A 144,179-nucleotide genomic window follows, 5' to 3' on the forward strand; every position below is an offset into this window, starting at 1 on the left:
TCCTCCTTTTTCATGTCCATCTCTAACGAGCAGTTGTAATCAGGAGAAAAGCAGATCAATCATTGGCCCTAGCTCTGGTCACATGTGACCTATATGTTGACTTATTACCTGGAAGTGTCAACGTCTCTGTACCTGTGAGTTCACCGTGAAGGTTAGGCGAGCTCTCACTCCTGGACTGAGAGCATCAATTTCTGATTATTATCAGTGGCTGGATGTTTTAATCCTCTTCAGCGATGATGACAAACAGGCAACTGGGATGGCGAAAGCTTTTTCTAATATTTACAGGTAGGTTTTATGTTCATTATTTCTCTTTTCTGTGAACCACTGCCACACCTTTGTGGGATTATAACCTGTGTTAATCATTAATCCAACAGTCTCCTTCACAGCCGGAAGTAAGATTGTGTTTTACTCGAAAGAAACCTGCACGGAAAACCATTAATATCATTTATATTTATTAATTTGTACTGTTATTTATTGTATATTTAAAACCAGAATTCATATTGAATTATAAATTTTAATTGAAATTTACATAAATATCAGTTTCACTCTGCCCCACAGTTACATGTTACACAAACATCTGTCTTTCATATTAGTAAAATAAATTGGTTATCCACTATTACATGTTTCTATTTGTTTCAGTACTGCCCTGCTGCAGGAGCTTACAAGTTTCTATCCCAGTGGGAGAATATGAGGCTGCACGAGGAGCCGAAATTACCCTCACCTGTTCCTTCGTCCCAGCCCAACCAGTAATCAACACAGTCATCATCACATGGGAAGCGTTCCCTGACAATGAAAATGATCCAATGGTGAGAGGTTAAAATAACTAGCAGCAATATGTGTGATATACAGTGTTATTCTGGTAAAATGTGATTTTAAACATGAGACTTAGTTAACTCAGCCGAGGGCCACTCAGAGTCTCAGCTTGCATTTGGAGCCTAATAAAATTGTAACAGAAAGTAAAAGAGTGTGAGAGACATGAGTGATTAACAGACAGGCATAATGTCCCTGACTTAGTGCTTTATGACATGTGTGTGTGTGGATTACATGCAAGAGCAGTTATTTTGATCCAGTAACAAAAGTAAAAAAAAACAAAAAAACTCATGGGCTCTGTGCTGACCCACACTGATTTAATTTAGTATTTTTTCTTGTCTCTATAGATTATTTTCACATCAATACTGTGATGGCATATGTGACATATAACGTGTGTTTTTTTCATTGCCAGCACCTGCTCAGATAGTCGCAGCTATCAGAAACTGGGATAAGGCGTATACATGCCACAGTATCCATTCTCTTTCAGAGTTCTCCAGGTGGCAAAACCGGGTTTCTCAAAATTGGGATATTTACATGAACAAACACAAAAACGAGATACTCAAATCCGATCATTACCAGGAAACTCAAGTCTTTGTAAACAAACTCACTGTCACTTCTTTATATGGACAATAGAAACTTCCTGAAATGGATAGTCATCCACTGCAGTAAATGATAGTTTCTATTGCAAAAATGAAAAAGTTTGCAACATACCCATGCCGGTACATTCTGGTGTAGACAAAAACATTGATAAGATAAACAAACAAATCACAATCTGTAATATGGGGTTCATACAGTAAAAGCAATACCACATTTAAGGTTGTGCTGAATATCAGCACAGGTCTGGCTTTTTTCTGTGCTCAGTCTATGGCCTTGTAGTAGCCTACAGTAGGCCTAGTTTATGCTCAGACCACAGTCATGAAGGTGATCAGTAGCCTGCAACACCACTCTATAATACTGAGCAGATATCTGTATAATCTATGTTGTTTGCGTTTCAGAAAAAAATTGCCACCTACTTCAATGCAGATCAGATAGACGTTGCACCTGCTTATGAAGGTAGAGCCTTTATGGATGTTGACTTAATCAAACGTGAGAGCACACTACGCCTGACCAAGGTGACCATGCAGGACAACCGACGTTACCAGTGCGAAGTCCTAATCCCTGGAGACGATGAGGGAACACAAGCTGCCACCACTTCCCTCTTGGTCCTGGGTGAGAATTGGCCCCATTAAACATCGGCCCCATTAAATAAGAACACTTATCAGAGACGTAACTTCCCTTTTTTGTTTTTGTATAGTTGCTCCCTCTCAACCGATCTGCAGCATTAATGGAAGAGCAGAGTACTGGCACAACATTAGCCTCACATGCAAATCTGAGGAGGGGTCCCCAACACCCACCTATCAATGGAAGAGCTTCAGCGTTGAAAACAATCCGAGGGCATTTCCCCCTAAGACAACTGAAAGTATGCATTTAAACCATCCTCAGCATCTGAAGAGTTTATTTCTCTTTGATGACAGAATTTCACTTCATCAGCACTGTTTGGTCTTATTCTTCTGATTATTTTGCAGGGGATGGAGTCCTATCTCTCTTCAATATTTCAAGAGAGACGTCAGGGTTCTACATTTGCACATCAACAAATCGAATTGGTTCTGCCAGCTGCAACTTCACCTTAGCTGTGATGCCTGGTGAGTGTTTTTTTAGATTGTGGGCTTCACCTATTCAGGCTGGTGTAAAAAAAAAAAAAGAAAAAGAAAAAAAGCCTGAAACTCAATGTACATTACACTTTCAGCAGCACTGTGAGCATTTATCCACTAAAAGAGCTCAATGGAGAAAGACCTAGACTGGTCCTGGAAGCAACCATAACTAGATGTGGTAGGCTACTCTGTCTTGAAGCAGAAGTACGTGATCCAGTCGTTTTGGCTAACTTCCTGTCAGTCGATGGAGTTAGCAGTCCCCGCCCTCGTCCCTACGTCACCACATTCACGCGCATCCTTTGGCTGCACACACAGAGAGGACCGCCCCTTCATGCCGTTCTCTCTCCTCATTGGATAAGGGTTGTAGGATACAAAGAAAGCTTAAAGCAGAGCAGACTGACTGACAGACCCGTGTTTCAGACCAAACACTCAACACAAGTGATTGCGGTCGGAAGATATAACTATTTAAGACTTATATTAACACAAACATTCCGCTTACTTCTGCTTTAATTAGCCTAATTCTCAATAATTTATATGTTATACGTCCAAGTACAACTACCCCCTGCATGAAAGCTGTGTAGTAATCTTGGCTGCTTGCTGTATAAGTGTAACGGATGTGCACTCACTCCACCCACAAAGGACGTGCTAACCTATTTGCCAAGCGGTTGTCAACCTCTTGGCCAAGCGGTTAGCATCGTTGCCTGACGTGCAGGAGACCAGGGTTTTAACCCCACCTAGGGCAGGCCGTGAGAAACCCAACGCAGAGGGCCAGATATGATCATCGGCTACATAAGCACCCAAACAGGGACTATCATCAGCCAATGAGGATGTAGACTCATTTGTCATTTGTAGCCTAACATGATGTAGCCCAATCCATAGCCTATTTAGTAGTTTTACAGGTTCTCATATTAAAATAGCCTGCCGGCCATTTCAAACAACTCATAGAGCTAATTATTAACTAGCTTGTAATGATAAAACAGCTCCTCATCATGGAGCTTTAGGTTAGTGTCCATTGATTGTCTATCTTTGACTGGATATTTCCAACAAGTGACAACAAAACAACAACAAAAAAATAGATTTTTTTTCTAACCACAGGTCATACTATTTAGTGTAGGCTACTGTTCAAAAAATGTCCTGTATTCTGTGACCATGTCATGCTAATGGAAATTTTTTGGAATAGAAGCCTGATTTACAAAGGACTAGACTCAAATTTGGAAGTTCAAAATAGCTAATGAAGCTGTAAATGGTGGCTAAATGGGGATCTCAGGTTTGGACTACGTAGGCCTATTCTAAGAAAACCCCATGTCTTTCTTTTCACCTTTTTCTCCAGGTGGTGGAAATGAGGCATCCATTGCAGCTGTGGCCGGAGGAGTCGTCGCAGGTGTCTTGGTTCTGGGGATTCTCATCTTCTGTTGCTGTCGGAGAAAGGGAAAAAAGGACAAGGAAAAGTATATCGAAGGGTATGTAGCCTATACTGTATGTTTCTGTCACTCAAAATTGCCACCGACAATTGGTTTGGTAGGTGTATTGATTATAAGTATTACTGTGTGTCTGTTAGTGCCACCGGGGGTGTGCAGTATTATGACAGAGACGACCAAGAAGATGGAGACCAGTACGTGGATGACAAGTCAAACAGCGAGACAAAGCAGTCCAGGCAGTATGAAGACAAGAGCACTGTTCCTCAAAGCTACGTGAGTGGAGGACCAGATGGACACAAGTCTGATGATGATCAAAACAGTCACTACAGTGGTCAAGGAAGGAATGATGGCAAAGGCAGTGATATTGACTCTCAACGCTATCGTGATGACCAACATGATCGTGATCGTCTTGATGATCAACGCGGTCACTACAGCGGCAGTCGCGATCGTCTTGACGATCAACGGGATCGTTACGGTGGCAGTCGCGATCGCCTCGATGATCAACGGGATCATTATCGTGGAAGTCGCGATCGCCTCGATGATCAACGGGATCGTTACGGTGGTAGTCGCGATCGCCTCGACGATCAACGGGATAAATATCGTGGAAGTCGCGACCGCCTTGACGATCAACGGGATCACTATCGTGGAAGTCGCGACCACCTTGACGATCAACGGGATCACTATCGTGGAAGTCGCGATCGCCTTGACGATCAACGGGATCGTTACGGTGGCAGTCGTGATCGCCTTGATGATCACTACGATCGCCAAGGCAGTGATCGCTATGATGCCAGAGGCAGTCGTGATCGCCTCGATTACAGTGAGGATCAATACAGAAAGTGATATGAATTAGCCTGCTCAGTTACTGAATGCTCTTTGGTTCCTTTTTATGATGCAAAAGTATTTGGAAGTGTTTATGGATTTGCTTAGTGCCTCATCACATCATAAAGACACATAGCAAAATTAATTTGCTCATTCCGTTTTAAATTAAAAGCCCAGGGGTTTGGCCAACAACACAAAGAAATAACAGCATTAAAGCAGAAGTAAGTGGTCCGGTCGTTTTCGCTAATGCTGCATTCCAGGCAGGCTTTTGAAATCGTAAATTACAGCTTCAAGTCACAACTTACGACTTTGTAGCGTTTCAGGCAACCCACTCGTGTTTCTCCGACCTGTTTTACCGGTGAAAGTCACTATAACGGCCACTCGTAACTTCCGACCGGTGAACTCGTACCAGATCGACCTGGTACGACTTCACGGTCGGAAAAATACGAGTTTCCTTGAACGCACCATAACAGTCCTCGTCCCTACGTCGCCACATTCACAGCGTTCCTTGGCTGCACACACAGCCCTGCATGCCGTTCTCTCTCCTCATTGGATAAAAACTGTAGGATACGATAAATGTTTTCTCCTCGGCTCAGAGCAGAGCAGAGGGACTGACAGACCCGTGTTTCGGTTCAAACACTCTATGTAAGTGATTGCTGTCGGAAGATATAACTATTTAAGACTTATATTAACACAAATATATCACTTACTTCTGCTTTAAGGGAGTTCCCCTGGTATATTTAATTTAAATGTTTGCTACCACAACAGATTACCACCTCTTAACCCAACAATTTATTTCATGCTTTATTGAATTCTTCCTCTGTTCAGTGCTCACTGCCATCACCAGAACCCAACACTTCCTGGTGTTTTTCACAATAAAAGCCTGCCAATAAAAGCAAGGCTTTTACTGTGGAAGTTTTGGAGAAAGTAGCTACTGATGGTAACTTAACATGGTTGGGAAAAAAGGGAAAGTGGATGACTCTAGTTGCAGAGGTGGATAATACTGAATTAATCAAGAGGTAAAGGTCTGAGCTTTTAATAAACCAAATGATTTTTTTTAACCAATCAATCTTTTTTTTTTATTACCTTGTGTCGTTTCCCTTTAGCCCTTGAGCCTAGGCATATGATACAGTCTATATAGCTAACTTTTTGTCCCTGCAGAGCTGCTTTATTAGTAAATCATCAACTTTCCTCAAGGGAAGACAAGTTTCTTAAGTGAGATAGATCTTATATAATCTCCAAGGACCTTTAATAATCTTAATCTTAAAATATGATTTTAAATCATTGTTGGTATAAATAGTGTTTGTTTGCATTTCAGTTAAAGCCTTCCCAAATCTCAATAAATGTCAATTTGTCACCTTTAAAACACCAAATAATTTACTTCATATACATTTACTTGTCTACTGCAGTAATTTGGGTCTTGTTATTAAAACTTGTTACCAGGCTTTTCTGAAAATTGTGGACATCCCATAGTGTAAATATTGTATTTTATCTTTAATTTTGTGTCTTTAATTCATAGTTTGTACAATTAATTAAGTGCCTGCATCTAAACATATTTCCAGCATTTTTATAGCCATGCTTATTGCATTTATGCTTTGGTATGAATTTGATTATAGTGGTCAAGTGCTAGTTTATACTGAAATGGTTTTTAGCCTACTTTAGTTTTTTTTATTTTGCATTTTTTTTGTATAAGTGATTTCTATTAAATTGCATTTTTCATATGAAGTCAAATCGAGTTCATTAAAGAATGTTTAAAAACTGTTTCCGTTTATTTGCATTACCATTGTTGCTTCACCTGCTGTAGAAACAAGAAACAGCTCTCAGCAGCAGCAGACAGTCCAGACAGCAGCTCTCCTTCCCCTCGCTCTTATTGTCCACGCGCTGCGGCACAGGAAGTTGGGAGCGTCAGTGCTGGATCACCTCTGTGGGAAGTGGTACAGTCCCGTTAGTCGCAGCCTGCGTCCTGTTTGCTGCAGCCGCACATAGCGGACAACGAGATGAAGAACAACATGCGGATAAACTACACTTTCCTATAAAAATGGATTTTATAAAGAACTTCTACCAGCTGGCTGTGTTCCTGGGAGCTTCGTGTAAGTCTGTTTTCCCTCTTTCAAAGGCTCCATCTTTACGACAACAGCGCAACAGGTTGATCCAGTGTAAACTTACTGCTGCTGCACCGCTGCTTCAAACCAGAGCTCGCATATGGAAGACTCGAAAATATCGGTCAAATTTTGAAGTGCTTGTTTAATATTTTTTGGCGTCAATTACGCGTGATGGGTTAGAGTGATTATAGTAACAGTTTGTCCCATTTACAAAAAGAAAAAAGAATAACACCATAAGGTCTTTATTGATCAACCCTGGTAATCCGTCTGGGATGTGGTGTGTGGAGACCAATATTCTGTTGATTATACTTTTTAGTATCCCACTCTATCTCCTCAGATATGACACAATTGTTAACGGACCACTTATAGCCTATTTGGTGTTACAGGCCTGTCTGAACAGGAAACTAAGCTACTGTGGTGTATTTAATAAAATCTGAATTCTAAACTACACTGTGAAGTACAAGAGTCAATATAAGGGTCAATACATCCAGATAGCTCTACCTTCATGGATGAGCAGCAGTGATTAGACCTAATAATCAACAGGAAGTTAACCAAATTCATAGTCCATTCATTGTTTTGATTATTCCCTGTGGATTTTGGGGAAGAATGAATATTTTTGACTTGTAGAGTATTGGATGAATACATTCAGGTACTTGAACACATCACTTTTGCATTTTTTTCACATCTTATGACACTAAATATACAGGTTAGTTGTAAACGAAAGTAACTGTTTGCTGCAGCCTGATCCACAAGTGCAATGAAGTACACAAGTGGCTGCGAATTTGTATAAGAAGGTGTCACAAGAGGGCTGACAATGTACATGTGATAGTACATCTGGGAGTAATGCACCCTTGCTGATAAATGTTTCACAGGCTCTTGAGGTGACTGTAACATTGTAGTGAAATCCTTCATCGAGCACGGAGACTATATTCACTCTTTATCAGTGTTTTTGTTGGGCTAATGAGTCAATGTGAAGGAATGCAGGTCACAGTAAAGGCAGGAAATGTGACAGCTTTGGAGAGGAAAAGTCTGATGGTGTTCAGGAAACATGCTGCAGCCAGAGCTGTGACCTGGAATACATTTGTTACTGCTCGCTGCTTTAAATTGTAATCTCATCTCAAACTGAGGCCTCAGTTTGCACACAGGTGGAGGAGGAGGAGGAGGAGACCGTGTGCTGCCTCCGCAACCTGCTCATTTACGTACAGTGACTCACGCCTGATGTGAGGCTGGTGTAAACAATAGTTATCAGTGAGTCAAAGGTGCATCCAGCAGGTTTCTGTGTTTGTTTCTCCGGACTTCCTCTCACCTCGAACTGACGTGTCCGTGCTGTAACGGTTTGGGTTTAAATCTCTGGATGATAATTGGCCTGTTTGCAACCAGCTGGACGAGGCCAGGCGCTCCCATTGGTTGGGAGTCTGTGACCCTCTCCCCCATACACCCCCCTCCTCTCCTGGCCCTCAAGTGGGACAGCCGGGAGGGAGAGGGAGTCCTAACAATGGACTGGTCCATGAAAAAAAAGAAACAAAGGGAAGACCAGTGCTGTTTCATGGGAGGAATTTAGAGCTCTGTCTCCTCCCCGCCTCCCCCTCTTCTTCCCTTATCCTGTAAAATCATTTGGCTTAATCACCATCACCACTGTTTGTCTTGCACTTGTGTAGTTTATGTGCGTCCTATAAATCAGAAACCTACTGCTGACCAGGTTCACTGAATGTAGTATGGCTGCTACAGTTGAAACAACTAGTCAAAAAATCCATTAATAATTGAGAAATAATCAGCGATTTGATGATTCCAGCCTCTCAAATTTGATCATTTGTCCGTTTTATGTCAATATTGTTAGTCGATAAAACACCTGAAGGTGTCCACACTTCATTGATTGAGCAAAAGAAGGAACACACGTAATAATGATGTCCATTATTGATTGATGAATATTTCCTTAACCAGTCCATCATTTGAAGAACTAAATGTCAGATAATGAACGGTGAAAATGCCAGTTACAATATTTTAGACTAAGACTAATTTGACAGAGAAAAGACAGAGAAAAAAGAGAAAAGCTAAACAAATATTTGGCATTTTAGCCTGAAAAATGACTTAAATAATAACTCAATGATAAAATTGTTGGCCATTGTTTTTCTGTTGATGCATTAATCGATCATAACTAAACTGATACTAGAAGTAGTTATTAGATGCTGCTGCTGTAAAATAAGACTTGCTCTCATACTAGCAGGAAACTAGGAAAAGCATCCGTGTTAGATAAAGGCGATAAACACTAAACACGCTATATGCCCGTCGCTCGTCTTGCTGCTGCACCGGAGAGCCAGGCTGGTGGACTTGCTTTTGTTTTGATTTCCTGTCTTCTGGGAAATGTTTAGAGTGAGTTCCTGCCCCACCTAGAGCTAATATGACTAGCAGAGAGTACCCACGAGCGTCTGACCGCTCCATCCCCTCCCTCTGTGATGACAACCCCCTGCCTCTCCACGGGGCCTCCCAGCCCCCCACACAGACTGGAATTTAACCTTCCTGACCCTGGTACAGAGCAACAGAGGAGCCCCCCACTCACCTAATCTCTGCCCCTGTCTTTTCTCCGGCTTCAATATGACACAAATGACTGTATCTCCCAGGTGCAGAGTCATCATGAATGATCTATGCCGACAAATAAGGCCCAGCTGTTTCTGCAGTTATCAAGATCTCAGCATGCTTCCCTTTCCTGTCCTTTGACTGTTCTTGTCGACACTGAGTTGCCAGTTTCTTATGTCCACTCAGCCAAAACCAATGCAGTCTAATACAACAACAGCTTTATTACTGTGTCGTCTGCTCACACTGCCTGAGAAAACATGATGCAAGGGATCAGAATACACCATCCTCATTTTGTGCAGAAAGTTCAGCCAGAGCTAATATGAGCCTCGGCTCTGAGTCAGAAGAACCAGGTGGGTGTGTGTTTTGAGTTAGAGTCTTTTCAGTAGGAAAGTTGCCACTAATACTTCCATGCTGCCATCTGACCACAGTAAGAAAACACAACACAGAAAGTCTGACTTCTGGATTCTGACTCACATAACTTATGCATCCTATTTGAGTCGAGCTCGCTGCTCATAGCAACATCCTCACATCCTCAGACTCTTTTCAGGAGGAAATTTGCTGCTAATGTTTTCATGCCTCTATCTGATCACAGTAAGAAAACACAAAACAAAAAGAGGAAGTTACAAACTAACAAAACCATAACTTTGGAAGACACCCACTTGATTTGTGTAATAGTTCACCCTCCTTCATTCCTTCTTCAACCCACCACTGACATCAGTGTTGCATTATAGGAAGGCATCCCTTCTTCATTTGCTTCACTGCCAGTATCCACACAAGGACTTGAAAGTCTTGAGATATGAACTGTTAAAACAAAAGCTTAACCTTATAAGCTCCACAACAGTGAGATTTATTGCAGGGCTGTTGCTGTATACAGCACAGTTTAACCTGAAAATAAGTTGACTTTCAGTTTGACGTGCAGACAAAAGTAAAATTTGAAGATGTCACAGTGAGGAGAAAAGCAGTAGTTCATTTTTCAGTATTTGATTCAGCCTGTGATAAAAAAAATGAATAAAAAAAAATCATCAATCTTTAATGATTATTAGTTAATGCCCATCCAAGGGGGGGGAAACTGTTTGTGAAGTTGCCTGGTTTCAGTTCTGCAGGATAAGTAGGTCAGTGTGTTTTTTCTAAATGCTGACCAAGTCTCAAGTATATACTGTTATCCGTTTTTACTGTTTTACTTTCGACTAACCGATGTCCTGTTTGTTTTGTCTGTGTCAGTGTGCGTCTGTGATGGTGTCAATGTCATCGTGCGAGAGAAGCAGCGGTTTGCGATGCTCTTCCAGTCCGTGGTCCTCCCGTGCCAGTACCAAACGGCCTCCACCCAGACCCCCGTGGTGCAGTGGTGGTACAAGTCCTACTGCAGAGACCGCTCGCGAGAGTCCTTCAGCCTGCCGGAGACCCTGGGCATCCAGACCTCGGAGCTGGGGGCCACGTCTCACCTGGAGTGCTCCGACAGCAGCCGCACGGTCCGGGTCGTGGCCTCGGCGCAGGGAGCCTCCATGACGCTGGCTGAGCACTACAAAGGCCGAGACATCGCCATCGTAAACAGTAATGTGATCATTCTTATATCCTCCATGTTGGGAAATATATCTAGGGCTTAAAGCAGAAGTAAGCGATATATTTGTGTTAATATAAGTCTTAAATAGTTATATCTTCCGACAGCAATCACTTACATAGAGTGGTCTGAAACACGGGTCTCTCAGTCACTCTGCTCTGCTCTGAGCCGAGGAGAAAACTTTTCTCGTATCCTACAGTTTTTATCCAATGAGGACAGAGAACAGCATGAAGGGCTGTGTGTGCAGCCAAGGGATGCACGTGAATGTGGTGACGTAGGGACGAGGACTGTTATAGTGCGTTCAAGGCAACCCGTAACTCGTGTTTTTCCGACCTGTGAAGTGGTACCAGTTCGATCTGGTACGAGTTCATAGGTCGGAAGTTACAAGTGGCCGTTATAGTGACTTTCACAGGTAAAACAGGTCGGGAAAACACGAGTGGGTTGCCTGGAACGCTACAAAATCGTAAGTTGTGACATGAAGCTGTAATTTACGGTTTCAAAAGCCTGCCTGGAACGCAGCATTAGCCAAAACGACCGGATCGCTTACTTCTGCTTTAATGAGAGTGAGAGTTGCTGCAGCTGTTGTTGACCACGGCGCCCTGAGACTCATCCCTGAGCAGGACTCAGAGCCGACTGTGCTTTGTGTTTCCTGTTCTCTAAATAAACCTCTTTTGTCTTTGTCTTACAATAGAGCAAGCATTGCACACACTGATGTGACCACCATCTCCTGCTCTCACTGCCATTCATGCATGGACTCCTTTTAAACCTCAGCCTTATCAAGACAAAACACCCGTCCCCCGTCCAAATGTATTCGCACAACAAACCACATCCAACAATGCTCCTGGCGTCAGTTAAAAAATACTGACGCTATAAATCATTTATCATCGCTTATAACATATATGACGTAAAACATTCATGTAAAACATTCTGTATAAAGCTTCGGCTTGTGCAGGTGACAAAAAAAAACAGAAGCTTAATCATATTAGTGCTGAAACAATTAGTTGATTAATTAGTTGGTCCTTTCAGAACTGATTATCTGTTATATCCAACAAAGATGGCATGCATTTGCTGTTTGCAGCTTTGCAATCATGAGGATGCAGTTTTGCTGTCTTTTGTATTATTGTACATTGAATACATTTGTGTTGTGGACTGATGTTCGGACAGAAGAGGCCGTTTGAAGGAGTCTTTGAATGAGTTTCCCTGAGCTTTGTTTATAGTGTGTTTATAGTATTTGGCATTATTAGAAATGAGATGATTGATTTATCTGAAAAAATAACTGATTAGTCACTAATCACCATAGATACAGTATATACTACATGCTGCGTGTCAATTTTTAGGTGTATTTTGTACGTGTCAGTGTATTGTGCATCTCCATGATAAGTCAAGTCTTTCAGTTTATTGAAAATGTTAAGCTAAATCTGTATAGATCTAAAAATATATAATAAATTAATTAATTAATAATATTATATATAATAAATATATAATAGACACAAAGGTCAGGTCACTACAGACTCCATAAAGGAGCTATATCCTGACAGAATGATTAAAGAGTAATAGTGAGTAATCAGTGGTGATTCATTGATGTGAAGTGTCGCAGTACGTCTAAACCTGTCTCCTTGTCTCCGTGCAGAAGCCGACCTGAGGATCGGGGAGCTGCAGTGGGGCGACAGCGGAGTTTACTTCTGTAAAGTCGTTATTGCCGACGACCTGGAGGGGGTGAACGAGGGTCAGCTGGAGTTACTGGTCCTAGGTACGCCTACGTTCAATTTCTCCACTAAAGGAACAACATGAGTTAGTGCCTGATGGCGAACCGTTGGATGCAGTTTGCTTTGTTCACATGTTTGTTTGTTTGTTTGTATGTCAAGCTCAGTGAAGCTTCTCTCTATTGGTTTGCGAAGGTTTTAGAAACGGCCTTTTTTGTGGCCTGCATGCCAAAGTGTCCATACAACAGCTTCCATGGCAACGGCCAAATGGTGCTGGCCTCTCATGGTCCTGATTCTCCATGACAGACACTATTGTTGGGGGCTGACATGGACTTGGCTGGACTGTACTTTAGATACATCTTAACTCAGTTGGACACTGTTATTGCACAGCTTAGCAGACAATATAGGCGCATACTGTACTTCCAGCGGCACAGCAGGTTGTGTTTGGGTGTGTTGTGTTTGCTCGTCGTAGTGTGTTTTTTGCCGATTAATGATTAGACGAAGGTCTTGAACCTCCAGCGACCAGCTAATATGTCAGTGCTGAAGGTCGGAGATTCACCGTCTACTGTTAATGAATCCTGAAAATAGCACGTCCACCCTGCCGAGACAGAAATTGTGGAGACCATTGTTGCCAAAGCCACTCCTTAAGCTGTTACCATGGCAATGTGCTTTTTCAAAGAAGACGGGGAGTATGTTAAGGGTTTCTGCTGCTGGTGTGTGGCTGAGACATAAAGAGAGTGGGAGAGAGAGACATAGAAAAGAGACAGAACCAGGCTAAACTCTCGTGTGCGACCTGAAAGTTACCCGGTAGAGTTTTCTTCCTTTAAGTTAAGACTGACACAACGAGCTTGTAGTATCAAAGTCTGCTCATTCATACGCCCCTCCTCCACTGTGCACTAATCTGATTATAACCAGCTCACAGGAGAGCAGAGGAGGAGGAGGAGGGGGGTAAAACTTGTGAGAATAACACCACTAGCTACACAGCATTTTTGGATCTAAATTTTTTTTCTTTTTGCCACGTTGCAGCTACAAAGCCAGATTGGCCTTTTCCTGAAGTTTTCACTTTAACAGCATATCTGTCTCATATCAAGTGTCTCACAGCTGCCAGTTGGTTTAGCCCAGCACAGACTGGAAACAGTGAGCCTGGCTGTACCTGAGAGTAGCAGCATATTTTTGCCGGCATCTCTAAAGTTCACTTGATTAAAATGTTATATCTTATTTGTTTTAATATGTAAGTACTTTCGCACATGACCTCCACAAATTAAACCAAAAATTCAACTGGTGTCAATGTTTTCATCTGTGGGAGAGCAAAAGAAAGTCTCTAAGTCTCTAAGCACCAACATCTGCTGCTTGTTCTTTCAACATCTCCCTAATCTCTGGTTTAATTTTTCTCTTGGATTAATTTTTCATCCCCTTTGTTCGTCTTTTTTTTTTCTCTCTTGCAAAATCTTTACCCTCTCTCCTCCATTACTCACTCCTCGACCTTCAGTGCTCTCCCTGCATCTTTCGCTGCCTCCCTCCCTCCCACCCTCTCAGGGCTGCATAGCTCCTCGGCTCTCTCAGGTTACTCAGCGTTACTGAGCTTCATGGTATGTTGATGAGTGTGCCAGCCAGGCCAGTGTAGGATGAATGCTTATTTTATCAGGGAGGGGTGTGCTGTGTTTTTTCCCCCACCTACATAAAAACAGCATACTCAGCATACTCTGGAGCCCGACTCCCAGTCAGACAGATCAGACAGTAACTGGTATTTATGGTAATTATGGCCTGACAAACACACACCAGAGACATGAGCACCTGTAGGGACATTTCAGCCTCAGCACAACCTGTTGAAGTCCTTTTTATAGCTGTATTTATTTCCCCCCTTGAATTTCTCTCCAGTTTGACCTCTTTATCTGGTATATGAAGCACAAAAGAGGCATTGTTTCACAACCATACAACTTATATGGCCCTTTTCTGATGAGCTCCACTGGTAAATTGTTGCCCTAGAATCACTATGTGCCCCAGTTTCCCATGCTCCCATCATCGTCCTCACACACTGCTTTTGTTGGCATCTCTCTCCTGTTTGTGTATGTGTTTGTGTGACACGCATGTGCATTCACTCACTAATTTGTGTTGGTGGTTGGTTTGCACCCCATCAATAAAGCGCTAGCCTACAGGTTTCCTATTAATTTGGGTAAAGTGCAATAGGTCTGACTTTTGAATCCTTGTTTATGCATCATATTGGGTGAGATTGGAGTCAAGCTAGCTGCTCTGTGAGGCTTTAGTGAGGTAGTACTGTGTTGGTTTGAGGTAGGGGTGGGCGATATGGCAAAAATATCATATCACAATTTTTGGTAACACTTTATTTTAAGGGGTCCTTGTTCCTGTGTATCTACCTAATTAATTACAGTGTAATTACCTATGTAACCGTATGTAATAACATGTACTTACATTGTAATTACATAGTGTATTTTGGTGTACTTACAGGTCCTTGTTACACTTGTAATAAGAAATGCCAAAGTGGCCTCTCTCTTTGCACAAGCATTTCTTATTACAAGTGTAACAAGGACCTGTAAGTACACCAAAATACACTATGTATTTACAATGTAAGTACATGTTATTACATACGGTTACATAGGCAATTACACTGTAATTAATTAGGTAGATACACAGGAACAAGGACCCCTTAAAATAAAGTGTTACCCAATTTTTTAAAAATGAAGTCACGATTTCGATTTCATCACGATCTTAAATCGAAAAAAGAAAAACAGACAATTTAGGCCAAAGAACCTTTCTGAACAGATTTTAATCTAAATAGTTGCAGTTTTGCCAACATGTGCAAACAACATAGTAAAAGGTAAACAACAACACTCTGATAAAGTGCACTCTTGCAACACAAAAGGTAGTTTTCAATAAACTTTAAAGTAAAATATCAATGAAGACATTACTGTTTGTTTTATTCAACACAGTCATTTTAACAGGATTTAAGTGTATCAAAACACTAAATAGCTGATTGAAAAGGGTCAAATAAAGTAACTGTTGTTATCTCTTTTAGCAAACTTTGCAAATGTCCTTTGTTTGCGCTTTGCAGCATAGAACTGCAATTTATAGAATGTGCCCCAGACGATCCTACGATCTCTGCACTTTGGCAGATCGTCTACACCAGTGTTTTTCAACCTTTTTTGAGCCAAGGGACACTTTGTTCATTAAAAAAATCCCGCGGCACACCACTAACCAAAAATGTTAGAAAATGACACAGTGCAGCCTAATACAGTAAATATAATACATGTTGTCTCTTACAGTGTAGTTAGTTTGTTCTGACTCAGTAATGGTCACTGTGCAGGCTTCTGCCACTACACTCATTGACATAAACAGAGTCCCATTTTATTAGCCAACTCTGCCAGACAGTCACTATTGCAGACACAGATGCTCAACAAAGCCTTTTTTTTCTCCTTTTTTTTTAAGCTGTCAATCAACTCATGGGAGCTTGTCAACACGTGCACACTTCCACTCGTGCCTTCAGCCATAATTCACAGCAAACATGAGAGGACTTAAACTTATGTGGTGCACTCCCTGTGATAGAAAGTCAGAACAAACTCTGAGTGCAACCTGCAACGCGTGCTTCACTCTGCCTGGTCGCACATCTCGCGCTCTGGAGCGCAGTGCGCGCAGCTGCAGCGCTTCAGATCGATCCAGGTCTATTTTTCACGCGAGCCGCGAGCGCCGTCAAGCTGGGTAGACCAGATCGGACCAGACAGGAACTCGGGCACAGAAAAGGCGAGAGAATCCGGTCAATTTTCAAAATAAAATAATTAAATGATGATTCATTAAGTTGTTGCTCGTCCGTCTATACATATTTGACCGTTGCGTCTGCACACGAGACACATACACATGTTTGAAATGACGTGTGTGTGTGGAAAACCGAGTGAATACGAATAAGGACGGTGCCCCTAAAATAAAAAGGAGGGGCTCTCAGCTGGCTCCCCCGTCACTCACCTGCAGCTGCACAGACGAGCAGAGGAGCGCTCCGCTGGCGTGGATGAGCCGCAGCACAGCGGGAGCAGCACGCGCGTGTGTTTTATAAAAATAAAAAACAAACAAAATGAGACTGGCCGGTCGGCACGAGCCTAGTCACAGACACTCGATGGAGTGCTGAATCTCACTCGTTAACGGTTATAATCGCCTATGAGCGTCGGTTATCGGTCTGAAAAAAAAATTCAAAATGTGCATTGCTAGTTTGGATCAATTAAGTTAAATTTGGTAATTTTCCACGGCACACCTGGCGTAAGCTCACGGCACACTAGTGTGCCGCGGCACAGTGGTTGAAAATCACTGGTCTACACGCTCTAATCCTTCACGATCTAATATCGCCATATCGCCCACCCCTAGTTTGAGGGAATGCTACCCTTAGCATGCGAACATCCTCACAGTGACAATGCTAAGATTTTAGCATGTGCACCATCTTAGTTTGGCCTGCTTCATGCTAACGTTTGCAAATATGACTAACGCATCTATTTAAAGCAAAGTGTTGGACCGTCCGAAAACTTTGCCCTAATGGTTGTGCCATTTGAAAAGCTTGTTTCATCTTGAGGGAGACATGTAGCTAATTTTAAGGTTATCCATCCAGGTGGTTGTTGAGAAAGACACCCAAGTGGAAGTCTATTGATAATTGATTTATGTGTCATCGCCGTGTGCATTGACCATTGAAGTATGGAACAACCTACTGACTGTCACACTACTAACACAGCTGATAAAAACGTGTAGCTATTTCAGAGTAAACACAGCATGCATTATGTAAAATGTAATCCATTTAAGTCAGATTTAAGTGGTCAAGTATGTTTGTAATCAACGTTGTGTTTGCTGACTGTGTGAGAAGTTCATCCTTCAGTTCTTCAATTACTGCATGACCGTTAATCACCCACTCTGCCACCTTTTGACTCCTGCTTCCTGCTTCCTCTTCCAGCCTTCACCTGTGCTCTCCCTCTCTCTGCAGGTAGGACAGGTGAGCGGGACGATATCCTCCCTGAGTTTGATGTGGAGATTATGCCAGGTACGGCACCTCACCTGCACTTTTGTCTCACTGCCTGGCACCTTCTAGCTTCACCACTGCTGCCTTATGTTCAAATTTCACCAACCAATCACAACTCTCTTTCACTAACAACTGTTTACTATGGTCAGACTGATGAAGCGACACCGGTCTCATGATCTAATCTAGTTTGAATACACACAGTCAGTAGGTTACTGAAGCAACCTAAACCAAAAAAATCACAGACGTATCCTCCGCCCCTGGTCATGATTTGAATTCCACAGGGGATATGTGTTGAATTGCTGAGGGGGTTTGAGTGGATTTTTGCTTTTCGGCGCGCCCTGAGGAAGTACGTTGTTAGAGCTGAAATATTTGTGAGATGTGAAGATGGATAAGTGTCACTAAGAGTTCCCTGGAGAACCCCTTCAACTTTCCTAATTTAGTGTTCTGTGGTTTTTGGAAACTTATTTGGAAAGAAACTGGTGTTAAAGGAAGATCATAGACCTTGGCAATTGGCAAATGGGTGTAGTTTTGGGCGACATCTCAAGTTTTGGTCAGTGACATTGTGCTCACCCGAGCAACTTCTGAGATCTGGAAACGCTCAACTTAAACCAAAGAGGTTAAACCACCGGAGGAAACAAGCTTTTCATTGGCTGTGTAATACAAACTGACAGTTTTGTCAATTAATAAGTAAAAATCAAAAGTAGATGCAACAACAATATCAATAGCCAACAACAACAATACAACTGAGCTGGCCCAAGAAGAAGGAAGAAGGGAGGACGTGTAATTTTTTGGCCCCATCTGACTTATCTTTTGTGATATCACTATGTTTAATCAGTATAAGTTGGAATGAAAACCATGAGAACGAAACCCAACCCCACATTCTCCTGTAATGAGTAACATAATTTTTTTGGCCGACCTCCTGCGGTATTAAGACTTTTTTACCTCTAGACTGACATCAAATTAGATCATGGATGCCAAATTGGCTAATATTTTGCCACAGGGTTCCCAATCTAAAACAATATTTGCTTTGAGATGTTTTATTACAGAAACAGTATGAAACTCATGACCAACATAGTCGTACTCTCTGTTACTGAATGGAAGTAAAGTGACAATGACATCATTTGAAAGCAGTCTGAAGCTCCTGTATGACTTTACAGGAGCTGGAACAGAGTATTTAATGTTTCAGTGCGTATATTTATCTATATTTTATATTTCCATGTATGTGTGTGTCTATTCCAGAGTGGGCCTTTGTGGGATCTGTGGCCGTGGGCAGCATCTTGTTCCTGTTGCTGTTGGGGATCTGCTGGTGCCAGTGTTGCCCTCACTCCTGCTGCTGCTACGTCCGCTGCTGCTGCTGCCCCGACACCTGCTGCTGCCCACGACACTGTGAGCAACAGACAGTAACAACTACATGATCTGAAAGCATCACTGTCTTAAACTGAGGTGTAATCTCTGAATCAACTTCTTTACTATTGTGTTTTTGTCCCGCACAGTGTATGAAGCAGGAAAGATGGCGAAGAGCGGGCAGCCCCCCCAGGTCCCCATCTATCCCTACTACATCCCTGGTGTTCCTGCTGTTGTTCCTCTTGCCCCTTCAACCATTATGGACCCCAAAATCACCTCTATACCCTCAGTGGAGAACAACCTGGCTGGAGGTGAGTCCAAAGATAGGAGAACAGCCTGTTTCAGCAGCAATGACTTGACTTCACTAACCCTCATTTCATTGGTCGTCCCTCATCCTCATGTCTGCATCTAATCTAAACAGAAACATGCATGTTTGTCTTTTAAATCTAATCAGCATGTTTGATTTTGGGTGTTATTTTTGCCTTAAAAGAATGTGCATTACAAACTCAATTCTACAGTATATTATGTAGGATGATTACTGTATGTCGCTGTGTGTGTGTGTGTGTGTACGGGTGTATGTGCGTTTGTGTATTCACATCCACAGTGCACAGTGGTTATCGACTGAAAGCCAGTCAAGACAAGGACTCAATGAAAGTCCACTACTACATAGAGAAGGAGCTGGCTCATTTTCCCTCTGCAAAGATGGCTGCTTTCAAACGTAAGCCTGCACAGATTAGGCCAGTTTCTGTCATATGTGTGTGTGAGCGTGTGGGTGTATGTGTAAGTGCATGTGCATTTGCCATTATGTGTGTGTGTCACGTCATGTGCAAGTGTTTGTCTTTCATGTGCATGCTCTGTGTAAAATAACTAGTACCGGCTCACATCTAATCCCTACATTCATTTAATAACATCTAACTGAGGAGTTTCTCATTCAGTTTGAAGCAATTTCTTATATTGTAATGTTACTTTCTAAAACACTTCTTTACAGTAGTTCACAACAAACGTTTCTAAGACAGGGATAAATTGTGTCATTGCTGGGAACTATTTTCAGTGGAACATATTTGGTGAGTATTTAGTGGTGGGACTAACCCATGTCTGCTGTAATAAAGGACCATGTTACTCAACAGTGTGGCTCATTAATGTGTTGGTAGTTGCTCAATGGCACAAAGGAATAAGATCTACCTGTAGCCTTGGACACAGAGTAAATTTACTTCTTACTGGTAAAAGAGTATCATTGTTGATAAGGTGGTCCATTTGTTGACAAGAAGAATAAAGAATAGATGTGTCTTTAAATTGGGTCGTGACAGTAGTTTTAGGTAGCACATGAGACATGACCGCCCTCAGTAATTTGCAGTAAACTGTAATCAGTTCATGATTATATAGTCAGTTTAATCCCAGACACCTACACACAGTGCTTTTGACCAAGTCTTACTCTGACACGTTTGACTACAACTTTTCACAGCGTATCTGAAAGTTGTGAAATGTATTTCAATCACAAAAACCGCAAATGTGATTTTAGTGATGTGTGTGTTGCAACAGCCAGTAGTTTATCAGAGCTGAGCTCTCTGCACGACGGAGGGAACACAGACTTCAGACACACCTATCAGACGGTCCAGATGAAGGCGCTCCCGCCCATCGCAGATCTTGATGACCAGTCAGTGGTGAGAGCAGCTCCGCCCACACAGAGCCGCAGGCCCAGACGGGACAGAGGAGGACACCAATCAGACGATGAACTGGACAGAAGGTAAAGTATCAACAGATCCTCCTAGTGGTGATGATGATCTCCCGCTCTACATGTCCAATAGAATAGATTTACTGTGACTAACTGCCTCGGACAGACTAATTCATATGGAACAAAGCGGCTGTAAGTGTGCAGCAGGGGATGGGTGTGGTTGCACCAACAAGGCTTCATGTTGGACCAGTGGGTGAGGTTTCTAGAGGGACGCAAAGCTAAACCCATACTGGCAAAAAAACTAGTCCCAGTTAAAGATGGAGGTGCAGAATAAACCATCAAGGCAGCGGGTAAGAAAAATCCCCCAAACCTTCAAAAATTTGCAGCTGGCTGTCTCCTGAGTGTTCGAACAAGGGAAGTTTCATTTCCATAGAGAGAAGACAGAAAAGTGAAGGTGTTTTCAAAAACAGGTCCCAAACACAACCACTCAAACCATAATTTACACTCACAACCTCTCATCCCCAACCACTGTGCAAGTCTCCACAGTAAAATTGCTCCACCTGCTGCCCACCACCTCTGCTGCTGCAACTCCAGCCCTGTGGGACGAAACCTTCAAATTAACTTCTGTCCTGTCTGTACAGAGTAGATACTGATCCACTCACACACTACCACTCCTGTGATTACACTGAGCCCATCCTTTAAAGGGATAGTTCAACATTTTGGCAAATTGGCCCATAATCCCTATAGTTTTAGGAGTACCTTTAATTGTCGGTGCAAGCTATTTTTAGAGCAGCGGAGCAGAGCCACGAGCTGCTCAGAGCTATGCTATGGAGGCTATACTAATGGGATTTCTTGGTTTGTGGTTAATGTTTGAGTTTATGTCCTGCAATATTCTCCACTTGGATTATGTTGTTTTTTTCAGGGTTATTTTCCAAGTATAAAGTCATAGTCACTCTGTGTTAAGTCGTGTGCTCGTCCTTGCAGGTGGAACCCGCGCTCAGAGCATCTGAAGAGAAAGACCCTGAGCAGAAGAGGACGCACCGGCTCCCTGGACGAGCTGGAGGAATTTGCCCAATCATACGGCTCCCGTGGCCGACGTGTGGATCCTCCAGACCGGTACTACGAGCGGGATTACAGCCCCCCCAGGCGCTCCTACAGAGATGAAGATGATGACTGGCGGCGCCGCAGCCCCTCGCCTTTACCACAAAAGAGGAGGGACACGTGGGACAGCGATCGGCCCTGCCGGCCGCCGCAAAGAGGAGGGTACGATGACACCTTCCTAAACAATGTGCTGGAGAGCAAGTCCAGGGGGCAGGGAGGGGACAGAGTAGCTGGGAGGATGGACGAGGACAGTGACACTCCCTCCAAAGGCAGCTCCAGAGGAAAGGGCAGCAATAGTTACTACAGCCGGTCGCCAAGCAACCGTCCAGAAGAGGAGGACCCTTTGCCTCCGTACTCTGAGCTGGAGGCGGAGCGGTACCGCAGGGCCGACATGGCCACGGACAGATATCGCACGGCAGAACCTCCAAGATCTGAGAGATACAGAACCACCGAACCAAGCGCGAGACCCTTCTGTTACACCCGCCCCCACCAGGGGACGTCCCACACGCTACAGGGGGGCAGAGAGGAGCGGGACAGGAACCGAAACCTGGTGAGTTACTTGTAGCAGGAACATGGACTCCGTTCTTCTTCGGCTCTTCAGGAATGATGCCTCTAAATCCTGTATAAACTCACAGGACAAGGCTGTTGATATTGTATATGTCTCATATTGTCAACAAATCCCATTAAGAGACCAAAGTATCCAAAGACTGACACGGCCTGTTCCCCTCCATTAGTGTCTGTAATCCATTAAAAACACATCAGCAAGACGCACAGTTGCCAGGAGCATTATTGCTCTTAATGACTTATCAGTACAGAAAGATAAAGCTCGGATGCGTCTCCATTAGTCTGTTGGTGGGTTTATGATGCTTCACAGATCATTGGAGTTCTCTTATAAAAAAGAATATCAGCCTTTTCGTCCTTCAGATAAACAAAGACATATCAATACTCAGCGAGGAAATGGCAGGAACACAGAGAATAGAAGGAGAAAAACTAAACTTGATGGTTTCTTGTGGTTATTTACTAAATGAATAATAAGAAACGAGATACAGATCTCTGAGGAAAACTTGGTGAGTATTAATAGCCCCACACAGACTTCATGCACGATTGATTTACTTTTTTATAATGCACATATAATATGTGATTTACCTACTATAATTAAGCCTTTCAATAATGTTGTTTCATTGGCGACTGGTAGCAAATACACAGACTTCAGACACACATAGACGGTCCAGATGAAGGCGCTCCCGCCTCCTCCTTAATTTCTTCTCAGTATCTATCAAATACAGGCAAAAGTTTCTTCCAAAAAATGTTTTCTGTAGATATTCATGTTCAATAGGAATCATTCATTTTGATCTCTGTACGGGATTTGTTGACCACAAGAAGACAGAACAGCGAGAGCCTTGTACTTCAACCATTCCTAAATGTTTTACAGTATTAAGCACATAATCTGATTGTCTCTTGTGCAATGTACATGCAAGGCCTTAACACTGAGTCATTTTAAATGAGTTTTTATGTGATTTTATATAAGTAGCTGTAATATTTTTGGTATTAATCTGTACTGAATGAAAGAGAGCGACTGAAATGATTGAACTCACATTTGAATCTTTCCATGCTTACACTCTGGCTTACTAAATATCCTAAAACACACATGTGGAATCAGTATTGCAGTCATTACTAACAAAGCTTGAGCTGCACGACCTCTGTGACTTGTAATAAAGCTTCAATATGATACCTCAGGCACCAGGCTGGAATAACCCTGCATGAGCATGAATGCGACGTCTCTTACGTGTGGCTCTCGTGTGGTGTTTCCTTTTGACAGAGCGCCGCACTGAGCAGGGACTCTCTCATAGTGTGACAAGGTTTCCCAGCCTCCACCCGCACAGCGCTGGCACTGCTAGTCCGTTCACTTAAAGCCGTCCTGTGGCTACGCAGGAGGGGATAAGTGTTCAACCATCAGCCACACGAAGTCTTACTCATCTCACTGAAATAACTGCACTGACAAACAACATGAGAGGATGGAAAAGGAGTGTGCACGAACTGGCAGCATGTGCAGGACATCACTGTATTATTATGTTCCCACAGGCTTCATACTCAGTACACTGCAACTCAGGTTCGCTTTGTATGTGTGCATTTGTCTGTTGTTGATATTGTACTGTATGTAAGTACTGTCCCTTGAATTTGCTCTGCAAATTTTTTTATTGCACTGCTTAAAATACTTTTTGAATAAAGAAAACTTGGCTAAAGTCTTTTCTGTCTGACATTAATGTGTTTTAATTATACATAGGCTACAGCTAGGAGCACGATTTACAAACTATTCTTATTGTCAACGATCAATTAATTCAGCATGAAATATCAGCGATCAATATACATGCTATTGATATATCACAGCTATTTCTGCTTTATATTTTATATATAGATGTATATAGCACATTTCATAGTTAATGAAGCAAATGACCAAACTACATTATGTTGAGTTATTTAACAAAGATGATGACAATTTATAAATCAGATTAAGGTAATATTTAGCAATTTCACTTGAAAAATTACTAAAATGATCAGGTGGGTATAAAAAGTAGCTGCTGAATTATTTTCACTTAACTATTCTATTAATCGAGTGTTCATTTTAGCTCCAATAAAAACATGGTATGGATAATGAAATCACATAAACAAGTCTCAGTGTGACTTTGATGAAAATACACTATTGGACACAAGATTGACAATCACAGAATATAACAGCAGCATCCATTTGAAAATATGAGTTTAAATATCTGTGTAATTCAATATTTTTTAATTTCAGTTAGCCATGATAGAATAATAATTCAAAACAAAAATGGTACAAAATTTGGCCAAAACTATTTTTGCGCAGATGATATAACAAATTCAAAACCTAAGTTGAATTTTTTTTTAATCAATTTTGTGTGTATGTCTCTATAGCAGCACAAATGTTTTGACAAGATTGTTTCTGACATAAAATGCCAGTTGTCTGACACAGAATTTGATCTTTGAGTGGCTATTGTCTTTGATAACGTGTGTGATAACGTGTGTGTGCCTTGGACAAAACCTGTGTTTTTTATCGTAGCTTATCAAATATACACAGTTAATTAAACACTAGAGATATTCTGTCAACTTATCCAGCTACTCACTCACCTTGTTACCGCTCATGTAAAGCGTGTGCTGGGTTTTAAAATGCTAATAGAAAGTATTTTAAGGAGAATTGGCGACATCATCAACAGGTGAAACTGACACATGAGCAGAACCCGTGGTCATTTGTGTCTCTATAGTTGTTTAGCGTCTCTTTGTTGTTGCTTTGTGTCTGTCAGTCATTTTGTGTCTCTCTGTAGTATCTCTTTGTGGATTTTTAGTAACTGGTTGAAGTTGCTTTGCGCCTTGTTATGGTGTCCCTGTGCTTATTTAATGTATTTCTGTGGTTGTTTTGTTTATCTTTATGGTCATTTTGTGTATCTTTGAGGCCATTTAATTGGACATTTTATAACCCTGCCTGGAAACCGTGGTATAAATATTTTGTACTCACTCGATACCAAGACAGAAAATGAAAGATAGCCTACTGCAGACTGATGTTCTCTCCAGATACTGGCCAGGGGGGGAATTAAAAAAAAGTGGCACAGACACAAATGTGTTGGCAAACCTTTTCATCCATGCAGCATTTTTCACAGGACTTGAAGCCCACTTCAGGGAGCTGAGAGGAGGACTTGAGCCCAGTTCAGCCGGGCTTGTTTTGTGTCAATAATAAAGCTCACTGGAGTCTATGTCCTGGCTCAAACAAAGAGCTCCGACTCTCGTTCAACATGACTCACCCTGAGAGTGAACTTTACACTCGGGTTGTTTGTCATGGGGGAATAAATGAAAACCATTGCACCAGCCACTTCACTCCATTCACATTATGCAGGCTTAAATCACTCCCTCTGATATAACCGTTATTTTTTGTTTGTTTGTTTGTATGTTTGTTTTGTTCACGCGCAGAGGGGAAAGCCAGCCTGAGGTTTGATGGAGTGAATCTTAACATTCAGCTGCCACGTAAACAACATTTGATTACACTCATTAGAAGCAGTGAACTCCCCAAAACACAGCAGGGAACAGAGTATTTACTCATTAATAAAGCAGTGATTCACTAATCAGGCTCTCTCTGTCTCCACTGTCACTTATACCTCCTGTTACTCCCACATCCTTTTTTATTTTAAGTTGGCATGAAGTTACATGTTATAGGCTAACTAAAAAATATTCTTTGTGTGTGACCTATGAATGTGTGTCCTCATTTGCCAAAAGTAATTCCTTTTTACGGAAGCTACTGTCAGAAACAAGTTGTGAATAATGAGGCTAATGGAATCCGCAAAGACAATGAAGCCTACATAACCTGCAAAGACATTAAGTAGTCCAGCAAGATGAAGAGTTTGGCATTGGTCTGACTTCCTGCCTTTTCTCTGAGCTCTTGCCAACAAGTAAAAGATTTAAAATCAAAGATTTACCCTGGTCCAGTTCCTTCTGGTCTTCCTCCGACAACGTCTTCTTCGGTCACTTCGATGCCCCTGCCGAAACAAACATAATGGGAAACAGTGAGCTAGCTAGTTTCTTATAGCCAGGTGCGAGGTGTTGGTGTGTGAGATGTTGCCGTGAAGCGATGCGCATTACTAAGCAACCAAAGTTACATATAGCGCAATACCAGCTCAGCAGGGGGCGCTGTAACAATGGCAGGGGTATTATTCTCCCTGTTGCAAGCATAGACTGTAAAAAGAATGGACGTAGCGTCCGTGACGTCACCCACTGGTTTTGGGGAGTCGTTTTTGTGACTCAAATATGGCGGCCTGAACAGCGCCATGTTGGATTGGCCGGCCGAGAACCCGCCCACTGGCCTCGAAGCAGCTGTCCACGGAGCTGCTCGGACCTGTCACTCAACGTTTCCGCGCCCTAATTGGCCAGAGTTTTAACCTAATAACAGTAAAACGGTAGAGTTAAAAAAAAATTCACCCCCCTCAGAGTGTGTGCGGGGGTAGAAACTGATTGAGACGAAAAAACGTTCTGACACCAGGCTTTTAACATGTTTACTGAGAATGTAAAGTCGGCGATTTTAACATGGGGGTCTATGGGGAATGCTCCCTTCTGACACCAGCCCCCAGAGGAATCCGAGGGGATTGCAGTTTTTTGAACGCGGAAGTGAGCTTCACTTCTCAGACCGACAACTGCCCCCTTGGTTGCAAGTCAATAACACATAAGAATGATGTTGAAACTATCATTTTCAGGTAAGGTGTTGCTTCAAGAGGAACTGTGCAGCGGTTGCTTTTCCGCTGTTTTGCTAACCCTCCTCTTGACCATGTGCATTGTTTTTAACGAAGATGGTGGGCAAGCAATCAGTGGAGTGGTGGGTAACGTCCTATCATATACATTTTACTTTGTGTATATTTGTCTAGTCTTATCTGTCATTACCAAGAGATTTCAGGTTACGGAGGGTGTTTGTTTCGTGGTGCTGCTGAGACGAGAGCTGGGACACAGTGTTGGTGGCGCTGATCTTGCAAGGTTAGTTTTCGGCCCAAAGACGCTATGTGGAAGGCAGAGACCTCACCTCCATTCTCCCTGTAACAAGTTAACCAAGTCATTTATTTAACCATCGTTATTACTCCAAATCAGTTTAACAAGGTAAAAATGTAGCATAGTTAAGCTAAAAGTCCTGCATAGCCTACCTACTTCCTCTTTAAAATTTGAATAATCAATACTTAAATAGGCCTATTAATCACAGACATAGGCTAATGTTTTACTTAAACTAGCCTATGTCATTAACTGCTGGTGAATGAGTTTGCTGGATAGTTAGCAACAAGTGGAGACACTGCTGGGAGAAGGGAGAATCTTCATTTTACAAAAAACTCAATAATTTTACCACATTAACCTGAATTCATATTACAAAGTTGTTTAAATGGTGGTCGAATGACACTATAATGCTCTGAGGGTGTGTTAATTACCTTGATGCTCTCAGTGTGCTCTTCCTGCTTTCTCTCGTTTCTTCCATGTTGCACCTGTCTCAGGGGGCGGAGTCAGTGATGTCACCTGAAGCTGGAGGGGTGGGGGATGAACTACCTCTACCTCTACCTTCCTCCGACACGGACTCTTCCTCTGTCGCTGTGGCTGAAAAACACTCGACTTTCTCGGCAGAAAAACAAACCGGCCCGCGGCTAACTAACATGTCGTCCAACGAGAGAGTAGCGTGAGGAGACTATGCAGAGCAGCGGCGACGTGACGACGTCTCTCTCCAAAAACTCAACACACTGGTCGGATTGTGACTCGCCCACGGGATAGAGAGCGACGCTGCCGCGGAAGGATAAAGTGCAACAAAGATGGGAAACATGATACTGATGGCGCTCCTGCTGGTTCACCTGCCGACAGGTGAGGCTTTACAGTCTTCATAGTAAACAAACTTTTTTTTTGCTTCAAGTTAAGATTTACTTCATAGGCTACATCCAGTTTTTCCCGTTTTATCAGGAATGTAGTGAGAAGCCACCTCAGCAAACAGTCGATATTCACAGTAATGTCTGTGTACAAGTTAATTATCGACAGGTACAAATAGAGCGAGGCCGAGTCACGTGACCACACAACCTGCGCAGACTGTGTTTTCTACACAGTTTGTTTTAACCTGGAGCTTTACAAACAGTTTTATAGTAGACAACGTTAACTGAAAGTGTGTGTTTGGAAGTGAATATAATGAGTGAAACATCCACCCACGATCCACCCATACACCATTCTGCAGCTGTGGCACAAATGAGCCCTTATAAGTTTTATTATTGTAGTGTAATAATATCTTACATGGTGTAAACATTTCCTCTGCAGCTTTCATACATTTACCTGCGGACAGTCTCTTTTTCTGATAGGCTTCCTTAATGTCAAAAAGAATTAAAAATGCCAGATAAAAAACTTAAAATATTCAGTTTATTATAAAAGGCCTAAGACAAACAAAAGTAAAGCATATTTACATAAATGAAACTATCTGGTCATTGGTTAGTATTTCCTGTTTTTTTTTCTTCTTTTATGTTATTATAGATTAAACAACTTAAGATAAACATAGTGCTAGTCTGTTGTTTTACCCTCATTCCTATCAATGAGGGTAAATAATGACGTCAGGTTATCGTGTTTTGATTCAGAAGTGAAACTATTAGTTGTCCTACAGAAAAATAAAGCTGGTCCAAAGTGGACTCAGAGATTTAGATCTTGCCTTCAGTAATTGGTAGTAATACTTTTTAGTATAAATCCTCAGAATGAACATTTCAAGTTTCCTCTGCAACAGTAAAAACATTCAAACGAGTTCTAATAAATTGTGTTTTTTCCCCCTATGGCATCTTTTAATGTTTTCTGGTATTTGATAGCTAAACAATTCATAACTGATAATGTAATATTCAAAGTGATGTTCAAATAGTCATCCACTGGATTTTGGACACCTATTTCAAAAAGGGAAAGTGTGGACTTAGACCATAAAGCTTAACCTTAACCTTATAGATGTTTTCAAAGCCTATAGATGTTTCTCTCAATTAGCAGATGTCACCTGTCATTACCTTGTTTTCCTCTCTCTCTCTGAATGGCTAAGTGTATTTATGACTGACAGGTGTTTCCTAATGAAATAGTACAATGCGTACACGGTCAAAGAGTAAACTAGTCGGGTCAGATTCTTGTCACTCCAGCATTAAAGAGAAAATCTGTGACACAAACACACAGCAGGCGTTTTCCTGCTCAGGTTACACTACTTTGAATTGTGTGTGATATTGGCATCTATTTAACAGTTTATCTTCCATTACCCCCTCTTCCTCTTCTTTGTACCAGAGATGCTGTCCATCCAGGTGGTGGTCCCAGAGACGGAGAGACACACCACTTTGTTTGCCTCAGTGATACTACGCTGTGACTACTCAACCTCAGCAAACCCCCAGGACGTCCTGGTCACCTGGAGGTACAAGTCCTTCTGCAAAGACCCAGTGCTGGAGTACTACTCCACAGGTGAGACTACAGCTGGAACAAGACAGTGATTTTACATCTGCCACTGTTTGATTTGGAAATATAAACACACACACACACACACACACACACACACACACCAGGAAGGTTTGAGAACTGAACACTTGTTCATTTTTTAAATCCATTTTCAAAATGGCAAATATTTTGTTACAGCTTTTCTATTTTGATGGTTTTAACTCTCTTCAGCTAAACCTCTGGTCCAGTTATGTACAGTTAATTCACAACCATTTGAAATCTGATTTTTACATCATCACAATGAGGAAACAATTTAAATATCAATGAATAACTTAAACCGCACTGTCTTTGTGGTGCAGTTAAAGCATCATAAATGTTTCTTTATGGTCATATCAAGGTAGCCTACTTTCACCACTTGGTTTAATGAAGGCTCTGATTTAGCCTTGTGCTCCTTTTTCCACCCTTGACCTCTCTGTTTCTGTCTCTACAGGCTATCAGGCTGCTCTCCAGCTGGGTCAGGACCCCTCCAACGACTGCCCGGACCGCCAGCGCACGGTCCGCACAGTGATCCAGAAGAGAGGAATCAATGAGCCCATACTGGGCGCAGACTACAGAGAGCGCAAAATCACCATTAGAAACAGTGAGTTTGATCCCATCATGATAACAGTGTTGATTTTTCTGTCAGCTGCTCAGTGTACAGCATATTTGCATAGATTAAATTACATAGTTCACTAACACAAAGGGCCGGATTTACTAAGTTCCCAGATAACGGGCGTTAATTGTTTGCACCCGCTAAAATATTGCGTGTTTGGTTAGTGCACGCAAAACAGGTGATCTACTAAGAGAAACCCGCTAAATGACAACACGTGCAAACCACAATATGTAAATGAGGGTTTTGCGCGTGGTAATCGTTTCCGCCATGGAGAGAGTGGACAGAGAGCTGGATGGACGAAGAGACAGAATGACATTTGATCCAATGCATACAATGACAGCATGTGTGTTCATCTCTCTTGCGCTCTGTTTAGATAAATAAACACAAATCGCTACAGGGCCCAACTCGTCATATAGTGACGAACAGGCAGCAGCTGCAGCGACAATCACACACCTATAACGTGTGTGTGTATGCCGCCCATGATCGAGTGGATTAATAGAGAGCTCAGGTGGGACACACGGATCTAAACGCTCTGACCACTGACCAGAGGGATCAAACACGGGTGAAGGCAGCGGTGACGTCTCTCAGTCCGGGACCGGGACTGAGAGACGGAGCTGAGCAGCCAGGTACTGGAGAGGGAGGAGAGGAGAGGAGAGGAGAGGAGCGCACTGCGCGTAAAAGACTTTTAACACGGCTGAAAAACTGTTACAGAATTACCCAGACGTGAGGAAATGCAGAGATGTAAGATCATGGGACTCTGACAGGTATCAAACCAATAAACGCATAAGTTTTGGCAAAGTTGTATCAGTTAGTACATGGTTTTCAGACGTGGTAAATAAAGACGCAAAAACAGCCACCGCAATCTCTTCCTGGTTTGGTAAATCACATTGCCCTCGCTAAATAAATCTATTTGCATCTACTCCTCCCAGTATTTTGCACGTTCTGGCTGAAACGCCCATATTTACATATTCATCAAGGCAAACACGGTAAATGGATCACACGTGCTATTTTGCCCATTTGAGAGACGCAATCCTCGGTGCGTCCGGTTAGTAGATCAGGTTCTACGTGTGTTTGCGCGTGCAATCACGTTTGCACACGTTTTAATACATGCAAACCTTTAGTAAATCCGGCCCAAACCCGTTCTCTCAGCTGGGAGTTTATATTGCGGTTTGTGAGCAGAGTGTTTGTTTATTTTCACCTTGCATAATTACGTAAGGTTTATTAGCAGAACTGTAGATGCGATAGTGCCTGAAGCCAAACACATAACAAACATAGAGAATATTATTGTGTTAAAAGATAGAAGATACATCATTTATGTTAATTATAAAACAGATTTACACATATATTTGTATATTTCATAATGCTGCAGTGACACAGCTTCATACTGTTGACACAAATATTTGTTGTTTCATTTTGACCTACGTCGTATGTTATCCGTCAACAGATGCTGACCTGGTCATCACTGAGGTGATGTGGTGGGATAACGGCGTGTATTTCTGCTCCATCGACGCTGCCGGTGACACAACAGGGGACTCGGATCGTGAAATCAAACTCATCGTGTACCGTACGTCGGTCGAGTTCACATTGAACCCAGATGCACTAAGAAGAAGGAGTCGTAATAATATCAGTTACCATGTTTTCCTCTGATCTCCTCCAGACTGGCTCACCGTCCTGCTCATCATCCTCGGTGCCCTCCTGCTCATCATGCTCCTCTGCATATGTTGCTGTCAGTGCTGCCCTCAGAAGTGCTGCTGCTACGTCCGCTGCCCCTGTTGTCCACAGACATGCTGCTGCCCGGAACAAGGTAGAATTCAAGATTTTATTTATTTATGCCTCATCCACATTTGGTGAAGAGCCAGACATGTCAATACTCTGCGGTGGTGGAAGACCTTCAGGGCCTTTATTAAGTAAAAGTAAAACTACTCATTTTGCAGTCAAAAGCAACTTGTTGCTAGATTCTGCCCCTGAAAGAATACTAAAGTGGGCCTGCCGACTTTTCCACTTTTTCGTTAAATATAATTTTATACAATATAAGTAGGGGGTCCCCGCTCCATCTCTCCATCAGTTTGGGGGTCCTTGGCCTGGAAAACGTTGAAGACCCCTGTTATACAATATAAGTAGGGGGTCCCCGCTCCATCTCTCCATCAGTTTGGGGGTCCTTGGCCTGGAAAACGTTGAAGACCCCTGACTTAAACTATAAGTGTTCATTATACAGCAGAATGACCCCTTCAGTATAACTTTTTTTTTTTTTTTTCTGATGCATTAGCATGTAAGCCATATTTTAACATTGGAGCAGGTCTAAAATCTAACTGCTGTGTAGTTTAATATAAAAATATGTTGTGTTTTATAAACTGATCAAAGGTTTTTACGGTAAACGTGAAAATATTTGCTAACTAGTTCCTTCCCACCACTATTAAAATCAAACCATTTTCCCTGATGCTGCCTTTGACTCCTCATGTACTGTATAGTTGTGTGGCATAATAACAACACAGTGCGTTTGCCCAAGTACATCACAGACAGGAACAAGATACAAAGGAGAGATTATCTGTGGCTTTTTTAAACCAGAAAAGACTGTGAGGTGTTGCATGATCTAACAACAGAGCCGTAAACAATGAGAACCTCATGGAGAAAAAAAAAAAAAGGTTTTGGTCACATGTTTAAGCTCAAATACCAAAATCTACCCAGTCATGCCTGATGTGAATGAGCCACATTAACAGCTTTCGACTTCCTTTTCAGCCGTGATGCAGCACAGGATGCTGCGGGAGGCCCAGAAGGCGATGGCTCCTTGGATGGCTGGCCAACCCATCTACGCTCCCATCAGCTCCAACGCCTCCTCCCAGGGCGTCCCCATACTGTATTCAGGTGAGCTGCACAAAAGCAGAATGAAACTTATATGTTGTCCTTTTGTTAAATGTTTGCCCAGACCAAAGGGTGTGTTGTTTGATTTGGTCTCACAAGTACGTGGACACAAAGAAGTGTTATCTTTGATGGCCGGCTCCAGCAACTTTTTCTAATACTCCGTATGGGCTGCTGTACAATCCCAGCAAGCCTCACTAATCTGATGATGATTGGCAGGATTTATGAAGCCTGACATGCAAAAACACAGGATAAAAAAATCTTACAGGTGACCCTGGTGTTATACTTTAGGGCCCAAGATAATAATCCTCAATCAAATATGGTTAGTCACCTTTTCTCATTAACCCTCTCATATAGATGACGGCAACTGGACAGCATGTGAGAGGATATTTGATAAAAAGATTTTAGTCACTGAAATTGTCAAAGGTGGAGGGACAAAATACAGTTTTTGAAAAGTCCCTGTGAATTCTTTTTCTAGATTAAAGCAGCTATAAATAATATTTGTATTTTAACACCTGATCATGTAACTGCTGTGAATTATTGCAGCTTCCTTTGAGACCCTCAAAGAGTTTTTACATCTTGCAGTTGATTTCACTGACTCATTTTACTTCACTCCCACTGTGTTCAATGAAAAAGCTCTTTTACAAACTGATAGAGATTCCTCCAGTCACAGTTGGATATCACAGCTTGTTTCCACTGCCCCCAAGTGGTCAAAAATAATCAGTTATTACAGGTTGAAGGTTATTTGTCTCTCCAAATTCAGTTATTTTCCTTTTTTTCCAGGCTCGTACTCAGACTACCCTGTCAAACAAAACTTCGCCATGGCTCCCATGCAGCAGCTGTCCCCCATGGCCCTGCAGCAGCAGCAGGCCCCTCCTCCTCCTCCACACCACATGAACGGCAGCATGCGTGGTAGTCTTCAGGGTAACAACCAGGTGTTGGACTACCTGGAGCACCAGGTGAGAGGACTGGATGCAATGGCTCCGCCATCAGTTCATAATATGCATCCATCACAGCCTCATCCTCAGTCACAGCAGCCACCTCCAGCAGTTCCCTACACTCCTGGGCCCCCAAGTATGTTGTCTGCCCTGGATGACATGGGGGTGAGAGGGATGGAGAGAAGGGTGATCACGCTGCCTCCTATAATCCAGCGTGGAGCCAGTTTTTCTCCTCGGAGGGGCCCTGGAGATGGGGCCCGAGGCGGCCCCAGATACTCCAGTCAGTCCAGCGGGAGCACAAACCGCTCTGGAGGAGGTCTCCACCCCAACAGTCGTGGCAGGTATAGAGACAGAGATGTCTCTCCTCCCAGGCGGGGGATCTTGCGCGAGTACAGCGACGACTCCGATTGGGATAACAGGCGAGGAAGAGCGCCGCACAAGGGGTCGAGGAATGAGAGAGGAAGCTCAGGTGGGAGGAGAGGAGGAGGAGGAGGAGGAGGAGGATCCAGACCACGACCCCGAAGTCGTGACGACCTGATGGAGGAGCTGCACAGCAGAGCGGCTCGCAGAGAGAGGAGCTATTCACCCCCCCAGCACCGCAAAGGGTCCTGGAGCTCCGACGACGAGGACAGCAGCAGACAGGCAGGAAGGAAAGGGAAGGACTGGCTGGAGAAGCCACCCAGCTACTTCTCCATTGATGTTGGGCCTGGACACAGCAACGGCCGCAGGAACCACAACCGCCTTTCTGTAAGAAACACACACACATACACACACACACTGACAGACACTGACATATTCTCTGTATCATCTGTCTCCTCATAGTGATGGTTTTCTGTTTCCCCTCAAAGTTCAGAAAAAAGCTCCCGCGCACTGTCTCACTCTCAATTAATTTATTAAAATTCATCAGGCCTGATGAAGGTCATAGTTGTGACCGAAACGTTGCTTTAATAAATTAATTGAGAGTGAGACAGTGTGCGGGAGCTTTTTCTGAACCTTGATTTCCTCTTGACCATCATGACCAATCGTATCTTTCGCTTTAACTTAACAATGTCTCTGTCGCTTCTCTCTCTTGTAGGATAGAAGCTCTCGTAGCGCCACCAGCGTAGTCATCTAAAGCATTTCCATCTTTTTTCCCAAAACTGAATGTTTCGACCACGGTGCAAATGAAGACAAGCAGTCGGCAACTCAATCTGTTCAATCAGCACTGGTTTTGTTTGGTTTTGTAAATGTATCCATAAACTTTTACTCTATGCATTGTATGTGTTTGCAACAAAGAACATTTTATATAGAAATTGAGGCTGTAACATGGAGTTATATGAAGCGTGGTCTCTTGATGATTATTGTGAGCAAGTCCTAGTTGTCCTAGTTAACAAATATACAGTAATTTGCGCATCTTTTCCTTCTGGTGATGGATAAAAGAATCCTGAGGTAAATATTGTAACACTTGAAACAGATTGTCGGATTAGGTTTGTTGCTGTGAACATGGTATTTGTGTATTTTCATATTTACATGATACAAGTGTATTTGTTTTTTATAATTTCTTGTTTTTGCATAATTTCATGTACTATTTAAAGTGTATTTTTTACATTTTATCCATGTGGATATTATTAGACTGGAAGAGCCATGTAAAGTATGCTATGTGGACATTTGTAGGACACTGGACAGAGTTAGAGGAGACTTGCTGTAGCTCTTGTACTTGGATGAAGGTATAATCGTGATTTTCCTTGATGTTTGCTGTTGTCACAAACATTAATAGTGATGCACTGTCTTAAAATGTGTTTTTAATAAACCTTTTTAGATACAGCTTTGAGGAGTGAGTTAAATTTCTTTCTTGTGTATTTCATGACATCATATTAAACCTGTGACGAACCTAACCAGACAGAAATGACAGAACTGTTTCCAGATTCCCTTAAGTTTATAATGTTTGAGGATAGGAGGGTGTATTCAATACATAATAACTTTAAATGAACATGTGTGTATGACTTATGTATGGTACTGCATATCAGAGATATAAGGAAGTTATATTACCTTGTTACAACTAATATTTCAATTTTCTGCAACTTTTCTGTCTTCTATTTAGTTCAGAGGAAAATATCACAGTTTTATCTCTATCTTAACCAACTACAACATTTAAGTAGCAAAAAATACACCAATAATAATGATCCAAATTAATGAGGTATTCTGCATACTGTATATTTAAATGAATTAAATATATTTTTCTGTGTCTATGTCTGTTTAACTTAAGCACAAGTTTAAAGAAGGTAGCATGTCTTGTCCTTATTAGGGAGGATTTTTATTCTGTGGGACAGTTACTCTCACATTGCATCATTTTTGGGGTGTTTGAGGGCATAAAACAAGTTAAATCAGACTTGAACAAGCTTTCAAGTGTCTCTGACTGGGAGATACAGGAAAGTCCAGCAGAGGGCGCCACGGGCTTATGATGTCTATATGAAGAGTTTTTATGTTATGTATACAGTAGTGATATTTGAGTGAGTGCTAAGGGTTGAAACAAGACCATGTCAAAACCTTGCATGTGGCAAATGTTTAAACATTTTGATAAGCTGTATTTACTGTAAAATAATGACTCAGACACAAAATTTGAAGAGTCAAACTATACATCTATTTTTATCTGAAAGATAGTAACAAAAAGGGGAATGTGTTTTAGATTATGATACATTTTAAATAAGCTATAGGCCCACATCACTTACACTGAAAATACAATATTCAAAGTGATCTTAGAGGGTCTTTTTAGTGTTGTTAACAACTAGTAAATGGCTCCCCCTGCTGTCCAATTTATATATTATGTTACACCAGGAAATACCAGGACAGCTCCCTTCTGAATTAACTGCCGGTTAATTAAAATACATCCAGGACCAACTCTGTGGGATATTTTGCACTGAAATAAACGCAAGAGGAGCAGCAGGCTATAAGACGGTGAGGCGTATTGGTGATTATTGGTCCTATACAAAATCAATAACATCCCATTGTTCATATGCACACACACCGAAGCTCGAGTCTCGTGTGTATGAAGTTTCCTACAGATGTTTACAGAGCTGCGGTGTGAGCAAAACCAAACCGGACGGCGTCTGTCTGTGACATACCGGCGGTGGGAGGGGCTTAACGGTGAGTGACAATTCAGAACAGCCAATCACGTAAGCCCGCTTCTGTGGAGCAGCCAATCAGGAGGGAGTTGGGCTGTCCAGACGACTTGACTGTGAGAGCTGGGGAGAAGAAGGAGGATAAATTTGCTGAGGTGTTTTGGTTTTTATTACTGTGACAGCTTTCTGTTTTAAAACGACACTCAGGTGAACATTGGTGAAGAATGAAGATACATAAAGAGGGTAAGTCTGAAAAGTTTGGGAATGACTGGCGTGTATGTTTTCCCGCCAGTGAGCTGTAATCTCTTATTAAGAGACAGTAAGCTGCAGGACTACTTCAGGAAATGAGGTCCGGTGTTTCAGTGTTTGTTAAAATGTGCTTTACATAAATAAGTTGTAAGAACCGCCGTGTTGTCTCTCCCGTGGGAAAGTGAAACCGCTGTGCCGCTGTGTCCTTGAGCAACCCCTTCAGCTGCAGCTCCTCCCAGTGGAGGGGGCAGGTAACCAACCTGTAACCCCGGCTGGCTCACTGAGAGCCGGGCTGCACATCTACACCCGGTCCTGGTGCAAGAGATCCACCAGGGACACAATTCATTTATATTTATACGTCGATAATAAATACGAGATTAATATGCGTGCAGGGGATGGATTAATGTCTATACTGTGCTGTGTATTTTATTTATATGCCTTTATTTACTGTGCGAAATTTATAACTTTAGCCTATCTTTTATCCAGTGTTACATTTTTCTAATGCTTATTTGGTCCTGTTTTTATCTATATGTTCATATTTTGTGTTTGTGTCTATTTTTACACAGTGAAGCCACGTGTTCCTAACCTTAGTGATGATTAAGCTGATTCTGATTTTGATTTAGGTTTTATATGGATTAAATGAAAATGTCAGATTTTTCCAGCTTCACAAATATGAAGATTTGGTGTTTGTCTTTTTCACACGTGATAGTAAAGTGAATTTAATTTTAATTTTTTCTTACATGAGACACCTGGGGTGTTCAGCTTTGTCACCTAGGTTGTAAATAGGCATGTTTCAGTTTGTTGCCACATTATAGACAAAATAATTGAACAGATCGATCCAAAAATAATCGCCAGGGTAATAAATAATGAAAATAACAAATGCATTTTACCAACCATGTTGCATTTTTTTTTTTTTTTTACTGTTTTCCTTTTCTCATTCACATGTAAACAAAGGATAGTTTCAACAGTAAATAAATTAAAGTTCATCATGTGAAATCTTTCAACCTCAGCGGTCAAAAGTTCATGTTCATGTGATCAGGACGTGATTGATTGGTATTACAGTAATCCTATAGAGATACTCAGATCAAGACGTCCCACCCACCTCTAAGACTGAAGATACGATCATTAGCACACTGACCGTGTGTTTCTAGATGCAGAGACACAAACCTGAGCCCTGTGTAAAAATCTGAGATGATCCCGGAGCCGACAGCTACGGCTGCATCCAGGCCCTCAGAGCAGAGGTACACGTCTAATACCAAAATATGATTTATCCTGTTTATTGATAGGACATTCCTCATGTAATCTAATTTCATGTTTTTGACTCTGCAGTAAGAGCTCTCGTGATGAGGCGAACTCTTCTGGTGCTGTCAATCATTCGGAGGATGAGTCAGGGAATGAGAACAGACAAAAAAGTGTGGTAAGTGTTTGTTAGTGGACTCAGCTCTTATGTGGTTACAAGTGGAAGCAGTCGTAGAGCAATATAATGATAAAAAGGAGAAGTGCACACATAATTGTGTAACTCTATGGTGCCATTGTGTTGGTATTGTGCCCAGCTGTGGATTGAAATAGGCCGTTTTCATAAAGGGACATTTTGACACGTAACAACACAAGAAGCTGTGATGGAAATTACACAGTTATTTTTGGTCTTCTGGATATTTTTCAATTAGCTCATCAGCAGGAGATCACATATTAAGCATAAATGTAAAGTGTAAAGTGACACATTTCAGCTTCTGCAGTGTGAAGATCTGCTGCTTTCCTTTGTCATATATGAGAATAAATGGAATAAATTTGGGTAAAACAAGGAATTTTTCACTATTCACTATTTTTCGAACCAATGTTTATGATGATTAATAGATTATTAACAACATAATCAGATTATTCACTGATAATGAAGCCCTAAATGTCGTGTTATTGTTGGTTTTTCTGTCAACAATAGAGCTTCATAAACATGAGGAAGAGACACAGGTGTCTCACCAGGTGCTGTTTAAGTGTAATGAGGCTTCTTAGCACTCAGGTGAAGGAGTGAACTGTCTCTCATTCAGAGATGTGTATTTGGCCAGTTCAGGATGCAGCACTCTACACCCTACAGTACCTTTCTTTATTATTTGTTCCATTTCTTAAATCCACAGAGAAAGAGGAAACGAGCGCATAACGGCTCCGAGAATGTCAAACACAAAAGTGTCAAAGCCGGGCGCAGCAGCGTCGGCAGAGCAGGAGGCAGCAAACAGAAACATGTGGAGGCCGTCACGCTGTTTGAGGTGGTCACCATGGGCAGGAGCGCAATGCAGGTGAGATGATGAACACCTGTTGTTATAAAATGTATTAACAGTGGGATCACTCCTGGAGTCTCTATTGACAACTTGAAACTTGTGTAATCTTATTTTTTTTCAACACAGTATTTTATGTTATCTTTAAAAGATGCTGAGAAATGAATCCATACTTTTACTTTTTTTTGTCCTTGTGTATGTTTTTCATTGTTATTCATTATAATCCTCTATCAACCAGGCAGCTGCAGCCTGTCGCCTGACAACAGCAGTCAAAGCTCAGGAGACACATTTATCATGTCTGGGCTTGTCCACATGAGCTGCCAGTTCAATTTAGAGCTGAATATAAAACATTATTAGTTTATTTCACAGGGACAGTGCACCACTAATCAACAGAGTTAAAAGAAAAACTGTAAGTGGGCCAGAGTTAGCCAACAAGTCTAGTTTTCGTCCGTTGTCCCTGGCCAGATGTTAAAGGCAACCTTTAAGTCAAAAAAAGGGGCAACAATTAAGTACTTTCAAAACACAACTTACATAACAATCTGCCTAGTAAAAGCTCATAATAACAAGTAAAACAGGTAAGAAGTCTGACATACAGCATAACAAAAGCTCATGGCATGCAGACATAACATGCAGACAGGGAGAAGAAGAGCGAGAGAAAGCAAGAGAGGAAAGTACAGCTAGAAACACATGCAAGTAGCACACAGAGCTAAGACATTAGCACAAACAATATCAGACATTACAAGGCAGGACATAAAATGGCAGGCATTAGGCAAGAAAACAATTTTTAAAATATGGCTGTACATTAGTGTATTTATGAATTGTTGTGCCCATAAAGCTCTCAGATTAACCACAGTGTTAACTAGTTTGATCTAAAGAGGAAGATTGACAGTTTTGCTAGTTTGTTTGTTTGTTTGTTTGATTTTATTTCAGCTGTGTTTTCATTGTGATTGCCACCAAGCTTATTTCAAGCCTTTACTGTGAAGCAGTTTGTAACTTTTGTTTTGAAAAGTGCCTCATAACTCATCTATGCCTATTTTGTTATGTGATGATAGTTGGGTTTGATCATTGACACACTTAGGATGTAATTGCTGCAAACAGACTGAACCCACATCCTCAACATAAAAGCACCTGACGATATCAGCTGATGTTATCTAGTGTGTTTTCACAACATTAACACAAACTCACTGTGATTCGTGCGCGTGTGTGTGTGTGTGTGTGATCCTGGACCAGGCGGTGATAGACGACTGGATTGAGGCCTATGTGACTGACAGAGACTCTTCGCTCCTTGACCTCATCAGTTTCTTCATCCAGTGCTCTGGATGCAAAGGCAAGAAGATGCTACATACAGTATGCACATCTGTAAACATCTGTCCACACATGCAGACCACGCAGAGTCACACCTGTGTTTCCCCTCTTCTCTATCTCAGGTGTGGTCACAGCAGAGATGTGTCAGAGCAGAGAGGACAGTGATGTGATGAGTAAGATGGTCGAGGAGCTGGACGAGGTGAGACGTCTTCAATCTGTGTGTGTGTCACTGCTGCATCAGTGTTTTTACACTTTGACTGAAACTGTGTGTGTGTGTGTGTGTGTCTCAGGTGTCCAGTCTGCAGTATAAGAAGTTTCTGGCCTTTCCGTGGATCCTCACAGTCACATGGCCCATGGACTCAGTCAGTAGCACATCATTAATCTATTTAATGTATTTTTCATCCTGGAGGTTTCATTCAGTTTATTTTATACCTTTTTGTTGATATCCAGCTTTTGTTGTGTTGTCTTTATCCCAAACACTTAACTTCTTAAGTCACTTCAGAGCATGTATCTATTTTTTTAATTTTATTTATAGACTGATTTTTTTATCTCATTGTTTTATTTATTTATTTTTAACCTATATCTGTAGGAAATTTGCTCTTGGTGTTTTTAATTATTTTAATTATTTGTTTTTATTTTATGCTTTCATATTTATTTCATGAATTGCAGCACTTTCTGTCGATTCTAATTTGTTTCTTGTTTTATGTCTCTAGTTTTATGTTTTTATGTCTTGTTTTAATTGTTTTGAATTGTGTTGGTTGTTTCGACTCTCGACTGCGAAACTAGTTTACCCTTGAGTATCAATAAAGTAACCTGAACCTGAACCTAATATACATAAAGTAAAGTTAGGATTTCATCTACCATTTAACCGGCTCTCTTCTCCCTCCTCTCCGCTGTAGGACAGTACGGAGTATCCTCTGACTCAGCCCGGTCCGTACGGCCGCTGGTTTCACTCCGAGTTCTGTGAGTTCGTGTCGGTGCTGGTGGCTCAGTGTCAGCACAGCGTCATCTTCGACGGTTACCTGATGAACACGCTGATCTCGCTGCTCACGGAGCTGTCCGACTCTTACGTACGAGCCTTCAGACACACCTGCACGCTCGCAGGTAAGGAGCAGACAAGACACACGCACGTACACTAACACAGATTCATACGTGTATAAAATAAAGCGATCTGAGCTCTGATCTGTGTGTGACGTCTCTATCAGCCATGAAGCTGCTGAGCTCTCTGGTGGGCGTGGCTCTGAGCCTGAGCGTCGGGATTGAAAACAGTCAGAAACTGTACAAGGTGCAGAAAACAAAGACCTCGAGACAGAGAAACACGTCGCAGCTGGAGAGAATCCAGAAGAAGATCACAGAGGTGAGACTTGTCACTTTGTAGTCGACTCTGCAGAGGGGAATTGAGAAGATTTTGTCTTTGCTCTACGTGAATCTCACTCTCTTTGACTTTGCCTCTGCTCCTCCAGCTGCAGGAGAAGAGGGTGGAGATAGAGAGCATGATGGATATCATCTTCAAAGGAGTTTTTCTCAAGAGATATCGGTAAAATAAAGTCAAACTTTCTCTGACAGTCTGTGTGCATTACAATATTATTTCATTCACTTTGGAGAAAATGTTGTGTGTGTGTCTGCGCAGTGATGTACTTCCTGAGATCCGCTCCATCTGTGTGGAGGAGTTGGGCCTGTGGATGAAGCTTTACAGCTCTGAGTTCCTCAACGACAGCTACCTCAAATACATGGGCTGGATGATGAATGACAAGGTAAGAAACAGCGAAGACAAAACACAAAAATGATTGAAAGATTTTGTCTCAGCGATACATTTAAATCGTAATGAAAGTGGTGTCCACAGCTGGATATGTTTATGAACATCTGAAACAAGCTCTTCACTGTTTTCATCTTTCAGACTCCAGATGTGCGTCTCAAGTGTGTGTTAGGTCTGCAGGGTTTGTATGAAGACCCTCTGCTTCTCCCCAAACTGGACCTGTTCACCAGCCGCTTCAAGGTAAGCACACCTGCTTAAAGCTGCATCAAGGGATTACGGTCAGCAGGGGGCAGCAAAACAAAACAACACGGACAGATGTAGTCATTAAATGGAAATTCAGTGTTCGATATTTGCAATTTTAGCACTTTTGCTGCTGGTACTGAGTTTTGTTAGAGTCCGTAAAACCAAAACAAAGATGTTGATTAAGGCTGAAATATTCTCTGTGCTCCTGTGTGATTTTGTGTGTGACTGTGTGTGTTGATTCCTGTCGGCGTCCTAGGACCGGATGATCTCCATGACTCTGGATAAAGACAACGAAGTGGCGGTGCAGACCATGAAGCTCCTGCTCCTCCTCTCCAAGTCAGTCACCAGCGTGTTTGTTGTTCTTTATTCTTCTCCTGCTTCTTCTTCTTCACCATTTCCTGTTGTCATAACTTCTACTGTAATAATCCACAGAACATCAGATGACGTGCTCAGTCCAGACGACTACAGGCAGCTGCTCCAGTTTGTTTACTCTTCTCAACGACCTCTCGCAGCCACTGCAGGAGAGCTGCTCTTCTCCAGGTCCGTCCACCTCCGCCATTAATAAAATATAATATAAAACAACACACAAACAACTATTAAGTGTTCACCTGGATGTTGTTGGTCTGTCTCAGGCTTCTCAACACCGCAGCACCTGCAGCTGATACTCAGGAACAACAAAACGAGGAGGAGGCTCATAAACAGCAAACTTCAGCCAGACTGAAAGCTCTGCTGAACTTCTACCAGCAGTCAGAGGTAAAATGTTTCAGATCTTTCAATTTGACACAAGGTAAACAATCTGGGTTTATTAGCATCACAGAGGCCCTTTGTGCTTCATATGTTCGTGTGTTTTCACGATGCTGCATGTGTTTTTCTGCGTCTGCAGCTGCACAAACATGTGGTGTACCTGGTGGACAGTCTGTGGGACTGTGCTGGAGCTCTGCTGAAGGACTGGGCCACACTCACATCCATACTGCTGCAGGACCACAGTCCAGGTGAGAGAGAGGAGCAGAAATGTCCTCAAGAGTTGTGTTGAATGATGTTTTTAAAATCGTTAGCCAATTTTAGGATTCACTTTTGAGTGATTTTGATCAGTAATACAGATTATAATATTTCATCTTTCCTTCGTTATTGATCTATTTCCTCTCTCTTTCTTTTCTAAATGCAAATTGAATAGAGTGCTACGCCAACACCACCATTTGTTCAAATCTAATAAAAACCTTTGAGAAAAAAAAGTTTATTCACAGTGAGGGAATAGTTTTACAAATCATTTGATTGAAACATTTTCTCGTGTAGTACAGACATGGACAATATGGTCATGTAGAAGGTTTTCCTTAAAGCTAGTGCTTATTGATGACTAGAGCATATTGCTAAGTGTTATTGAATTGAATTGATAGAAATTCATATTAAATGTTCTATTTTGATTTAAATTTAATCATGTAAAACTGATTTGGTGCTTGGTCTGCCTATTCTATTACAGCTGGAAATCTTTTTGATGACAATCTGTGTGTACAGTATCTGAAAAACCTCTGTTTACCTCATATGTTTTGCTTTCAGAAAAGTTTACTTCATCTATAACATATATATATATGTGTGTGTGTGTGTGTGTGTGTAGGTCTTACACTGGCAGAGCAGGCCGTGCTCGTAGAGATCCTGGTGGCGTCGGTGCGTCAGGCCTCAGAGGGGCCGGTGCTGCCCGGGAGGAGCGGAGCCAAGAAGGTCAGAGGGAGAAAATGTCAGAAATTTACGGCATCGCGTATTATAACAGTTTTAAATTATATTTGACTTGATAATGAACTTTGGAAAAAAGCTTGTGCCACATGGAGAGAAACGTAAATGTACTTATAAAATATGGTATTTTAACTTCTCAGGCAACAAGCGCTAAAGAAAAGAAGCTTCAGATGGACGACTGTGCTAAACTCACTGAACATCTCCTCATGGTGCTTCCTCAGTTACTGTCAAAGGTATTTATCAAACACACAGTTGTTATATGATGTTTTCTGTACTGCATTCGGACACTGTGCCTCCACTCCTCCTCCTCTCTGATGTATGTGTGTGCAGTTCTCAAGCAGCCGGGACATCGTGGCCTCCCTGATGAGGATCCCTCAGTACTTCCTCCCTGAGTGTCCAGAGGCTGAAAACACACAGGTTCGTTCCCAGACTTTCAACGTATTGTTATTACACAATCAGTGAGATGATAAATGAGAAATGAATGGGCTGACACACGTCCCTCATCTTTAACTTCACCATTAACTCTGTGGACTCTGGGCCAAAGAATCGAAGCCATGAAATCAAACTTAAATGTGATTTTTAAATTTAGAAAACATTACTGAAGCACTGTTATTGATCGAACGGGGGATTACAGATGGATTATGAAAACAGAGGTAATGCTGAGAACTTTCCTTGCGGCTCAAAGCAGCGTTGGTCTTTATGTATTTATGGGCAAAATTTAAATGGTGAAATTATAGCAATTTCAGCTGAAATCACAAAAGTGGGAGAGAAAACGTATCCAGTCTCCTAAAACCAAGGCAATTATTTTGTTGTTTGATTATCGGATTTATCGGCTAATTATTTTTTGTTTCATTAGACTATCCATCATGTTGTGTATACGGTGTCAAAACACTATAATCAAATGTGCTGTATTGAACTTGTTTATTTTATTTTAAATCCAAAAACGACAGAATATAGAGACTCCCGCACACTGTAATAGAAAATGGTTTAAGCCATCTTAAGTGGAGAGTGGCTGCATGCCCGCTCCCAATCACAGTGATTGTACAAAAAAACATATTTTATATATAGATATACAAACAAAAGATAATAGAAAAGCACTAGATTATAGATAAGTAAACATGTCAAGAGCAGTTGACAGATAACAAAACACTTAACAGAACACTTAAGGTCAGGAATACCTAGAGGGGCCTAGAGATTTGACACCTGTATTCAGGAATAGATGAAAAATCAAATAAATTCATGAACACTTCAATGAAGGTCTGCAGAATAATCTGTATGCATGTCTGTATGTGTCCGAACACACAGTGAGCAGGTGGAGAATCATGGATCTGACTGTTCAAGTTCCTATTTAACATGCATACAGGACTGTCGCAGGATCAGTGGGGCAGCAGACAAATACTATCATATAATATAACCAATGGGGACCATCCAGAGTACCTACAAAATAACAACTCAGCATTATAAAGCAATCACAGGGAGTCATTTAATGACACTTCATCGTTTAGTCCTTGTGGGGCCAGAGTTTGGAGGATATAGTATATCCAACAGCACTCTCGCTGCTTTAGGAGTCTGTCATGGTCCCTGCCACCCTGGGGTGGGGGGGGGATCTGCTCTAACCCACAGAAGCTCAAGTCCAAAAAGAACAAAAGCAAGTTGTTATGACTTGAGAAGCAGAAAACATGTGTGGCTTCACTGAAAATATGTATTTAAATCTTTGAGTAAAATGTAATTGATTTTATGATGATTAGATCATAAAATAAGTAAAAACATCTTTCAGCAAGGTCAAGACAGTGCATCCATCATCCAACAGTAGGCAGTCACCAGTCCATCACAGGGCCGACATAGAGACAACCAACCAGCCACAGTCACATCCACACCTAGTCACCAGTCAACCTGATGTGCATGTGTTAGGACAGTTGGAGAAGCTGTAGAGAACATGTGAGACGATGTGAGAACATACAAACTTCACACAGAGATGCCCCAGGAGCCCAGGACCTTCTTCTTATTTATTTGTCCATCTCATCGTTACAGTAACTGTTCTGTCTTTCTTCTCCAGGCGGTGTCCACCCTGGTGGCAGAGATGGGGGCTGTTTTGGAGCGCCACTCGGGCCCCGCTGTCCTGGAGGCAGCGGCCCGCACGTACCTCAGTCTGTGTGCGGAGGAGACGAGCTGGTGCTCCGTGGCCCGGGCTGCCAGAGACTCTCTGGTCCAGACCTGGGTGGACCAGCTGACGGTCCTGCTGGAGGACTCAGTCAGGGTGAGTGAGCAATGCTCTGGATTTACAACAGAGCCTAATGGTGCGACAGGAATCAGGACTCCTCAGGTCATCAATTATTTCAGCTGCAGAAAATAGTGAAGATTTTTATGTGTTGTAAACTTTTTATGTTTTTTTAATGTATATTTTCTTTTTCTTTCTAGTTTAATTTTACATGCCTCTCTTTATTTATATATATATTCTAGATTTGTATTTTAGATTTGTAGACTGTCTTAAATGTTTATTGTCTACTCTGCACCAAGGGTCTGAGAGAAACATATTTTGATCCTCTGTATGTCCTGTACATACTGTAGAATAGACAATAAAGCCAGCTTTGACTTTGACTTTGACTAAATCACTGGACACCGTCACCTCCAGGCCTTAAATCCTTCCTCTCCAGGTTCACAGCTGGGCTGGTTTCTGTTTATCTGTTGCAGTGCGACTTATTCTCTGCTGATGAAGAGAAAACTGGAGACATTTTAGCGACACTGAAGAAGCTCCGAGCTTTCCACAAGTAAGATTATTTCTAAGATTAATCCACAGTGCAGCGTTCAGCCAATGACATGTGTTTATGTCGTGTACATATCTGCTTCGTCTCTCCGTGTCGTCGCAGCTGTCACGACCTCTCTCGGTGGAGTGTGTTTGAGCTGCTCTCTCCTCTCCTGTCGGTGGAGAGCGGTCAGGGAGCAGCGCCACCGCCCGAGGTACACATACATACAAGCACTGATGATTTAACTTCACACTGTCCAAGCGTTTTCATGTTGTCTATCCACAGTTTTTCTAAGATAACTGTCCTGACTGTCTCCTCTGCTCCTCTCGGTCTGAAGCTGCTGCTGGAGGTTCTGCAGTGTCTCTGTTACTTCATACTCTGGTCCCTGAACACCAGCGGAGAAACTCTCACCTCCAGAGTGAGTTACATCTGCTTCAATAAGTTTTTAACTGGAGTATAAGTTAACATCATGAAATATTTATATTTCTTTTTCAGAGATGGAAACCAGTGTAGGAATATACATATTCCTAAAATAATCAATATTTAATCAGGATGTCTTATCAAAATCAAGATCTCTTCTGCAAGTAAAACCTGGACACAGCAGATAAAAAGAAAAATAAACATGTTTGCAAATTAGTCACTGATTGAAATACTGAATTGCGATTAATTGCGTTTGTGTACTGAGATAATTATGATTAATTCCAAGTTAATCACTCATTCTTTATTTGTTCAAAAGTACCTTAAAGAGGTATTTTTCAGGTGTTTATTAATGGACAATTATGTTTCTTTAGGAAAATGTAACTTTATTATACATTAACCAGAAACATGAACAAATATTGTGCAGAAACTTGAGAAGGCTTCACTGCATTTAGCATTAAAAAAAGTTTAAATAATAACAGGACAGCTTCATATGAGTGGTAATAGCCAGTAGAAACCAATATAACAACACATTGTTAATTGCATGTTCTCATGTTAACTTTGACGTTCCTGTTGCAAAGTTTTACTCACAGAAACTGATCCAAAGCGTAATTTTAACAAAGTTGGAGGAGGAGAAGGAAAGAATTGAAAAGTATTGTCTTTAAAATGTCATTGGAAATATGTTTTCTCAGGGCGGGTTTTCCCTTACTGATCTTATTGTGTTATCAGCAGTGATGAATATAAACTGCTAAGTACTCTCAGCTTTATTAATGGGAACTTTTAAGCCTCATGTACAGTAGCTGACATTTACAGAGTTCAGGCTGTGGCTGAAACAAATGTTAAAGCAGATAACAGCGGCACGGCCGTTTCGGCTAATGCTGTGTTCAAGGCAGGCTTTTGAAACCGTAAGTTACAGCTTCAAGTCACAACTACGACTTGGTAGCGTTCCAGGTAACCCGTAGCTCGTGTTTTTACCGTCCTGTTGTCTGTGAAAGTTCCCTATAACGGCCACTCGTAACTTCCGACCCGTGAACTCGTACCAGATCGAACTGGTATGACTTCACAGGAAGGAAAAACACAAAGTACGAGTTTCCTTGAACGCACCATGAGTTAGCAGCCCCCGCCCTTGTCAGGCATCAATTGGTCCTCGTGCTACGTCACCACATTCACGCGCATCCCTTGGCTGCACACACAGCCCTTCATGCCGTTCTCTCCCCTCATTGGATAACACTTGTATCCCACAAGGAAAATTTTCTCCTCGGGTTACAGCAGAGCAGAGTGACGGAGAGACTCGTGTTTAGGCTGAAATACTTCATGTAAGTGATTGCTGACGGAAAATAGGACTATTTAGGACTTATATTAACAAAAACATTCCACTGATATCTGCTTTAAGTAAACAACAGGAAGGACGACACAGAGGACACAAAAGCTGTGAGGGAGAGAGACAGAGAGGGAGGGAAGAGGGGAGACTAATGATGGGTGTTTAAGTGTGACTGTGTTTCTCCAATAGTACATAGTAGTGACACTAACACCTGCATGATGTCTGCACAGATTTAGTTTCTCTGTTCCCTTTCTGAAAACATGCACGTTAATAAATGTGTGTGTGTGTGTGTGTTGAAGGAAAAGGCCGTGGCCCAGAGACTGCAGCTGCGTCTGTTCTGCGAGAGGAGTCACCACTGTCTCTCCCACTCCGACCACAGCGTGCAGCAGCAGGTCGGCAGCAGCTGTTGATTTTAGCAGCGATGTCTCTGTTCAATGTAGCCATTTTTTTTTAACTTCTCCTCATTTTCCCGTTGAAGGCTTTTCTGGGGGTGTGCGACGTCCTGACGGCTCATTCCTACCAGCTCCATGTGTGGGACCCCAGCTCCTTTGGTCCGCTGCTCTACACGCCCAGTCCCAAACTGCAGAGGGCGCTGTTGACCTTCGTATGCAAGCAGGTCTTTGTTGGGCCGGACTGTGACAGCCAGAGCAGAGGTGAGGGATGTTTGAGGGAGGAAAGTTCCTCCGTGCTCAACGTATAGATGATTTAAGTGACGTTTTGGTTCAGCTTTTGTTCAATAAGGAAACATATGCAGATATGATTCACTCTTCAGTTTCATAAAATCAGTGTCCTTAAAATATTTAATTTCTAGTCAGCTTTGGACAACCAAACACGATTGGCTTGATAACCAGTAGTTTACAGCTGCTTTGAACTCTCTGTTTGACATATTTTCTACCAAATGAAGATTTTCTGTTTTGTTTCTGAATCTGTCATAGACACTGACATGTGTTAATGAAATACTCTCAACTTTCTCTTCACATTATTTCCTATTCTTATCTTTAACTCTAACACGATGAGCATGTACTAAATAACTGTGGAAACACTTTTCTCCATTGTCCTTATAATTAGAACCATACTAGGCAGTTTGTATTTAGGAAATAAACACCTAATACCAACTTAAATAAATATATAGGACACATAAAAGTAAGTGTCACTAATGTAGTTTTACAAAACACATCAGGAATCACCGCTTATTCCCAGCAGAGTTTTTAAAAAAATATAAATTGGGAGAGCATTGTCATATGAGTATAGTTTCATGTGACACTGACGCTTCAATGCATATTAAGCAGCATTTTATTACTGTTGCTGCTTGAGGTGGAGTCTTGTCGTCATTCACAGATTCTTTAAGACACTGTGTTATTGGTAAAACCCCAGTTCTAATTGTGAACAACAATATTTTTAAGCGTAGAAATCTTAGATCTGAAAGTAAGCAATAACAACAGCGATAAAAAAAAATGTAGGGGAATATAAATTACCTGAGTAAATGTACTTATCTATCCTACAAAACTCCCCTTCTACAATCGAGCGGTTGTTGTGATCACAGTTCATTCAGTATTTGTTTCAACAAAGACACTGAACTACTCAATCAATCTACTTATTTCATGACCTTTGCCTCGTCACACGGCCACTTCGTAGCGGTGTGTTTGACAAACGCTTCCCGACCCCGGCAGCGTGCGGGACAGCAGGGAGAAAAACACACTGCAGCGTTCAGTACAGTAGATGGCACTCTCTCACTCTGCCAGAGCCGCCTCCTGTTTCCGGGCCCTTTGCTGTGCTTTGCTCTGAGTGCAGCAGCTCACCGTGGTGAAAACATGCAGGTATTAAATGCACGGCCACACATTTGGCTTAATAAGTGAGTGCAGAGCTGCCTGCTGACTGTAAATGGGGCCTGATTACCAACCTGACCTGACAATTGACCCTCGATTACAAAGGAAACCCTGTTAATACCTTCAGACTGGAACAGTGTTGACTAATTTGTATGAAAGGCTCGCTTATGCAAAGCGATGCGAGGCCTGTGAATTGATGACAGAGGTACGATCCTGTCTGATCTAACATGAGAAAAACTAGAGTGACACGTTGGAAATACATCTGGGACGTTCTCTCTGCGAGGATCCTGCAGGTAAACTTATGAATTCATTCATGTCCCGGCTGTAACTAAAACATTTTATTATCTTTACAATACGTAGTTTCTACTTTCAGAAACATATTGCATCCAAATATAGGAGAGTCCAGAGAAGTCAATAACTGTCCTGGTGGGAATCTCTTAAATGTTCAACCGAATATAATACAGGATTATTGGTTTTTGAACATGTAATAAAAAGCTATTGTTTTATTGGATTTGCCTGGTAACGGTTTTGTTATATAGACAGTGTTTTCTATTAGCTGCTGGATCAGAGATCACTCGGAGGGCAAGGGCACTGAGTTAAATCATAAAATCAGGGCAATCTCTTTCCGTGAGAAAATTCCATTAACTCTGGCTCACCTCCGAGCCTATTTTATTAGCCTTGTGAAAGATTGAAGCCACATGGTGTCACAACCATAACTCTACTCTTATGTTATCTTTGATTTCCACCTGCTAAAGCCATTGTCCTGAAACTAAGTAAAACTCTCTTTTCCGCCTGCGCTTTGTTCTTTTCTTTCTGTTATATGATTTCTCATGATTAATCACTCCTCTTACTTCACCCCCCTGCTTCCCTTCCCCTTCTCTCTCTCTCTCTCCGTCTCTCTCTCTCCACTTCAACTCCGTCTGTTCTCCCTCAGCGAGCGAAGCCTTGGAGGTGGAGAGGCTGGAGGACCTCCACAGGCGGAGGAACCTGCTGGCGGCCTTCTGCAAGCTGATAGTGCACGGGGTGCTGGAGATGAGCGTGGCAGCTGAGGTCTTCATGTTCTACATGAAGGTAAAGGTGAACCCCCACCCCGCCCCCCCAAAAAAAGGGAAAGTTCAACAGTTTTGGGAAATGAGTTGGCCGAGAAGATGAGTTACGATCTGATGTCTGTCAGTGGTGAATATGACGCTTCAGTCAGCAGCTGATTAACTCACTCGTACACAGAGACATGAAATAAATACGGCTCCGTCCAAAAGTAACAACATCAGTCCACCAGCACCTCTTAAGTTTGTCTGTTGGACTCAAACGCAAGACGAAGGAGGAGGGAAGTCACTTCAGCCACTCGCACAGAGCCAACAGTGTAGCAAAAGGTGAAAAACGTAGAGTATAAAAACAGTTCAATGACCGGTGTCAACCCTCTGTACTGTAGGTCTTCTTGTCAACTAGAGTGGAGTGTATTTATATTTATTATTTATATAGACAATCAGTAATCAGATGGTGGAATCACAGCAGCAGACGGGTTAACAGACACTGAGGCCCTGTCGAACTTCAGTCCCCAAAAGGCCAAACGTTAAGAGTCTATCACAGAAAAGATCTTCAAAAAAGTAGCCTCACATTTACGGCCTTATCAATTAAATAATATTTAACACAGTGTCAGATAAGGTCTGGACGCACCAGAGCATCAACCTTAAAAAATCCAGTCAGTCTCTTGTTGAGATGATCACCTCCTAATGAACTGCTCCATAGACTCCATAGTTTCCTTGTTGCCTCAGCCGTTAATAGTGGACAGTGTTTAACTACACAGTGAAGGTCGCTGATCGACTCTTAACTTCACAAAATCCAGAGTGTAAAAAAGGACAGGTTGTGCTTTCTAAGAGATTTGTACTGGAGTGTCTCTTGGTGCAGAGAGGCTCTAGGCAGTCACCGCACCCAACCAGGCAGTTTACATCCGTTTCCAGTGTTCATGCTAAGCCAAGCTAAGCATGTATTTTTAAAATTATTATTGAAGTCATAAAATTGATACATTTATTCCAAATTTGATAGACTTAAGTAGTTTTGAATCCTAAGAGAATACGTCAAGTTTTCCATTTTGAATATTTCCAGAATCATTCCAGTGCCGCTCATGTATTATCATCACATCCGAGCTCTGAGTGTCAGATCCTCCGTTCGGTAACACCTCAGGTTGTCTCAGTCTCGGCTGAAATTCCTTCCATTGAACAATAAAACGATTTTTGTTAAACCTGTTTCTCAAGTTGAGCTTCTTTTTCCCGTTCAAACAAAATGCAGTAACCAGAGATGACTCATCTCCTCCCTCAAACCCAACATTAAAATTTCATTATCAGTTTTATTGGCATGCATTGATGTTTCTCTCCATTTCCATAGAAAATAATGGCTTTTTCTCATGTTGGTGAAAGATACCTGGGTACAAACTGTAGGAAATAAAGCTGCAATCTGAGCTTTAAAATGATTTTTACTTTGCAGTGGATGGAATATTGTTTTAATTTTTAAAACCCCATCTGAATGTATGAATGCGAATAAATGTCTGGAATAATATTTTCTCCGTCTCCGTCCTCAGTATTTTAACGACTTTGGAGACATCATCAAGGAGACGATGTACCGGACCAGACAGACGGATAAGCTAGAGAGTGCTCGTACTCTGGTGCTGTGTTTGCAGCAGGTACAGTCACACCGTCACACACCTTGCTGATGTATGGAAACAGGAAGATGCTCATGTGTTTTTGCTTTTTGCTCTCCAGCTGTTTGTGCGTCTGAAAAAGGAGCAGGAGAGCGGCGGCAGGGCTCATCCGGGGGTCCAGACCTTCACCAGCATCAAGGAGCTGGCTCGCCGGTTCGCTCTGACCTTCGGTGACCTGGTCAAGTTCCGCGAGTGCGTCGTGGTGATCCACAGGTGGACGTTGCTTCTTGTTTCTCACAACTTGGATTTACGTTTTTGGGAGATTTCCTTGTTTTTAAAATTTGGGCAAAGAAGAAACTCCCACACACTTTCTTCTCACTTGCAATATTTTTTATTTGTTAAAAGGGCAACGTTTCGGTTGTTTAACCTTCTCCAGGGCGATTTTTTTTGTTTATTTGTTTAGGAACGGCATCGAGTTCGTGTTCCAAGAGTTCAGCCAAACCCCGGACACACCTACTCCTCCGTACCTGTCTTACCTCACCATCCTCAGCGAGTTCTCGTGCAAACTGCTCAAACCAGATAAGAAGACAGTGTGAGTGCTGCAGACAGGTTTTTATTTTAAAAATAAACATCTCAAACATTTTGCTTTTTTTTTTTTAAAACGTCTTGAGAGTTTGTTCGTGTCTGTGCAGGTTCTCCTACCTGCAGAGACACACAGCGGAGCACATCATTGACCTCAGGGACGAGTGCTGGCAGCCGCTGATCTACTACCGTGCGTCTCTGCTGGCGGCAGCTGAAGGCGAGGACGCCGTGTCCTACGTCAGCTCTGACAGGAGGCCCCACCCACCCAATCGCTCGCCCTTCTCCAAACAAAAACTTGAAGGTGTTGCATTTAAAAAACAAAGTCACCCACAGAATCACTATATATGTAAATTATTATTCATCCTGTGTTTCCTGTCTTTTCTGTTCTTTTAGGAAGCAAGTCCCCCTGTCCGTTCAGCCCCGCTGACACCAAACTCAGTAAAGGTAACAGGTCGAACTTCAGTCCAAGGTGAGCTTGACATTTTACTGACCTGTTACAGACCAAATCTTCGTCCTCGTACTCGTGTTAAACTGCTTTGTCCTCCTCAGCCAACAGGAGAAGACACCTGATGTGGATGTGTTTTCTGTCCCGCTGGACCCTCCTGCACGGAGACTGAACACCGAGGGATCTGTCCACAGTGCGGGCAACGAAATGGACGACGACACTGTGGACATCGAACTTTAAATACTACGAGGACGCTTTGGGAACACTGGTGCTCCTGTGTGAACAGCAACACGTCACTGGACGGCATGAACTCCTCTTTTTGTTTTTGCACCTTCTAAATGCTTTTTGTACAATTCTCTAAAAAGACAAGTTTCTTGCTTCTTTCTTGCTCTATGTTTATTTTTGTTTATTTTTTATCAGGACACAAGCTTTATGTAGAGGTCTGGTGATATTCTGTATTTTTCTTACTGTCAGTGAAGCCACAGGAAAGACCAAAACTAGTGCTCAGTTTTGTTTATGTACTGTAGCCGGAGCCTGATGTTTCTTCCACTGTTCTCATTAAAGGACCAAATTAATCAGCTACTGAAAATAGTCCCTTCTAAATTCACCTTTAACTCATATTTGATCAAATTTTACTAAAAACTACTTTTCCAAGCTGCTTCAGGGAACAACTTTGTCTTTTCAGAAACGATATGTGTTTGATTCATTTGAAGGCTAAAAGATCTACATTAGGTGCATATTTAAAAATAAGGAATATATAGAATAACGCCAGATCTAAAAGTATTATTTATTCACAGACCACATTCAGGACAAATTTGATCAGTGTGTGTGTACACGTTTTGTTTTTACAGCTGTACTGTAGTCTGTACTTGAATGTTTACAGATGACACTAAAAGATCCATCTTTTGTTTTTGTTTTTCTGTTGGATCAAACTCAGGTCCAAGATGTTGTTGTGTTATCTGTTTTTGAGTAAGATCATGTTCTACTGTCCTACTTTGTCACATTATTTTTGCTCCTCAGAGGAAGTCGTTGGCTCACAGTTAGCCAAAAGCTACTCATATATTACTGTAAATTAACCTGAATTAAAAAAAATATCCAAACATGTACATTTTCCAATTTTTAAAATGTCCTTGCCTGTGTAACACCGGTACATATATCTCCAGCAAAGTGATTTTTACTTTCTGTAATTATTAAGCCTAAAACCCGACATTGAACACATCAGAGACAGTTTTGTTGGCTGAATCAAATCAAACTGCAGAGTCTTGTTTTATTTACTCTTCCATTAACCAAGGCTTTATTATTAATTTAAAGAAAAGCAAAACATTTTAAAATTGGTTCCTTTTGTTCTGTCAAAGTACATTCAAATTTAGTACTTTATAACATAGAAAAAAGAATTTGTCTAAAACACTTGCCCAAATCATTTACAACACAGCAAGCACCAAATACATATTTACACTTATTTATAAATTCATCTCTTATAATTTATAACCCCATCTCACACACACAATAAGTCCCTGTCATAATGAATACAGACCTGTACAACATACACTGTGTGTGGCCGTCTGAACTGTGAACTGTGTGCTTATGTATGTGTGTGTGTGTTTGTGTGTGTGTACAGCAGACTCAACGGTGGCTTGTTTGGCATTTACAGTAACTTCTCGTTTCAGCAAACAAACCCGTTAATGAATTTACAGCCTCGTAGAAAACATTCAGTAATGATCACTGGAATGTAAAATTAGCCAATGACATCATCGGATGATAATTAGTTCAAACCTGAATCGAATCAGCATGGTTTCAACGGTTCAACGGTTCAATGGTTCAGGGAACTCCAGTGTGTAAAGAACCATTTAGCTTGAGTGAATAATGATAATACAGCGTTGGTTGTTCAGAGGAAACACTCGCTCCAGACATTATTTGTACAAAGCGTTACATGCAGAACACAACTTTTTCCTGTTAACAACGTGAGGAGGGAACAAAATGTGCTGAAGTCGACTCTGGAGTTTCTTTTATATGTGACAGGTGAGAAAACTTTGACTTTTTGGTTCAGTGTTGTGAAGAACTACCTTCAGTTCCGGTGGCTTCATGTTTCCTCGGTCCGATGTGTGATAGGTGTCTGTTCCTCCAGCACGGTCTGACCACACCAGTGCTCCGACTACGTCTCCTGGTTTTTGTGTTTGCTCTCTAGTTGGTGAAGTGTGTCCTTGTACGCAGGATTGGGGAACTGGGGCCCCGGACCTGCAAACCTCTGGCCTGACGTTGACTCGACCCCGCCGAGCGCTACAGGACGGAGGAGGGGGGGAGGTCATTCGAAGTCGTCCTCGTACTCGTACTCGTCCAGGTCCAGGTTGCAGTGCGGACTGGGGATCTCAAAGAAGTGTCTCTTTGTCAGACCCAGCTCAGTGGAGATGTGCTGCCCGAGAGGGCTCAGAGGATTCTCGTACCTAAACACACACGCACACACACGGAGGAAATAATTACGCATCTGTCAGGGAGATGAGTTGTTTTTACACAAGGAGTTGACAGCTCATCGACTGTTTAAAACAACAGTGAGGCGTTCATGGACACTGAAGCGGGTTTAACTGGCTGTAATGATTTCTCCTCTTCGATCTTTTAGTTTAAGTAACGTGGGACAAATTCCACAAACCTCGTTCTGTGCTAAATTGTTAATATGACTCTTGAGCAGTGTGGGAGCTGTGGGAGTGTGCTCCACAGTTTCAGGCTTTTTAATAAAAGAGAAAACCCTCTTTAAGTTACTTTCCATCCACTGCAGCCCAGTAAGAGGAATCTGTCTGTGGAAACATAAAGAGCGCAGAGACAGTAACTGAAGCCTCATGTTTACTTCAGATAAACTACGCAACACATTTCACACAGCACAAGGACTCTGGATTTTGTCCCAGGATCATTGTACCAGCTGGTATCAACAAAAAGAAGTAAACGAAGCACGGAAAAACCTGTTCAGTGTTCATATGGAGTCGTCAGTGTTGTTCTAAGACAGACCTGAGAGGAGGTGAACCTCCCCTTTAATGCACATGTTCAAACAAAGTGGCCGACAGGGTGGAGAGGATTCACTCTGGTGAGTGTGTTAAGGATAAATGTGACAGAGGAGCAGTTTGACATCCAGGAAATACACTTATTATACATATTATATTCACTTGTTCAGAGTTTGATGAGAAGATTGATACGAGTCGCATGTGAGTGAATGTGACGCTACAACCAGCAGCCAGTTAGTTTAGCAAAGACTGGAGGATAGAGGTAACCTGGCTCTGTCCTCATGAGATAAGTTATGTATTCATCAATGCTCTATTTACAGTAACATAGCGTTTCTTATTTATCACACAGAGACGGGGTGAGAGAATCCATTCGAAGTGCTGAACGCAGTGTTGAAAGTTCACACAGTATCACATTCATGTCTCTTGACCATAAAGCGTTTTCATTTCTTTTAATTAAAAAAAAAAGATTTTTTAAATATATTTTCAGTTATTTAAAAATCATATAAATGAGCTGGAATAAAATCACCACATGTAAATATTTAATTAGTGTATCAGAATTGGATTATACATTTTACGTCTTAGTCCATCTGCTGCATTTGTGTTTCTTAAAATTGAAAAAAATATATATATATATTTTTACCAGCTAGATCTGTTCTGTAATAATGTTATAAACAGATGCTTACTTCATTTTCTTGGTTTAGTTTTATACTTTGTTAAATTGGCTGCGTGCAAACAGTTTGTAAAAGACAAATAAAATGCTTGATTTCGTTACTTTTAGAAGAGCTGCTGGTGGTAGCCTCAGATTTGGGCACGTACTCTTGGTGAGAGGGGAAATCGAGTCAGCGTAGTTCCTAAAATGTCGAACTATTCTTCGAAATAGACAGGAGGCTTTTCAACAAAGCAAGTAAGCAGAGGAAGGACACAGGAGCACCACATGAAGGCAGAGAGGTGGTGCAGGAGTGGAGGAAGAAGAGGAAGGATAAAAACAGAAGCTGTCTGGTTCAGAAACAGACTCCCAGCTCTTAAGACGTGGCCGTGAACACATGATACTGTGCTGTGCTGACAAAACACAACTGTCTGGCGTCAACAGTTCGCTGACATTGGTGGGGTGTGGGTACAAGCTAGGAGTGGGTTTAGGACTAGACTCACCCAGAGAGAAGGAGGAAGAGGAGGAGGAGGAGGTGGAGGAGAACACTTAGTCCCTGCTGATTACCCTGAGGGTCTTACCTGCTCTGGTTAGCAGCCTATCTTTAGAAGTCGGTGGTGTTCCTAAAACCGCCACACAACATACCTGTCAACAGCCTCATCTATCATTGACTCACTCTCTCAGGGGCTCTGCTGCTGGACATAATCCTCAGTCTTAGCAATGAGATCATCAACCTCTGTCAGTCTGATAAGTACATCCACCGGTTAGACAGAAAAATACTGTGAAATCAACACGATCATAAACTGTGTAAGCATCATTATCTACACAAAGGTGGACTTCGTACTCAACCGTCACTGTCTGACTGCACAATAGACTTTTGTTAAAAAAGGTTATCAGTAAAAACCTGACCTTGACTTATTGGAGTGTCTGCATCTGCAAAAATATTTCCACGTTTGACAATATTGAACCTGCAGCGCTGATAATCATGATAAATATTTGTAATAATGACGGCTAATACAATAATCAGCAGGGAGGGAACTCTGCTGCTGCTTGTTGTGACATCTGAGCAAAAAATTTGGTGCTGCAATGTTAACTGCAGAGAAAAAATGAGACATGAAAAGTGGCTGTCGACAAAATGAATGCTACCTGTATACAGCCTAATTAACAAGGTCTATAGCTGTGATCTTGAACTGGCAGCAGGTGGTTTTGTATCTATGTCTCTCTTTTCTCAACAATAAATAATTTGTAAATAATCGTATATTCTGTGAAAATACACCATGGAAATATTATAAGTGCTGTTTCATAATTCCTCCACATTTAGGATAATTTTTCAGTGGTAAGAAAGTCAATAAAGACAGATTGTGAGTAGAAGTTTAAGTGAAGGAAATGTTCTTTAATCTTTCGATGAAGTCGAAGATCAGACTTTTAGCTGCAGCCGCGTCGTGCAAGTCGCTGAGTGAAGTTACTTACACGTCGTTGCACTGATCGTTGGCGTTCTCCTCCGCCACCAGGAGGTCGTACTCTTCTGCGGCGTATTTCTCCCAGTCTGAAGCTTCCTGTCCGTCTGCTTCCATCTCCTTCAACACACGACAAGTGGCTTAAAACACTCGCGCCCTGACAATAAAACAAGTTGCATCCGTCTTAACGTTTTACCTGCCTTACCCTAATTACAGAGAAAGGATCCTTCTGCTCGTGGTCCAGATACTTCTCGATGTTGAAGAAGGTGTCAAAGAAGATGTGGGACAACTTGCACCTCTTAAGGTCCCGCAGAGTGATCTTACCTGGAGGAGGTAGAGGAAGTCAGTTTAGACAGTTTCCCAAACTGTTCAGCCTGGTTTTCACATCCAATCTATCACTCAGCCCCGGTCTAAGACTGAAGGCCAATTCCTGGTGCCCACATCCACATGTAGGGTAAACGCTGGGCTGGCAGCAGTTGGAGGAGCTCATCAATCTAGAGAGGATTTTCAGCTAAAAAAGTGCAACTAATGATTGCTTTCAATCTGTCAGTTATTCTCCCAATTAACTGAACCGTCTCTTTTATATTTATCAAGTTATTAAAAAACAAAACAAAAAACTAAATGTATTTAGACTTAAGGATGCAGATTCATGAAGCTGTTTTCAACAGGTGTTCTGGGTGACATTAAAATGATAATCTGCTGATCACAACAATAATTTTTTCTACCAACTAACTTAAAGCCCAATGTCCAGCATTCATCAAATCTGTGGAAACTTAAAGGCTGATTTAACACGATGTCCACGCTCTACCTCCGAAACCAGCTGGATGTCAAAATCAGGGGAAGTGAGCTAAACTTACACTCACTCCAACCAGAGCTTCCAGAGATGGAGCTCAGCCTGATGTTTGCAGCCTGTGGCTTATCTCATACAATATTTACGATGCCACTTGCCTCACTGTAACACATCTCAAAGTGATGTATAAACTCTTAAAATGACCTCTAAACTATACTGTACAGGTAACTTTTCATGCCTGAAATGGGCTGATGTGAGTTTCATGTTTTTGCAGCAGTCACACATCTGAGTTCCTTCTTTTCAAAGGGCAGAATGAGATGAAAATAAACAAGTTCTGCATCCCTTTAGATACTCCATGACACTCCTCTGATCTGAATGTTATGTCTTGTTCTTTACTGTTTATATTTAACATCTTAAAATTCACACGCCCGTGCCACACACTGACTCTCAATGAATCCCATGAAGAATGTCACATCTGACAGCGTTACATCTATTAAAACTATAGAGGTTTCTCTGTCTGGAGGAGACGTAACTGTTGAGGAAAAACATCAGCCTCAAATACTCTGTGAATAAGTTGTTACGTCTCGTATTACACAGCGCATTACACAGCTCCACTAGTAGCGCTTACCAGCAGGTCGTCTCAGGGTCACATTCTTGCTGTGGCTATCAATACTAAACATGCGCACCCTCGACGTTGACTAGTGTCTTCTAAATAGCATAGTGGTAAACCAAAGTGCTGAGGGAATTTGTTGACACCGTGGATGACACGAGCAGCTGGCAGCAGGCGGTCAGGATCAGCCAGTCGGTCTCTCGTCTATAACCGTTCAGCTCAGCTAATGATCAATGACCCGGCCTGAAAATGTGTCTGTCATGTGTCTGTCAAAATCAGTTATTGTGCTCTGGAGACATTTTGGGGGAGCTGTTGGGCCTCATACAGCGGTTCTCAATTCTCATATACTTTTGTTAATGGTCTTGAATGAAACAACTGAATTAAAGTTTTATAAAAAATAAAATAGATAAATAAAATGTGTCTGTCACTGTCACCGTGGACAAAGTGGAAACCTGTCGGTCTCCCCCTGCGTGAACTTCTTAAAGTGTCTAAATGTAAAAGAAGGGACTGACCTTCGACCTCCGGCTTGACAAGGTCAAGCATTTGGCAGAGGCAGTCCTCGAAGGGAAGGGGTTCGATGGCCATGGCCTCCAGCTTCTGACACTGCTCGTCGTAGAAGTACTCCAGCTCGTACATGCTGAGCACCCCGTCCCCGTCCAGGTCCATGCAGCGGAACCAGTACTCTATACTGGACACGGATAAAAGGACAGGGCAGCGTGTTAGATAGAAAAGCTGTAGAAGGAACAGTAGATGCAGCTGGTGTGGATGTGTCTGTGTCCAAAATCACTCATTCTTCACTCAAAAGGCCTTTTTTTTTTTTACACAAGGACAGACGTTTGGGCTTGTAATTGTAGGAAAAGCACAGGTGTTACTAATAACATTAATGATAGCTCTGCTGTATTCAAACGTCACAGGCTGTGACAGTTTGACACTGAGTGAGCACATATATAAAAGTCAGGAGCCTGAGAGTGACGCAGCTAGTGGAGAAAAGTCGGCCGTTATTCATTTGATCATTTACACCTGTGTTCCTCTCTCACAGTGCCAGGTTAAAACGTCCGCCGTGAAAAAACACAATCATATAGTCGATAGCGAGCGGTACATCAACATTTCAGACATTTATGAGTCGCTGCTGTGTCACCTGACTGTCATTTTCATAACTTCCAAAATTTATATGTGGCATTGTTCACAGGAAGTGGTGAACATAAATAAATAAAATAAAATGTTGGACTTTGATCCTGGGTTTTTGGTTTGGTTTGGTTTTTATTCATACACCTGACGGTATCATGAGACAGGAAGCACTGGACTACTTTGGCTATTGTATATGTCCTCATATAGCCTCTGTCTTTTTAAAAAAACATTTATTTAACAATGTCAGGTGCTGTATTCTGATTTTGTATGTAGGTTTTTTTCCTTCTATTTTTTGTAAAAAAGTTAAATAAATATAAATATATATACTATATATATATAAATAAATAGATTCAACAAATGTTGGACCAGTGAACGCAGCACACTTCGTAGTAAATAGATAGATTTTGGATGCATGTGTCTAGATACCTGGTGTCTGTCTTCTTGTCCTCCTCAGAGATGAGGAACCAGACAAAGTCAGCGTAACTCAGCCTGCCCTCCTTATACACCCGTCTGTCCCTGATGACATCAAAGACACAAACGGTATTAAAACCAGCAGTGGAAGGAAAAACATAAAATATACCTATCTTAAAAAAAACCCACACAAAACGTTTGAGTTTAAATGATACTCCTTAATAAAAGCAGCAAAGACATATTTGACTTGCCTTGTTACTGTTCCTGAGAATATCCTCTCAATCATCTTGCGCGAGATGGCTGTAAAAAATATATAGAGCAAAGAGATCAGTTACAATCCAGACTGTTGGGAAAAACATAATCGTTTTTCTCTGAGACAACAGTGCTCTCAGTTAATGTACAACTTTTTCACAACACATGTAATCCATTCTCACAGACTGTAAATCCAGACTGGCCGGTGTAACTCTTTAAAAAAAAAATCCTGACAATACTATAAATCCTGCAGTCATCATTTTGACCATATAGTGGTAGAAATTGTTCCAGACATGGCGTCACTGGAGCAGAGTATATATGCTGCTCTCTCATTGATCTTGTGTCTCATTTCCCCTGCCTCACTCACAGACCATCAACCAGGAACATGTGGCGTGGAGTGTGTGGGAAGAAGCATCAGGTCTTTTTCCTGAGTATGTGTTTGCATGTGAGAAATGAACCTGAACCAAATAACATTTACAAATACTTGTTATTGTACCATGTAATTTCAGCTTATTGACTGTGCCAACAAGTGCCAGAAAGGCTGAAGGAGAGTTACTTTAGTGAGCGTATCTGTTGCTCTGACAAGGTTCAGGACTCATCCTGAAGGCTTTTGCATTCACTTTCCATGACAAGCTACCAAAATGAACGTAAACATCAACTTTGTTGTATAAACTCTACATGATTATGTGATTCCAGCTGATCCCAAAACAAAACACATTTGCAGATATTTGTTACTAGTCTTGTAGGAAGTGGGATGCGTTTGTGCACCTTGGTCATTGTGCCGTGCCAGGTCCTTCTGGTCTATGTAGAGGTCGTGGTCTGTGTCCAGCTCCCAGAACTTGCAGTAGATAACATAGAAATGCTCATAGGAGAAGTACTCTGTCAGCTGGTTCACCTCTTCTTCCTGCTCCAGCAACATCACATTCTGGCACAACAGAGAACAGACAGTAACATTAATTCATTCAATAATTACAGGTACAATTATTACCCAAACTGCCACCTATATATTAGATTCAGCACAGGGGTTGGCAACATGTGAAAATGCATGTTTACAGTGAAGGTCGGATTCAATTTTAAAAGACTTAAACAACAAATGCAAGATTGAAATTGGTACCCTAACTCACTGTTTTTGGTCATGTCAAAAACTGCAAATATATTGGTCTAATGTACTATCTGAAATGGAGAAGATATTTGGTTTAAAACTGGAGATGGACCCAGTGTCTCTTATTTTGGGCCTCCCAAATCGTCGTTTAACATCAAAACATAATAAGAGGCTGTACTGTATACTTACTTATGCAGCGAGAAAGAATATTCTGTTACAATGGATCAATGACAGGGTACCAACTGTTAAAGGCTGGCAAGGAGTAGTGTTTGATCTAGTGCCATTAGAGTACCTTACATGCATATTACATTTAAGAACAGACTAATTCCATAAAGTTTGGGAACCCTATTTGAAGTATGTAGAGCCTGGTGTCTCTTGTATAATGTTGCAGGGATTTTCTTGAATGCTCATACTGTATATTTTTTCTTACTGGAAACCTAATTATATAGATCTGAGCTGACGGTTGTTGTTGTTGTTTTGTTTTGTTTTTTTATTATTATTTGTTTGTCTATTTGTTTTGCTTTTCATTCCTGTGGACCATATTATGTATCTATCCCTTTCTTGTAAAAGTTAAAAATCAATAAAACATATTGTTAAAAAAAAAAAAAGACTTAAACATCCACCCGTTCTTGTATTTTAAAAATAGAATTAAAGGAATTTTCGGCATTTTAAGAACTTGTTGACACCCTGACAAGGACACTTGAATGCATTTCAGAGCAAGAAAAACACGTAGAGTCACTTACCTGAAGAAAGTTACTTTTCCTGAGCTCATAACATGTTATTTTTCCAGTCCACGACCGGTTCACATTGTAAAATATCCTCTGAACCATCTGAAAAACAGTTGGCAGTGTTTTATGTTTGTGTTTCGTCTATTTTTATTACACTACTTGCATTGTTTGCAGTGGTAAATGGTATGTCATGTGTGTTATGGTTGTTTACCGTGGTGATGTATCTTGAGTGAAAGTCCGGTGCATCCTTTAGAAAGGCCAGGCTTGCGTGTGAATTCACCACATCCTAAAAAAAACATGAAGTAAAGTCAGCTCACTTTGTCTCTTTTGCACATCTGTCTCATTTTTATAACACACCTCCCAGAACTAATCCACTCAGATGCAAAAGAACAACTTAGTGACATGCTGCGCTGCAATAACAAGTCCAAATGCTCAGTTTAATTCTGCAGTTCCTTTTAGAGATGAGTTAAACACAAACCACATCTGTCTCTCTCGCTCTCTCTCTCTTTTTTTTTTGCAAGACAGAACACATGACATTCAGAGTAGGAATATAAATGCAAACCTTCTCAAACATCAGAAGTTGTCAGTGTCTATCTACATCACTCTCTGCCGGGCCATACGCTTTATAAATTGTGCTATGTAAAGAAAAAGGCTCCAGGCCTTGTTGAAGAGGGGCCATCAAATTTAAATGTTTCTTTGAAGTCAGAAAACACTGGGCCGGTTATGGGATGAGTTTAAGTCTTTTTGATTTGACAGCAAAGTGGTGGGAAAGCCCAAGGAAGGACGCTTGCCTGTGACTGCTCCTAACCTTCTCTCCTTCCTCGTGCCATAAAGTCACAGGAGGTGAGCTGCATTCCCAATGAACTGGAGCTTTATTCTTGCCATCAACCTCCCTCATGTCTTTTCTTTTTTCTACCCCCTCTTCTCCTCTGATGGGGGGAAAGAATTGTTGACACAAATGCGAAGGCGGCAATGAAATTAAAAGGCCTTATTTCAGGGCAGCCGTCGTGCCTCTTTGACTCTTACTGTGAGAAATTAAATCATAGAGAAACACATAAATCACGGGGCACAGGAAACAGGCAGGGACAGTCAAATCTACTCCACTGCAATCCGCCTTTCATTCATCAAAACAGTCAAAGGCGATTCGCTGTGCAGAGCCGTACAAATTAAACAGTGAGTGCCACAAGGCATCTCTGCTGGTATGCTAACGGGTGTTCAGCGCGGCCCCGGCTGCTCCTGCCGGCATGAAAATGAATCAGGTGTAGGGTGGGGCCGGCGTGGAGCGACCAACAGCTTTTCATGTGGCGTGAGGATACAAACAACCAGCACAGCAGGTCCACATGGTCAGACTGACCAAACAGTCAATTAGACTATTATTAGCAATCAATTTGATGAATATCAGTGTGTGTTTTCAGTGATTTTTTTTTTTTTTTTTTGGGTGGTACCCCATGTGTATTACATCACACACATTTTCATCTCCCCCTTGGTTAATTTCTGCTGAGTCTGAATCCTGCACCAGTGGGATCTCTTTTCTCCATACTCCCCTCCGCTATATTACTGGCTTACAGTAACATCCCTAAATTAGTCCGCCGCCACATGAAAAAGCACTGCCTCAGCAGGGTAGTTCAAAAAATTAAGTCCAGTTTGCACCACTCAAGCCAATGCAATTTTGGCATCCCACATTGCCAAGTCCAACCCTCTCCTTGGGTGTGCTGTAGCCAGTACCTGCAGGAATGGAATAAAGTCGTCTTGTTCCAGGTAATTACAGCCAGGCTTGGCCAAGAGGTGCACAAATTTAGAAGCATCATTGTGACAGGTCTGCAGAGTTCTGGAGAAGAAAAGAGAGAACAGATGGTTGCAAGGTTACTCCCTCTCACATGCTTATGCTTCTCTATTCTTTTTATCATTCTTTAGGCAACACAAGTTTTAAATTGTTCCACTTTAAAATGTGAGAGCCGGTATAATACATTCTGAAATTAGGATTCTGACTCGCTGCCTGGTGATTAGGAGCGTGGAGCTTCATGGAAGTGACGTGGAAATAATGCAAACGTCTGGTGTGGCCTCTCATCTAAGAATGGCTCAGTCATGAGCTGGAGTCAAAGGCCAGGTCTGTCCAGCCCTCTGGAGGCTCGTACATTAATACAAGACCATGCCTACTGCATGTACTGGTGTTCGGCACGCAGCGCACAGCTACCATTACAAAAGCCCCATGGTATTCCTTTCGAATCCTCACAGAAACTCTGAATGGATGTTTTCATTTATATTACTGTACATGCACAGCGACTGTTTCCTTGCGGGTGTTTATGAGGGCTTTGTTATTGTTTAGGAATGAAAAAGAAAAAATGTCATAATAGCAGAGAGCTGCATGCAGTGTCTGACATCCCTAGCGAGTGGTCATCATTGTTCAGCGGGGATTTGTATGAGCCGTTTGACTGCGAGTGAATGCACCAGTGGTCCAGTGAGAATAAGAGGAGCTATTGTCTTACTTTCTCCACATAGCCACAAACTTGTGAACTGACACGAAGCCCGTCCTGTCGCCTCCAGCTGAGTTGAACAATGGCACTTTCCAATAGAGAGGGCACTCACAGGCCTGAGGGCACAAGGAAGCAGGAGAGATGGTAGTGTTGTGGTATGGATGGAAAAAGGAACGATGGATGGAAAAAAAAAGAAATCAAATGAGCACTTAAACTTTACACATATGTGACATTTAATGCAGAAAAGCATGGCACAATAACACATGACACTGTTTGGTTTAAAACGCAGTGCTGCATCACTTGAAAAACTTCCCTAAGGAAACCTAGCTGTCATTTCTCTCTTCACTCGGGTTCCCCTCAGGCCATTCGCTCACATTCCTCTGGGAAACGGAGATAATATTTTCCGTGGGGTTTTTAACATCAGCAAACATTCGTACAGTCGGGAGCTAAATGGCACTAATGAAAATAATTTGCTGGGTGGCAGCTGAACCGTGGTGCTACAAATCACATTCTCACCTTGGCAACGTTCCCCATGTCCTCAATGGTGGCCCTTTCATTTGGGAATTGGGAAAATATTTTCTCAATTTTGGAAATGAGGCTGTCGATGTTGAGGTTGGCCTGGGGCCGGCCCAGTGGGAAGTAAAACTTTGGAATGCTTTCACTCAACGCTGTGGTGACGGGCTCCTCTGTCCTCACCTGGGTCTGAAACAAACACACACAGGAGGTAAACTGTTAGCTACTGATGCTACCAAACGCTAACACTTCATCTCAAGCATTTCCGTGTGCTTAGCAAAAACTCGGCACGGCTCTGGACTCATGTAACCACACCTCTCAGCAGCCCGAGGACCCATCAGGGAGGGAAGGGGTTGCGACTACTCAGCAATCATAACCATTATCCATTTATCTGTAATGGATACCCGTGTTACACATTCCCCTCTAAAGTACCGTTGCTCTGTAATAGATTTCAATTAAGATGCATCAACTGCCAATAATATGTGCAGTATGTTAAGACTGACAGCTATTTAAGTCCTCTTTACCTAGGATTGTTCGCAATGTTTATGTCTGTTTATGTGTTTCAAAGTGGACTAGGGAAGTCCAGGGAGGGACTGAATAAAAGGTGATAATACTCAACAAGGCCAACGATATCATTCATAAATTGCATTTTTTTTGTATAGTAATCCACCAACAACATACTACATACTATTCTATTATTATGTGATAACTAACAAGAATATTTCATCATTCATAAATGAGCGGCTAGGATAGACTGTCTGAGTTAACTTTACCAACTGGTATTTGTCTGGAAAATGACCATATCATACATTTTGTTTAATTTGACAGCACAATTTGTGCACAAAACTGTGACTCTAAACAGCATAAGGTACGGTAACACAAGAAAACCATCAAACAAAAGTCTGATTTTATTAGTAATATCTAAAACAGACCAATATTTCCAGTCATTGGTCGAGGAAAATGTGATTTTAGAGCTGCAGCTGCTGGATTTAACTTCTTACATGTTAAGACTTTACTGCCCTTCTATGTGATACATTCAGGTAAACTGAATAATTTGACGTGTGGATTTGCCAAACAAATAAGGCTTCTGAAACATGACCTTTAACTGAGGGAAGTAAGTGCATGTGGATTTCAGTTGTTTGTGATAATACTTATTAGTTGCAGCCCTATTAGATTTGATTTTGTACAATATTTCATCCCTCTAGGTGTCTATTGACCTGGAAACAAGCAAAGCAGCAAAGACTCACTAATAATATCTGTAAGGGAAAATTTTGGTTTTAGTCTGTTTAATCATCTTAGAAACAAAGGAATGATTGTTTAATCAATAAGAGTCAGCTGCTACTCTGAGTTGTAGCTGATGCCGTCGGTCACTTTGGACTGTCTTTTTTAGACAATGGTATTTATGTACTTTGAACTGTTTGTTTGTAACTGTCATGTATTTAAGGCTCAGTCATTCTGACAATAGGTGTCCAGACCTTTGTGGTTGAGAGGCTGTACCCTATTCGGCCCAATAGTATGACTCTGTCTTTATTTTGATGATCATTGTTTATTATTTACTGGTTGTTCCCTTTGGTTAGACAAGGGGTTGTAATAAATCCTCAAAACCTTGGTAGGTCTCTGGTGTTTCTTATTCCTCGGCAGAGGGCAACGTTTTTGCCCCCACAATGTCAACAATGCTTCATTAACCACAACTGATCTATGTCGTATGTCTAATATCAAGTGGAGACTGTTAGTTATACCTGTGCTGTTCCCTCAATACAGTGCCAAATCTCTGCTATATAAAAAAAGCGGAGCAAGTAAGCAGCTGGGCATGGCCACCCCAGTTTAAACAGTTTAGCTGGTTACATGTAAACATAGTTGTCTGGAGATAGAAGCAGAGCAGAGCTGGCATGTGATGCATGTGTGTGTTAGGTGTGAGCTGCAGAGGTACAGCAGGGGTGGAGTGCCTGTTAGCTTGGAGACATTACTGGACAAGGGAAAGTGAAAGGGACTTTCTGCATTTGTCATTGATGCAGAAACCCCCCCGGTATATTAAGGACAATGGACACACACTTTTCTGCACTTCCAACCAATTTTTGCCTCGGTCCTGAAAATAACAACTTTGTTATGTGTGGCCTTTGCAGCATGCGTTATTAAGCTGCGTGATAATGACAGTGGAAAGCGGCGTATCGTTTTACGTCTTACAACAACGACATCATGCGACACAGATCCCAGGCCTCCGTGTCATGATAAATCTGATTCCTGAAGAGTATGATTTACCACACACCCTGAGCGCAGCTGACATACTGTGACAAGATCGTATTAACAAAATATCTTCTGTGTGTCTCGCTGAGGACCATGCTGTGGAGGACATGAGATGGTGGTGAAGATATTTATCATAGCCACACATTAAAAGCCAGAATGCATTACCATCCAAATCCGTTATATTGCATATATCAGCCAGTTATTACAAACTGTGAGCGCAGCGAGCTTCATTAAAAAGTCATCTCATATTCAAACAGCATCTATGTGACTCCAGAATTTGCTGACTGGAGCATTCTCTCTGCCCTTTAATAATCGCATAAACACACCCACACAGTCCTCTGCTAAGAGATAAAAATACCATGTTGCTGTTTGTTTTGGTCCAACACATTCTACTCATTGTTCACACCTCTGCTTATAGTTGTCAGTTTCTACATATAACATCGAGCCTGCAAGTTGCAACAATAAAACTTTTTTTTAAATATTATGACTCAAAGCCTTAAAATTATACAGGTGGGCACGATTCAGGATAAATGTAGCCCTGTCCACTTCTGTACGTATGTGTGTCACGTGGATGGAAAATGGTGTGCTGTGTTCTGTCAGTGGTAATCTGCTCATTTTAGCCACTAAATGATAAATGCTGCTGATCATCTGCTCTTCTCTGTCCTGTGTGTTGGTGTCAGCCATGGCTATAAAAGGACATAAACATCTCCTGTTGCCCTGGTCGGCACTGTCCCCCCTCTCCCTCTCCCTCTCTCCACCCCCCCCTCTGCCTCTCTCTCTCGTTCATGCTAACCACTAGCAGAGCTCTTGAGCACAACTGGTAAGCCACATGACATTTTGCACATTCACATGATGTGGTCAAAGGACAGTAAAGCAGCTAAAGCGCAGCATTACCGTGCAACAGGAAACATCATATCATCGTCCTAAGCGAGGCTCATATCTCACGTCGCTTTTGTACAAATAAAAGCGAAACAACTGCAAAAGTAATTCAGTAACAAGTGGACATGATTGCACAACTAAAATTCACATGGAATAGCACAGCAGTGTGGAAATATGTCTGGAGAAAGTGTTGCAACTACTGCCCTGACTTCTTCAAGATGTGACTGGCACTTTCCATAGCTCCACTTTGTATCCGCAGTTACTGTAGTTTAACAGTGGTCTGTATTACAGTAACTCTGTACTGCGATGCATTCTGAATACCGAGACATTAAGCTCACAAATACCAGTCCACATTAAGAGACCTGCCCACTGGCTGACAGGCCAGGGAAGCCTGCGTAGTAGAGAGAGAGGCTACACTCATACAAAACACCTGCCTGTCCTTGTTGGAAAGCTCTGAGCCTCTTCTTGAAGCGAGACGGCAGAACAAAGTCACAGCCGCGTGCCAGCAGAGCCAACTCCTTCCTCAGGTCAGGGTCCTGACGCAGAGACAGCTCCTTCATCCTCATCCTTGCGCCAGACAGGACGGGGGACACATATAAACAGGCGCAAACAAACGCTGGATCCGGAGTTATCCTCTTTGCTGTGGAAATCACTCAGTCGCAGTCAACAACACAAGTGGGCAAAAAGGCAGCGGCAGCGGCGGCAGTGGAAGTCCTCTGTGTCTGTGTGTCCCTGTGATTGTCCTCTGTCAGAGTGAGAGCCTCTTAATGCAAGGGAGCAGCTGCTACTGTGACTCTCTCTCCCATTCCAGATCTGGTCGCACAATCTCAGCTCGACTGCTCTGTCCCAGTCTCCACACAGCACACACACGCACAGACACATACACACATACGCGCGCACTGCACAGGGTCAGGGAGCCCTTGCCTCAAAGCTGCTGAGGAGATAAGGAGTGACGGACTGTATGTGTGTGGGAGTCACTTAGTGTATGTGTGGGACGGGAGGGGTGTGTGCAATGGATCTGCCCTTTCCAGTTTGCATTCCTCTGTGCTCATGGAAGGTTATGTAAAGAGACAGACCTGTTGTTGCAGCTTGCAGCAGCCTCAGAGGCCGATTGAAGGATGCACCTCAAAACCACGATGACACACGGCTCATGTTCACTGTGGCTTCCTCTCTGAAAATCTCCCACAGTCATAAATACTTCTGAGTGAGTTAACTTGTGTTAACTACTGTTTTTTGGACAGCATACTCAAATGCTAAAGAGATATTTAAAATTAAACCCCCTGAAGTGATGGAATATAATAAAAGTCACACGTTACTTTGCTAAATCTGCCTAAAAGTCTGAATGACAACAACAGCAGACAGACAAAATGAACTCAAACTAGAACCACCAAAGTACAACTACTGTACTTAATAAGAGTGCCATAAATACTTCTGAGTGAGTTAACTTGTCTTTTGGACAGCACACTCAAATGCTGGAGAGATATTCAAAATGAACCTCACTGAAGTGATGGAATATAACGAAAGTCATGCGTTACTTTATTAAATCTGCCTAAAAGTCTGAATGACAACAACATCAGGCAGACAAAATGAACTAAAACTAGAACCACCAAGGTACAACTAAGAATCTATAACAAGAATGCAAGTGAAATAACCAAATGATATACATTTATTCAACAATTCTGCATCCTATCTTACGGTGGTCTTTGTTTTGCCTTCCCTTTGCAAGCCTGGGCTGCCAGCCATTCCACATCTTATTATAGTTGATGGGCACCGGAGAGGAGGAGGAGGAGAGGGAGGGAGGGAGGGGGCATGTCAAATTCAAAGAATGATGTCCGAACCCGTCTGCGCCTATTAAAAGCACAAGCAAAGCACTGTTTGGGCAATTCAAGAAACAAGCAAGGGTGTATCTTTGGTCCTCAAACAAACATCTGCTTCCGGTTGCTGCTGTCCTGGAGTGATGGCAATTACATCAATTCTCCATAAATGTGCTGATCTAACAGCTCTGGGGTTGCCTTCAAAACAGTGACTATACACGGGGAAAGCCCAACACCTGTACGCCGGCCGACTGCACCCACTGATGTAAATGTTAATTAAAAAGAAATGGTACAGAGGTGTCCACGTTTGTGGAATACGCAAACAAACCCAATTTTGTTTATTATTCTTTCTATACACGGAAGGTGAAAGCACACCTGCAGTATTTTTAGATGACGGGATCACAAAGTCCACAGTTTTCCACTGGTTTCTGCTCAAACCCAGTTCCTGTTATCCCCCCCACACAAACACACAGGACACTGCACATGGTTGATAAGCATGTTTGTGTGATGCCTTTTCACAATGGCTGCCTTTTGTTCATGCTAATCAATTCAAACCAAATACGGAAAGTACCAAGACCAAAATAAAAACCTGGGGGATCACATGAAACTGTCAACAAACTCACATGGAACACATTTCTGTCCGGTTTTGTGCTGAAGCCTGTGCCACAAATAGAGGTATCACAACACAGCAGGGATAATAATGATGTGCTGGTTCACATACATGGAAACAGCTTGGTTGTTTTTTTCTCTCAGATGTTCAGGTTTTAAACTACAGACACATGTGGTGAAAAGACAAGTGTGGCTCGCTGACAAAAACACAGACACACAGTATCTGCATGTAAGTTTCCTACAGGGTGATGTGAAGAATGTAACCAAGTCGTCTTACGTAGGGCCGATGCAGACAAACTCTCAACAACAACACCCTTGCACGCAAAGCCAGACGGACTACTAGACCTACACTATTAGGTCACTGTTACAAACACCACAAAAACACGAGAAATCAGGCTGTCTAATCTGCACTCTGCTAGATCTGATTCGCAGAGAAACATGTGTGCAGTCATGTTCGGTCCATTACGTAACAGATGAGATTATCAAACACACCGTCTGGAGTTAGTGACCACTGGCAGGTCTGGGTGTTTGACTTCCCCTGCTGCAGTCAGATGACAATTTATTGAGGTTGTGTTTTAGCTGCGCGTCAACCAACACGACATTTAACACTGTTGATCTGAAAGTGTGTTATTCAAGAGACAACAAGCAGAGCAGATTGGCAACCACAGTTTAATACAGAAGGGCGAGGCAACCCTGATCAAAAATCCCCTGGGGGTCCCAACGGCAAGCTGTCAAAACAGGCATATATGGCGTCGCATAAATACTTTGTTTGGCTTCGGTACGTGCATTACTAATGTGGTTGAACCAACGACATGCTCCACAGTGGGTCTAACTCTGCACAGAGGTGACCCAAACTTTCACGGGCCTGGGGTAGAGCCACAACTGGTTCAGTGTGTGTAAAGAAACCGATGCAGCTGTGAGATCCAGAAAGCTCTGGCTCAATCCACCACAATTGGATCGTCTGAGAAGGGGATTTTGGGATACATGCTAACATGGGCCAAAAATAGGTCTTGATTGACTGACAACATGGTGGACTCGGGAGAGGCCAACAAGTTGAACAAGATGTGTGTGCTGTGCGCATCAGTCAGCTTGCGTAATAGTAATAACACAAAAGCCGCTTTTAATAGACATTTGACAAAGGTATGGCACCAGAAGTGGAGTAAAGGGTCACAACAACAAAGAAGGGCCCTACAGAGATAAGGAGTTACAGTACACAAGGGCCTCCCTATAACACTTACACAACACTGTCATAGTGACTTATATGTATGAAAGTTTATAGTTTACAGCGATAAGTTGTTAGAGATCAAGTGATCAAGAAATGAGGACATCATCTGACTTTTACTGCATTTTCCATGATTTATTCTTTATGTCACATTTAACTCGGCGCCACAGTATTTTAAATTACCATCATGAAGTAATAAAAATTACAAAATCGCTGGACTGCTGTCACGAATCGCAAATAATGCAAGAATATAATGGCCAGTCAGGTGGTAGATATGGGTTTCGTTTTGTCTACAGATGTGTACACATTAACCTCATTCCCTTACAAACTTATAGCTGCTCAACTTGCAGTAGTTGCACGGCTTTAAACTTTGAAATATTTAGACTCCTTTGCGGATAGTTACGACCAAAACAAAACAACAACAAAATACATTTTTACACACAGGTTACCAAGACCAAAATAAAAGCACTTGTGGGAAACAGTTTAACACCTGGTTCTCTCTGACAGGTCAGGCAACTGATAACGTGACCGTAGACCCCTGCTTCAAATAGCTTCTATGTTACTGAGCCCGACCAAGCAATGTTATAAAAAGACATCTTGAGAAATAACCAGTGATCCTAAATGTAGACAAGAACAGAACAAGTAAAGCCTCACAGGGAACTCACAGTGTGTTTACTCTGTATTACTAAAACTGCTGAACGTTTGTATTTGTGACCTACTGCACTCATAACATAGAGGCAATTTTCCTATTAAGCTACACAGCAGAAGTTGAAGCCAAACATTCACAGGCAGCTGATATTCACTATACAACGCGTGAAGAATAGACCTGCAACCATACAGCATATTCTGATACTGAGGAGCATCTAATAGAAGCAGTTTCACAGTAAATTACACAGAGGATGAATGCACTGCCACACCTCATCTCGCTGGCAGAGTTCTGGGTATCTAATGCCAACGCAAAGGGAACCAAGGCTATCTATATCAGTGTCTGATGTCAAAGTCGGACCAGCTGTTCTAGCCTGCATCAACGTGACATAAATTGAATTTTTGAGTAATCCTTTGAAGAATGCATCTGTATGCAGGAATTCATTTTGTTGTCTTAAAATAGAAGTATTACTTTATACAACCTCACAATCCCTTTAATATTGAGTGACATGGTGTGGCCACATGTCATGACACATCGCAGCAGAATACACAAATTGCGCAGCAGTTGCTTTATATTAATCTTGGACGAGAGGGTGGCATTAGGGAGCAGAGGGCTTTAGCAGGAAAGAGACATGAATATGAAAATCAAAAGGTTACCATCAATTTGTCGAGCCTCTTACTGTTCCATCATTAAGTCTTATGTTAAATAAATAGAGAGAAAAAGCTCTGAGTCGAGATTAAAAGCCATTCTTTGTTGTTCTTGTGATAAACATTGAAGCTGAAACCCACAAAGGAGACCAGCATGCTGCTGCAGTGCTTTTCTTCTCCAACACCCTCTTCCTCCTGTGGTCAGGCTATTTTAGCAACGAATCACTACTCATCAAGTCAAAAAAAGACTCTGTTGTACTATGATTGTAACTTCACATTATTCTGGTGTACAGAAGGTCAGAAACTGTGATGGATTTTTTAATTTTGGTGTAGGGAAAAGATGTAGAAGAGGTGTAGAAAGCGTGATGGACTTTTTAATTCATCCTTATCTTCTTTGTTGTTGTTGTTGTTGAGGGTTAGGGTTAGTTGTTTGTTCTTTGTGAGTAAGCTATGTGGACTTGTGGACTGTGGACAAGAAGGTCTGAAAGTATGATTATCTTAATCTTGCGATTGACTGGACTCTTGGTAGTAGCAGGGTTGGAGAATGTATTTCAGATCAGATTCTTATGTATACATATCTCAATCTGTGGTGACTTGTCAGCTTGTAGTTATATGAATAACAAAACAGTAAGAGCAAGACAAAGTAAAACCCCCAAAGACTACATCCAGATTAGCACATTTTGATTTCTAATGTAATGAAAATGGCCTATTTGCTGTAAAAGAGGCAAGGCTCAGTGAAGCGATCCTCTGCTTCCCTATACAGTTCTAGAGCAGCTCGGCAGTCCAGTGACCAGTGGTGGAAACACCATCACTCAGTCAGTCAGTGACATTTGAGATTATAGGGCTGGCCCTGCGTCGGTGGTCCTGCCAAAAACTCATCATCATCTTTAAGACACACATGCCATGTTCTGTGTCTAACACTGGCACTTGTTCCACAGCTCTGGTGTTTTAGTCACAGAACAGATGTCGCAGCACTGACTACTTGAATGTCTCCTCAGGTCTGTCTTTAGCATGTCAACATGTAGAAGGCGGAGTCTCTGGGAGCACGTGCCCCCAGCTGTCTGACGGCCTCACTGTCATCACACTCACTAATATCCACAATCTACCACTGTGCCAGGCTGTCATGTTGCCCTTCTCATTTTGACACAGTGGGAGTCCAGACATGCAAAATCTTTTGAGCCTTTAACAGTTTTATGTGGCTTGATTTCTTTTATAAACAACAGAGACCAAAGCTAAAATCCTATTTACCCCCAACAACCCCAGTCACAGCACATCAGAGAACTGAGAGTAACCAGACCTCCACTGATAGGCTCAGCTCAGGCACTCCCACTGCTCATACCATACTAATTCATGGGTGAGGCCTTAACATTTGTAAAGCATTTGACTAATAATTGTCTATGCCTACAGACATGCCTTTGATGCTGAAGGCCACTCAGCAGCCCCTTGTGGCCAGCCTGAGAAAATAAAGACCTCAAGAGGAACAGCAGAGCCAGGTTTAAGAAACTATGAACTGAAATCTATGAACAGTCAGGGCAGAAAAAATAAAGCAGTTAAAGCCCCTAGATCATATGTTAAGTCTTATAAACAATCTACAAACTTTCAGTTTGAAAAGCTCAAAAAATAACAACTGGATGTTTGATGAGGTGAGTCCAAGTTTCACTGGTTAACAAATCAACACAAGCAAAATTAACATCACTATTATCTCAAACAGTAAATGCATTCTTAGACTTCTTTGTACAGGTCTTTTGACAAAGTAGGAAAAGCACAGTTGTTGCTGATGACATTAATGGCACCATAGTATTAAAATGTCCCGATAAGCCATGACAGTGTGACAGTGAGCCAGCATGCACAATACCAGGTCCCTGAAACGTAAACAGCTAAATGGAGTTTAGCCTTCATGAATTGTATTTGTGGTTAACTGTGCTTCTCCTACTGTGACAATTCAAAACATGGAATAGGCCTCAAGTGGGACGAATCTCCCTGCTTTGTTGTTGTGATTACTTTTTTGTTGTGATATATTTTTCTTGCAGTGTGTTTGTAGTGCGGCGTTTGGCAAACCTGACAATGCTACAAGCGAAACACGTTGTTCACAGAATAAATTGTATCAGAATAGATACAATCAGTGTGCGGTGGTCGTTCTTCTCTATCTATTTTATGGAATAGGTCTATGTGTTTTTGTGCAATACTGTGTGTGTAATAAAATTTTTGTAATTGACGGTGAAATGTTTTCAGTAATCTCTAAAAAGCAAAAACAGCTTTTAGCAAATGCAAAAAATCCAAATTTTCTTAGTCAAAGGCGTGTTAGAAATAAAGTTAACATGCAATATGTTGTACTGCATTGCATCAGATTGTACACACGTATAAATGAACTGATAATTGAATACGCAGTTTATTAAAATAATATGATTATTTACATAATGGCTATGGACTGGGTGTTGGTCACATTCCAAGAACATTGCACAATAATGATGTACCTCATCTGTCAACACTAATGCTACTTGTCAAACAGAGACAACGCTCACTGAGACCATGATTGTGAAGCACACCCTTAAGTCGACGCTACCTCAGGTGGCCCAAGAAAGAAGAAGAGCCACACCTTGTGAACAGAAACCCCAGATGAAAGCCCTGTGGCATGTCATCTTAAGATCCTTTAAATCTTGTTAAAACCTGTGGAACAGTTTCATAACTGTTTAGATAACTGGTGTGAGACGGGTGGCCAATCAGCTCCATGCTTACAGAGGATTTGATAACAACCATTTAAATGCTGCTCAAACACTTCGATAAAAAAGATGATTTACCCTCTTGGTGCTGGTGGACTTCCGTACAACTCTGCCATGGGGTCCTGTCACTCTGGTATTACTGCTGCTGCCAGAGGGCAGGGTACTGGCAGATGGGGGGCTAGATGGAGTGCTGAGAGCAACAGGCCTCTTCTCTGCCAGGTTCTTCTGGGATGCCACATTGTTGTTCTCATTAAAGCTCAATGACCTTTTGTCCTGGGCTCCGCCACTGCTCAAATCAATGCTTTGTCCACCTTTGATTAGGTCAAGGTAATCTTTGAGTAGTGACTGGGTTGCAGGATCACTCAGCCAGTTCAGAAAGAGCTCATCCACCTTCATTTTAAGAACAGGCTGCAGAACCTGTGGCGACGGCATTTTGCACAGTACAACTTCACCGACACAGTTACCTGCATAAAAAAAACAGATGCAACGTTAACGTCACAACACATCACCTTGGTTCTGCATTTCCTGCACAAGCCTACGCTCTACAGGAGTGGAGCTGACTACGACCAATGCAGTGACTGACAGAAAACTACACTTACAATAGCTTGGCATCGGTCAGCCTTGTTTTGAGTACTCACAAAACACCCACTGATGTTATTGAATTTTAGCGCGAACTGTCAATGCCTTTGCCCACCGGGCAAAAGCAAAATGTGAATACACATTGAACGCTGTAACGCTGGCTATTTTTAACTCCAACGCCGAGGATACAGCGGACATCAGTATTTAATCATCTAATGTAAACGTAACGCTGCTTGGCTGCACATAAAACGACTAGTCAGGGTTGACTGAGTTGGTAAAGTCGGCGTAGTGTAACCAGGATGAGCAGCAGGCAACAACAGTTTGTTAGCTACAATAGCTTTAGCAAGCTAGCGCTAGCCGGCTAACTTCCTAGGATACCAACCTTGTGAATGGACGGTGGTGCCGGTGTCGCGTTCATATGACTCTACATTACTTCCCGCATGGGAGAAGATGTGGCACACACGTCTGTTTACCTGTGGATTACCCAAGAAAGTGACGCTGCTGCAGTGTTGTATCCTGTGCTGCTCATCTCACTGGGCATAAGCGCAACTTTTTTTAAGATCACGTTCCCCTGGTAACCACATAGTACTGATAACGCGAGATCTCAAGCAGGGTGAGAATTCAGCTCTCTCTCAACGGTCCCTCTTCCAGAAAAAACACAGGTATGTTCATCAGCCACCTGTTTCACTAAAAGTCCGCTGTATTGCTTTCTGTGCTGAACTAATGTTTTCTTCAACTCAATGAATAATCTTCCACGTACTAAATCATTACACAGCCCTGTGCTCAGCAGTGGGACAAGTATTTAGAGCGTTTTATTCAAGTAAATGTAGTAGCCTAATGGTAGGCCCTACGGTGTTCAGATAAAACTGCAAGCTTTTTACACTGCAAGTAGTAAGCGAGCTCAGGTTATCAACAAGTGTTCTGGCAATATGTAATATACCGTTTAGCGATTTAATCTGAGGTTTAAAGAAACAGGCTTTCAAATAAGTAAAATAAATAAAAAAGCGAATACTGCAATAAAAAAAAAACTGACAGCATTTCACTCTGAAACCTTGCGAGGTTGAATATACTATGGGCCTACTACATTGAATATAGCCAACTATTCACTACTCCTACTATAATATCAGGTGCCTACTCCTACGAAGAACCCCCCGCCCCCCTCAAATAATTCACCACAAAATTGTACAGCTGAGCTCAAGCTACATAATAAATAAACAGACACTGATATTAAATGTAGAGCTGCAATGACAACTGCTAAGTTGAAAAATATAACCAAAATTACAATAACAATCAAATAATCATGATAGTTTTAGTCTTTTTCTAAAGCGAAAATGGCTATCACTGCATTTGCTGGTTCTGCTCCCCTGGATGTGAGTTTTTGACGCATTTCTTTGTCTTACATCATAATAAAGTGAAATGCATTTGAAGACATTACAATGGGCTGTTGGAAAATAGAGCAGGCATTTTTTTTCTGTTTCTATTATTATTATTTTTTTTTTATGGACAAAGCAATTAATCAACATTATAAAAAGCAGATTAGTCGATAACTAAGATTATCATAAGTTGCAGCCCTAATAAAATGTATGACGTGGGAGTTGTCACTCAGGAATACTGACCTTGTTTAACACAATTATATTCATACACTGTTTCCCACTTATTTATCATCTGCAGAGTTTTTTGTTGTTGTTAATTTATGATTGATTTGTTTTATGCAATGCACAGTCCAAACTGGAGCTCGCCATCACTACACAGCACTCATTTCCAGGAAACCAGTCCTGTGTATTCAATTTAGCCTCTTATGAACTTGATCCTGACTTTCTATGCATGAATAACAATGACACATCTGGGCCTGATTCCTACTCTCTTCTCTCTCCTCATACCCATATTCCACAAAGCAGCTGGCCTGGGCACCTGGTGTGGATGGAATTGGACATCCTCATCGATTACTGCAGGGGGGGGGGGAGTGGTCCAAGACATCATGGCTCCTTCATTGCACCTCCAACCACAGAAAGCAAGCAACACCAGGAAAGGTCAGTCTAAATAATTGGCACCATATTTGGCACTTAGAGCAAAAACAGTGTGGATTGTTTTCAGCAGGAAGGGACTTTCCCACTCTGCATATTATTGTTTACCAGACCCAGGGAGACTTCAGCCACCAAAATATTAATGTAATACATATTTAGGAGATGAGAAGACACATTTTGACTGAATATGAGTGGCAAACATGTGACATGAAAATGACAGATTCCATAACCACAGGGTCAGGAATTAATGGTGTAATAATAATTTCACATGGAATTGTTTTCATAAAAAAAAAAACACTTAATTGCAGTTTCTGTGACTACAATGTTCCTGGGTAATTATAATTTTGCCAGTAACATGACAAATTTTGTTTAGACTAATCTATCCCTTTGAGCAATAACAAATTAAAACTCTAAAAAAGCATTTAGCATTTTTTTTTCTCCATTCCTTTTTTCACATTTTGTTATGTGATTATTTATTGCTGAAGGCATCACATGGAGGATGGTAGTACTACAGTAGATGCATTTTTAAAGATAATTCTTTAGAAAGGAATGAAAATCCTTGATTAAGACCATCGCACAGTTGTATTTTGAGTCAACAAAACTCACCTGACATGGATTTGATTGTTTATGTTTATATTTCTCTGTATTTTCAGCATGAAGGACGTTAAGGTCACATATCACTCCATATCTCTCTCTCGTTAATACACACGCTCAAAGTGCCTGTGGCCTTTTTGTTAAGAGCAAATTAATGATGGTTGTATGGTGGTGAAAATTATTGACTGACTTCTCCTGATTGCTTCCCTTGATAACACCAGTAAATCAAATCTGAAACGTTCAAAGTTGTCTGAGGCACAGCACGTAATGAGAAACCTTTTTGTTCTTTAGAACAGCGAGCCTTACATGTGTTTTAGAGCCTAATCAATATCAGGAATGAGAAGAGAAAAAGTGAAGGTCTTGAAACTTTAAACTTTGCAACTTTTCAAAGTGTAATTACAGTGTACAAATAGGATTTTACCCAAAGCAGTGTGCATGTTGTTTTTTCACGCCTTGAAGGACATTTCAAAGGTTTGGCTGAGGCTGAAACCACAGGGGGACAGCTGGTTAGCGTAGGAAAGTGTTAGTGAGGAGTTCATGTGTGCAGCTCTCCCTTACTGCTGTCAGCTATGCTATATGGGCGCTCTGTGAAGTAGGCGATAAGCAATCTGCTCTAATAAGGAGAGTGAATAAAGTTGAAAGTGTTGTGTTGTAGCTATGCGCTATAGAGAGTTATTTGGATGGTACCATATTCTATTCACATAGTAGAGCAGGCAACAGGGCCATGGTTATTTTAAGGTTTCAGTTTGTTTCACATTGTTTAAGTTTAGGTACAACTTTGTTCACTCATTAAATTTACAGAGTTAAATTTCATATGTTTAATCAAATGAAGTGCAACATAAATAACTTAAACAAAGGCAGAACATTATTCAAGAACAGAGCCGATTTAACCAAATTTAAGTTATCCAGCTGTAATAACTGAATTCATTTAAACAAAGATGGATGGTTTAATTAGTGTGTTGGCAAGCACTTTTCCCTATGACTAATTACGCTCACATATTTTCATTCAAACTAAATTTAAAACTGGTCTCCCAGATGGTTGTCATTGCAAAGGTTTGCCGCACCTCTGACTCCTTGTCAAGCTCTTCAAGTGATCCAGGGGGGTTCTGGTGTTGCTAAACTTAAAGTTACATTGATCTGTAATTTTGGTTTTCATATAATAAGTGCTTCTCTAATACAAACCCCTGTTTAAATTTGACATAAAGATTACACGTTGGCGATAACAATGTTTGAGCTCGTTTTGTCAAGAGACGAGACAAACCGCAGTCATTTAATATCCAACAAATGTCTTCTATGTCTTTTCCAAATGGGTTGGACCTCGTAAAGTCAGGGAGAAATAACCGACTGACGTCATTAATTTATAAAACTCTACCTCACATCTCTCCTCTCAGTTGAAGTACTCAGTACTTGATCCAGTAACTACTTAACCCTTGAAATCCCTCATGTTCACACTAATCTTGGCAGGACATGGTTTCAAGTAGCCTACTATGCACCATTGAAAGGGAATGAACTGCAAACTGCCCTCAAACGGAAGCCCTTACATTTCCACTGGTGATTTAAAGCTTCATTAGTTGATGTATTATTATTTACTATCTTAGTTTATTCTTTGTCTCTTACTTCTTTGTGTCTTGGGACTGATTTTCTTTCTCAGGTCACTCACATTTTAAGATTAAATAGAGGAAATAAAAGCAACATCATTTAGGAACTGAATTTTAGGCTTTTAAATTTATCATCTGACTTTCATTAATCTAAATATACAATATATAAGAGGATGTGATGTCATTAAGTTGATAGGATGTATTGTGGATAAATATAAATAGACTTTGAAGTTGTAACTGGGTGATAAGTTTGTTAAAATATACTATTCCGCAGTTTATTAGAGTCTCCCCCTAAACAACTGTCACATACTGTTTTGGTATTTTGTAAATTTGAGATTTAAAAAGGGAATGCAATGCATATTATTGTGTTTTAAGCGGTGAGTTATTCTTTAGATGGACAGATACCACTGCAAGTCATCTATGTTAACCACTCAAAAAATTCACCACTGCAATATCCTCACCAATCAGACCAACCAAGTAAAACTTCCATCAGTAACACAATAACAGTTGCGTTTAGAAGTTGAGATAACTATCAATGTAAAAGTAATTATTGATGCGATCAGGGGTGAGCATTTAGGTCCACATGATGTCATCTTCTCCAGTGATCTCACTCTCAGATCCAGACTTGGGGGGAAAAAGTGCTAAATACAAACCTGATCCAGGAGCAGAGAACCTAGACTATAGAAAGTCTGTTGTTTATCTATTAAAAAGTCAAGAAGCACTACTGAGATGTTAGATACCACACTCCACTTTAATATGCACATTTAAATGTCTCCTCAGTTGAAACGCCTGGATACAGTTTTACCTGGAAATTATGCTAACTTGCTCAAACAATGCAATCTGTTGGTGAAACTGAGAGTTTTATTATAAGCAGGGTAATATTATATTATGTTAATACATGTTGTCACTCGGTATGTAGCTACACCATTTGTTCTTAGTTTCTAAATGACACAAACTTACCAGACAAAGAAACTTCTCGTGATCCCACTTGATATTTCAAGCACCAACTTTCTTATATGTAAACTGCAGCTTCATAATAATCTGAAGCAGATGTGGCAAAAGCAAATATTCTTTATTTTCAACAAGGGCGCACACATTCCTTTGTGTGAAACTCATATACAAAATAAAACATTCAAATTCAATTTCACAGCCTTCCAAACCTTTAAAAGATTATTTTTGAGGATGTCTCTACTTTGTTGAACAACTCATCGTGATAAACAACACAGGACAAGACAGATTGCTTTAAACTCTCGGATATCAGTTGCACGTTTCACAGCTGCGGTACCAGAGCCGCACAGTGGTCCTGAGATGTACTTTTAGTTTTGCTGCCATTTTCTATCTCAGCGTCAGTGCACACGCGGCTGCTGGGAAGTTAACAGAAAGAATAGATTTGTAGATATTCCTTCTCTCTGTCTGATTTCCAATAATAGCCAGACATTGTTGAAATAAGTGCTAGCATAAAGCAGCAATTTTACAAGAATGTTGCAGGTCTAGCGATATTTTTGACCAGAAATGGCTTTGATCTTGGTCTTAAACATTTTTCTGTTTGATATGGTTTTCAAATGAACCGTGGCGTGAACCTCACTTTCCGCCTCCCAAAATGGCATCAGGTAGTGATGAGCCATCTCATAACTCTTTCATGGCTACACTGTAAACACGCTACAGTGTTTCTACTCCTTAAGAAAATCACAGACGGAGAATCAAACTGTCTTCAGTCAACATTTAGATTCCTAATACGCCGTGCGAAATGGAGCCGCAGAGGAGGAGACTTCTTTCATTAGACACTTCACTGAGGCTCTGAAGTTTGCTCCTTCCATCTGAGATGACTTTAAAAGAGAAACAATGCCTCTGCCTATTGGGGTCTTTGGAGATTTTCTCTCTCATCACATATTAATGAAAGAGGTGGCATGTATGGAGTTGGAGAACTTAAGCAGAAAAAACCATGGCGGTGAGCATGCCTCTGTGTTCGTAGATACATGACAGACTCATATAATGTGATATAAGTGACGTTGCATATGATTTTTTTTTTTTTTCGCACGAAATATTGATGTGCTGTACAATATCAGTTCATTTTCCATCACGTTAGTATCGATACACCTACAGTACTGTTGATGCACAAGGATGCAGAGTGTGCAACGGCTGCCTGTAGAGGGCACACTTCACCTGGGATGCTTCAGGGCTACACCTTTCCCAGTTTCTCTCTCCTTGCAAACACACATACACACAGACACACACATGTACACAATATCCACGCGGGCGTAATCATCTTATATCATGCACGCAGACAGCATGAATTAGAGGTGAGCTAGTGCCAGTTATTTAGATGAATGTACTGTACATCACTTTCCCACATTGGCCTCTCGTTTCTCCTTTAATGAGACAGGCCCATCAAGACGGAGCGGGAGCCTTTTTGATATCCTCAGAGGGGCATGGCGCTCAGACACATTAATGCTCATAATTCATAGCAAATCAAGAAAGATTTTGTTGGAACAGAAGATGACACCAATTACCAGTTGTTTATTGTTTGCTATTGTTGTGTTTACTGCAGTCTAATCATATTTGGAGGTCGGCCACAGCACTACATCAGCTCCAAGTGGAAAAGCTTGTTTGAAGCCTTTCATTTCGTTGTGCCATATTAGCTGCACTGAGCGGCCCTAGACAACATGCTGCCTTTGCTTTCAAGATAAAAAGAAACAAGAATTACATCACTCTCTAAATAACTTTGTGAATTAAGGAAATTGCACGTAAATTAGTCACCTAAAAAAAAAAAAAAAAACGACCGGCCCATTATGAAAAATGTGTTTCATCTATTAATTTGCCTCTAGATAATAATCGTTTACATAATGACTTGAACATGGGAACAAGATTTTGTGTTCGATTCTGGGCAAATGTTGTTGGCTGCTAATGTTTGGCCAGACAAAGCTCTCTCTTTTTCCTTCCTGCCCCTCCTATGGAATAGCAGATTCGTGGCATGAAAGCAAGAAAATCATGGAAATCAGCAAGGCCTTCATTATACCAAGGTCATTACAGCTGGCTTTTATCCTCCTCTGTACTTATTGGAGGTAAGGGAATCCTATTCTCCATCACCCAAGGCCTCACCTTTGAACACACGCACAAGCTTACACCAGGGCCAACATTGCTCACACACACACAGAGAGAGCCATGCACGCACACAAACACACATCGGTTTCTCTTTCATTTGGCCTCCTTGAATTTCATCATTCATTTTTACATCACATTAGTGTGGCGTGTTAGTGGTCGGCGTGTCTGCATGTAGAGAGGGCGGCTGTTACTTCAGGAAAAGACTGAATAATGCACGGGAAAAGGCAGGGGAAGGCTCGGAGGGAGTCGACGCGATGATTGCCTCCTTATACCACATATGTGGGTGTACATGAAGTGAGATAAATAGATCAGGAGCTTCTTGGATTTGGTATCAGTAGAACTACAAGGTAAACTGGAGCGGAAGATGTAGGTGAGCTGTTTTTAGGTCACAAAGTGGGGGAACTATACCAGCGAGAGTCTTGATTGAGACACCCAAACGGTTGAATAGAGTTGCAAAAGCTTTACAGTTGTGTTCCGTCTCCTTAAAACCACAACAAAGCAATTTGCAGATCAAGAACATAACGTGAACAAAATGTTTGCTAAGTGACTGAAATGCACCACAAGATCAGATTCTTAGAGTTGCTCTCGGAACAATGGAGAAGTATTAAAAGCAGATTTTGGCCTTTGTAAGAGCCGTGCACCATGATTGGAAACAAAGCGGTCAAGGTTACCGTTTCAGATCTTTCCAGCGATGGGTTAGTGTAATAACACATTAAGTTACTGTAATTAGACCATTACTTTCAAAGTAACCCAATCCCACAATTTGGGACGTTGAAAAAACCCTCAACATTTAAAGTTAATATTTTTAATGAGCATCACAAGACAGTTGAGTCTTACTCAATAGCTCCCATCAAAAAAAGAATAACTATGATCTTGAGGGGAGAGAGAGTGTTCTCTTAATGTGCGCCAAAGATGGTCTGCTCTGTCTGTCTCAGCGGCTGTGTCTGATTTGAAACTCTCCATTGATCTGATACCACCAAGAACTGGCCTGCATATTAAACCAATGCTGTGATACAGCTCCTTGGAGACAGATGAATTGTGTGTGTGAGTGTGTGAGAGAGTGTGTCAGTGTGCAGGCTTATGGCTGTAGTCCAGGTTCAGGGTATTATAAAAAAAAAAAGAGAGAGATTTTTTTTTTTTACTCAGTTATATGGTGTCCATTGATAGTCATACAAACTGTAATATCTCTCAGAAGCCCAGCTCAGCGCCTGCCAACACACATTGGCCTTCACTTCTGATGCTGACATCATTTAATCTTTAGGAGGAGCTTGGGGTTTCTGTCCCAAATCCTTGATCTGGTTCACCTTACAGGATGAGCCTCGCTGTCTGTTCTCCAAAATAAACAGACTCATTATTGTGCTCTCTACTTGTCCGAGGCACACAGACCCCCTCTTCCTGTCCTATAGGTACTGAAGCCGGTCTGTGCCTGCAGCCATGCCCGCGATGCGTTTGACAGATTTAACGCAAGAAATTGAAACACAAAATGTCATGTGGTCAGCATGGGAACAACTGAGAACAAGCTGGGACAAATCATGTGAACATGCAAAAACACACACATGCAAAAAAAATGTTTCCCATCACAGAAGCTTTGATGGAACCGGTTCATACAGTGGGAAAATAATCCTGTGCTGTCTCGTCGTTTTGTGTGTCTGGGTGTTTTATGAGCACTGAAAAGGATGCACACTTCTCAGATTAGGACTGGCACAAGTGCTCGCGAGACCGTGTCAGAAAAGGATGAACATTAGGCACCTGATCGGACAGGATCAATGAAAAGCAATTAGATGATAAGTCTGCGGAGGCAGGCCGACAAGTGTGTGTGTGTGTGAGTGTGTCAAGGGGCAGAGACCTTTACAGCAGCAAAGGAGAAGGAGGGGACAAACGGGAAAAATTCAATTTTATTTCATTTTTTGGATTGTAAACAGTTTAAATTTAGAAGCTCACACATAATGTGAAGCAGGCTGTGATTATACGCATGGTGTACAGTATTTATGTGTGTTTGTCTACTTGTGCTTCTGTCTCCTCGTGTGATTTGCGCGTGGCTTATGTGTTTTGCCTAACATCTATTGTCATAATGATGTGTGATTATTAAGAGAGCAGGGTTTTCACAGCAGGGAAAAAAGGGGCTGAGCCGACAACAGGTTGGGCCTCCCTTTGTGTCTTTGTTTGAACGCTCAGCAAATACATATTCATGCTCCCAATGTGCACACAATAGCACACATTTGTTTATAATCTTTGTTTATTTGGGTTGCATTCATTAAAGAAAACATTACTTTTTTTTTTTCTTTTTTTTTTTTGCTGTGATATAGCAAACGGGGTTACGAAATTAGATGAATGTGAGGAAAGGTTCCTCGTAAAAAGGAGGTGGACACAGTCTCCAGGAGCTGATGCCTTGTTATTTCACTCCCCTCTCTGGGAGAGGTTAAGCTCCTGCAGCAGGCTAGCTATTAGGCTAAACCGGGGTGCGTTGGGGTGTGGGCTGAAAAAAGATAGATTTCTGACCATTAGCGTACCTCCTGTACCTCATTCCAGAGTACAAAAAGCACGTGAGCGTTTTTCCTCCAATTTGTGCCTGTAATGATGTCACACAACAAATAACTTGGTGCTTAATCCAGGCTTTGTTAGCTCATTGTGATATGTTTCTGTCCGTCGGCTCGAGCTGTAAAACATCCCTCATTTGTGGGCCCCTTAAAAAACCGAGAGAAGGTGTAAAACGTGTTGTATGGGAGCTGCGATGAAGTGCTTTCCCAACCTCTGCTGGATGCGCGGCTGTGCTCTTTTTCCAACACTAGATGGCTGTCTGTGCTGCGTGTGCTCTGGAGCAGCAGCAGCAGAAGCAGCAGCAGCAGCAGCAGCAGCAGCAGCAGCGGTGCAGCCTCCTCCAGCTGCTTTCATTGGCCCTGGAAATGCAAGGCTGAGCAAAAGATTTTTGTTAATAATGCTTTGAGACACTTGGGTTATGAAAACACACAGCTACACAGACATAGCACCCAACTTAATGTTTTGATGTTTGAATTTGCCAGCCCTTCATTTTTTTTATGAAGTCACGAACAATGGATTAAATGTACTGTCAGGTACAGATGCACACTCACTGAGGTGAAAGTGCATTTGAGTAGATTTAAAAATAAACTCTATGCAATGTCAATTTGAATATATATTACAGATCTAGATTTTTTTTTTTTTTTTTTTGGTGTGTGTGTGTGGATCAGGAAAAAGTTCAGTCGAACTGACAAATGTAAAAACAAGTCAAAGGTATTATTAGTGTGCAATAGAAACACTGGAAACATTATTTATCATCCCAGTTATTGTGTCATTTTTCTGACCACAGCACCATTCCCATGCCCTTCCTTTATATTACTATATCCACTGTGTGTATTTTGTGTAAGAGGCTATTTGTAGATTCATTATGTGCAGTAAATGCAACCACATAGAGCACTTGGTTGCAGTATTGACTTTGAAGATTGCCTTTCTTCTTCTTCTTCAGAGGCCGTCCGTCTCTTTAGCCCGAAGCTCCCAAACCGCACAGCCGGCCAGTTCGCGGTGGCCTTTTATTATGATGTCAGCACTTCGCTTAAAGAGCATTCAATATCTCCAGAACTCCTGTTGCTGGAACATCAATAGAATAAAACAGACACACACACACACACACACACACACATGCACACACACAGTGGATGGCTATTTCTGAAAGCCGGTCAGTTCATTTGCTCATTGATTTATTGGTGGCTGACAGTGTAATGGAATTAAGTAGCAGTGATTATCACAGACAAACAGGTTGTTTGTTTGTTTTACCTGCATCTGTTTTTCGCTGTGAGCTTCAACACCAGCCGTGCAGAGACAGACGGACGCACGCATGCACTAATAACCTGAAATGTATTCATACATGCACAGACAACAAGTTTTTTATACTGAATTTCTCTAAAGGAAATGAGAGAGATCCCTGAGTGCAGGGTGGATTATCTGATTTCTCATTTGACCCCCTGCAATAACCCCTCCTATACTGTAACTAGGTAATAAGAAATAAGGTGGAAAGACAGAGCAGAAAAACAAATGAGAAAAGCAGTGGACTACAGGAGAGGGCTGATTTGCAGGCCTATTAAAAGATGGGTGATCTAGAAAACAAGCAAGACAGTTGTTCGAAAATCGCCCACATAAATCAGGGCGTGATTACCTCAGGAGCTGGAGTTATTGGGTGCTAACATTGTTGTACACAGTCTTCAGTGTTATTAACACTCTTAATAGTGAGCGACAGCTGGTAACAGAGGCCTTGTGTAACCTCAATCCCCCTTTTACAATCCAAAAACAGGAAGGTATACTCCCCCCAAAAAGTCAGATTGATTCAACTGGTGTCGGCTTGTTTTAGTCTAGTCACTGCGACGCCAAACTCAAAATCCTCTCCAGTTTAAAGAAGTTTGATGATTCAATAGTGAAATGCTTTGTCTGCCGTGTTTTGTGTAAGTGAGTGCATTCACACCTCCCCATCTCCATCTACTACACAGCATCTCTGGCTCTGTAATTCATGCAAACTGAAATGAAAACCTTCTTAGCAATATGCAGATTTCTTTATGCAAAGCAGCATTACCTATGGTGCGCGGACGGCAGCTAATGCCTTTGATCAGTCTCTCTGACATTCTCTAACTACTGAGAAGAAAAGAACTTAAAAATTGTAAAGGCTCTTAATTGAAGTGAACATAAAAGAAGATACATGGTGTTAATTGGTATACGCTAAGAATAATCTAGACCTTGGAGACCACTGTCCCTTACCGGCCCCCCTGCCAAAGTGTCAGGATTTACATCTTTAATTCAAGATTTCCCCACATTAATTACCTCGCAGGCAGTGAAATGCGAATCACTTCATTTTAAAGTATAATAAACATCCAAATAGTTTCTCCCCCCTCCTCCCCATCCATGAATATCAATTTTTTGTTAGTGTGCAAAAGCCTGGCTCTCCCCGTTCTGAAGGAGGGTGTGCAGAAAGTAGCTCGTAGGTTGTGAACGTGGTCCAGATAGAAGTTTGCAGTAATGAAGATTTAGTACGAGCGTAATTGAAGTGAACAGAACTGCACAAAAACCTAACTTTTGAAAGAATTTTTTGTTTATCAGAAAAATATGGACAATTAAAGCCAGAGTAAACAATTAAAGATTAACACAATGCTTTTATGTGCAGGTGTTGCACTGTGTTGTTATGAATGATAAAGAGACTAGTTAAAGACAAATCAGTGCAACTAAACACCTTTCAGAAGAGCAACAGCATCATTTGTATGTGTGTGTATTGGTATTGGATTTGTGTCTGAGTGTGCGTGTATGTGTGTTTGTATGTATCTGAGTGTTCGTGTGTGTATGCTTTCCAGTCAAGTAAAGCAATTTGAACACTGGACCCCAAAATGACCTGTGATTATGAGAGGAATACAGCAGTGCTCATATCCCAAGCCTCTTTGTTCCCTCTCAACATAATAAATGGGACCCCTGCCAACACGCACGCACACACACACACACATACACACACACACACACATACACAGAGAAAATGCTGACACATAAATGACACTTTGATGGAAAGCAACGCACTCTAAAGTCCTTAAATGCCAGCAGCAGCAGCAGCAGTGCTCTCTCACACACACATTCTGTAATATTACAACCTGCACTTGTTTCCCTCTTGTTTAAAGCACATTTAACTCTGCACTGCCCTTGAAAATAACCAGCTAAGTCGAAGCTTTTAACTTGTGAGCAGGTTCATGTATGGATGTATTAACAGAAAATAGGAACATCCATTATTCCATATTGAGACAGTTTCAAACGCGCCCCAGTGCGGTTAATATTGTGCAGTTTATTAAGCAACAATAAGCAATTTATGTAAACACAGTTCAAATGAGCGCTGCTCCTGTACACCTTAAAATCCTCCTTTTTTGAAGTGGTTTTATTTTGGGGTTTCATTGTAATTTATTGGCTCAAAGTGCACGATACTGTGTTAAAGCTGATTTGATACGGAAACCTGCAGGGACATATTAATTAAAATAGCAATCTAATTAGCATTCCACTGTGACCTAAAAGTTGAATATTATTAGAGCTGCAACCGTCGGCTGTGATGAAAAGAGCTTACATGACAGTGAAATTGAAATTCAAAGAGCTGGAGATAATGTACACGCAGATCAAAAGAACAAACGGTGGGGAGAAAAATAACACACCAAGAAGTTTTACGTTTCCTCACAAGGGGGGAAAACCAGCGTGTGCACACTCCTACACACACACACACACATTTATACACACAGAGAGGCACGCATGCACATGAGAACACACTCTCAGTACTCAGTATTAGGAAGGCTGGTGTAATGCAATCCAAACATCTGCCAGATACAAATACTGCTGCTATGACAATGAGTTGACACCAGGAATTTAATGGAGGGTAAACTCACTTTAGTTGCTTATTACAGTTTTTTTTTATTGCTTACACACTTATTTCAGAATTTGGCTCATTGGAGACAGAACATTTTTAGCTGAACATCTCACCTCCATGTCAAATTGAACCCTGACAATGCTTGTTTTTTTTGTTTTGTGTGGAACAAAACCACCAGCAGCACACAGATGAACACAACACAAAACACTGCTGTCTGTGTGTATGTTTTTAATTTTGTCATGGAGGGGTTTCACACAGCACAAAAATAGGAAATATTTATAAAACATTTAGTGGTGTAAGGTAACTGTTGTAAACACACAGGATTGCAGTCTCTACATTTTCACACCAGGGTGGAGGTGGGGTGGATTGTATAAGATAGGCAGATGCAGAAACCGACCACACAGCGTTAGTGTGTCTGGGGGCACAAAAAAGTGACGGAACCGGCTAAAGACTAAGGCTAAGCTAACAGTATAACACCTAAATCATGTGATATTGATATATTACAATTAACCAAACAAGCTCACCCTATTTTCAAACGCCACTAACAGGTACAGTAGCTGTTTTCATAACTTTGTGTCACTTTTTTGTGTCCCTGCTTTGAGTTTTTGCGGTGCATGCGTTATCAAACTGACAAAGATGTTTTCTGATTGTCTTTTTGCATGTGTTTTCTGAAGTTGCTGTGCATTGAGCTCTGTGGGAACAGGAAACTCCATAGACGCTATAGCCCCAGAACAGAGGTGCTATAGCGAAGGTCACATGCTGCTTTGTCTGAATGTATACATTGGATACACAACACAGTCTGCTGCCATTAGTCTATTACATTATAGTGCGGTGACACATCCACCTTCATAGTGAAGGGCTCTGGTTTCATTTTATGTTGGTGTTGGCTCAAGATGAACCAGTGTCTCGATATGTACAGACTAGAAAGTTGAAGACCTGCTCTCCAGTCCAAATGATTTATAACATAGTCCACCACTAATGTCCTGTGAATTATGTGAATTATGTCTGTCTTTTTCCAGGTCTTTTTTGTTCTTGTCCTTCCATTTCTGTCTTCCTCTTGTTCTTGTTTTTGTTCTTGTTCCACTTCTTGTTCCACTTTTTCTTCCTCCTTGTTATTGCTCTTGTTCTTGTTCTTCTTATCTTCTTCTTATTCTTCTTGTTCTTGTTCTTCTCTATATGTACTGTAGTGCTAGGATTCAAACTGACTGCTGTTCAGCTTCTGTTGTGTGTTTAGGTGTGTATAAGTGGTGCAAAAATCGATGTGTCTTGCAGTATGGAAAAAGATTGCAAGATTCAAGTCCTGAGCTAAGTGTCTTATTTAAGGTGTGTAGTGTTTTTGGATAGTGTGTTGTGTTATAGAATTGACAACAAAGTAAATGTGTTTGCACTTTTGGTTTCTTTGAGGGATCTGTTTTTCCAGTGCTTGTTGGACTCCACACAGTGACCACTAACCTCAGTGATCAGTCAGGGCTCTGAACGACTGACTGACATCATGGGATGTATACAACTTGGACTTCTAAGTTGAAGTCTTTCAATCTCTCAGAATTTCTTTTAAACAAAAAAAAATAATATAGTGTGTATGTCATTTAACTGTTATAATTGTTGATGCATGCATTAACATGCAAACTAAGCTAGTAAGCTAATCAAGCCTACTATAATGCAGCATCATAATCTAAAAAGTGCATCTAAATCTGCAAAATAACGTGTATATTGTATAGATTTTCCTCTAAAATGTGGTAAAGTGCATTTATAATGTACACAATGAACATCAGCCTTGTCACACTAGAGCGACACCACATCAGACAAACTATACATCGTCAGCTTTGAATCCTAATCCATTTTGTTCTCTAATGAAATAAAAATTGTCAGTAATATTTATTGACAGCTTTGTCCACATGCATCAATTGATCATATTTCTGTAACAAACCTACCAGACGTGTAAAAAATGTCAATGAATGATTTTCTGACAGCATCCCTTCCGTACGAGGAGCTGTGATGCTTTATGATCACAGCGGACCTCGGGTCAGAGGCTGCCAACCTTTTTATGTGTCACTTCGTCCCTGGTTGAAAATCCAATAAGCGGGCCTTCGCAGTCATGTTGAAGTATAGCTTTTCTACAGTGCAGCCGGAGGAATGCAGAGGAGAGGTTAACTCTGCTCCGATCGTTGACTCTGCACTCGAGCTGACATGTTTCATCATATCACCAAACAAGCTTCTGCTCGCAGTCTCTAAGCGGCTGGTTAACCTACATCAACTGCCACAACATGCCCTGATATACATTGAGCCATATACAGGTCATGACAATCAAAACAGTCCACACAGGGGTCAGCGCTCTCCCGTCCACTCAGTGTTACTTTAGTTTAACCTTGAGGGCTTGTGTGCTTCCTCTGCGTCCCTTCGGGGGAGTCTTTCATATTCCTGCACACAGCCTTGTGCATGGACTGACTCGCCTGTGTTGCGGGGGTAAAGGGCCTCTACGCTTTCTCCTGCAGCTCTTACAAGCGGGCGTGTTAACATGTGTCCCTGCAGTGGGGCCAGCGCACCAGCCAGCCAGTGATAATTATTCATTAGTATTCATTAGTGTGAGGTGCTGGCCGGTGCGGGGCTCATGTTGAATCAGTGTTCTGACGAGGCCTCGGCCCGGCGCGGGTCAGCGAGGAGCCAGTAATTAGGCCCACCAGTCAGGAGGCATTTTCCTAAGCACAACACGTGAGGTTGAGAGAGAGAAGATGCAACCACCAGGAGAGAGGCTGCTGAGAGATGAGGGTGTGTGTGTGTGTGTGTGTGTGTGTGTGTTGTTTAAAGCCAACCTCGGCCTCCTTGTTTTCCTGTGTGGGTGCCGTCGTGCACCTTAACGTCTCTCCATCACTCATTCCATCATCTGTGATAACCTTGGTTGCCTGCTTTGTTTGTCTGTTTTGTCTCTCTCTCTTATTCCGTTTCCCTCTCTCCTCTTTGAAGCTCCCCCCCCCCCCCTCTATACATATATACACCCTGTCTGTTTCCATCTAATGTGCCTGCATGCCTTTGTTGCACGTGAGTATTTATGGGCCTTTGCATGTCGCATGGTTGATGATTACAGCAGTTATTATCACTCGCAGACATAATTGTGTAACGGTTAACATGACGGAGTGGTCGCCTCCCAGGAATGCTGTTAGTATTGTAAATGCGGCCGAGGCCTAACTGAATTAATCTAATCGGGAGATAATTACACTGGCTGGAACAAAGCTGGACTCAGATTTATCAAACTGTTTACTGTGGCCCCCGTGAGCCATTAAAGGAGGTAGATAGATCCACAAGCCTGGTGAGGTTAAAGGCGTCCAGCGCACCTCAAAGCGTCGCCGTGCCACAGCTGTCAGTACACATCTGACGCCGAGAAGGAGCTTTGACGTTGACTGACAGCAATTGAGAAAACAAGGGGTCATGTGTTGAGCTGTAGTGAGACAGGAGAGAGGAAAAGCACCAAGCCCCCCACCCCCCGTATCCAAATCCCCGTGGAGGGACTAGCCCAATCCGAGGAGATGATAGCCACGTCCTGTCAACACATAACCTCAGTTTACCTTGAATTAAAACAAAGAGCCTATAAGACACTGACAACCTCTCGCTCTGCTCCTCTCTCTGTTTCCCTCTATCGTCATATTTTTTCCTCTTCCTCATTCACTCGCGTAGAAGTGAGGATACACATGGGAGGGGGAGAGGGAGTGCCTAGCATAGCCTCGCTGTATCCTGACATGATTCCAGATTAGACAAATTCCCTAAACTACAAGCGGATGCCATGACACCCTCCTTCTTCCCCACCCCCCCTTCCCCCGCCCCCCTCCCCCCCCCCCCCCCCTCCTTGGTCTCTGCCGTGCACATTTTTCTCCTTCAGATTTATGACACGGGCATATAGGTGCACTTGACAGCTCTCAGATTGGCGCTGCAGAAGAGGAGAGATCCCAAAGCGAGAAGGGTTAGCTGGGTAAATCTATCAGGGGTCCGTCCGGGAGGAGGCAAAGGAGGAGGAGGTAGAGGTAGATGGGGGAGAAGGATGAAGAGGGTGTGTGTTGTGCAGGGAGGGGTAGGTTTGGCAGGGGGGTGGTGGCAAGTGAGAGGTGGAGAAGGGGAGAGGAGAGTGAGGGAGAGAGGCTCGGTGGGGCCCCGCTGAGCACATAAGCTTCCATGCTGAGCACAACCGTGGCTGGCTGACAGTTGTGCTCAGCCTTCACTGTAATAATGAATAAAAGGAAACTCCCTGCAGATTACACATCTTCCATGTTTTGACATTGACCTTAATACATAATTTAACCACAAAGCCTGAAGAGTGTGTAACGAGATAAGAGAGGACCAGAGGATAGAAAAAAGATGCCCCAGCTAAAACATACAGGCCAAAAAGAAAAAAAAAACGCCTCAGCTGTAATGGCTCTAATATGATCAAGCCTGAGAGACTCTTGCCACCAATACGTTTCTTTTTTTTTTTTCAACAGGAAGGGGAAATTTTGGGGGAAGATGGAGGAAAATCATGGATTTTTGTGTGTGTGAGGAAAATGAAGTGATTTTCCTGTTTGTCGAATTCCCAATGGGAGGAGAAGGTACTGCTGCTAAACCTCAACAGAATAGTAATGTACCAGCCACAGAGTTGTGTATGTGTGTGTCACTTTTCCCCTGTTAGTGTACTCCCACCTTAGTGTGTGTGTGTGTGGTAGGGTTGAGTGTGAAATCTGAAAGAGGTATTTGTCACTGTCAGTGTCACGTCTTGGTTTGTGTGTGTGTGTGTGTGTGTGAGTGAGTGTTTTCCTCGGGGCGTGTGAGAGTGTTGTGATGTTTTTTCGGTGACTGTTTAGAGCGGCGTTTTGCTGAGCCAGCGCTCCTCACCACAGGTTATGTCACTCTGGCTGAGGTCACCATGTCACACACACACACACACACACACACACACACACACACACACACAGTCAGGAAACGCTTTCTTTAGCTGATTTCTTCCAGGAGAAAACTGCCACACTCACACAGACTGTCCACTATGTCCACTGCTACTACAACTAACACTCATTCAGTCATTGTGTGTGTCTGTGTGTGTGTTTTTTTATCCTTTACATCTTTATCCTGGTCTGGATTGTGCATTTTTATGAATTCACTTGTGCGTTCTTCTAATGGGAAATGTTGCTTCACATGATTCATGCATTAACAATCATTACCACCCAATTAAGGAGGTGATTACGTCACCGGTGGCCTGCTAGGTGCTGTGAAACACAGATGCAGATATTAAATATGAATTACAGAGGCCGTATCTGCACCCCCCCCCGCCTCCCCGCCTCCCCTCACTCTCTCATCCTCTTAACTCCTTTCGTCTTTGGGCTCTACAAAGACAGGCTGTTCTGTAATTGAAGCAGCATGTCAAAGCCGTCTTCCTGTCTGCGTGTAACCCTCTGATTCACGCTCTTCTCATTAGTGTTATAATTACCGCCGGTTGAAAAGCAAGGGCCTGAGCGGGCCCCTTCGCCAGCGCTAAGGTGAGAGTTCGGGGCCTGTGGCGCGCTCGGTTGGGGGGGCTGAGGCTAACCTCCAACCCAGCAGGGGGCAGTGGAGACGTACTGAACCCAGCCTGCGTGGTGTCCGCAGCTCGGCACATGAGGTCTTCTTAAAGGCTACATGCTGCTTTGCATGGTAACAAGCTGTTGTGCGGAGAAAACTGATTGGTTGATAAATGAAACATGAAGAATTGCTCTGTGGAATTCATGAGCTGCACCGCTATTTCTCTCATTTTCAGTTTCGTCTGTCATTTATCCTCTCCGTCCATCCGCACATGCACCCAGTTTTCTTCGTTTTGTGATTCTCTGAGATTTCACACACCTGTCAGTCTGTCCCTAGGCCTTGGCCTCCGCCTGTGTCTCTGGGCTCTTGCAGCTCTTCAGGGAATTTGCTTGGCTGCAGCCTAACCGACCCTGAACAGCCTCCAAACTGGTCCAGCTGGGTTGGACCTCTAATGTAAATGTGTGTGTGTGTGTGTGTGTGTGTGTGTGTGTGTGTGTGTGGACTTGTGCCATCGTGGCTGAGTTACCACACAGAGCCACAGCTATGACTGTGGTGGCTATAGCACTTTGGTGCTTTGCCATCAGGCTTCCCTCCAAGGGCCATGTCAAGACAGAGAGAGTCTTGGTGCGGGGTGTGTGCATGCATGCGTGTGTGTGTGTGTGTGTGTGTGTTGGGCGATGCAGGGCGGTGCTCTACTTCTGCAGCAGTAATCTAATGAGCCTGTAAACACACTCATTTGACATCATTAATTGGAGGGAGATCAGAGATCTGAGAGGGGTGTGGGTACAGGGTGTGTGTGTGTGTGGTAGCGGTTTGAGGGTTCTCCCATCAGAGAGGGTTCTCCCAGATCAAAGATTTAGAGTGTGAAATCCTTGATTATGCGACAGAGAGACACATTAGAGGCAGTTTTCTGCCAAGCTGAGAGAGCAGCAGAATGTTTGGTCAGTGCCAGCAGCAGGCCTTGATTTCGCCAATGAAAAGAGTTCAAGCAACGCACACAAAGCTGCCCTCTGTTTTGTCAATTTTAACGATGAGTGGACAAATCAAAGTTGGAAACCGGGGAGTTTGTCTGGTGGTTCCGGTTTATTGATTGCAGAGTATTGTAGCAATTTTAAACACATGAAGCTACATTTTCGGACGCGTAAAGCCACAAAGCGTCTGCTGGCACTTTTGAGCAAAGTTTGAGTCCTCTTTGTAACTGTCACCGAGTGTGATCCATTAGCAGTAATTGTGCTGCCATACTGGTACAGTCACATTTGTCAGCTGGATCTAAGCTGGGGGGAAACAGAGGTGCAGTGCTGGAGTTGCTAGCTCGTAGTCCTCTGCTCTGACTGTAACCCAGTCCAGTCCTTAATGATCTATCTGTCTACCACCTGCACAATGGCCCACACCGCTGTTCGCTTTCATTTACAGAGTGCCACTCTCTGAACTCCCCTCATCAACCCTTTGTTCCTGGCTGTTTCATGTTTTTTTGGGGGGAGTTGAATGGAGTAGCTGTGCATGGGATACTTTTGAGCGAGCGGTTGAGAGAGACAGCTAGAGCAGGAATTTTTCCAGTGCAATACATTATGAAGATTTCACTTTCTGCCTTTGATTCTGCACTGACAGTTATCCTTCAGCCCTCCTTTAAAGTCCCACTTTCAATCCCTAATGGCTGTCATGTCGCTGTGCTCTCTGGACTCTTACTCAAAGTGTCATTGGCATAATGGTCGGCAGCCGTTGGCCTCTTTTGATCATCCATGCTGTGTGCGAGAGCAACTGGAGCCGAAACAGTGAGGTGTACGAGGTGTGTGTGTGTGTGTGTGTGTGTATGTGGACTGCTAGCACCTCTGCTCGGCAGCCACTCCCAGGCACAGCTCCACGACCGGAAATCTAAAATTCACTTTCAAATAGTTTTCCTCCTGTTCTTGGTGCCTAATAGCCAAGCAGTGGAAAGTGTGTGTGTGTGTGTGTGTGTACTCATTAAAGGGATAGCGCAGGTTTCTACTGTATCAGCATCTCAGGCTCAGCCCAGTTTGGCACTCCCTCAACAGTTATGCATACTCCAACAAAGGGATGAAGGGCCATAAGGGAGCAAACCAGGAGAGAGAGAGTGAGAACTGGTAGATGTGTGTGTGAGTGTATGTGTGTGTGTCTGTGTGTGTGTGACAGTGAGCTGAGACCTTGGACAGAACCAAACTGCACTCAAGTTCAAACACCCCAGCCTGCGTTCAAATGTATCAAGCTGGTCCAAGATAAATTCACACTCACCAGGCCAGAAAGGACACATCTAAGCAAGATGATGAGGGCCAGGAAACATCCGGAAGAGCTCTGATACTTTCCAACAGGGACGTGCCTGTAATAGAAGCCAGTGTGCATTTTCTGAATGACATTATGTTCAAACATCCTGGGATGAAAACCAGTGTCTGGATCCAGATAGTGTTGGACTTCCAAGACCAGCGTCCTCTCATTTCCTGCCTGCTTCACCTGCCTGCCCCTCAGCAGCTCAGGACCTGGTCCAGGTGTTTGCCAGGCTGGGTCCAGAGCCCAGGGCGTTAAAGCCAACAATGCCCAAAGAACAAGAGTGGCTGCAGGGCAGCTGCACATCAGAGTGTGTGATTTTATTAAACAAGAGGATTTATTCTGCTTTGATAGCATTCACTCAGAACATGGTTATTGGATTTGACAAAAGCACTTTATAATGTATACATATAGGGTTGGAGAAAGATTTTCTGGCATTGCCAAGTATTCCTGTTGCCTTCTCTTGCTGCCTTTTGACCCTTTACAGCCTTTCCTCTGAATCCATAATTCCCTATGTTCTCTTCATGCTCGGCATCGCTCACCTGCTTTGTTTTTGCAAATCTTTCTCCAAATCCAAACACTGAATTATACAAAGCTTACTGCCTCCTACACTCTGAACTTTGAACTCTGCATATCTGATACATGCACCAGTATGAACATTCATAGTCCTATGCTTTAAATATTCAACAATATTCATGTTTCTATAGTGGTTGTACCATAGAGGTATTTGTTTGCTTGCCTACTTTCCACAGTAAACTTATGCTCTTTTGTGTTAATCAATCTGTCTTTGGACTTATTTAATACACTCACTTACACACATACGTATGCAGCCCTCCCCTCCCCTTTCTGCACAGAGGGATCCAGATCAGAGCGCTCGGCCAAGATCGTGTGTGATGTAAAGTTCTGGAGAATAAAAGATGTCTCTTCCAATAACATATTTCCTGCATGTATCGAAAGACGTGTCAATTTCAGTTACACCTGGCGCAGCAGTTGGAAAACAGAGTGTTCTTCGCTTCTAAAAGACAATGCCATACCAGTCACTCCCCACCTGAATGACTGATACATTAAACATGCAGAAAGCAGCGGGAGGACACTAGGGAAGGAGCGTTCAAAGATGAAAACAACGCATCCAAAAACAAAAAAAAGAAAAATATGTTGCTCACTCCAGTACGATACAACACAGCTGTCTGGTGCTGCAGAACTAGCACCAACACTGAAACCCGGTCTTTCCAGGAACACAGACAATACTGTATATGATTTTACAGAAAAAATTAGCCAGAGTAGGTACAAAAAGATTTCCATTTAACCGCTCCATGTACTCCCAGATATTCTTTGTTACTTTCCAGCTGCTTCATAAATCTATTTCTGTATCTCTGTAATATCCCGGCAATATTTGACATAGCAAAAGTGAACGTTTCTTAGCTTTCCTACATACTCTGAAAGCTATCCCAGAGAGGCAGCTGATCACACAGACTTTTGTAAGAGGAGCAGAGGAGCATCTCTGCCTTCTAGTTCACTGACAGGACTGTCAGACTACATTGGAGTATAGACCAGACGGGCTAAAATCCGCAGTCCTCCCCGTGCTCGTGAAATGCTGACACAGCTGCCCTAGGCCTGGCCTGTTGTAGAAAATTAATTCAGGCAAGTCAGAGGACACCTCAGTCAGTGAGACAGACAGACAGAAGGGGTCCTGTAAGGCAGGCAGTGTGAAGAGGAGTTGAGTCTCTGGTCTTTGTTCACTGCTGGACACGTTAAGACTCCATTAAGGAAGTCTGACACACAAGGCGACGGCTGTCTCTGTTCTGCCTGAGCAAGCAACTTATTAAAAGACTGGGACTTGTGCTCTTTTTCTCTCTAACTCTTCCTCTGTCTCAGTCACTCATACAGAAACTCACCCAGAGACTCACACAGCTCAATGTTCAGAGCTAAAGACAAGATTAAAATGAATTCTTACCAGGTATTCAGTTTGTATAGTGTTTATTTTGATTTATTTGGTTTAAATTGTCATTATAAAAGAGTTAATGTAAAGGAGCTTTTTGTAAGTCCTGCTATTGTTACATAGCCAACATTAACTGGTTACTTACTTCAGCATCAACATCAGTTCAGCATCAAACTTCATGCCTTTTCTCACCAGGCGTCGTCTCCGTAACACCAATGTTAGCTCTTGTCCCTATCATGCTTTGTCTTTGACTGGAGTTAACATGCTAACCAGCTAGCCCTGCCCTCTTCAGATCAAAGTACACCTGGGAATATGATGTTAGAGGGTGAAGTAGCCTAACACCTTTAAGTTTGGTTTTATCTCTTGCAGAACATCCAGCCTTCATTAGTCTTCTCAAAGGAGCTTGAACTTTGGGTTTGTTCTGTCATTAATTTAATTGGTGCAATACTATTTTAATTGGAGTTCCTAACATCACTTCAATTGTGATGCTATAACTACTGTAGCTACAGCTTACAAATTTGGAGCTGATGCTTTGTTCACTTTGTGTGAAAAATTTAATGGAAGAAGTTTCCTAAATTGCTAACAGTACATAGCCCGACTGATGTTAAGGCTTAGCCTACCCAAGAAAGCTGAAAAATACATAAACATTAATAGTAAGTTGTACAGTACAGAAATTGACAGTGCATCTTTTGTGGCCCTCAAAAAGGGTTAATCCTCTTGAAAAATGAAGAAAAAAAATCTGCACAATAGGTGCAGTATTAGAGTTTATATTTGTATGCACAAAAAGTGATTATAATCAAAAACAGTCTGGCTTTAGAAGAGGAAATAATTTTATCTGAGGATAAAGATGTGATATATATATATTTTTTAAACCAGCTAGCGGCCTGAGTTACTAGACCTACATTCAGATTGGAGTCTTAATCTTTAGTCTTTAGTTAGGCCTTGGGGAATCCTTGTTAATAGATCCACTTGCTTAGGGCCTCTGGCTTAATCCTTGCCATTTACCACTTCCTATGCTGGTTTGCTAAATACTCTCAATTAGGTGGCTGGCGGGGGCATTTTGTATCGCCCCATGTCCTGACCACTCCTCTTTTTTTGCTGGTAATTTTTTTGGAAAGAAAGGAGGGAGGCTTGACCTTGGCACTTATAGAAATGGCCACGATGGGACCTTGGCATCTTCAATATTTCTACTGCTAGCTTCATAGTGAAATGATAATTAACTCCCAGCTTCAATTAGCATTCAGCGTGTAGATGGGTAACGAGGAGCCAATTATAAGAAAATATACATAATCAATTATTTATTCACTCTTAATTACAGTGAGTTTTACCCTGTTACAGCAGCGGCAGTTCAATTAATGACCTTCAGCTATCTTCATTTGAAATTGCCGTGGAGCGGAGGAATTTACCCAAACCCCACGGTGAAACAAAGCCGCAGAAACACACACATAAACACACACACGCTTGCACAAACTCAGAAAAAGAAACATAGAATGGAAAGTAAGCGCGTAAGAGAGAGAGAGAGAGAGAGAGGGAGGGGGGGAGGACAAGGAAAAGCAAGAAAGAGATGTAGCAAGAAAGAAAGAGAGAGGAAAAAGAGCAGAGGAGGGATGGGACTGGCACTGTCTGTCAGTCAGATGCCCAGAGCTGCGGTGTACACGGTGTCACCCACACGACCGAGCCGTCTGTCGAGGCCACCTGCCTCATTATGGGAAATGTATGCATCTGGGGCAGGCTCTGGCTGGCTCATCCTCAGCATGGGCAGGGAAAATGGCACACTGGCAACTATTACTGCATTATGTTAGCAAGCTGTACACACTGCACGCATACGTACTGCACTGGGAGACAGGAAACTAGCGAGCCAAGAGTTTCACTGAATGGGCTGGAAATTTTCTGGAAGCATATGTGTGGATTTCTCGCATGAGTTCAGACTGGGATAACTCCTGTGTCACTCTTGGAAGAGGAGGTTTAATGGGAAGTACATTGTACCCGATGCTTTATTTTTTTATATATTAAACTTTGTAAAGCGTGCATGAGGTTTGAGTGTGTGAGAGACCTTGAGGACAATATGTCTGTAAGTGGACTTCTGTATGTAGTGGCTGTGTGTACCCTATATGTAATGTAATATAATGTAGTGTAATGTCCCCCTTTCTGGCCAAAGGGGTCCTCCAGAAACCAACACGCAAAAATGGAACAAACTGCTCACGACACAAAACTTTCTCCCTGTCCATTCCTTCTCTTCCCCCCCTACACCTGCCCCCGCCTTCCGCGCATACCTGGCCTGCATACCATTAGACCTAATGGAGCGCGGTGTGAGGGACAGCCAATCATGATGGCGTCCCGTCAGTGACACCGACATGTATCTTGGTGCTCATTATCATCCTTGAACAGCGCCAATTTACATCTGATGCTCTGACTAATTCTGCTCCAGTGTTGTCAAGAGGCATAGGAAGTGGCCTGGCCGTGATGACAGCGCGGCTGTCAGGAGCCCGTGGATGGAGGATTCCTCGGGGCATGATTTAATGCCCATGTCAAGCCCCGCTGTCAGCCTCTCTCTCTCTGTCTCTCTCTCTCTCCCAGCTCCTTGCACTCCTTCTCTCCATCCAGCCATTAGGATTCAGCCAGTGGAGAGATGGAGCGATAGAGCGGGGCGATTGGCCTGCTTAGGATTCACACTCTGGGCAAGAAAATAACACGCCCTGTTTCACAAGTGATTACCCTTTCCTTGTAAACTGCAATTAAGGCTAAAAAAGAAAGGCGGCAAGGAGGTGATGGAGAAACAAAACGTGTATGACCGCCAAGTGAAGAGGAGAACCTTGAGCATTTTCCCCTGGCTGGCTGGTGCATGGCTGCTTGTTTGTCTAATTTCCATAGACAACTTTTCCGTGGTGTTTTGCTGAGTTGTTTTGGCTTCTGTTTGGTTGTGTAACACCACAGTTTTCACGGCCCCCTCTTGTAGAGTGATTAACATATTGCATGGTGTCTCTGGATAGTTTCCCTTGCACTATGCAATCCTTTCTTGCTCTTTATATATTTGTTTTGGTCAGGAAGGAACAGAGTACACACCGACCATCCTGGAGACATTTCTTCAGTGTTAATTACCAAAATTCAAGACATGTTGTGATAGTGAGGATAAAGCTGTGCATATTTTTGCATGTGCATATGTTTCTTTTTTTTTTGGAGAGTGAGACAGCCGCTGTCTGCTTATCTGAAAGAATTGCCGAATATGAGACGCCTGACCTGTGTTGACCTCTGCTTTAAGGTCAAAGGTTAGCAGGGGCCACAGATGGCTGGAGAAGGCTAACAGGGACAGAGTGGACACAAGGACCGGGTGGAGACATTTCAGAGTCTCACAATAGGAGAAACTGGATGTTACATGAGTCTGACATACAGATCTGTGAAAATATACATTTGGCCTCAGTGTGTGTGTGTGTGTGTGTGTGTGTGTGTGTGATATTCCTACAATATGCTGCTGCAATATGTTGCCCACTCCCGGGGCTCTCTCCTCCCTAACAAGGCGATGATGGATGACCAGGGATTTTGCTGCCTAATGTGCAGAGTGTGATGACATATGGCTCCGTTTGGTTCGTCCTTGTGCGTTCTCTTTAAATATGTGCACAGTGCAGCACTGCACAGCACACAAGAACACTGCAACTACCTCAACACAGAGGCCAGCATGGTTTTGTGTGAGTCATCAGGCCTTAAGATCACAGTAGCAGAAATTAACCTGGCCGTTTCCCCTGCTTTAACTTTTAATGAACATTAATTAGATTCGGTCTGCCTTGTGCATGCTTTGGCTCAGTTTCATATCCTCTTTGGCCACATTAGGCTGTGCTCGCGGCCACTGATTGCGCCACTCACAACGCTTCAGCTGTATGAGGAAAATACACATCCAATTCACAGCATCAGCACTGGAAACCAGTCAAAAAACAGGGAGTGTTTGTATGTGATTTAGGTGATAGATGATAGGCATTTTTATGAAGTGCTCCTTTGATATCCTTATTAGCTGCGGCTCTGCAGTTGGCAGGCTGAAGGAGGCGGTGTGAGGAAGTGGGCTGGACTGGTTTGGGGCTCGGGCCAGTTAGCTCTGGCTCCGCCTGGTTAAGTGTCTGGTCTAACCCTGAACGCCTATCAGTTGACATTCACAAAACTGGGAGAATGGCATGCAGATGGTTTTAAAATATGAATGAGTCAATGCATGCAGAACTGTTCACAGTTAAAAGATAAATATGAGCAAGAGAGAAAAGATGGTTAATGAAGAATTAATGAGAACCTAAATAAATAGTGGAATTTTTAAATCAGCATGACAATGACGTTTTAAAAAGGGACTAGAAGGTACATTCCTTTATTCTGTTTCAGTGTTCAATTGCAACGTAACTTTGTTAGTGTCATATTCCCATTGAACTAACTATTCCTCTCTTCTCCCATTATGAGAAAATAAAGAGACTTATTCAATGGAATAGTTCTTTTTTTTTTTCGTTGTCAGACTATCAGACCAGTACCTCCCACTGGCTCACCTATAGTAATGAAATAAATAGAGGTTTAAGGTTTTAATAAGGAAAAGATTGATTTATGTGATCTGTATTTGATGTTCCTGAAGGAAAACTTGAGTGATACATTGGACCACCCAATTTCACTTCTCATTTATAGTGATCTGTGATTTTCCTGAATAAAGAAACATGTGTCTTTGAACCGGATGACTGAGTCCGCTGCATTTCCACATAATTAAACTAAGGCTTCCACTTGTCTGTGATTGCCAAACTATTCCAGGCTTTTCTATAACCACAGACATGTAGACAGACAGACAGACAGACCTGTCACCTGCCCAGCACAGGGCTATTAAAACCAGAAACACTATGGCTACACTGAAACAGTGAACTACAACAGCCCTGAAATAAGTTTTTAAAACAATCACCAAAGAGCATCTCACATCTCAACAGAAGGGATATTTAACTGCATTTCCTTGTTAATAGGTTTTATTTGATGCATGTGTTATGGATGCCTCTACAAGGAGACTGATATAACATGTAGAGTGTCACTGTGAAGAGTTGTTGTGGTGGAAAGGCGGCAACTAACCCATGCAGTTATTATTTCCAGTTTGTGGTTAACTTCCTGTCTGAGGGTGGAGATTGATGGATACCCCGAGTGCTCCTGTGTGTGTGTCTTGAAGGGAACTATTGATCGCTGTTGCCGTTGGTTTCAGCCTCCATTTGTTGATCTGCCCATGAAAGCCCAACTGCATGGATCATAGAAATGACCGCAGCTCTTTTTAATGATGTTTGAGCCTCGGAGAAAAAAAACAAACCTGCTGCACCCACTAAAAGTCACTGCGTTTCCTCACCAGATGGACGTGTTGTGTGTGTGTGTTGTTGTGTTTCTGGCAACTTCTGGTGGACAGTGATGCTGTGACATTGGGAAACACTTATGCATTCACAGATGTATGAGTGCACAACAATTGTAGCAATTTTGATAATGACGCTCTCTGATTTATGACACTGTAGCTCTCCGTTCATTTGCCAAATTGTTTTTAGTGTCGTTTTTATTGCAATTTTCATCAGTGCTTTTTTCCTCCGCTTTAAGAAGAGAAGGGATCATTAGCCCAGGACTGTTCAACCATGCACAGAGGAAAAATGCCATCAAAGTTGTCACAAAAAATGTCCTTGTTCTCTAATTTATAAACAAAAAACACAGATTTTCTCTTTCATGTGGCTTCTTGGAGATAATTATGACAAGATGAAAGCAGTTAAATTCCTCCCTCTGTTCTCTGCTCTTCAGATGGTTCCCCCATTGTCAAAAATGGAGATGAGATTTCATGTGGCTGTCATTGCCTGTGTCCCTGTCTCTCTCTGTCTCCCTCTCTTGCTCTCGTGTCTCTTTCCCTCCTCCCTCCTGTCTCTCTTCCCTGTCTGTCTCGCTGTTTCACTCTTCTTTGTCAGTTTTTATTGAACTCTGATATCTGGATCTGTTATGTTTTCAGAACTGTCAATCAGTCAGTCACTATCTGTCTCAGAGGTTGCTGTCCCCTAATGGAAGAGAATGATTAGCTTTTATCAGCTCACTGATTTATATGGTTTAAAGCTCCAGCGCACAATCAAAGGGGCAAATAAGTATTCTTCCTGCACGCATATGTTTCCATGCACTTTCTCTCCCTTTCTCTCTCGCTATTCTCTCTCTCCCTCTCTCTCTCTTCTCTCTCTCTCACACACACACACACACACACGTGGCGTTGATGAGATGTCTACAGACCCCTCCCTCCTCCCCTCCCTCACACATTATGAGACGACGGGCTGCTGCACCATGAGTGTGTCGTGCCATGCTGTGGTGTCTGCGTGTGTGTGTGTGTGTGTGTGTGTGCCCTCTTGGGAGGTAATTACCAGAATAAATACAGTAGAGGCCATGGCTGCTAATTTATGCCTGATTGTTGACAGTCAGAGTATTGTTTAACATGCACGGAGAGGGCCCTTGGTGTTGTGTTTCATGATCCTTCTTGTATGTGTGTGTGTTGCTATTTGTGTGTGTGTGTGTGTGTGTATGTGTGTGTGCGTGTGTGAGAGAGAGAAGGAGGGAGAAAAGGGGGACAAATGTGTACAGTGCATCCTTGTTTTCTGTGATTATCCTCTTACTCCTGTCTGTGTCTGTGACGCTGCTGGTTAAGTAACCGTACAAACAGTTGCAGTTTTCCTGTGTGATTTGTGTGTGTCTGACCTGTGACCTCTGTCTTACTGTGATTTAAATTTGTCTGCATCACTTTCACTTCCTCAAAAAGACTAGGTTTTAAAGTAGAAATAACAAAGGATTAACTTTAGCTTGAACAGAGAACACACACACGCCATGCAGTCAAACACATGCAAGTGCACATTCCTGGTAGTTTACTCTACACTGTGAATCTGTGAAGTAGCTTTTCTATTTACATCATAATCTTAGACAATGCAATGAATGTCACTGTGTTAACTCTCCAGTATTGTAAAGCATAGTCTAATAAACTTTGGCAACTGATAAGTCTTCAAACTCACTGATCTATCACTCAAACTTATAACATTATGGTATCTCAATCATATTTCATTGTCTCACTGGAAGCTGGAGCATGTGTAAACAGATGATGAATGAATTATTTACTTTTCTTATGGTAAAAGTCAAGAATCATACAAAAAGTTCATGATTTTAGCCTCATTAACCTCTGTTAGCAGACTCACTCTCAGGGCCGTTGCTAGGAATTCTGGGCCCCCTTAAACAATACTAAAGTGGGCCCCTACCCCCTAACTTTTCCAGTTTTTTTTCTTAGACTACGTATGTATTATCATTTTTTATTTAGCCTACTTTGTTTTGATGCTAATGCAGCATTACTATGAGTATTAGTCAGGGTCTTATGCAGAATTAAAGATTAGACTACTGGGGTTTTTTGTGGGCCCCACTAGGCACTAGGCCCCTTGAATTACCATCACCTTTCTCCCCTATACAACGGCCCTGCTCACTCTCAGACCTGTTAGGGTCTGTGATAATGTTACTCAAACAAAAAGTAAAGGGTACATTTCTTGGGATATGTTTTCAGCCATGGATTAGTACATATTCAGTTCCATATTGAGTATTTGTGGCAGCAGGGGGATGAACATTAGATTTACTGTGACCACGAAGACAATGTTGTTGGAAATGAATGGCGTGTAGTTCATTGCATTGGTGGATGACAGAAGAAATACTCAATATCTCCAACCTCATTCTTTTAGTTGTTTTTTTTCCCCTGACTAATTTAGAAATAGTCAATAAATTGAATGATTGTTGTTTACCATCATTCAAAGGCAGCAGTTAAATTAGTGGAAAGTTTTTCAGCTTACTGACTTTGTTTTCCATAGCCTTCACGGTTCTTTTTTTACGTCTTGTGTGGCTGTGGTTACGCAGAAATCCTCTTCAACTGACTGTTCCACCCAGCATTTCCCCGAATCCCCACGCAACCACTTTCTATTGACTTTTCCTCTGTTCCTGAACCACACAGTTGTTATGAGATAGGCCAGCTGCGGCTGTGTGGTTGAGGGCCTTTAAACGCCTCATAGACACCTCATGTGCTTTATGAGCGTGAGAGGATAAAGAGTTCACAGCGCTGTAGCCGAGAGAGCTGCTAAAACCCTGCGTAGCCCAAATTATCTGCACGAAAAGTCAGCGGAGTGGAAGTTCAGACGCTGCCACCCAAATGAGGTTTGAATGAAGTGAACTCTCGGTCCAGAACTTTTAACGATAGCCTAGGTCTATCAAAGATATTGGATATTAATTCATTAATAATAGATACTAATGAGCTTTGAAGTGGGTGTAGTGTTGGACTTTAGAAGTCCCCAGTGAGTAATGAAGCCTGTGGAAACACCTTTGAGGTGCTGGGGGCCAGGGGGCCTGGCTGGAGGAAACACCACAAGTCTTTGTATTAGAGCTGATTGAGCTGGTCTGCGCCCCAGCTTCGTTACAGCCGACCACTTACACGCCCCGAATTCTACAGAGGAGACCGCTGATGAATTTGTTTAATTGAACGTAAATAATGAATTCCCAAGGAAGAGATTTGGCCCAGTTGTAATTGCTGGAGATCAGAGGGCACAATACCAAACTTCAAAACGCCTGAGCCAGGCGGTCGTAAGAGCCATAACGATGACTTCGAAGAAAAAAGAAAGAAGTGATATAGGAAAGGGGGGTGGGGGGGGGGGGGCAACAGAGGAGGAGTAACAGAGACAGAGACAGCGCAAAGAAGATGAACTAATGAGGAACAAAGACCTAACGAGTTTCGCAAGGAAAATGAAGTGTTTCCAAAGTCGTCTTTAAACTTGGTGAGATGAAACGCGGGAGCGGCAGTTGTTTTTGACAGCTCGGGACGAGATGGGCCACAGCTCAGAGAGAAAGGGGTAATTCCCTATTCCTTTATATTATCCGCTCTCTCTCTCTCTATCTCTCCCCCTCTCCCTCTCTCTCTCCTTCTCTCTCTCTGCTGGGAGCCCCCTCATCCCTCTCTCTCCGCTTCCCTACATTGATTCTTGAATTAGACTGTTTTATTGAATAATTAATAGGCCTTTTCCCATGATTGATGATTTGCATGGCTTGAATATTAGCTTTTCAATCAAACGCAGCTTGTTTTAATGTAACCATATTGAAAACATGTCAAACACTGTTTACCCACTTTGTGCGCCATGTTGTCTTAAGTTCCAGCTGCCGAGGCCTCACAATGCTCAGTGGTGGGGGAATGGCCTTGTCAAGCGCTCGCTCGGTGCTGATTACAAGGCCCTTGAGTTATGACACACAGTAGTGAACCCACATACATATCAGCCTGCACACACACACACACACACACACAGTTTTTTTTCCACCAATTCTGGGCATGCACACGCACATGCACTGGTATATATTTACAAAAACGTACACAAAAGAAGCTTGATAGTTTTCTTCCCACTGAAAAAGCCATCAGTTCCCCAAAAGAGCCTGTCTAATAGCTACAGCAGAGCTCTGCTTAGTTTGAGTGGCAGCGAGGCCAGTCTGGGAATAGATTGTCAGGCATATTGCGTCTACCATCTCACAGCACCATATCACAGACCGGGAACACATCAATGCTAGGAGAGACACATGCATTAAGATTCCCTTTTAATTTGACTGGGATTGAAGTTGAGCGCTAAATTACGCCGTCATCTGCCGCCGCCAACCCCCCTCCTCCCCTTTGCACATGCCTCCCCCCTTTTCCTCTCCCCTCCCCCCGCCCAAGCTTGTTTTTTGTTTGTTTCGCTTATTTATTTATTTCCCAGCCTTACTTATTCATTCACTCCAAGAGTCCGATTTTCTGAGAGTGTGTCAGCGCGTCGCTCTGCGCATGAAAGCGCTTTGCGTGGCGTTGTGTCTGGTGTGTTTAGACAGTTCCAAACATGTGCATGGTTAAATAATTTACAGCGTAACTGACTAATGACAGGCAGTGATCATGTCGAGACGAAGAGGCCTGGGTGACTGCTGATCAGGGACAGAGGCTGTCTCTTCTGCTCACACTCACACACTGCTCCTGTGTGCGCGTGTTTGTGTGTGTGTAATTGTGGATTTGGCTGTGTTGTGGGTGTGGGAAGGGAATATGTTAGTGTTGGTGTCTTCAGTAGTGCAGTCAGTCAGCAACACAGATTACAGTTCACTCTGCTGTGTACGGAGTGGATGGATCCCTCCCAAGACATTTGTAGAAAATTGATTTTGAGTTCCATTCATCACTCGGGTTTAGTGTGTGACAGTTCATTCACTGTGTATACAAGGAAGCTATGAGCTCTGCATACTTTAAGTTCCCAAGACACTTCACTGAGAAATGCATATGAACTTGAGATTAAGTGCTGTGCATAATTTTATTGCTGATGATGTTCTTGTTTATGACAGGGGTTTGTGCTACTGAGCTACATCACCAAACAGAGAATATTTACAGCTAATACGCCTCATTATTTGTTTTTTGTTTTTTAAAGAAGATATTTATTAGTGTGTTGTTCCAACATTAAGTAACACATGAAATTTAGACTCCCAGATTTAATAGTTAAAGTTGGTGATAAACTGGATCTCTATGAAAGGACCATCATTTGGTGCGAAGGTTTTGATCCACTGGACAATTTTCAGAGAAAATAAGAGTGGTAAAGATGAAAGAGGAGGATTCTGTGCCCTTACATGGGGAGATATAACAGTATGGTTTCACTCACTTTACATTTTCCCTTTTCTGATTCACTCAGCTGACCTGTGGCTGTGGTGTAATACAGGGCATTCTGCGGCCGTGTGGCTGTGCTTGTACAAATACAATGTAGAAAAAATGTAGTAGCTACTAAAAGGATAAAGAGCTGAAGAAAATCAACATAAAGCAAAATATTTAAATGGATATTGGATTGTTTCAGTGACTGTTTTTTAAAGTGTCTTAAACTCATCTTTTCCTGGTGGTCCAGTGCACAGAAACACGTCTCTTAACTTGAAGCGCAATAAAGAATTTACAGCAGGTAATGCACCAACTAATCATGAGTGCCCCACACAACCTCACATCAAAAAACTCTAGCTATCCCTTTAAGAAACTGCCAAAATACGTGAAGCAGGACCCAAACATAACACGTCTGTGGTTTATGTGTTTGTGTGCCTGATTGATCAGGGGAAATCCCTGCACTTAACATGCTAACTCACTATGGTTACAAAGCGATTTGAATAAATATATCACTTGCTGTATACAGATTGATTATTAGATTAGTTCCTTCAGGCTGTCTCGTCCAGTTTGCTTGGCAGCTTTCTCAGCTAAATGAACCAACCAGTTAAGTTGAAATGAACCAACCAATCAGCTTTGCACTTTTTTTTAAAATGAAGACATAAAACCTTCAACTGATTTTGCACACTTGTGAATATTTAAAGCACCACAACACCAATAATCTACAGCAGTCATGGTCTATGGCCAACAGCAACAGGAAACCACAATGTGTGGGGACATAAAATACAAAAAAGTTGAAATCTATTTCAACTAATCTGCTTGCTTTAAATGATATAAGTTTTTTTTATGATGATCTATAAAAAAACTATCAAAGTTAATCATATATGTTGGGTGTAACATAGTGTTTGCAGCCACTAATGAGTGAAAGTGGCATATTTTCATACTTTCGTTTGACAGTAATTCAGTCTGCTTGAAGGTAAATGTAAAGAGATAGGGATGGCTCCGGTTAGACAAAGACATAATCAATTACCAACAAAGACATTTAATAAGAAGCAAACCACTCTGAACAAAGAAAGCCAGAATTCAACAAAAACACGTATAGCACAATAACAACCTCCCAAACCTCAGCTCCTTTCACTATAAAGGCACCTTGAAGAGGAGGGCCGCTCCCTGGGGCTTACCAAGTATCTGATCTATTATGCAAAAAATCATTAGGCTAAATTAAAAAGCTGTTTGAGGGTAACCAGATCCTTTAATGAGGTCAGCGAGCAGAGGAGCGACATTAAAACACAACCCTAGAACAGAAACACGAGACAAGAGAGGGAGGCCATTGATTATCAATCACGTAGGTCATTATCTCACTGACTCTCTCTCTCTCTGTCACACACACACACACACACACACATGCACAAAGAGAAACACACTCAATTACCAACACTTTCTATTCCTCGCGCTTCCTCTCTCTGTCTTTATTTATCAGGCAGGTAAACTTTTTATCGTTTCAGTAGTCATCTCTTTAAGCCTCTTCACAACTTCGCCGGTCAGCCTGTGACAATTGCAGTAATCAGGACGGATCCTGCATCTCTCCCTGGCAGGATCGTTTCTTTTCACGTGTGTGTGTGTGTATGTGTGTGTGTGTTTAGGTTCATCTGACAGTCTTCCCAGAGTTCCTGGGAAAAGACATCAGTTTATTTGGCATGGTGAGCTCCTCCGTCTATTTAATTAGCGGTGTTGAATCTCAAGCAGGCTGCAGATCTAAAAATACAACCAAAATGATGTTAAAGAGACAAGATACAGTAAAAGCTGACAATTATGTTAATATCGCTCAGTTCTGATAAAGATGCTCAGTAAGACATGTCCTACCTGCCTCCTGAAGCAATGCAGCACTATGAGAAATGTGTGTGAGTGTTTTTTTTTGCGTGTGAACAAAAGCTTCCTTTCTGAACTGCGTTGATTTATAAACAACACATATCCTCCTGATTATATTTACATCTCATAACCATAAAACAAACACATTATCTGAAAGCTAATTGGATGACAGTCAGAGCTTTAAAGCTAAAATTAGTTTATCAAACGGGACAGTTGACCTCATCAGTGCAATAGAAAGCCATTTGACTAAAGGCTGACATGGTGACCTCTTGGGTCGTATTGTACTTTTTTTCTCCCATCCTACAGCTACTGGAATTAGTTATATAACATGATACACTACAGGAGAGGTGATTCAAACTTACTGATTATCATTTTAGGAATATACAATTGGAATTTTGATATTTTTTGATACCATGCTCCACTTGTGAGGGATTATAAAAATAGTTTTAGGCTAACTGGTCTATTCTCCAGTTTCTGTCTACAAAGGAAAATCTGAAAATAAAACTCTATGATTCACACTCATAAAACCTATAAAGTTCAACTATGTTTTTAAATCTTTCTAACTCTAAAACTAGGTCTCAGATTTGTAGATTTTTGTACTAAATCGCAAAATAGAAGGACATCCATCCTTCATCTTTAACCGATTATCCGAGGTCGGGCTGCGGACAGGCCAAGTCATAGACAGCACAAGACTTGGGTACTTTCCTACCGTTATCCTGCCGGCAAAACACTTCCTGCTCCCCATCTGCAGTTGTGACGTTCCGTGTGACGTCATCTGCAAACCAGTGAAACCACCTATTATATTAGGCTATATTTTAAGTTGCTTATAATGCGACATGCCTGTCATCAGAAGTGGCGTGTAAACACCATTTTAGATGCAGATGCACCGCATGTTAAATACTACAGACACCGGAGGGACCTGTAACCCGTGGTTTGTGATCAGCAGCACTGTACACCTGTATCTTTCTTTGTTTACTCCCACCGTGTCTTTGCACAGCCCTACGTAGCAGAATTTACATAAAACATGATTGTAACTCACATTTATCCGGCAAAGAACTATTTCCATCAGCATAAATTTTGTATCAATCAAGAGAAAATCCGATGAGATTGACCATAGTAACTTTTTTTTTAATCTATATTCATGACATTTAATCGAATTTTACTGTTTCCATAAGGCATTTTTAATTTGATATAGCTTAATGTGAATTGAAAAACGTGTCGATGGAAACATGATCACTGACTGCACCATGGATGTGTTTATGACGTGGGTTTAGAGCACCATCAATGACCTGTGTGTTGTGGATCCTTGTCACCCTGTCTGAATACCTGTTTTGTTCGGCCCTTTAAGACTAGAGCACTGGAAAAGAGATTAACGACACCACCATTGACTCCCGTGGTAAGGGTTTTGCGCCCCGAGTGGCAGGATATGGGTATTGCAAAAGCGCCCAGAAACCCCATTCAGTCCAATGTATGTGTGTTGCCCTCTTGCTTGTAAATTGATAAAAACGGCCGTGTTTTTGTTTTTAGGTGTCTTGATCATATTAAATTATATTTATAATTTGTTTATTACAAAATGTAGATTGAAACATTCATGTAGAAAACTGTTTTTTTTTTTTTTTGTTTTTTTTTACTCGCCTATGTGTTCATGTTTATCTGTAAAGGATCCTCAATGATGCTATTAACGTGGGTGATCTATAAATGTCCTTAAATTATTGAAAACACCACACTCATTCACCAACAATGCAGAGATGTCAGTTCTTGGGCGCTTTTGCAATACCCACATTCCGCCATCAGGAGGCGCTTCCATTGAACCAATGCATGTCGTTACTCTCTTTTCCAGTGCTCTATTTAAGACTAGCCTCGCATCACCAGGCTCTTCAGACAAGCGAAGAGCCTGGTGTCCGTTACCTCCGAATTCGTCTGCATTCTGGTTCCTGTCTGTAGCGGATACCAAAATCACCAAATTCACCAAAATAAAAGTGTTCACCAACATAAAACTTATAAAATAAACATTAACTTGTAATACAATAAAAGCAAAATGTTAACTTAATGGCTTGGGGACTTTCTTGTAAATTATGTTCCTTAAATTAAAGAGTTTTACAGCATTTTATTAGCTTGGTGCTTTTATTTTGAAGGAAAGGTCTGTCTCTCTCGCCCTGGATCCGTTTCCTATCAAAACAGCGAGTCAACGGCCCTAGACTAATTTAAGACCAACCCCCCCACCTCTTCCTTCTCTCTGACGCTGACCAATCAGAGCCCACTGTGCGCTGTGCGCTGTCTGGGCAGGATGGCGGGAAATACACTCTCCGCCCACTTCCTTCTCCCTTGCACACCTGTAGTAAACGCTGTGGCAATTAAGACTTTGAGCCAGATTCCGATCGTGAAAAAAGAGATGATGATGAACTCGTCCACCTTCACAAGCTGTACCGGAGCAGAAAAACAAGAAACACTTGTTGTGGAAATTTCCTTTAACTTGTGAGAGAGAAAATCGTAAGTCCAGCAAATTGAGGTTTCACTTTAAGTACTTTATTTTATCTTGCAAGAGGTGGACTGTCATACACACAAAAGTCTGTACGAGAGTGCACACTGAAATTTGGTCACATCAGGTTACATAGGCACAAGAGCAGGAAGGAGCCATGTGCTCCTCCTTGGAGGCGGCATCATACATTGTCCAATAACATTAATTCTTGCAGAATAAGTTTGCATAGTACAAGTTTGCACTTAGCGCTCATGACATGTCACTGGACTATTATAAGGTTAACTCGTAAAGGCATGAAGCTAGTGGTTGTCTGTAACTTAAGGTTTGTTGTGGTTTTTTCACACTTCGGCATGTTGACATTTCGTTGACATCTCACTGTGGTTTTGGATATGGAGACAACTGCTTGCTTAAGCGTAATCATCATAAAATAACAGGAACCAAGTCGGACACCTGCATACTGCTCTATGCACAGCAGACAAGTGCAACTTGCGCTTTCTTCGAAGTTCAATCAAGGGTCATAACATAAAAATTTCCATTACACACTTAAAATACGTTTATTAAAAAAATAATAATAATTTTTTTTTTAACCATCACTCATGGACTAAAGGAATATAAACAAGGAGGAATGGATAGACTAAGGACTAGGGAGAAAGGAGGCCCCCAGGACTTGGTCATCTTTCAGGTTAACTATGCTACTGTAAGCCTGAATTATTATACTTCCGTGTTCTTGGTTATTAAATGGTTAGGATAATGTAAACGAGCCAATGAGGTAGATATAATGCCGTTATTGATAAACATTAAGCATTAGATCATTTTGTGTGTTGCTAATGTTATTAGATTCCTGGTTGAACATAGCCTACTGGTAACATGATGCAGATTTAGGAGATAAAATCTGGCCAAAAGTGCAACTAGTTTTTAAAGTAGGCTAGTCCTTCATGTATCCGGCCGGCGGCTGGAAGAGTGTGGGGACTATGGTGAAATGAGTAACAGCCACTGAGTTCTCCCTGTCAGAACATTCAAAGCAGATTTCACTGGGCAATTGAGAACACAGTGTCTGCAAGGCTTTGCCACATAACTTAAAAAAAACAAACAAATGTCCTCCACGCCTTCATTATAAGTATCCTGTTTGTACCAAGCTTGCAGGTGAACAACACTGTGTCACATCTACATCAATAGGTTTAAGTTGTAGCCCAAGGCCTCCAACACACCAACAAGGTGTTTCATGCAAATAAAATATGCAAAATGAGAGTATGGGTCATAATTGGTAAGTGGGTATCATGTCTACTCTTGTGGGTTAGGAGGACTGTGGTTACATGCACACAATGGAAGAAACCCCACTCCAGCTGGATTTCACCAACAAGTCTTTAAACTTTAAGACCAGAAAAAATCTTGGTTTAAATTGAAATTCTGTTGTTGCACCAAACTAGTTTAAACTTTAAACTTTAAATCTCTCTTTAAACCCAGTTTTGGTTTTTACTTTAAATGAAGATCAAATTTCATTCTATTGCACCAAATATTTAAACCCCAATTCAAACTGTGATCACTTGTTATTTTTAAACTGCCGGTAACCAAAATTGAAACATGCTCTATCAACTTGAGTTTTCTAATAAAGATGAATTAATATGAAAATACTTGACATGAATTACACGTATACAAACCTCTCAAAGGAAACTGTGTTGGAGCTGAACAGGAGGACTGAGCCAACTCTAAATGAAGATAATCTTGGGTTAAATCAAACCCTGTGGGTGCACTCCAGCTTTAAAATGTAAAAATATGTTCAGGATGGGTTGTGAAAGTATAGCAATAAGTGAAATGAAAGCTACGTAGTGAATGACTGGATTGATAAATGAGTGAAAAACACGTCCTCTGATCCAAACATGGCTAAGAGCAATTCTTTGTCCTCTGCTGTGCTATTCACCCCTAACTTCTCATGACTTCTCTTTGCATTTATCAGGTTGCTTGTGTGTGTGTGTGTGTGTGTGTGTGTGTGTGTGTGTGTGTGTGTGTGTGTGTGTGTGTGGTGTTGATTAAAACCTAAAATAGGTACCTGGCAATGCATCCAATCAATCACTCTCACCTCTCTGACCTTGTGACCTGTCTCCTCTCCCTCTCTCTGTGTAACTCTCCAGCGCCTCTCCCCTCCGTCAGACTGACTGTCTGCGTCCATTTTCTCGTCTGGCATCATCTCTCCGTCACCTGGCTGCGCTCTGGGGACAGTTTGTGTGCGTCTGTCTGCATCGTCCGACCCCTTTGACCTTTCGGGGTGAGGTGAGTAAAGTGGTCTCGGTCTGGGCCCGTATCAAACAGGGCAGTTGGCACGGCTCAATCACATGCAATTATGGCAGCTGCGACTGGCGTTGTCAGTGCGTGACGCAGGGGCCACGGGCGGAAGGTGAGCGCCGTGAATAATAGAGGAGTCAACGCTCACCAGAGAGCGGCAGCCTTCAAACATAATGCTCTGACCCTGACCGCTCCTCACCTGTGGGACGGGGGGTTCACCAGGCGTCGTGTTTTTTTTAGCAGGCTCTTAATAATGTTACGGTCTTTTGTAACTGGCAACTGTCCGCTGTTGTGGAGGCTGTGAGCACGACGGCTGAAATACTTAAAAGGACAAGCAGCATTCATTTCCCGAGCCGCGGTGCTTTGAGAGCAACAGTTGTCAGCTGATCTGAGGACAATTATTAGAACACCTGCTCAATGCTTTTGATAACATGTGGCCCCCTCTCTCTCTCATGATCGCTCTCAAAAAAAAGCCTGCACACACTCGTATGACATATTCACACCAGACACACATGTACGCACACACACTCATTCACACTTACACTACTCTTCCTGTTGTTTTAAACGCAGCACGTTCGAGCAGGCTTTTTCCAGACGTATATGTTTTTCATCGTTCGACTATTGTCCTTTCTTTGTGTAGTTTTTTTTATTTTTTTATCATTACCCAATTAAGGAAATCCCTGACACAGTTTCCCCCATGACAGAGGGTCATCCTCCAACCTCAGCCTTTGATTTCTGTCTTCACAATGTAGCTCGATTGGATCTGATCTGTCAGATGTGTGATGGTGGTGGCGAATAAGGGCAAGGTGCGTGTGTATGTGTGAGCGTGTGTGTGCGATTAGGAGTTCGCGTGTGTGTGTTGCGGCGTGTCACATACTTAAAACGTATGATTGGGCCTGCACACATGCTTCACGCCAGCACACTATCTGTGTTCTTCCTGTTTGAGTGTGATGGAGCAGTCCGTTGTGACCTTTAGGTGGTAGGCCTGCAGCTTCATGATTAGAGGGTCACTGGCTCGAACCCCTCTCCAGCTGTTCCCCTTCAATCCACCGTACAGTCCCCATCGCAAATGGGAACGGTTTGATGACATCACCAGTCACAGAGAGGCCAGTGGGAAGTCCGCCTTGCCCCTTCCCCTCACCTCTGCGATAGTGCTAATGAGGCGTGCCTCGTCCAGCTCTCTCACTCTTCCCCCTCTGTCTGTTTCCATCTGTTGTACTTCCACGGTCCTGCTCTGTCTCAGAGTCGTTGCTGGATCACCCCCGTAGACCACAGACACCCTACAGCTCCCGCTGCTGCAACTCTCTAATGACTCGCGCGCAGGAAACTGAAGACTCAGCTTGCGGCTCGGCCAGTGAGCGGGCCGACTAACCAGCCGGCTTCATATTTTCTTGTCCCTCAGATCTCCTCAAAGCTGCACAGTGGGAGGTAACCTTCACACACTGTGATCTGAATAACTGGCTCATGGTGTTTGCTGATGTGTCAGCCATATCACTCCAACAGGAATGCTTTTTGATACAGGCTAAATTTAATGGCTGATTGTGTGAAAGCAGCATGCCCCTCTTTATTGTCTAGGGGTGAACCACCACTTAGTGCTGGAGTTGAATAGTAATTAGTCACAAGGGAGAATCTATAGTGAAAATAAAATGACTTGTTTGGTATTGAATTAACTCCAACAATGGCATGTGAAAGCAGGAGATAAGCAGGACAGAACAAAAGCAAACGAATGCTATCGATATGAAAAAAAAAACTGACTGATGTGTTTATTCCAGGCCTGTTTTGTTTTGTTTAAAGTAGATCTCTCATAGTGTTTTTTTCTGGTTAGATACAACAAGGCTATTGGGATAGTCATTAGAAATTCACAAACAAAATAATGATTGTACCATATTTATCAGATGTTGCTATTTATTGCGAGCAAGCTGCATTTTTTTTAAAATCCCACTCTGGCAGCTCCGTTGAGAGTAGGCCAAGCTGCTCTCCCCTCACATCTGCCTGTGTTCACCCTGTGTTGTGAATTCACTTTGCCATGATGGAAGGAGCTGCAAGGTTTTGAACTTCAACCACAGTTAAAAGACAATGCAGTTGCGGTTGCATGTGACTTTGAAAACTCAAATCTCTTTCTGTTTCTGAAGGGAGCACTGACAAGACAGGGAGCGAGGCTCTCTTTCTTGCAGTTTTGTTTTCCCGTTAAAAATCAAAAGACGCAGCTCGCTTTATTTGCCCCTAATCAGCATGCAGCTGCTTTGGTGGTGGATTGCAGAGGTGTAAACCATGCTCTTTTTCCTGTATGGTGAGGTACGTCTTTCACAAAAGGCTAAGATTTTTGTACTGCAGCTTTCAAAAAAAAGGAAAAACAAGACAGCAAGTCTTAGAAAACGACCACAGTTTATTTTCATAAACCCCATATGTTGTTTTGTTTTGATCTGATAACAAATATTTGTTAAAGATTTGCCATACTGTGATGTTGGTGAACCGCTGTGCATCATATACTTGATATGGCCACATACATATTGTACCTTTTATGACATGTCATAAATAGATCCCTTGATTCCTGTACGTGTATGAAATATTAAAGCGGAAGCTGGGGCTGTGGGTGGAGAGGGATTTGTGCTTGTTGCTGAATAAGGTAAGGAAACTGAATCAGATGTAGCATTATTACTTCTCCTAATCATCTTAATAAAGTGATGGCATGTTAAACCAGGATTTTTTATCACTGCGATCAGCATGACTTCACATGATGTCACTGATGCAATCAGGATATCAGAATGAGCCTAAAGCAGATGTTGTTTTGGCCTCCTTCAAACGCTCCCCTCTCACATGACTCATTTGACAAATAGCTTTATTAATAACCAGCTTCTCCTACTACTCCTCCTCCTCCTCCCCGGCTCTGTGTCATTGAAAAACATAAGAACATCTTGTCTTGATAAATACAGAGCTGCACAGTGTCTTTAGCGATGCAGCTGGACAGAGGAGTGAAGTCAGAAATTGGAGGTGCCTCAGTCGACGTTGGAGAACCAGAAAAAGTCACAGCCATTCATCACAGTGTTTGGATGCCCATATATTCACGCTAACTGTGATGTGTGGTCAGTATCAACTGTAAATTAATGTGGCATTTGGGTCGTTTTTTCGTCTTTTTCATTTTTACAGTGAAAAGTTGGGGTTAATTTTGAGCGCACTGTACCTGCTCTGTAGCAAACACCCAACACTCACTGGAACATATCTAACATGTGTGAGAGAGATGATTGGAGAGGGAGAGAATGAAAGAATGAAAGAAAGACAGAAAGAGAGAGGGAGAGAGAGAGACAGCGAGAGTGTGAAGGCTTTCTGCTCCCGAGCACCAACTGCGCAGCACATTTTTCATTTCCCACCGAGTTGAAAAGATCAGGTAATTGAAAAGGAGACAATCCAGCAGCCGAGGCTCCACAGATGCCAATGAAAAGCTTCAGAGATATTAGAGTATTACACTTTGGGCCCCGTCTTTGTATTTCTTTCACATGGGGCCTATGGAAAAAAAATGGCTTTATAATGACAACACCTGAAAAGTGTTTTCCATCAGGCTCATGCATCATTGTCAGCGTGGGAGATGAAACCGTATTGTTTCCCTTTGGATGGGCGATGTCAGTGGAGAGACAGCAGGCTGCAGAGAGAGAGAGAGAGAGAGAGAGAGAGAGAGGGATGGAGGGAGCGAAGGAGAGGGAGAGAGCGCTAGAGAGATGTAGTATGTTCTTTAAATGCAAAGAACATTGAAATGTAATAAAAATCAGATGTTCATCCTATCACACACACCTCCCCAAATAATAGAAAATCACGCAGCTCAGGACTTTTATTACTTTTTGGAAATGTACATGTTCTCTGGCCAGTAGAAAGTGAAGATTTATAACACCGGCTCGTTCTGGTGATCATATCAAATGTTGTGTCCTGCTGCAGTGCAGTTCTCCCACAGAAATGGCACAGTTAAAATTCATTATCAAATAATGAATAACTCAAGAAACATGAATAAGTCAAATGTCAGATCTGAATACAAAACAAAGGGTGATGAGAGAAACTCAGAAAGTGGATTATTTATACATGACATGAACAGTAAGATGACTACACGATCCTTTAATCAGAGCATTGTGGGATATCTCGTTTATCAGATTTGTTTTTCTTATGAGGAGGAAGGTTAAATGCAAATGTAAACAAATGAAATATATCTGGCTGCGTGAGCATGCCACAGGACTTAACATGCATGTCATAAAAAGAATCCTTCATATTTTGGATGGATCTCATTTTTCCAAACTCACTGCCCTCCGTCAAGCCGTCCGAGTGGGATTTGTCTAAGATTAATAGTTTCATGATTTATAGGCTGGCAGTGTGTGAGCAGCACCGCACCTCCAAACAGCCAGATATACAATTATCCGCTCCTCTTGCCCTATATGAATGCCATTTCCCCAGCATCCCTCCTTAAAAGAGACATGGGCCATTTGTCTCCCTAGCTGCCTCCTCACCCAGGCCAGTAATAAGCCATCTGCTGGATCTGAACATGAAAGATTAAAATGATATACAGTATGAAAGCTCTCTATTCATTTGCTAATGTCCAAGATTCAGGGACGCAGAGGCCAAAGCTGTCATCTCTCTCAGGAAGAGGTAATTATCACTCTTCCTCTGAGGGGTGGCCGCTGCCTCCGCCTCAGCATCACACAGGACCCGGCCCCCGTGCCGGCTGCCACCGGCCAAACCTCATTTAGTAGGCCAGAACAATGCCCGACCAAATGTCTGGCTAATCCCCACAATCCTTTGTATTCATTGAGGGGCTGGTCGTATGGGCCTGAGGAGAGGGCCCTGCTGGTCGTGTGTATGTGTATGGGTGTGTGCGTTTGAGGGCAGGGGGTCAACTTCAAGCCCACAGTGCTACAGGCGAGGCGGGTGATTATTTCACTCACTGTCATTAAGTCTTTGTTTGTGTGACTGTGTGTAGGGACATGCACATACGTGTGTATGTGTGTGTGCACGTGGGTTAGGGGGTATGCCTTGTAAATAAATGGGAGATTAGAGTGAGACATTTTTTTGTGTGTGATTTTGATCTACATCTGAGAAATGGAGCAACGAGGAGAAGTTAAATTGGCCACGTACAGGAAGCGGTGGAACGATGGCGAGAAAATTGACAATGAGCTCACGGTGACCAAGTTTGGACCCTTTTGTTTCATATTGAATTTTCCTAGCATTATTTCAGGATTCATTACTGCCGGTGCATTGTTTTTATTATTTGATAAGTGGCTCCACTGTATCACCAGTCTATGTATTATTCAAAGACATTTGGGAGATTTACGTTTTGCTGGCATCAGGCCAATCTAATCCCAAATATCATCGGGAATATTAACACAGACAGTTTGTTGTTTAATCCTGTTTGGTTTGTGATAATGGAGGACAACTAATTCTGAAGTCAACTGGGGATTCACACTGAAAACAGACCAGCGTTGATGGCAAGGTCATGTTGGTTGAAGTGCTGCTGCTGAGACGGTGAAATATGATGTTGGAAATGCAGTTGTAGCAAATTAAGATGTTTCAAAATCTCATCAGACGGCACATAGCTTCATTGTACTCAGTATAGTAGTAACAAAGTATGTTGTTCAAGTTAATGTAATATAGCAGGAATTCCACATGTTGGATTTCCACTCCTCGCAAATGACCCTGCGTGGTTTTGCTGTGAGAATTTTGTTCGCCTTATTTTGCATCAAGGATGTGCAATGTGAAGCTTTGGGTGCAGTGATGTTTTGCATTCCTTCTAATTCTTGTTGGACTTTAAATTACATACAGAGAGACAGAGAGACAGAGAGACATAGGCGACGACTGCATGAAAGATCCACGGCCTGGTTTTCAGATTTCAGTGGTGGACTCTTGATTAAATTTGTTGTATTCACAGCATTAAAAAAAACAACCTTTACCTATGTTATTTTGGTTAATTTTTAGACTGTAGGAACATCGGATCAAAAATGAAATCCCATCAATATCTGTTGCTTTTGATTTTACAAAAAAATATTTCAGAGCAAGGGCAAGTTAAACCAAAACTGCACCATACACTGCTAACGCACTATATAATCTGGCATGGTGGCCTGAACATGTTGTGTGATCCCGACGCAGACTCTGTCATTTAGCCTGATGATGTGATATTTGCTAATTACACTGAAACACATTTTTTCCTCTCATCAAAGCTGCGTTCTCCCTTTTTCCCTCCTCTTCTCACGACTCTGCCCTCTTTTCCCCTCCCTCACCAGAGTTATGTAGCACCATAGAGCTTCTCTCTCTTTTAGCTGGGAGCTCTGCTGAGGAGGAGAGTAAATTAATTTTCCACGCAGACCAGAGGGCTTAATTCACTTACGGTCCCCAGAGCAGCTCGGCCTCAGTGGAGAGAGTAACGGGGGGCTCAGTTGGGCCGGGTGAGGAAATCCAGCAGAGCTCTTTTCTCTCTCTGTGTGTTAGGTGAGCTCCACTGTCTTTGCTCTCTACCTCCTCCTATCAAACATCATCCTGTCTCTCTCTGACATCCCTCCCCAACTCCTCTTCCTCCTGCTTCCCCCCCCATCTCACTCGGGGTGGGGTGCTGTGCTGTCCCCTTCCTTCCAATCTCCCTTCATCACCCGCTCATTCTCCTTTCATAATCAAAGAAAAGAAGCTCCTCTCATTCTCCTTTTCGTAATACAAGCCTCAATTATGCATAAACTCGTCAATTTGGCCGTTCAAAGAGGAATGACATGGAATCCAGCGGAGAGGGCTGTCTCAGGATATATCTTAGACGGTGACAACTGGAAGCTTAATGCATGTCTTAGTGACTGTCCTGTCTCTCACACCCACTACTGTGTGACCCGTCCTCACAATCATACTATTAAATCCATTTGATAGAACTGACTCGCCATGATACACCCCCATGATGTATTTTTACATCTGCCAAGTCCGACGCCGCTGCCGGGCTTCATCGTTAGCCAGGCTGGAACGAATCTGCCTGCAGGTCTTTCCTTGACCTCAGATTTCTACCAGCCTGTTGAAATCAACATTATCTAAAGCCTGTTAAGAGCAGTGAACCCCACACTTAACAGACATCAAAGCTTTGTTGTTATGTTGTTATTGTGGTACAAATTGTTTAAATCAATACTATAAGTTTGGCTCCAAGCTTTATTGCATTCACATCTCTCTTTTCTCCAAGTCTTCACTTCTCGCATGTTTAAATGAGATGGTGAGAGAGAGACCACCCCAGCCTCTGCTGTCTTGTTCTCTCTATCTTGCCCTCTATTTTTTTCCTTTCATCTGAGTCCAACTGTACCTTCTCTGTGAGACGACATGAGTAAATGGTTCTGTCAGGCCTCCTGAGTGGATTAAAGTGGCCTTCAATTACCTTCATCATTGACCTTATGAAGCTGGTTAACTGCAAAATCCTTAACCCTAAACTCAGCCATTGTACACTCTAATTCAGTCGAACACACACACACACACACACACACACACCGGGCGACAAACACACATTTGTGTTCACAACATTATAAAAGGGATGAAAATGAGTAGGAAAGATCTATAATGAAAAAATAGGTTAGGGCTAAAATAATTCATTCTGGAAGTTTCCCTTTTTTCCGATTTTGGTTGAGATCAAAGCTTGGTTTCAGGTCTAATTAACCAAACGAATGCAGATCCCAGACCTTCTGGCTGCGGGTAAGGCCTTGGAGGGATCCCTCGCTGAAAATCCACATCAGATTTAAATAATTAATATGACACCTTGAGCTCCGCAGAGAAAGAGGGGCTCCATGTTGGAGTTTAGAACAATGTCACTGCCAAGTGTAATGCTGTTTGTCTCCATGAAAATGAGCAGGGGAGAAAGCAGCCACTCCATTGTACTGCCTCCCTGGCGGATCAGGGGACTGCTCTCCCCTTTGTCATGCTAACGGGGAGCTTTAAGGAGACGTTGGTAAAGAAGGCCTGCGGCCGGCGCTCCGATCCTGGCTGGGCCCGGCTGAAGCAAGCTGGGCCTGGCTCTGGGGACTTGGAGCTGGGGTCATTTTATGGTTTTTAATCCTCTTAATCCCCGTTAGAAGGGGCTTGGTGGAGACAAATCCACTCCCAGAGGTCCTTAGGATTCAAACGCTGCGCTTGAGCAATTGTATCATTTGATAACAACAATGGTGGAGGATAGAGAGAGAAAGGGAGAGGGACAGACGGGGAGAGGAATAGGAAGAAAGATAGAAATCTACATTGTGATTGAGAGATATAGATTTTTTATCTTTACCCTCTGGTTATTAGCTTTCCACCTCAATCGTTACCTCTTGCACTTTTGTCTGTCAAAGTCTGTGTCAAGGTGGATACACCATCCTGGATCCGTGACACACACATAAACACTTGGTCTGAATCTAATGCTAATGACCCTTATGTTGCCCTGTGGTCCATTAAGAAATTCAGCTCTCACTTGGTTCCCTGTGTGGACAGCACAGTGGCCCGTTTCGGGAGGAACTGGGGAGCCTCGGATAATCCAGAGGGCCCTATTCAAATTAATACACTCCTGTTAACCTCATCTCAGACAAGCTCTCTTCATTATCACTCAATTAAAACTGCATATATGAACAGGCCTGGGCTGCAGAGGCCTCAGACTGTCTGAGCTTAGTGATGGAGCAGTGGAGTCAGATGGGAGGGCGGCCACAGTGGGACATGAGAACTCTGACTGATCAGGACGAAGACGAGCTTACAGCCCACTGTCTAATCAGAGAAGTGTAGGAGAGACATGATATACCAGCTGGAGTCCAGCGGAATATTAGAGGGGGAATTAAAGGTTCAGTCGCACTATGTGATGAACTGGATTTTGAGTTTTCAAATCCCATCTTAAGTGGCCACGGTAAGGAGTAGTTTGGGCAGAGAAGCTGTGGGTTGGCTACTAAAAATGCTTTATTTCAGACAACACTCCAACTTCTCTGTCATTTCTAATTGAAAGAATATGACAGGGGATGGTTAGCTTGAGTCACAATTGCCCGTGGCTCACCGAGCAAACCCAAACATAGTCTTGAGCGTTCCTTTTGTGGAGAATGACATGAGACAATGTGAGGTTGTGGTCAGCCATTTTTTGATGGCAGAAACCAAATCATGGGAATGAAGCAGAGGAAAAGCAAAAGCCAGAGGGAGAGAAAGTGAAGTTTAGGAAGGAGACTGATGATACGCTAAAGAGCTTTAGGCTTTAACTACAGATTATTGTTTTTCACTGCTCTCCTGTTCTTGATTTATGTATCAGCATAACCACATACATTGCTATTTGATATCTCTCTGTTATTCTCTGCCCGTCTCCCTTAGCTACTCCTTTTTTTAAATATATTTTTCTTCCATATACATTGCCCACCAGCTCTTTCCCACTAATGTACGCAGAGTGGAGTATGGGGTCGAGCACCTTCAGCTCTGAGCCCTGGTGTGGGAACAGGCTAGCTGTCTGTGTTCTGCATATAGCCTGCAGCCAAAGACTGAGAAGGAGCGAGCAAAACAACAACCACAAGTCTGGCCTGTCTGCAGAATGCCAGGACTGCTTAGTGGTTGGCAGCCTCAGCTCACCAGGGGTACACTGCTGTCATACGCTGGGAAGAAATGCTTGAGATCCCAAATTCCACAGACAAGGCACATGTTACTTGGAATGAAGAGGGCGAATCGCTGCCCCGGTTTGCGTACGTAATGCCGCGCTCGGATGATGAAAGTCAGGTACTTGTTTCAGGCTAGAACTTCCAAATGAAGCTGAAAAACACACTTCCTGGAGTTGAGTGTTCGGGAGGAAGTATTCACTCAAGCAAATCAGCATGTTGTTCTTTGAAGGGTCCAGAGATGCTTGTACTGCTTCTTCCTGAGTCAGGTAGTTAAAGTGTTTTTTGTTTTTTTTTACAGAATTGCTGCCTTTTTGCAGAGTTTAGTGGCCCTCAATATCCCATAATCCATTGCTGATGAATTTAGCATTCTGTCAATCTTTATCAACTTTTTTTTTTCTTTTCTTCTTCCATCAGGCGTTTGTCTTCAAGGTCACATTAGTCAGTAGTAAATATATTATACAAGATTTTTTTTTTTTCTGTGAGAGATTATGGCCGAGTAGTGTGGGAGCATTCATGGCTAAAGTTTGGTTGAAGATTTGGGGTTTCGTCACTTGATGAAAACGCTCGACCCACGTTATGTTGTGCCCTGCTGTACACTTTATATATATATTTTATACTATAGTGTATGCAAGTAGTCAAGGAATAAGAGGCAGTTTACCATTTGAAAGTGTTGTTTTTTTTAGTAACTGTTACCTTGAAAGAAAAGCGTTATATTATTTAGTACACCAGTGATACTGGAATTTGTTTGGAACTTGTTCTGACAAGCAAAATAATGATATTATTTTGGGAGATAAAAATGTTCTCTTTATGCACAGGACGCGTACCAAAACCGTGGCCCAAAAACCGAGGTACGGACCGTCCCATGGGCTCCCTGTACCGATTACCTTGTACAGTAGCAACTGTCTGTTGCTACTGTACAAGCTAATCTGGTGATGTTGTCGTAGAAGTCGTTATTCCAATCTAATCATAGGTTTTTATTTGAACCCAAACTATCTTTTTTCTGTACCCATCTGACTGTAACCATGTTGTGTTACTCCCTACAATTAAACCTTAGCAGCCATATATACATAACATTGATCTGTAATAATTTTGGAAAGCCTAGTCAATTTCTCACCTCCAGCCAAGAGGTGGGCTTCAGATCAGAAAATCCTGTGTGTGAAAATGTGTCAGTCCTGAGGTCAGTTAGTTTGGAGGTCTTGGCAGTTTGTCGCTAAAGAAATAAAGTAAAAATACATTTCTTATCATTGAATGTCCAATAGAAATGAAGAAGATCTATAGTATGGCACAAATGAACCATGTGTTTTGGTTCAGCTGACCCATGAAGTCCTCTAAAGGAAAAGAATCGAGCCTTTAAGCACAACACAGTCGATGAGTGAAGACACAAAGAGAAGACATCGTTACCAGACTTATTTAATTTGTGAGGTACAACACAAACCTGCATTGCTGCTTTTACCAACAATGTCAACAAACAATTACTGCACAGTTGCTGCACTCCAGTAAGACAGGAACGTTGAATCTGACACCAACTGTGAAAAAACTGTGCTGGTACTCTCTGATGGGTGATTTTTTTTCTTGGGCTTTATTATTATAGATATATACTAAAGCTGTTTGTTTATATAGCAACCGAAGAGGTCAGAAAAACGAAACACTAAGTCTAGATTTAAATTGGACTGAAAAATAGTAGCAAGTGTGAATTTCCTTTCAAGCTTTACAATAAATATCCTTGCCATGAGGCGACGGTCTTTCAAAAAGCCCACTAATGAAATGAATTCCCTGTGTCTGCAGAGTTCACAGTCCACGTTTGACCCTGTTGTCCTCTCCGCAGTAACGGCTACAACTAAAAGACCATTCAGAGCGCCAGATTGCAGTTTCCATCTGGTGTGTTTGCCGTCGCATCACAGGAAGACGTGTGAGCATCTCTTCGCGAATGCGGTTTCATAAAGAACGGCGGAGTGATTTGTTAACACTGCTCTCGCTGCACACGCATTGTTTCACACTGTGCGTTGTTTTCCTTTGTCAGGTCCTAAGTCCTAACTCTGCGTCCTTTGATCAGGGCCGCGTTCACCACCCTCATGTTTGTATAGCCTTTGAGAAAGACAAATGCAGGCAAGAAACCTGTGTAATTAGCATAGCGTGTGTGCTTGTGTATGTGCGCTTTATGGAATCCGGGTTCATTTCAAACACTTGGTTCTTACTGGGAGTGCAGCTGAGAGCAAAAACACTGCTCGTTGGTGTGTGTGTGTGTGTGTATTGATGTGTGTTTGCGTGTGCATTGACAGCCTTTGAGCCAGTTCTCGCCTTCACTAAAAACGCTCAGGGCACAAAGCAGCCTTCCCCGCTCTGCTCCTGAGCACAGGCCCTGCTCTCGCTCTCTGACAGTAGCTGAAGGTAAGCACCAAAGACATCCTGACACAGGCGCGTAAAAGCACTTTTGATGCGGGGAAAATGGACCGCTTTGCAGTGTACAAATAACAGCAAAATGTCAACAGAGCGAGGCGAGTCCGACGGGAGGCAACAACACAAGCCAGGTTCAGATGATATTACGCCGAACAAAACATGAGCGTCAACCACCAAAGGCCCTTTGCTTGTCTGCCTCGATCTTCTCATTGTTTTGACTTTGTCTGTTTATCAAACCATCCTTTTCTCCCACGTTCAATCAAAAATGTAATAACGTACAGGAATACGACGGAGGAAACACACCAGGGTAAATAGAAAAAGAGAGACAGGAATTCAAACACTTTAGTCAACACAATAATGGTAATATTTCATTATCTGATGTATAGGTTTGTTTGTGCATGTTCACCCAGCGTGCAGTTCTACAACTAAGGACCTAAATACTTGTTATTGACTTGTGTGAGCTTCTCACTCATATTAATCATCTGATACTCAATTTTTTCTTTTACCACTTTCAACATCCAGCAAAGCTTCTTCCTTTTAAAAGACTTCTCAGAAAACCTAACACAGATAGTTTAACGGGCCATCATTCATTACATCTGGGTTATCACAAGCCACCCATCATAAATAGGCGTTATGAGGTGTAATTAATTGCTTTTATTAATGACTGATTAATTATTTACTACCCTTTATAGAGCTGTGGTAGCTTTTGGGTTGCCATGTTGCAATATGTTTTGCACACTTATAGCTGCAGACATGATAACTTAAATTACTGAAATGAATTTTTACTAACAATAACTACAAACTTGATGATTTATTTAAAAGTGACAACTCCCTGATGATTTATTAATGCATTGCCAAGATTTAGAAACAGCATCATTGCCAAAATAGAAAAGACAAACACCTGCCAAAAGGAGTTTTAACACACACATGTTCAATTAGTGAGTCAAAATGAAGGAGAGATAGCTGAATAGCTTCTGTACTTATTGTGTGTTCAACTAAAATTAAATATATACAGTATATCACATTAACACATTCTTCTGCCTTTAACTGCGTCTTCTTATTAATTGCACCGGAAGCAGGATCACATTTAACCTCATAACTCTTCTACCTGTCTCCTGTTACTCATCTGTGTTTACCTGTCAATCTATATTTCTGCACATTCCCTATAGTCCTTTACCCTGCAACACCTCCCCCCCATCTGTCTGTCTGCGCTGTTTCTCCTGTGAGGTGTGTGTGGTGAGGGGCCGGGGGGTCAGGCCCGGGCGATGCTCTGGTAGATAAGTGTCTGCTCTATCCCAGGGCTACACCTGTAGGTCAATGCAGCAGGATGCTAATCCCTCAGCCGCTCACTAATACTGATGATCTGCATCTGAGACCCTCTCCCCTGGGAGTGTGTGTTGTATGTGTGTGTGTGGTTGTGAGGCCTGACAGATGAGGCAACAGGGGGCCCAGCAACCCGTGTCTATGTGTGTATGTGTGTAGTATTGAGGGGGATGGGGGAAATTATTTAATTCTGCGTGTGAGTGTTTATGTATGTATATGTGAGTGCAGGCGAGGGTGGAGCTATCTTTAAGGGATGCTGGGAGGGTAACTGGGCCGTTTTCCTTGGCCTCCACCTTCAGAAGGAGCTCGGATGCTCAGATCCTAGACTGAATAATTTGTCATCTATTTACATGGAGCTGAAAACTGGAGAAATGGCATGAGCAGGTGGTATGTCTCGCTGCCTCTTCCTTGTGCCATAGACAGATGTGCTTGGCTACAAACACCCCCATCCCAACCCCCCCCGCAGCCACCATCCTCTTGGCTTCTCCTGGGGCTCTCTTTTGATGCATAGCACTTGTCTATGCATCACTTGTCTAAAATAAGTAAAGCAAACACTGCTCAGACTTCGTCTTACAGTGAACGAGACTACTGGTTACGGCTGGATGTATTGGATGTATTTACAGGAGTCTCTAAGCCAATGGAAGGGCAAGACTGAGGAATTTGTTTCTACCATGATAAAATGACTACACCCACTTTCTTGTTTTTTTTTATTGATGCAAAAAACCCCTAGCCTGAACATAAGATTTCGCTGTTGTGCACTTTATACAAACATCATCATAAATCCCGTTCTTTAAGAAAAGCCTTCATCAGTACTTACACTACTCTTACTCAGACTCGCATGGAACTTATTTTGAAGGTCACACATGAATCAACTCATCTCACATTTAGGTACTGAATAAAATATTTGTATAATTTTGTGTGCAGCCAAACTTATACACAGTATAATAAGAAAAGAAATGGAAAAAAGACAGAAAATGAAGCTGTCTAGATCATTGATAACAACTCCTGATTTGACCCGATTGGCAGAATGCAGATGTTTTTGTGATGCAGATCACTGCTTTGCATTATACCACGATCATGTTGCAGAGAATTTTCTGCAATTTGTTACTTAGAAAGTGAGCAATACACAAGATTTAGGCTGTAACCAACTCCAGAATAAAGAGAAATAACTGAGATAATCTCCCACAGCTTCTCTCAGGCTTTCCATACAGACTCTGTCCTGCTGTCTCTAAACAGGCCCAGTTGCAAAACTCATAGCCACACCTATCCAACTGCTCCAACAGTCCACAGTAACAGGTTTGTAAACATGAGCGACAGGCTAACCAACCTCAGTTGCATTCGTAACGTGGAAATTACAGGGACTGTACTGTACGAACCGTTTATCTTATCTCTTGATCTAAACCAACTTTACTGAACATAATTGGTAATCATAACAGCCACTCCCCATGCCCGTTACAATATATTAGAGTCAAATATTTATAGTAGTAGTTCAAAATTGAAAAAAATAAAAAGATTAGAGGGGAAAAGGCGAGGAAGGAAAAAGTTAAGACGAGGCAGTGAGAACAGGGTAACAGTACTTGATTTGATTAGGTGTACTGTTGGAAAAAAAAAGGTAATTGGGTCTGTCTTCCGGCTACCTAACTTCATACTCACATGCTCACGCACACACACACACACACTTGCTGGAACTGCACGCTTATCATATTTCCAATCACTAAACACACATTCATATTTGAAGGTTTATCCCAGGCGGCTATTTCAAATTATTATGTATGTGATTCCAACCACACAGAGTAGAGAAAGTGTTTACTCTCTTCATTGAGGCGCTGGATAAGTTGAGAGCAGAAGCTAAGTGTACTACAGTCTATGGCAGAAGAATAAACATTTTCCTTTATAGCCTGAGGACCCACTTTTCATCTGTCAAGCATGTTTTAATAATTAATCTGTTTAATACACACACAGCATCTGCTGGGTACAACTCCCATCCTCCCATTCAAACTGACTAGCACAGCTGCCACTGTTTGGGTGTACTGTACAGGTCTGGAATATGATAAGATGTTTTTTTTCTGCTCTGCAATACACAGACAGAATACTACTATGCATGCTGACATACAGTATATAGACGCACGCAAACACGCGCCAACTTGTACATTCACACACTTCTTTTTGCAAACTAGTTTATGCTGAAGGGGTGAAGCCCTGACCGTGGGCCTACTTTCCCTATGTATTTCTCCTCGGTGAGCAGGCCAAATGGGGATTGTGTAAATTAAATACATTTCTTTTTCCGGGCAGCAGAGAGAAATGATGCCAGATTAAGCCCATGAATATATACATGGGCAAGGGCTGACCTGTCTCCAGACGCCTGATTTCCCTGGAGGGGTGCTGACATGGTGAGGGGCTCCAGGGGTGTGTAGGTGTGTGTGTATGCATGGGTGTGCGCGTGCTTGCTCGTGTGTGTATGTGTATGTGTTGCACAGTGCACCTCAGACAGAGGTGAGGAGATCTCTTGAACAGGTCCAAATTGAGCTTAATCTCATTCCTCATTGTGCTGGAACAGGAATGAAATTGCACAATTGCACTTTAATCGACGATCGAACACCCCCCTGCCCCTCCCCAACCCACCCCACCCCAGCACACCCCACCCCACCCTCCCCCCCAGCTCCTATCCTATTTCTCTCTTCCTTTTCATTTTTCCTGCTCTCTTTCTCTCTCTTCCTCTCTCTCTCTCTTTGTGTCCTTGGCCTTAAATTCCCTACATGGGCCGGTGGGCATGATTGCCTGTTAGCCTCTATTTTCTCCTCTTTTATTTTTTGTTCCAGTGGAAGCATCTAATAATGTCTGTTCAAGCAATCAGGAGGTTAATGTGGTTAGGATAAGGGCAATCTTAAACCAATAAGGGCCATCCAGATGCTCCGCTTCTCTTTCAATCCACGTCTAATCCTGGAAGATTGTGATTTCGGGAATCCTGCGCTACATCCGTTGCACTGGAGCGCGTCTCTATCATGGGCAGGAAGGATTCAGTCAGTACCCTGGGGTTGATTAGACACACACACACACACACTCACTCCAACACACACACAGTCATTTGTGCCACACAGGTGCTTTTGATTATTTAAGGTAGGAAACCTTTGGTCAGCTTGAAAGTTCGCCATAGGAAGGGCATTTGCTTTTCCGAGAGTTTAAAGAGAAAGAAACAAAACTTATTTAACCGGGGGGAAAAAATAACAAAAAAAAACGCTTTCGGTCACGGTCTACCAGCGCTCACAGAGCGATCATATTCAGCAGTTTGCCCTATTTGATTCCCTCTCTAATGCATCTGGCAAAATCAAACAAACCACAGTATCCAGGAGAATCTAGTTTTGTTATGAAACAAGTTGAGGACAACACGACTCTGCTAAACTAACAATGCCTGTGCGCGGATTACAGAGATCCGTGTCAGTAACCACAAAGAAACACCTGCTACGGTTGAATGCAGCTCAACCCTCTAAGTGAAAGAACAGTTCTCCATTTGATGATGGTGGTAGAAGTTTGAAAAAAAAAAAAAAAACCTGTGGAAACCAACAAAAGCAAAAGCAACGATCCCATAAAATCCTTATTAGCAGTAAAATAGCACCTAACTAGCACAGCAAAGTGGAAGATATTACATTTAGTCATGTGGTTATGTGTACAATTAAAGGAACTTATCTTTGACTGCAGTCGGCTGGAGTCTGCACGTCGTCTATTATAGCAGAATTATTATAAAAGCCATGTTTCTTACAGCATTATAATGATCTCTGCGTGTCAAAATGTGTGTGCAAACATAATGAAAGGAAAGTGCGTGGAAAAACATACACCTCGGCGGGAGCTGCTTGTGTTACACATATAGACAAAAAAAAATACAGGTACTTCAGCCATGTAAAATGTGTTGATTTGTTGCTCAGGGTGTTGGAACAAAACAATGCAATAAAGGTTCCCAGGCTGTTGTATCTGGGGTGGATGTTCTCATTATGGCCCATAATGAAGGGCCCTCCTTACCGCTGTGCATCTACTCAGCAACACTGACGACCTACACGCACATACACACACAGGCCAGGCCGCTGCCAGGCTGTCAAGTCCAAAAATAATTAGGCATCAAAATGAGTTTCCCTGTTTTTTTTTTTTGTTTTTTTTCTTTCTCGCCTTGTTCATTTTATTCATGTGCTGGAACTCGGGAGACTGGCTAATGCAGTTAACATGCTCTCATCATGAATTTTCATTACACCATTACATGGGTACATTACAAGAGCAGGGGAACTGTGACTACAGGGATGCCATCAACATACACACACTGACAGAAACACACACACACACATACACACACATGCTGAAGTCCCAGACGAACATAAACCCATGCATTTATTCAGATGCAGGAATGCATATGGAGGGATGCAGTTTGACTCCAGAACGTGCAGCGTAGCTTTTCCAAACACTATCAACTTACATTACTGCTGATTCTTTAGTATGTTGAGATGTGTGGTTAAAGGAAGAGTTAAACGTTGTAGTACTGTATACTACATTTCTTGCCTAAATTCAGCAGGGAATCGATAGCCTTCTTGTATATGCAGAGTATGTGAAGCCACAACATGCAGCCAATTAACTTTAGTTTTGCTAAGCACTGGACTCTGACTGGAAATAGGAGGAAACAGGCAGCTGGGGTCTGTCTGAAGGAAAGAAACACAGATATCAGAATCTATACGGCTCAAAACTTAATTCCTAATAACAAACAAAATATGTGTTTAAATTGAGAGTTTAAAGGTGCTGATGAGTGTATAAACAAAGCGGAAGGAAACAGTAACAATGCCTTTTACAATTACAAGGACACTAAGGCGACGTTACAAATGTATTATTTTGAGACCAACACAACCAGAGACATTAATTTTATCATAATCAGATTTATAACCCAAAACCATCTAATGTGCAAAACAGGATTTGAATAACTGATTATCAAAATATGCTAGTTGCCAAATTCTCTGCTGGTTGTCTATTTGTCAATGATTGAAGCTTTTGTTTTGGCTAGGCTAACAGTTTCCTCCTGTTTCAACGCTAAGGTAAGCTAACTGGCTAACAGTATTTGAACAACAGCTTTATTTAAGTGTGTGATATTAATAACCCTCTGTTGCCTAAGTACCGTGACACAGTTCACACCAGGAGTGCGGTCAGGAGTCAAATTAGACATGTCTGTCATTTCCAACAGGGGAACTATCATCACAAACACAACACAAGTCTCAGCTGCCTGTCACATTAACAAAACTAAACTAACACATATACGCACCACTACCTTCAAGGGCAGCGCATGTGTCAATGAGCAACAAGGGTTCGCATTTGTTACCGTGTGCGTGTGCATGTGTGTGTGTGTATCTCAGTGGAAAATGAGGTTTCTTGGGGTTTCTATTGCTGATCTGCTCATGCTCAATTACCCAAAGTCTCCTGGGGCTTGGGAAGGTAAACACACATCAGCTGGGCCTGATTTATTTCACTGTCCCACTGCAGCCTTGAATTAAAGCATGCATTTTCTCTCCTCCTCTCTCCCTCTCTCCTTCTCTCTCTCCCTCATCCACACTCCTACACACAGACATACCCTCTCCCTGCACAGATAGGCCTCTGTGCATAATACTTGTGTACCGTCATTCACTCACAGAGGCAATTGTGATGATAATTGTGTTCCTCTGTCATTTGCAGAATTTCACCCAGACAAAACATCTTGAGACATTAAATCCCTGGGATCAGATGGTTTATTATCATCAGACACTTCCTACATAGCTAACTTGTAAAAGTCGTGTTGCCATGACAGATGAGCGCAGGTGCCTTTGTTACAACCTACATCGCTTGAAGCCTAAATCTCCTTCCAACCCTCTTTCCCTTCTTCCTTCCTTCCTTCCTCCCCCTCTCTCTCTTCCTTCCCTCTCACTTTCCTTTTTTACCCAACAGGTATATATGTATACATGTGCACCTTACTATCCTATGCTAGACATGCATAGTTTAGTTCATATTGTCACATGGGCCTGTGTAGAAATGTTTTTGAACACAGAGCAGACAGCTAGCACACTGTGAGTAGGTACGTAGCTCTTTCTTGTGACCTACACCTGTGGTGCGGCTCCAGGGATGGCCTGTTGCTCTGTCAGTCGCTCAACCTCATTGGTCTCCTCTGGAATATCTCAATATTGACATAGATGAGCCCTAGAATATGGAGCCATTTGAGCTTGGTTTGTTACCTAATACCTGCTTAAAGGAATAGTTCACCAAAAAATGAAATTCACCCCAGTTTTTTATTTCTCAAAGTGCATCTGGAGACACGGGAGGGGGGTTCGTAGTCCAACGAAATCCTTATATGATAGTCAATAGTGCCCAACACAAAAAGGTCCACAACAACCCGCTAAGATTCCTCCATACTGCTCGTCCGCTTCAATCCAAGTGTCCTTAAGGGATATAGTCCAGAGTTTACTCGAATCAACGCCATTCAGGACATTTTTACAGCCAAAACAGTCCTGTATTGCGCTCTGACGCTCACATGCCCCAGGCAAAATCACTACAGGATTGTTTAGACTGTAAAAATGCCCTAAATGACGTTGTTTCGAGTAAACTCTGGACTATATCCCTTCAGGACACTTGGATTGCAGCGGACGAGTAGTGTGGAGGAAAATGACAAGGTTTTTGTGTAGTTTTATGGACCTTTTTGTGTCGGGCGCTATTGACTCTCATAGAAGGATTTTGTTGGACTACAAACCGCCCTCCTGGGTCTCCAGATGCACTTTGAGGAACAAAAAACTACTCCGGAGTATTCATCAGCATGAGGGTGAGTCAATGACTGAATTTCATTTTTTGGTGAACTATTCCTTTAAGGGCATTCATATAGGAATATTGTCACTGTGAGCATGTTGGCATGTTGAAGTTAGTATCAACCTCAAAGCACCAAGTGTCTCACAGAGCTGCCAGCACAACCATAGACATAGTAGCAGTATTTACAATGAGCCTTTCATTGCACCAGAAATCATAACAGTTAAATCTGAATAAAAATGTCTCATGTAAACGTCTTTATAGAAAAAAAACCCATAATATTCTAGTGAATCTCTGCCATTATGTAAATCTCGACCACTACTTCAAGTTGTATATTCTCCCACAGGATCTTTGAATACCGTACTGTATGGGTGATATATTTATAGGGAAGATGAAGCTGAAGATGTGCTTACTGTTCAGTTACCCCAGTAATAGCCTTTGATGGTGCGAGTTGCATCAGTACCACAATTGCAACAGTAAATCAATACACTAAAAGTTCAAAGCATTCAATACATCGTTTAAAGAAAGTGCTCATGGCGGAGAGCTGGTTTCACTGTTTGGCATGTTAGAGCCGTTCTCCCTGGTTGTTTAGTATGGACTTCTCATCTGATCATTGCATGTACTGGTCGTGTAAACATCTATGTAACTGCAGACACTGATGCATGTATGTATAGGTCTGCAGGCTAATCATTAGTTTAGTGATGAGACCTTATCCCAGTCCATGAAGACGGAGAGGGAGCTTGGCCTTGCCATATTTATTCCTGCTGGGAATCTAACCCAGTGATCTGCAGTTAGGCGGCGAACAGTTTGCCATTTTTCCCACAAGTGAGATATTACCACTGAGTTGTATTTACTTTATTTGATGTGTTAGAGTCTTAGTTGTGGCATAGATGGCCCCATAATACAACGAAGATGGATAGATGACATACAAAAAAATGGAGGTAAAGTAAAAGAGTGGATGAGGAGGAGTTTAAGGCGGGATCAATCCAGGATTCTCCTCCCCTCCTCTTCTCTCTCCTGCCCATCTGTCCTCAACCTCCTCTCTTGCTACTTCCAAGCTGTCCTGTGTGATTGTTTGTCTTCAGAACGTCGCTGTCTGCCAGACAGGACTGTAGCATCGGTGTTAGGAAGCGTTCCTTTCTCTGGTATAAGGCTGCAATGACAACGTCTGCCATGTTTCACTCTGATCTCTCCATCAGTGTGAATAAGTGTATCGCCACGCTTTCTCAGACTGTCACTCACTCCTCTGGGGAGACACACACACACACACACACACACACCCTCTGCTCCTTATTATCTCTGCTGAGATGGACGCCTTCAAATGGAAATGCTACAGATGTAGATGCACAGGCAAATGCAAACAAACATTCACACAGACACACACATACACGCACATACACAGTATATATATATTGCATATTGTATGTGATTTATTGGTGTGTGTGTGTATGTATTACAAGGATACACTGGGCAGTCTGCAAAGATATACATACACATGGATGCAAGTATTAATAGATATACAGCTGCACGTCTCCTTATCACTTGCACACTAACACAGTAAACCTATAATAACTCCATTACATCTAGTGTTAAAAACTACAGGTTTGTTTCCTCTTCATGCTAAATTGATTTATTTATTGTGTGTGTTATTGCGTTGCTCAATGTGTGTGTTTTAACAGATCAGTGGGTCAAGCCAGAAATTACAGACGGAAAGACACAACACACATGTGCTGTGTGTGTGTGCGTGCGTGCACAGGAAGTACATCGAGTTTTTGTATGTGCAACTACTCTGTGGCCGTGGTTGTGTGTCAGTGTGTGTGTGTGTGTGTGTGTGTGAGTGAGCTGACCTGTAGTGCAGCCGCACAGCTCTAGCTGACTACTTTTGTTAGATCCCTCTGTCTTTCGTGCCACATCAAAACACCTCATTATCTCTTCTTCTGTCACTGGAATTCAAACTGTTCTTTTTTTTTTCTTTTTTTTTTTACTATTAACCACCTCAATATGCTCCCTCACTCTCACTCTGTTTGTCTCTCTCTTCTTCACTCCGCTGTCTCTGTCATCAGCTGCTGAGACAGCGGTTGGGTAACAATTTCTCCCTTCTCGTTTGAAACCATTATTTAAATAGCAGATGTCTCGTCCGGCGAAGGACAGGAGAAGAAAGCGGTGCTCTTGCACTAATAAATCCTTTCACATATTTGTCAGGTGAGGAGGACCACCAGCTGTAATAGTCTTCATCAACCCTTAAGCTTCCTCTCAGGCAGTGACAGACCATATGGTGTTGTGCATCGTCATGCTTTAGGGGCTGTCCCTGCACACAGGTCTCTGGCTGAAGACACAGATTTGATTGTTAAACGAAGGTTAAATCATATAGTCAAGTACGGGAAACTCAGGAAGTGACTCAAAGTTTACACAGTGTTAGCTATGCGTCAGCGCCCAGAAACCACATCTCCAAATCTATGTTGCATTTCTCCGAACTTGTCATGCTGTTAGTCATTTTTAGAAAATTTAGCCGTATCCATGTCAACATACTTGAAGGGTAAGAATTAATAACTTTGCAGTGCCAACGGTTATTAATAGAAAATAGAGGCCTTTCTAACGAGTGAGCGGTGCTTCACAAGTACCCGGATGGCCCGTATTTATCTGTTGCTTGAGGCGATCTCTCTCATCATTTGTTTTGATTTACAGATGGTGATATGTGAAGTCTGGACGGTGCATTTTCTGTATTGATCTTGTCCACAGTGGCACACACAGTAATGCGGGCTCCAGTAACTGTATAGTCAAGGCCCCGGCCTCTTAATTACAGTACAAGTCAAACAGGAAATAAGAATTACTTGAAACAGGAAGTTCATATTACTGTGTGAGCCTGGCTGTGTCAGCAGTGATCACTCTCTCCTCATTACTGTGTTATTACACCTCATTGAAATGCACACACACATACACACACATGCACACACTGCACCTGTAGACTGTAGGCGCCAGGTGTCCAGAGAATGGATCACTTTCTCTATGCCTCATTTCATGTAACAGCTGTTTTCAAGAGGAAGTCCATGCAGCAGGGACTTCCTGTAGGAGGATGCGTGGGGGTTACATTACTTACTACTTTATTAGTAGTGAAAATATACTTGCTCTGCACATATAGGAATGAAATGTTCATACCTGCAGTGTTTGTATATGTATGAGTGTTTGTATTCAGATACAGAAAGATACAGATTGGTTTAGTAATCACTTGTTTTTTCTTCCTGCTTACATCTTTTTTTGATGGTGGCAGAAGGGTGGCATGCTCTCCTCCTCCTCTTTTCTCCGCATGGAGGATAGAAGCCTTCTCCTCCCTTTTTCCCCGTGTATGAAAGCAGAGCGGTCGAGCACGGGGAAGGTGGTAACCCTTTTGTTTAGCCTCGGCTCCATCACAGGCCCTGTCAAGCCCAACAGACGAGCAGACAGGGCCGTGACAGGCCCGCTAATCTGACAGCTCCTCAACATCACAAAGCAAAGAGCAGCCATCACATCAAAGTGGCGCGAGAGAGGCACCGGCAGTGAGAGATTGACGCCACTTCTTTGCTCTGCCATTTTCACTGGTGTCTTCATAGAGCCTCTGACATGCTGCGCACCAGGATCCTTCAGAGGGGGTATCCAGGTGGTAAAAGGGGGAAGCCTGAGTTGAGGGACTCCCCTCTGGCTGAGTGGTGAGCGTGGGTAACCTTCCTGGAGGATGAGAGCGTGATACACTGAGAGTACATGACAGGCTGTTTAAATGGATTTGTGTTTACGTGTTTGTGTCACTCACAGCGGGGGGCTGGGCTGTATTGAGGAAGGCTAGGTGGGTGGGTTGGTGGGGGTCATGTGGCAGCTGACTCTTTCCTGCGTATATGGCTTTTATTATGTAGGGAAAGAGGCATTATTTTTTAAATCACAGGTTCAACCATTGAAATCCTGTGTCACTGTCCCGACACAGTCACGTTCACCTCTGTCTATGGAGACTTCTCTGAGGACAGGACTCTGTTAATCAAGGGGGCACTGGCAGCTTCACTTCACTTCACTTCACTGAGGCCTCCAATATTCTTTTATTCAGAAGAGTTT

The 144,179-nt window shown here is 42.2% G+C and overlaps 5 protein-coding genes across 13 annotated transcripts; 4 read left to right on the forward strand and 1 right to left on the reverse strand.

The window, feature by feature from the left end:
* Positions 1-206: 206 nt before the first annotated feature.
* gpa33b (glycoprotein A33 (transmembrane), paralog b) lies at positions 207-4,871 on the forward strand. The gene is made up of 7 exons (XM_085765686.1): positions 207-285; positions 640-806; positions 1,806-2,019; positions 2,105-2,269; positions 2,376-2,492; positions 3,832-3,961; positions 4,060-4,871. The coding sequence occupies exons 1-7, from the start codon at positions 234-236 to the stop codon at positions 4,757-4,759; spliced, it is 1,545 nt and encodes a 514-aa protein (XP_085621812.1). The 5' UTR covers positions 207-233; the 3' UTR covers positions 4,760-4,871.
* Positions 4,872-6,607: 1,736 nt separating this feature from the next.
* Positions 6,608-24,043, forward strand: ildr2b (immunoglobulin like domain containing receptor 2b). 4 transcript variants are annotated; one of them, XM_085766425.1, is made up of 10 exons: positions 6,608-6,828; positions 10,636-10,965; positions 12,603-12,722; positions 17,648-17,704; positions 18,923-19,069; positions 19,177-19,338; positions 19,632-19,745; positions 20,567-20,771; positions 21,684-22,350; positions 23,620-24,043. In XM_085766425.1, exons 1-10 carry the CDS (start codon positions 6,777-6,779, stop codon positions 23,653-23,655), a joined length of 1,890 nt encoding a protein of 629 aa, XP_085622551.1. In that variant the 5' UTR covers positions 6,608-6,776; the 3' UTR covers positions 23,656-24,043. The 4 variants fall into 4 exon arrangements, with proteins under 4 accessions (XP_085622551.1, XP_085622553.1, XP_085622552.1 ...); XM_085766427.1 differs by lacking the exon at positions 19,632-19,745; XM_085766426.1 differs by lacking the exon at positions 17,648-17,704.
* Positions 24,044-27,903: 3,860 nt separating this feature from the next.
* ildr1b (immunoglobulin-like domain containing receptor 1b) lies at positions 27,904-36,011 on the forward strand. The gene is made up of 8 exons (XM_085766430.1): positions 27,904-28,190; positions 29,616-29,786; positions 30,250-30,399; positions 31,856-31,975; positions 32,069-32,215; positions 33,148-33,273; positions 34,051-34,952; positions 35,281-36,011. The coding sequence occupies exons 1-8, from the start codon at positions 28,142-28,144 to the stop codon at positions 35,317-35,319; spliced, it is 1,704 nt and encodes a 567-aa protein (XP_085622556.1). The 5' UTR covers positions 27,904-28,141; the 3' UTR covers positions 35,320-36,011.
* Positions 36,012-37,382: 1,371 nt separating this feature from the next.
* LOC146965202 (cohesin subunit SA-2) lies at positions 37,383-55,915 on the forward strand. The gene is made up of 32 exons (XM_085764662.1): positions 37,383-37,546; positions 38,704-38,793; positions 38,882-38,969; positions 39,682-39,840; positions 41,050-41,146; positions 41,247-41,323; positions 41,415-41,486; positions 42,024-42,228; positions 42,330-42,481; positions 42,588-42,661; positions 42,755-42,878; positions 43,022-43,120; positions 43,380-43,459; positions 43,556-43,663; positions 43,756-43,876; positions 44,007-44,115; positions 44,736-44,839; positions 44,992-45,084; positions 45,182-45,268; positions 46,908-47,108; positions 47,543-47,619; positions 47,719-47,809; positions 47,933-48,013; positions 49,633-49,725; positions 49,812-49,986; positions 52,094-52,230; positions 53,735-53,836; positions 53,916-54,067; positions 54,258-54,386; positions 54,487-54,677; positions 54,770-54,845; positions 54,926-55,915. The coding sequence occupies exons 2-32, from the start codon at positions 38,744-38,746 to the stop codon at positions 55,059-55,061; spliced, it is 3,540 nt and encodes a 1,179-aa protein (XP_085620788.1). The 5' UTR covers positions 37,383-37,546; positions 38,704-38,743; the 3' UTR covers positions 55,062-55,915.
* A 171-nt stretch (positions 55,916-56,086) lies between these two features.
* ppp2r3b (protein phosphatase 2, regulatory subunit B'', beta) lies at positions 56,087-79,858 on the reverse strand. 6 transcript variants are annotated; one of them, XM_085766165.1, is made up of 15 exons: positions 79,665-79,812; positions 78,782-79,167; positions 67,926-68,111; positions 67,422-67,525; positions 66,661-66,763; positions 65,147-65,221; positions 64,951-65,037; positions 63,874-64,030; positions 63,105-63,153; positions 62,869-62,958; positions 61,827-62,002; positions 60,120-60,238; positions 59,928-60,034; positions 59,039-59,080; positions 56,087-57,262 (listed from the first exon to the last, which is right to left on the reverse strand). In XM_085766165.1, exons 2-14 carry the CDS (start codon positions 79,133-79,135, stop codon positions 59,062-59,064), a joined length of 1,626 nt encoding a protein of 541 aa, XP_085622291.1. In that variant the 5' UTR covers positions 79,136-79,167; positions 79,665-79,812; the 3' UTR covers positions 56,087-57,262; positions 59,039-59,061. The 6 variants fall into 6 exon arrangements, with proteins under 6 accessions (XP_085622291.1, XP_085622290.1, XP_085622296.1 ...); XM_085766164.1 differs by lacking the exon at positions 59,039-59,080 and having other exon boundaries at positions 79,665-79,858; XM_085766170.1 differs by lacking the exons at positions 78,782-79,167; positions 79,665-79,812 and adding an exon at positions 71,480-71,996.
* Between the last annotated feature and the right edge of the window lie 64,321 nt (positions 79,859-144,179).

This window comes from Trachurus japonicus, chromosome 21 (genome assembly GCF_045865225.1).
Source record: "Trachurus japonicus isolate A0001 chromosome 21, Traja_1.0".
Lineage (NCBI taxonomy): Eukaryota > Metazoa > Chordata > Actinopteri > Carangiformes > Carangidae > Trachurus > Trachurus japonicus.

Bases quoted from the DNA above. Each gene is read 5' to 3' on its own strand.
- LOC146965202 (XM_085764662.1), top strand. From the start codon at position 38,744: ATGATCCCGGAGCCGACAGCTACGGCTGCATCCAGGCCCTCAGAGCAG. The intron at 45,269-46,907 runs GTTCGTTCCCAG...TTTCTTCTCCAG, and splicing joins CAGAGGCTGAAAACACACAG to GCGGTGTCCACCCTGGTGGC. The intron at 54,678-54,769 runs GTGTTGCATTTA...CTGTTCTTTTAG, and splicing joins CTCCAAACAAAAACTTGAAG to GAAGCAAGTCCCCCTGTCCG.
- ildr2b (XM_085766425.1), top strand. From the start codon at position 6,777: ATGGATTTTATAAAGAACTTCTACCAGCTGGCTGTGTTCCTGGGAGCT. The intron at 6,829-10,635 runs GTAAGTCTGTTT...TGTCTGTGTCAG, and splicing joins TGTGTTCCTGGGAGCTTCGT to TGTGCGTCTGTGATGGTGTC. The intron at 10,966-12,602 runs GTAATGTGATCA...GTCTCCGTGCAG, and splicing joins AGACATCGCCATCGTAAACA to AAGCCGACCTGAGGATCGGG.
- ildr1b (XM_085766430.1), top strand. From the start codon at position 28,142: ATGGGAAACATGATACTGATGGCGCTCCTGCTGGTTCACCTGCCGACA. The intron at 29,787-30,249 runs GTGAGACTACAG...CTGTCTCTACAG, and splicing joins GCTGGAGTACTACTCCACAG to GCTATCAGGCTGCTCTCCAG. The intron at 30,400-31,855 runs GTGAGTTTGATC...ATCCGTCAACAG, and splicing joins CAAAATCACCATTAGAAACA to ATGCTGACCTGGTCATCACT.
- gpa33b (XM_085765686.1), top strand. From the start codon at position 234: ATGATGACAAACAGGCAACTGGGATGGCGAAAGCTTTTTCTAATATTT. The intron at 2,020-2,104 runs GTGAGAATTGGC...GTTTTTGTATAG, and splicing joins CACTTCCCTCTTGGTCCTGG to TTGCTCCCTCTCAACCGATC. The intron at 2,493-3,831 runs GTGAGTGTTTTT...CTTTTTCTCCAG, and splicing joins CACCTTAGCTGTGATGCCTG to GTGGTGGAAATGAGGCATCC.
- ppp2r3b (XM_085766164.1), bottom strand. From the start codon at position 79,135: ATGCCGTCGCCACAGGTTCTGCAGCCTGTTCTTAAAATGAAGGTGGAT. The intron at 60,239-61,826 runs GTCAGTCCCTTC...TACCTCCTCCAG, and splicing joins TGTCAAGCCGGAGGTCGAAG to GTAAGATCACTCTGCGGGAC. The intron at 57,263-59,927 runs GTAAGTAACTTC...GTGTGTGTTTAG, and splicing joins AACGATCAGTGCAACGACGT to GTACGAGAATCCTCTGAGCC.